Below are 131,903 nucleotides of genomic sequence, written 5' to 3'. Positions count from 1 at the left end.
GGGCACCCACCAAACTTACTGTGAAAAATGCTCAAAATGAATGGAGATGTGGTTCCTTCATTCATTTATGGTCTAGATTCTTATGTACAGTTCAAAAGTCCCTAATATGTAGGAATGAAAACACTACAAATGAGTTGAATAGATTCAGGTGGGCTTGTACACATGGTACATAAAGTCACTCAAAAAAGACTAATGAAAAACATGAATCAGTCCAGTCAAATCTCATTTATTTCAAGTCTCAAAGTTTAGCATTCTCTTTCCAGATCAAAGTGGAAAATAGCCAGTGCAAAACAGAGTGAATGCAGAGATATAAAGAACAAAGTAGTGGTTGCCAGAGGGAGGGGGTTGGAGTGAGACAATATGAGTGAAGGGGCTCAATACAAACTTCCAGTTATAAAATAACTGGATAAATAGGAATATAAATTCCCATTTATATTCCTATAAATATGAATATAATGTACAGCATGTGGCTAGGGTTAATAATACAGTATTTTATATTTACAAGTTGTTAAGAGACTAGATCTTAAATGTTCCCATCACAAGAAAAGCAATTCCATAATGATGTATGGTGATAAATGTCAGCTAGATGTATTGTGTCAATCTTTTTGCAATATATATAAATATCAAATGATTATATTGTAAAAAAAAAAAAATAGTGAATGAAGGTGGAATCTACAACGTGATTGCTTCTGGCATGCAGTGGGTAGTAAAATTCAGGGAAATGTTATAAAAAGTGCCAATCTCCAAAATGTCTGCTACCTACCTGTAAGTAGATGTCTTTAGGTCAGAAGGAACTTCAATGCACTGCTTTCTTCATGGAGAGTTTTGCCCCCACCCCATAGAACTTGTCATCTGACCTAATGATAGTTGATTTGCATGCTTAGAGAGTACAACTCTCTATGTCTAGGGTCCCCAATGTTTTTGGCACCAGGGACCAGTTTTGTGGAAGACAAACTTGGATGGTTTCAGGATAATTGAAGCACATTACATTTATTGTGCACTTTATTTCTAGTCTATGCCACCGCCAATCTGACAGGAGGCCCTGGTGCACAGCCTGGAGGCTGGGGACCCTTGCCCTATGCCATCAAGGATGGGCAACAGTTTAGAGACTTCAGCCTGTTCTAAAATCACACTTTGAGTAGCGCTGTTTTAAAAAGTAAGAGTTCAGACACTGGAGAACCTGGACTTAAATCACATTATTACTTCTCAATATGTGACTCTGGGCAAGTAATTTTCCCTGCCTCAGTCTACTCATTTGTAACATGAGTATAACTACTCACTTCACTGGGTCATTGTATGACAGGAGAGAGTGTCTGAAACATTTGACATGATAGATGGCATATGATCAATATTAGGGAATCATTACTCAACCTTCTGTTACGGGTCCTTAATATTACCCTTCTCCATATAGTAGAAAGGTAGAAAGAAACACAGCAGTAACAATATCAGACCTGGTTCAAAATTAATTCTTTCTCCTAATGACTTTTACTCCTTGCTGCACAGAACAAATATACAATGAGGTATAGAGAAATGATGATTAAATTAAAGGCAAGAATTCCTAGGTTCTAGATTTGACTTACTACAGAGATCCCTTAGAAAAGACTTTGATGCTGGGAAAGATTGAAGGCAGGAGGAAAAGGTGATGACAGAGGATGAGATGGTTAGGTAGCATCACTGACTCAATGGACATGAGCTTGAGCAAACTCCGGGAGATGGTGAAGGACAGGGAAGCCTCGGTGTCCTGCAGTCCATGGGGTCACAAAGAGTCGGACATGACTGAGCAACTGAACAATAATAGAGACCCCTGGGGCAATTCCTTTAGTTGCCTGAGCTGCAATTTCCTCATCTTTTAAACTAAGAAAGTAAAACAGGGCATAGTGCTTCAGTAAGAATATTACCTTGGCTGCATACATCACAGTCATTGCATCAGATAAAACCATGACTGTGACAGCATTTGTTGTTAGCCACAGGTCGTGAATACAAATGTAGCTGGTCAAGGAGGATGCCCAACATGAGCACTTTAGATAGCTCATGGGGCAACTGTGCCTCTCTAGTCCAGGGTCACCCATTCTCAAGTTCCTTCAGCTACTTGCCAAACAGTATTCTCCTGGATGACTTCCTCTGCAACTTCTCTCTATATTTCTGAGCCAAACAGGGAAAGAGCTGTGAAAGCAGTTCCCAGGCGGTGTCATTGTCGATCAGCTCTCCCAGCTGCCTCCGGAAACCTGCTCTGTGAGTTAACTAATCATTGTGAGAAGGCCATTTATCCTCAGATCCCTGTGCACAGAGCCCTTCCAGGTTGATGCCCTCTTGTTTTTTGAAACTTGTTTCTTCTAATTGGTTGTGACGTCCACCTTCTCTGTATGCTACAGAATATTCTCCCCGACTCTTTTCTTCCTGGATTTCCATACATTAAAAAAAAAAATTAATTCTGGGGTTTGGAGAATTCTTATGGACTTCAGACACTAAGAGAGATCTTAAAACATCAGCTAGTGGGCTTCCCCGGTGGCTCAGTGGTAAAGAATCCACCTGCCAATGCAGGAGACATAGGTTCGATCCTTGATATGGGAAGATCCACAAGCTGTGAAGCAACTAAGTCTGAGCCCCACAGCCACTGAACCTATGCTATAGAGCCCAGGAGCCACAGCTCCTGAAGCCGGTGCACTCTACAGCCCGTGATCCACAATAAGAGAAGCCACTGCAATAAGAAGCCCACACACCACAGTAAGAGAGTACCCCTGCTCTGCACTACTAGAGAAAAGCCCATGCAGCACTGAAGACCTGGCACAGCCAAAATAAATAGATTTTTAAAACTCAGTTGGTAAGAGAGAAACAGACATGCAGACAGACAAAGATACTGACTTAACATTTACCCTCCTACTTGAATGGTACTGATGAACCTATTTGGGCAGCAACTGAGATGCAGACATAGAAAACACATTTGTGGACACAGTAGGGGAAGGAGAGGGTGGTACCAATTGATAGAGCAGCATTGAAACATATATATAATCATATGTAAAATAGATAGCTATTAGGAATTTGCTGTATGACTCAGAGAGCCCAACCCCAGGGCTCTGTGACAATCTAGAGGGGTGGGGAATGGAAGGGAGGTTCAAAAGGGAGGGGACATGTGTGTACCTATGCTGATTCATGGTGATGTATGGCAGAAACCAACACAATATTGTAAAGCAGTTATCCTCCAATAGAAATAAAAATTTAAAGAAAAAGTAAATTGGAACCCTGTTTCTGCCCCAGATGGAGAAACAGAATGGATTTACTCTCCTACTTGAAGTAAATAAAAGATAAAGTAAATAAAAAGATGAAGTAAATAAAAGGCAATGAAAGAGTGATCCCTGGGAGATGAGACAACAGATGAAGGCAGCCTTGGGATTTCCCCGGAAAACTGTCTGCAGACACTTTCCAGGCAGCAGCACAGGGAGGGGGGTGCAGGCAGAACCCAGTGGACTCTCTGAGTCAAGACAGAGCCAAGAGTCTGGGGAGGCTGAGCAGTGAGAGGACAGAGAGAGGGGTGAGGGCTGCACAGACAGAAAGCTTGGACTGATGCCCAAAACCTGTTTTGAGCTCTCAGCAGGGTACTGAACAGTGAAAATGCAGGATAAAACTACCTGTGACCAGGAGGAAAAAAAAATCCATCCCAAAGGATGAGATGAGAGTTCCCTGTGATCATCACCTGGAAACACACACTCACACCAGGCATATAAAATCTGAAACTCTGGGGGTAGGATGCAGAGGTCTGTGTTTTAACCAACACTCCAGGTATATTCGGAGAAGGCAATGGCACCCCACTCCAGTACTCTTGCCTGGAAAATCCCATGGACGGAGGAGCCTGGTAGGCTACAGTCCATGGAGTCGCTAAGAGTTGGACACGACTGAGTGACTTCACTTCCACTTTTCCCTTTCATGCACTGGAGAAGGAAATGGCAACCCACTCCAGTATTCTTGCCTGGAGAATCCCAGGGATGGCGGAGCCTGGTGGGCTGCCGTCTATGGGATCGCACAGAGTCGGACACAACTGAAGCGACTTAGCAGCAGCAGCAGCCAGGTATATTCTGATGCACACTCAGTTGGCAGAACCACTGTCCTAAGACAGTGGTCCTCAACCTTGGCTGAATTTAGAATCATCTGGGAAATGTAACAAAATTCTGATGTCAAGTCTCCACCTAGAGAACAGTTAAATCAATGTGATTCAGTAGCTCTGAGTTTGGTCTGAGAGTCTGCATTTCTAGCCAGCTTCTTGGTGGCCTGAAAACCACTCTTTAAGAACCACTTGCAAAGGGGCTGAGGAGGGGTGAGGCCTAACTTTGGGAGCCATGTAACTCTAACAGGGGGGAAAAGACAGCACAGCTAGGAAATTAAGTAGAATTTATAGGCATCTTCAAACCCCTCTAAACAATGAGGAAATCACTACATTCCAAAATATCCTATTTGGGGACAAATCTAATTATTAAGCATTTCTTACATCATCAGCCAAAATTTTGCCCTCTATCACCGTCCAGTTGTTCATTTTTATTAAAGCCTTCACCTTTTTCTGACTTCATTATTCTCCCCATCGAAGGGATTAAACCACAGTGGTTATAAAGCTGCAGTTAGTTTTCCCCAGTAAAATTATGCTATATGAGTATTTTGTCAATCTCTTAATAGCTTAGACCCATTAGACCTGTCATGCTCAGACACCGGCGTACATGGGAACTTGGTAAGAGACGCAGATACTTTGTCCCCACTCCAGAGCTTCTGACTTTAGCTTGGGATGATATTTTGTAAATATCAAGAGTACGTCTGATACTTCAGGCCACATACTGAGACCTACAACCCTAGGACCTTGCTCTCAAGTTCAGTATCCAGTGAAGCATTTTCAGAATAATTTTTTTTTTTACACCAAGACACAGCATCCCACCTGAACAGTGAATAGTCTGCTAAAATCACTGTTGTGCCAGCAAGGGTCCCTGCTGTTTCCAGGTGGCCTAGGTATCAGGACGACTGCTGGGGTTTATATACACAGAAGGTCTCCCACCACCAGAGAAGGTCAGGCTCCCTCCTGTGGCATGGCTGGCTAACAGCCGACAGACCCACTGGCCTTGATGATGGATAGAAATCATATTCATTTCCTCTCAACTTTTTCTTAATGTTTTCACCCTTTCCTCTCCTCCTCAGGTCCTACCCCTCTTCTTTTTCTCCTCTAATAACAAGAGCTACTGTTTATGGAGCCTCTGTTTTCATAGCTGGCACCATGCTAAGAATATTACAGATTACATCAAATTTAGTCTCCACAGCCACCTAGGAGGTCATCCTTACTTTACATATAAGGGGAAACGTCAACCGGCACCAGGTCACATGGCTAGGGACTGGCAGCCCTGACCCTGATCTTTAAGTTCCCGACCCCACAGCGTCTGCTTTTATTCCCTCTCTTCTTCTTTCCTTTCAAACCTTTCTCTGCTCTTTTTTCATCACCTTGTTTTGCTTTCTCTACCTGCTCTCCACTAGTCTTGGAATGAAATTCACTGCTTGGAATTCCAACAGCAAGAGCCCAGAGCTCAGACCTACAGAGTATTTCAAACTCACATGCGTGAGACACATGCCACCCCAGGCTGTGTGTGAGTGCCAGCATCAGGGAGCAAGGGTGGGGGTCTGTGTCCTGGGGACATTTGGGGCCCCAGATCAGAGAGAAGGGCTTTCCTGGTGGCTCAGACAGTAAAGAATCCACCGGCTATGCCAGAGCTGCAGGAGACATGGGTTCCATCCCTGGGTCGGGGGGATCCCCTAGAGGAGGGCATGGCAACTCACTCCAGTTTTCTTGCCTGGAGAATCCCATGGGCAGAGGAGCCTGGTGGGCTACAGTCCATAGGGTCGCAAAGAGTCGGACATGATGGAAATGACTTAGTATGCACACATACATCAGAGACAAGTGAAAAGCCAATGGTCAGAGATCTTGAGGCTTTGACTGGACCTTGTCTGACACTCTCATCCTTCAGAAATCACAGGCCCAACTGCAGCAGCTGCCCCAGAAGCCCATCGCCTGCTTTCTAACCCGTAGCATCCTTGGCCTCCCAGCAGGGATCCATCTGCAGATGGTACAGTTATTTGTCACCAAAGAGGGCAGCCTGGGTAACAAGAGTCAGCAACAGGAGTTCAGGGGCTAAATTCTCCAGACAGCTCGCCTGGCCCAATTGAGGGCACCATACAGAGACATTTGGCAGAAGAATGTTCCATTGGCTTCTGTGCCAAGAAGTCAAGGCTGCAGTGAGCAGAGCATCCCTCAGCTCTCACTACAGCTTTTCAGGTTCCTTCAAGCATCATTTCATGGTTAACAACTCATCCAGCTTACTCAGCGTGGTCAGAGGCCAGCCTCAGATGCATTTAGCTACAATGCTAGCAATCACTGCCCCAGAGGAGATAAAGTCCTCTAGGCTACAAGTGGAGCTCTCGGGCCTTCTAAGGATTCCTTTTTTCTGGGAAGCCCTAGGAGCTAGAATCAGAGACATGTTTTACAGAAAGCATACAGAATGTGTGAAATCACATGATTTTTCCTTTCAAGGAGCAAGTGTTAGTGTTTCATTGGGAAGGGAAAATACCCACTAAGTGCAAAGATTTCTCTGTGAACACAAATCATACTTTCAATAGCTATAGAGCAGCATAGCTAGGAACAGGGTGAAGTGATAGGCATTTTAAGACATTAACCTGGAAAGTGATTTTACAGAGTCTCAGTTAACTAAGAGTAGTACTTCTACTCCTAACTAAGAGAAGTACTTCTCAATTATGTTGACGAAGCTCTTAGTGTTAGTGTGCCGCAAGGATGATTTCATATTCAAGACTGACCTGTATCCTGTATCAAGTCATTAATTTCCCTAATCCATGTTTCCAGGTTTCTATAGAAAGGATGATAACCCCATCCAACATATCTCAAAAATTCTTACAACCACAGGAAAATGTAAATCATTTGAGTGTACACAGTGAATGCCACTTAGAGTTTGACAATACGTGTATGCGCAGTCGTGTTTGACTCTTTGTGACCCCATGGACTATATAGCCTGCCAGGCTTCCTCTGTCCATGGGATTTCTCAGGCAAGAATACTGGAGTGGGTTGCCATTCCCTTCTCCAGGGGATCTTCCTGATGCAGCAATCGAACCAGCATCTTTTGCGTCTCATGCATTGCAGGTGAATTCTTTACCACCGTGCCACCTGGGAAGTTCCAGAATTTGACACTATATATTTCTTAATTAACCCATAAGGGGGTGTAGTCATGCTCTCCAGAGAAACAGGACCAATAGAAGATACCTAGATACATAGAGAGATTTATTACAGGAAGTGGCTCAAGTAGTTATGGAGGCTATGAAATCCCATAATTTGCCATCTGCAAGCTGAAGAACCAGGAAAGCAGGTGGTGTAATTCAGTCTGAGTCCGAAGCCTGAGAATCACTGGCTGATGGTCTAAGTCTCAGTGTGAGTCTGAAAGCCCAAGAACCAGGAGCACCAGTGTCCAAGAGCAAAAGATGGAAGTCTGAGAACAAGCTAATTTGGCCTTCCTCCTCTTGTTTGTTCTGTTTAAGCCCTCAGTGGATTGGATGATGCCCACCCACAGGCATAAGGGAAACGTGCTTTACTCAGTCTACTGATTCAGATGCTAATCTCATCCAAAAACACCCTTATAGACCCAAAATAATGGGTCTTGCACACCCAAAATAATGTTTTTCCAGCTATCTGGGCATCTCTGAGCTATCTGGGCTCATGCAATTTGACACACAGAATTCACCATCACAGGAGACTTTCCATATTGGTACTAGTGTTATCCATGCCTACAATCCCATCTAAAGAAAATGTCCCTATTGCTGCAAATGGTATTATTTCATTCTTTTTTATGGCTGAGTAAATGACTCCTCTGTCCATGGAATTCTCCAGGTAAGAATATTAGAATGGGTAGATATTCCCTTCTCCAGGGGATCTTCCCGACCCAGGGATCGAACCTGGGTCTCCTGCATTGCAGGCAGATTCTTTACCATCTGAGCCAACAGGGAAGCCCAAAATGACCATATGGGAAAAGAATCTAAAAGAGAATGGATATGTGTATATGAATAACTGACTCACTTTGCTGTAGAGCAGAAACTAACAAAACATGGTAAATACAAGAAAAATTAAAAAAAAAAGAAAATGTCCTCCCCATAGCCCATCAAGATGGGGCAGTCACATTCCCTATCTACTACCCACATCACTATCTTCCAATGACTCTAGTTGGATGTATAAGTCCCAGGAAAGACAACTCATGAGCTAGTTGATGGCCCTGAATTCTCACAAAAATAAAGACTTCTGGCCGGAGAGGCTGATCAAGCCATAAGGAGAAAACATATAAAGAAGCAGAAACTGAACAGAATAACTGAGGTACAGAAAATAAAATGTGTCAGGTTTGGAGCACAGATAGTAATGGCAGGAAATACACTCAAAGAAGCAGAGATGGAGAGACGATATAACTTGGGTTAATGATGAACCACAAGAGTGAAGATCCAACCATGCCTACTGCAGACATCTTGATGAATCTCCTTACTCCAGTTCCTGCCTCTGAGGAGCCTGATTATCCCACAGTTTCTTTCCTTTGAAATCTGTTTCCTTTTATTGTGACACATCTCCCTTCCTAGACCAGGTTTCTCTACGTCTTTGCCTCTTGTAGCCAGGAGAATTTAATTCATATAACATTAAACACCTGAGATTCTGCTCAGCTATGAATGTGCCAGGTATTAAGAGGAGTCTATCCCCAGTTTCAACTGCAGCTGCTGCTGCTGCTGCTGCTAAGTCGCTTCAGTCGTGTCCCACTCTGTGCAACCCCATAGATGGCAGCCCACGAGGCTCCGCTGACCCTGGGATTCTCCAGGCAAGAACACTGGAGTGGGTTGCCATTTCCTTCCCCAATGCATGAAAGTGAGAAGTGAAAGTAAAGTCGCTCAGTTGTGTCTGACTCTTAGCGACCCCATGGACTGCAGCCTACCAGGCTCCTCCATCCATCGGATTTTCCAGGCAAGAGTACTGGAGTAGGGTGCCATTGCCTTCTCCAGGGACCCCTTCAAATCCTGGCCATTTTTATAGGTGTCTTCACAACTTCAACCAAGAGAAAACATTAGCTCTCCTTACCCTTCAACTTCCTCCAGGCTGCAGGTCAGACTTGCCTGAAGAAGTTGGACATGAACCCTTCTAAGAGGGAAGTTACTGATTTGCATAATAGTTCTGCCAGAGCTTAAACTTACTCCCTTTTCGCCAGAATGCATCATGCACTTTAAAAAAAATAATTAAGAGAAGGGGACTTTAATGATCTTTATTTTCTCCTCTTAGTTTAATGCAGGCAGCAAGGGAGATGAGAATTCGTGGACTAAGCAATTTGCTGGAGTGGCTGTTAAAGTGATGTGTGGAAGGGGCAGCAGCAAAACCTGCTTAATGCTCAGAAACACCTGCTGGGAAATATTTTTTCTGCATGGGTTGCAAACAGTATTAAAACAATTTTCTTGCCTTGAACAAAAAAGGGGGCAGCTGTGTTTCTAAAGGCTCGCACTGTGGAACAGAACTGGAGAGAATTAAGAGATAAGAAAGAGGCTGGGTGAGCACACAGGTATCTCTCACAAAAATTGGACAGAAAACTCTGCTGAGTCAATCGTTGTTCTGCAGCTCTGGGGGATAATTGCTGGCTTAGGCCACAGATTTCCATTTGGGCACCCTCAATTCAGAGCTTTGGGGGATTTCAGGGTGCCCTCGCAGGCTTGATCCCCTATAGTTGGTATGGCAAAATTATCCTTTTTTACTCAGTGCAGAAGGCAAGGAAAATGTACATGCAGACCTTCCTCTCTCCGGAGAGGTCAAGAGCTGATGTTCCCTTTCTGTTCACTCGCTCTGCCCTAGTTCAGGTTTCGAGCACCTGTCCATGGCCACCTAGCAGGTCTCTCCATCTCCAGTTTCTCCCTTCTCCCACAGTCCTCCATGCTGGTGCCAGAAACATCTAAAATGAAAGTGATGCTATCTAGCCAACGTCCAACAACTTCATGGCCTCCTTTTGGCCACAGAAGGAAGTCCTAACCTCTCACCCACTCACCACCACCTGACTTCAAGCCATTGATCCATTGTTTCATCTTCCATACCATTCATCTATGCTCAGAATTTCATGATTCCCTAAGTCCTCCTTAGGACCTGTCCTCACTGCCCTTGTTCTTGCTGTTTATTTTCCCAGGAGGGCCTTTGCCTGCCTAGAGGACTCTAAATTTCAAGCCCTAGGAGACTGAAAGAATAATGGCATCATGACATAAATAGGACATTTGGAAAGGAAAGTAACAAGTTCAGAATCACATAATGTCAAGTTTAAAGGTGGTGTTGGGGCTTAAAAAAAAGCTCAGAAGGGAAATATTTAACAGCTCCAAGAAGGAAAGTCAAAGTCAGTGGTATAGACTTAAGAGTCATTGTCTAGGGACCTCCCTAATGGTCCAGGGGCTAAGACCCTAAGTTCCCAATGCAGAGGGCCCGGATTTGATCCCTGATCAAGGGACTAGATTCCACATGCCACAACTAAGATCCAGTGCAGCCAAACAAATAATTTTTTAAAAAGTCATTATCTAGAAGACATTCAGTAATTAAACCATAAATTATTGTGTTCACTAAGAGAATAAGTACTTTCAAGATGGTTTACCTCTCCCAACCCTGAGATATTTTTTATTTTTGTACATAAAGCTCTTATTTCTCATGTTTCTCTTTTGAGTTTCATCAGGATAATTTGGACCTCAAAAAAACCTGAGTAATTTATCAAGTATTGAAGAAAGAGTGAGGGGCAGACACAGTGGTAAAACACTCCATGAATTATGCCAACACTCGTGTTCCAAGATGGCCTCCTCCTTTGGGGGCACTCGTTGGTGCCTCATACAGAGCCACACTTGCAGCAACAAGTTACATTTTACTTTATATCTGTTCCCCAGCACACACACACAATCTTATCTTTCATTGCACACTTCTTACAATTAACCATACAAATGTTGTTAACTAGCACTCAACTCTGAACCTTTCTTCCTCCTCAAATTGCTATCCTTTCTATGGAAATTAGAACTGGATGGCTTTCATGAACTCTGACCCAAGCTAGGAATGGTCCCTTAAGTGTTTCATCTGTAAAACATATAAAGGGCTAACATCAATCATCATAGACAAGATTATGCTCGTGACAAATTATCTGAAAAAATCTCAGTGACTCACAGCAACTATTTCTCACTCATGCTACATGTCTACCCATGATCAGCATCATCTTTGTTTCATATTTTATTTGGAGACTGAGGGTAACAGAGAAATCCGTATCTGAGATATTGCTGGTCTCTTGGCTCAGGAAGGAATGTGTAAATCATGCAAGGACTCTTAAAACTTCTGTGCAGAAGTAATACGTGCCATGTGGTAAAAGAGGACACAGTTCACTTCTGTTCACTAACAAAAAGCAAATCACATATCAGTGTGAGAGGGATCTATAACCCTTCCATAGGAGGGACAGTAAATATTATGATCAACAATAAAATCTACCTGCAAGGACAAGCATCATACTCCAGAGTGTGACCTCTCATCTCTGTGTAGTTTAAGTGTATCCATTTAAATCAGTAGCCACAAACTTAAATGGCTGAAAGAGTCAGACAGGGCATAAATATGAAGGGGGTAGACAGGGAATAGAGAGAGAGGCCTGAGGGAACAAGAGCACACCCTGGCCTAAGAGTATTCAAATACAGGTGTTACACAGCCCAGTCAGCAAAGCTTGCAGGGAAGTTTATAGCCCCTGATTTAAATCCAATCTGAAAAACAAATATAGTATATTAACATGTACATGTGGAATCTGAAAAAAATTGGTATAGAGATCTTATAGAGACACAGATGTAGAGAACAAACATATGAATACCAAGGGGGAAAGAGAGGGATGGGATGAACTGGGAGATGGGGATTGATGTATATACACTACAGGGTATAAAACAGCTAAATAATAAGAACCTACTGTGTAGCACAGGGAACTCTACTCAGTGCTCTATGGTGACCTAAATAGGAAGGAAATCCAGAAAAAGAGGGGCTATATCTATGTATACTACAGCTGGTTCATTTTGCTGTACACTTGAAACTAACACAACATTGTAAAGCAACTATACTCCAATAAAAAAAATTTTTAATTAAAAAAACAAAATCAAAATAAATACAATCTAATTCTGAGGAAAGAGTATATGTAATTGGATTACAGATTAAAAAATACATGTAATTTGATGAAAAATGTATTGTATGTTTGTTATTTTTAGGCCCTAGGCTAACTAACTTCACGAGTAGTAACTTGAACCTCATATAATGCAGTTGTCCACCCTCAGACATTTGAGTAAAACTGACCCAAAACCTCAATTCCATAACCTCTAAGAAAGCCAGTGACCACCTTAAGAGTTCAGTGAATTCTTATAGTTTATGTTCTCATTCTCACTCACTTCTGCCTCTTGAGTTGTCTGCACCGAACTCTTAATCTCATTAGCATCTCATTTCCAGGGGTCCTTCTCTCTGCAAGGATGTCACAGACATGAAATTCAGCCCACTTCCCTTGACTTTCCCCAGCTGCTCACATAACATCTGACAGAAGTTAATGTGATGGAAGAGGAGGATTTTATCAGAGCAAACAGACCTCTGACTCCTCCCTAAATGCCATCTGACTGCACATTCACTGACTTCCTTCAGCCCCCAACCGCGCTGCCCAGCCCCATTTCCCCTCCGTCCACTCCTCCCTTTTCTCTGCCACCCCTAAATCTATGTATTTCTTACACAGAATGATTTAATTATCTTTTTCTGTTGCTATTTTATTCAGGAGTTTCTCTTTCAGCATCTGTCTCCAAATAAAGTAACATAGAAAAAACTGGTGCCAACCATTGACAGACAAGTAGCAAACTAAGAAATCAGAGTTCACACTCCCATAGTCACCATCTGATCTTTTTCTAAACAAAGTCCCATCCCCAAGAGGAACTCTAAGACTAGTTGCTAAAATAAAACTCCTCACTCCATTATACTTACAATAACCTTTGGAGTTAGATGAGCATACTAATTTTACAAATGAGAGTTGATATTGAATATTATAGGATAGAATTTATTTTGATACTAGCCACATCCTCCAGCCCCAACGTGGTCAGTTATGAACCTATGCAACATCAGAAGGCAGGCAAGGGGGTTCATTTTTGTTGTAAGCATTAATAGCATTAATATTAATAGATAATATTAACAGCAGGAAAGCAGAGAACAAATCTTACAGGCACATTCACATACCTGGGAGTTCCATAGGAGCTTTTCTCTTTAATTTGCCTTGAAGAAGACGTTTCCCCCTCTTTCTAAGGGTAAATTATCTCTCTGAACAAATCTGAGAGAGATTCTCTAACCTCAGTAAAGCACATTGCTTTGGAGTCAGATAAGTCATTCTTCTGACACCTCTACAGAAAAGCCAGCATCACTGCATCATCACCACATGCCTGGAGAGCCGGAGAAATGAGCTACAGGCGCCATGACCATTCGTGGCAGAATGATGACAGGCTGGACCCAGTATCTCTCACTTCAGAAGGCCACACAGAGACACTGAGCAGCAGGCCCAGGCCACTGGTCAGGCCCTCCAGGCGGAAGGAACCCAGCCTGACCACCATCTCATCCTGGAGTGGAGCTGACTGCAACCTTTCCCTGTGTTAGGTGATCCCTGAGTTGTTCCCATGCACTTCATGTCGTAGTCACTCATTTTTTTAACAAGTATTTTTTGTGCACCTACCATGCATACGTTCTGTAAGAACTTGGGAAACATGAGTGAAAACATATTGGGACATTATATTCTGATGAATGAAGACATAATAAAAAGGCATAGTAAGTCAATTATATGGAGTATTAGAGGATTGCAAGTACCACAGAGGAATAGGCAGGTAGGGGAAAGGCCACCCTTCTACCTTCTCTATAGGAAAACACTACAAGTATATGTGTTAGCGCAGCATTTCTTAACCTGGACACATTGGAGCTGGCTGATTCTTCCTTGTGGGGCTGTCCTGAACATTGTAGGGTGTTCAGCCATGTATCTGACCTCTACCCACTAGAGGCCATTCATACACTCACTCTCTCAGGTGTGATAGCCACGAATGTCTCCAGCATTACCAAATGTCCCCTAAGGGCACACTCACCTCCTGCTGGTAACCACTAGATTGGAGGTGCATAAGAGTCTAGTATTTAAGCATGGACTCAAAGATGAATGCAGGTTCTCATATCCAATCTCTGACTCCCTGAGGTTTTAACCTGGTTTCACCATTTAGCAGCTATACACCATCAGTGTAGTTCCTTAATCTCTTCAAACACCTCTTCCTCTATCTGTAAAATAAGGATAACTGCTTCTCTCAAAGACTGGTTATAAAATGATTGACTGACTGACAGTGAATGAGAAGGATATACCTAGACCCTAATAGATTAAGCAATACACCCACAAGTCATACAATTAGTAAGTGACAGAGTTAAGACAAACCAAGCTTGAATCCACTAAGTCTCAGTTTTCCACGCCTTCTCATTCACTGTCAGTCAGTCAGTCAGTTCAGCCACTCAGTCATGTCCAATTCTTTGCAACCCCATGGACTGCAACACGCCAGGCCTCCCTGTCCATTACCAACTCCTGGAGCTTACCCAAACTCATGTCCATTGAGTCGGTGATGCCACCCAACCATCTCATCCTTTGTCGTCCCCTTTCTCCTCCCGCCTTCAATCTTTCCCAGCATCAAGGTCTTTTCCAATGAGTCATTCACTGTACTAGCTCCCTAATTTTAACTTGCTTGCAGCCATTTAAGAGCATGCCTGCTTTGCAGAGCACAAACATACTAGTAAAGGAAAACATCTGGGTTTTACACAACAGCTCCTGGAAACTGACTGAACTCATTCTTGCCAGTGACTGACATACTTTGTTGTGCTTCCCCAGGAAGCTCCAGGAGGAAAGTTCCCAAGGCAGCCTCAGCCTTACCACCCCCAGCACTGCTAACAGCATGGAAGTCCAGTTCCAAGGTCATCTTGGATGTAATGCTGTAGCCTCCTTGTCCCACTGAAAGTCACTAAGACAGACCTGTCAGCACCCTACATAGCTAAACTTCCCTTTTCAAATCCTAAAATCTCAGAAGCTAAGACACAAACCAGATTCAAATAACCAAATGGGATGAGCAGGGGAAGAAAGGAGAAAGACTGGATTAGACCTTGGCCAATGGTTTCACACAAGTGCATTCACTTTCCTGTTGCCATTTTAACAAGACCAGAGTCTTATCTGAACACTAATTCCTCCCTGGATCACTGCTTCCCAGAGCAATAATGTAAATCCATCTAACATTTAAGCAAAAGGATATTGAGCTTGAAATATCAGTACAATGTGTGTTTGTCTCCTGAAATGATAAGGTCACCCATTCAAGACCTGCTAGGAAGGGTGAGTGGAAGCAGGGAGAGCCACAGTGTGAGGTGGCCAGGCCTGGGACAGAGAGCAGAGATAACCTTTGCAGAAACAAAGGATAATTGGGGAGAATCAAGCCAGAGTTTTCTAAGAAACACAGGCTTGAGGTGTCCAGCTGTCATTAAGAAATGCAGAAAGTTAAAAACAGGTCGAGGTGTATCCTGATATTAAAGAGACATAAAAAGGGGTATTCTTATGTCTGGAGCCCCCAAGGAGGCAGCCCTAAAATGCTGCACTTCAACTACTCAGATCTGAGCAGGAGATTTTTACATCTCAACTCATAGCCTGCTAAATCGAACTTACATCCAACTTATCAGACAAAACACCCATGTTTTCATCATCGCAACATGTCCTGGAAGCTGACAAAATCACACAGAGAATATACAAGGTAACAACATCTTCACATGCTATTGACAGAAGACTAAATTGCTACCAGCTTTTTGAAGAAGAACTGGGAAACATCTAACCATTTTAGAACATGATATTTCATTTGGCAATTCCACTTTTATGAATTTATCCAAAAGGTGGGCAAATATGGGCAATCATGTATGTACAGGTTTCTTCACTGCCGTGTTTTTTTTTAATAGCCAAAAAACAGGAAAAGGCAAATGTATGTCAAAGGGAATCTGGTTAAAGTGTGCCAATGAAACATGAAACAGCCAATAAGAAAGATGAGACAAGTCTACAGGTAGTATGACAGAAGAGATGATCTCCAAAATTTATTATTAAATGACAAAAAGAATAAAATCCAAGACAATATTAAAGCGTGATATTATTTGTGTAAAACACAACCAAAAATGGACATGTGTGTTCATACATACATATACACATATATACACACATACTCTCATATCTGTGTACAAGCACATACTAGCTGTAGGAGGATATATAAAGGTGTACAAGAATACACAGGGTAACAAGAGCTGCCTTCCAAGGATAGGAGAAATATTTTTATGTTGAATATTTTACTCTGCAGATGTTATGGTAGATGAGAGTCAGACTTTTTAATGTCGATTATTTTGTAGGTTTCATAAGCATGGGTGTCTGTAGAGACCCTGAAAATCTACATATGCAAGCAAACAAGTTCCAGCCCAGCTGGAGGATGTAACAGGACTCAAGGAAGAACACTGCAAATAAATCTGATTAAATTGCAATCATCTATACATAGGATACAATTTTGCACGTTATCCACTAACTTTTTTCCATTCTAAGGCATATTAATCCTGACACCTCAACACCCTTTGAGCCACTTCAACATACCATTGGTTTGCAGTGAAAATGGATTTTCAGATTAGCCAATGAAAATATGATTTCGAAAGGCAGATCCACTCACCAAGGGACAACATGTTCAAGTCAAATCCAAGTGTTTTATTGAAGCTGATGGTAGATTTTGAACATCGGAGTGAAGGCAAACTGAGATCACACTCTTTAGCTGACAGGTCAATGGGACTTGAACATCACCTGGGGTGCAGCTTTGGGTGGGAACCCATCCCTGGAACCCCTAGCCCACCTGATTAAGGCTCCACTTCTGTGCTCCCATAGTACCCTCCAGCACACCACTTACCATGCTATGTTACAGCTGCCTGTTTTCACATCTGTCCCTCACCCTATACCATGAACTGCTCAAGTTCTTGTCATCACTGTTTCCCAGCCAGGCACTCAGTATGTGGCAAACAAAGGATGCTTAATAAACATACTAAACCTGACTGCAGCAGATTCCCAGCAACACATATAGAGCTCATCAAGCTCACTCTGGGTGCTTGTAATCTTTGTGCAATACTGAACGTTGCTACCTCTTACGGTTATGTATCTTTTCGTGTCTGACACAAGGGGCTATGAATGATAGAATGCACAGACAGAAATCTGAATCATTATAGCTGTGGGACCAGAGGCAAGTTACTTCATCTCCTGGAACCTGTTTTGTTACCCATGAAACAGAGATGCTATCACCTATCCTGCCAGATTGAGGTTAGGAGTAAATGAAATTGCTATGCAGCATGCCTTGCACACTAAATAAGAGGTGACTGTTGCTATCTTTTCCTTTATCCTCCACATCTAAAAAGTGAACCCTTCTGGAGCAGGTGTTTTCTTACCTTGCACCCTTCACCTACTCACCTCACCATGGTATCTTGTACTCACCGAATGTTCAACAGATGAGAGCAAATGTAGAGTTTGAATACAGGAGACATGGCTTAGAATTCAAGCAGGCCGGACTGTTTAACTGAGTATTCCTGGGCAAGGTACCTCACCTCCAGTTCTCAATTTCTTATCTGTAAAAGGGGTATGCTAACATTTATCTCCCGGGACCAGGGTAAAGGTTGAGATGACACATTTAAAGTACACACCACACCACCCTCACATAAAGTGTCACTAACTGGGAGCACTTGTCAATCACTTAAAATAAAACAGAGAACCCTTCACATGCTGGAGTTTTGAGGCCTAAACACAGGTTATGTTGTTATTACTATTTCCCCCGGGAGTAGAGAGAGAGGCAGTGGGCAGGATGATGAAATGCATTCTGCTGGGAACTACAAGTTGTAGGAAAGGTAACCTGGAGGCAGCTCTGTTTGAGGGGTGATGATCAGCCTGGGTGTGAAGAACAAATTGTCTGAGTAACTACATCTCTTTGCTAAAACGCAGGCTAGGAGGACAGCCCCTAGCAGGTTACCTTGGAAGATTATACAACTGCCAAGTAACCTGTCCGTGGTTTTTTCCATTTTACAGATGCAAGATCCATTCAAACTAAAAAGTGATCGAGTTCGACTTTAGATCAAGGTCTTCTGGGCAATTAGCCCCAAAGTTCTTTCCATGACATCATCTGCCTTTGAAAAAAAATGAGAATAGTGATCATAACCTATGCACATAGATTCTATTTCTCAAAGTGGAATTTCTAAGAGTTAAAAATATGATCCTTCAAATAAATATAGATAGAACATATACCCAAAATTTAATTCATTAATCAGGAAACCAGCAGGATAGTAACACTGGTTCAAAGAGCATTTGAGGAAAAGAGATTCACATGGACAGGAAAGACATGCCAAAATAAGTTTGCTGTATGTGTTAGGTTTGAGTGATCAGGGCAATAAAATTGTGATCTTTTTGATAATCTGCTGCAGTGGAAAGTAATTGTTTTACATCTCCACTGGACAAAGATCCACCAATTAACATTAACTTTAGAGTGTGGTTCCTAATAAAATGATAATGACAAAAGTACAAGCCATAATGCTCCCCTGGTGGCTCAGTGGTGAAGAGTTCACCTGCTGAGGTAGGAGACGTGGGTTTGATCCCTGGTCTGGGAAGATCCCTCGTGCCACAGAGCAACAAAGCCCGTGCACCACAAATACTGAGCCTGTGCTCTAGAGCCGGAGAACTGCAGCTACTGAGCCCACATGCCACAACTACTAAAGCCTTCACGCCCCAGAGCCTGTGCTCTGCAACAGGAGAGGCCACCGCAACAAGGAGCCCACACACCGCAAGGAGGAGTAGCCCCCGCTCACTCCAAGTGGGGAAAAGCCTGTGTAGCAACAAAGACCCAGCACAGCCAAAAATAAATAGAAGTATAAGTCTTAGAATTCAATAACCCTTGGGTGATCCAGTTAGACCATGACCCAACACACTCCAACACTGAAGGGACATGCAGTCATCCTTTTCAAAGTTACAATAATTTTTTAACCATTTATCAAGGTCATTTACATTTTGGTAGGCATTATGTTAGCACTTTGGGCTTCCCAGGTGGCACAGGTGGTAAAGAACCTGCCTGCCAATGCAGGAGATGTAAGAGATGCGGGTTCAATGCCTGGGTGGGGAAGATCCCCTGGAGGAGGGCATGGCCACCCACTCCAGTATCCTTGCCTGGGAAATCCCATGGACAGAGAAGCCTGGCGGGGTACAGTCCATAGGGTCACACAGAGTCAGACATGATTGAAGCAACTTAGCACGCACACATACATGTTGGCAGTTTGCATATATTCATGTGATCTTAACCACAGCCTATAAGATGGTTACTGTAATTGCCCCATTTTTACAGATTAGAAAAGTGAGTAACAAATGGGTTAAGTGAATTGCCCAAGGTCAAAGGCTAATAAATGGCATGGCAGAGATTTAATTGCATGCTGATGACAGCATCCTCCTCCAGGGGATCTTCCCGACCCAGGGATCAAACCCACATCTCCTGCATTGCAGGCAGATTCTTTACCATCTGAGCCACCAGGGAAGCCCTGGAGCACAGAAGGAGCACCTTAAACACCTGTCCTCTCCAGGCATGTACCCTCTGTGCCAGATATGAGTTCTCTTGACCTAGAAGTTCCCGTTAGAGCACCTGGGCAGAAAGGAGCTGCGTGTCCTGCCCCTCATCTTAAAGAAGAGGTTTGGTTACCTTGCTCTGACAGAAAGTCAATGGGAAGCCGTGTGATTTGTGGAGCCTGGCTTTCTCAAGCAGAGATGGATGGCCAAGGTCAGGCTGGCCTCTAGGGTAAGCAGGATGGCGCTGGCCCAGTGGGCTCTCCTGGGAGGGCCATGCACATGAAGAATAGCAATTTTTAATGCAGCTGTGAGCCCCTTTTGAAGGGAATTTACTTCCAAAGCTTTGATCTTGGATTCTTGTAGTTGAGGTCTGCATTCTTCCATGGTGAGAACTCCAAGTTGGCTTCTGACAAGAGGCAGCATAGGATTAAGAGGGCTTTTTTTTTTTTTCTCAATTCTTGGGGTTTAAACTGCTGCTAAGTCACTTCAATCGTGTCCGACTCTGTGTGACGCCATAGACGGCAGCCCACTAGGCTCCACCGTCTCTGGGATTCTCCAGGCAAGAACACTGGAGTGGGTTGCCATTTCCTTCTCCAATGCATGAAAGTGAAAAGTGAAAGTGAAGTCATTCAGTCGTGTCCGACTCTTAGCGACCCCACGGACTGCAGCCCACCAGGCTCCTCTGTCCATGGGATTTTCCAGGCAAGAGTACTGGAGTGGGGTGCCATTGCCTTCTCCTGGGGTTTAAACTAGATACATCTAATTCTTGAGATGTGCTCATGCAACACTGATGAAAGCAGTGAAAGTGTGCTGAGATTTGTAAAGCCCTACTGATTTTTGCTATTTCCAAATCAAGCTGAGGGATTCAAAATGGTTTATTTCCCACTTTGAAATGGTGCATCTACTGTGTGCATGCATGTTTCCAGGTTGCAGAAGTTTACGTAAATTAAATACCAAAATACCATATAGGTCAGAGGTTAGCACTTGTTTCTGTAATGACGTTTTACTGGAACTCAGCTATGCTCCTTCCCATACGTGTTATCTATGGGTGCTTTTACACAACAACAGCACAACTAAGTAGTGTGAAAAAGTGTGATCCACAAAGTCTGAATTATTCACTACCTGGGCCTGACAGAAGGAAAATGCCAACCCTTGATCTGGTCTTTCAACCTATTTTGTATTCTTTCCAGGGAAATGACGAAGGAAATACACTTGACACAGAGCTGTAGCAACTTGAACGGAACTTCTCTGCCTATGATAACGTGGGAAGGTATTGGGTTGGTCAAAATTTTCATCCAGGTTTTTGTAACATCTTATGGAAAAACTCGAACGAATTTTTTGGCCACCCAGTATCATCAAAAGTTTAACAATATGAATTTTGTAGCTACTCGGCCAATACATTTTAATTCTCCCCTCATTTTCACACTGCAGTCTCTAAGCTTTTTGCTCCAAGGCAGGAAAATTTAGCAAGACAACAGGCTTGGAAGCAAGCTATGGACGGAGAGGGGATCTTCTAAATTCTTTAGCTCCCATTCAATACAGAGTCAGGCTGCTACTGCTGCAAAGTAAAGAGAGATCTGTACCCTACTCCCAGTGGTCAGTTCTACCCACAAATAAAGAACCACATTTTTCCTACACAGGCAGGACTTTGCAGCCCTTGCTGAAAGGAACAGATATGAAACTATTTGGTCACTTTTCAGATTCTAACTTCTGGTTAGCACTGCCTCCCTGGACTGCCACTGTATCAGTTCCTATAAACGCAGGCTGAATGTTGATCTTATGGTCTTTTCTCAATGATTCCCCATTGCCAGGAGTCACGTGCAGATGCAATAGACAAAGGGAAACAGGGGAAGAGTGTTTTTTTCAAAAAAATTATTAACATGAAAAACCACAAAGACCTAGGTATCACCCATGGGCTCACAAAGAGTGGGACACAACTGAGCAATTAACACACACAGATACCACCCAATAAACTTGCAGTGAGTTATTTGATTCATCTGTTCATTTATTCATTCAATGGATATTTAATAAGCATCTAAAACATGTCAGGCACTGACCTAAATTCTCAAGATCCAGAAGTTAACACAACAGGCAACAATGCTATCTCCTGGGGCTTATGTTCTAATATGAGGACAAACAAGTAAATGAGTAAAAATTGCAAATTGTGATCCCTGCTATGAAGGAAATCACCAGGGTGAAATTATGGAGGGTAACAGGGAACCTATTTAGAATCTTCATTGCCTAGCACAGTACCTGGTACATAGAATATGCACCTTTTTTAATGATTGAATATAAAACTAGATATTTAAAACGCTTTATTTGCTGTCACTTCTATGTGACCGGCTCACAGAAACTCTGTTATGTAGAACAGGACTAAAACAAAGAAAAGACAGGCCGATACGGCATTCCTTGTCTCCAAGGAAATTATGATGGACAAAACAAATTATCTTTCCGAAGAATTTGCAATGAAAAGGCATATACTTTATGAAGCTCTGTTTCAACAGACTAACCTGGAAATCAGAATTGATCTCAGTGGTTAAGAGAACAAGACCTCAAGTCAAACATCATGGGTTCCAGACCAGATTCTGTCACTCACCTAACATGATTTCTGGCAAATTCTTAACTTTTCCAAGCCTCAGTGCCTCATTTTTAAACTGGGTCCTCCAAAAACCATTACCTACCTCTTAGTGTTATTAGCAGGATTCAGTAATTTAACATTATGAACTCCACTCAGCAATGAGCCCTGCACGTGGTGTGCCTTCAGTAAATATAGTTCCTTCGCCTTATGTGCCTGCTTCCTTATCTGAGTAAAGAAGATAAGGACACCTACCTCACAGGAGTGGTGAGAAGATTAAATGAATTAATCCATGTAAAGCACCTACTACAGTAAGTGCTCAGTGAGTGTTAGCTAGTATTACTATTAATCTGATTTACGTGCTGGTGACTGTTCAAGAAAACCCATCCCATTCTAAAATCAGAAATAAGAAATGTGAGTCCTGGATGACTGAGAAAATTCTGCAAAGAAATTTCAACAACTGAGTCAGACCCACCCAGACCACTGATTCCCCTGAAATAATTTATTCATCACTTGTGTTTGGGGGGGGGGGGCAGTGGCAAAAGGTGGTGAATCCAGCATTGCTCTAAGTATCTTAAGGTTTGTATGTATGTATGCTTCTATGTATGTATGACTGCATGCATTATCACCTCCTCTGAGGTTTTTTTTTTTTTTTTTTTATAAATTTATTTATTTTAGTTGGGGGCTAATTACTTTACAATATTGTAATAGTTTTTGCCATACATTGACATGAATCAGCCATGGGTTTACATGTGTTCCCCTTCCTGGACCCCCCACCCACCTCCCTCCCCATCCCATCCTTCTGGATCATCCCATTGCCCCGGCCCTGAGCCCTTGTCACATGCATCGAACATGGAATGGTGTTCTGTTTCACATATGATAATATACATGTTTCAATGCTATTCTCCCAGAACGTCCCACCCTCACCTTCTCCCTCAGAGCCCATAAAATTTTTCCATGCATCTGTGTCTCTTATTCTGTCTCGCATATAGGGTTATCGTTACCATCTTTCAAATTCCATATATATGCATTAGTATACTGTATTGTTGTTTTTCTTTCTGGCTTACTTCACTCTGTATAATGGGCTCCAGTTTCATCCATCTCAGTAGAACCGATTCAAATGTATTTTTTTTAATGGCTGAGTAATATTCCATTGTGTATATGTACCATTCGTACATATACATTCGTACTTATCCATTCGTCTGCTGATGGACATCTAGGTTGCTTCCATGTCCTGGCTATTGTAAACAGTGCTGCGATGAACATTGGGGTACACGCGTCTCTTTCAATTCTGGTTTCCTCGGTGTATATGCCCAGCAGTGGGATTGCTGGGTCATATGGCAGTTCTATTCCCAGTTTTTTAAGGAATCTCCACACTGTTCTCCATAGTGGCTGTACTAGTTTGCATTCCCACCAACAGTGTAAGAGGGTTCCCTTTTCTCCACACCCTCTCCAGCATTTATTGCTTGTAGACTTTCGGATAGCAGCCATTCTGACTGGTGTGAAATGATACCTCATTGTGGTTTTGATTTGCATTTCTCTAATAATGAGTGATGTTGAGCATCTTTTCATGTGTTTGTTAGCCATCTGTATGTCTTCTTTGGAGAAATGTCTGTTTAGTTCTTTGGCCCATTTTTTGATTGGGTCGTTTATTTTTCGGGAATTCAGCTGCAGAAGTTGCTTGTATATTTTTGATATTAGTTGTTTGTCTGAGGTTTTAATTTATTCCAATTACTTTCATTTAGGAGGAAAAGGGGATGACAGAGGATGAGTTGGTTGGATGGCATCACAACCCAATGGAGGTGAGTTTGAGTAAACTCCGGGAGTTGGCAATGGACAGGGAGGCCTAGCGTGCTGCAGTCCATGGGGTCACAAAGAGTCAGACACAACTGAGTGACTGAACTGAACTGAACTTTCATTTACAGATCACATCCTTCTTTGTATTACTATACTGTTTCCTCAGTTCCTAGCATTGGAGGAGGGCTGCGAGTAGAGCAGTCACATGGTCTTTCATCTCTTTATGCTGAAAATCTATTTCTGCACGAGACTGTAAGTCCCATGTGGGCAGGGGCCACGGCTATTTGGATCTCACTGTGTTCCCAGTGCTGAGGAGGTGCATTTGGGGTTTGGGCTATGTGTGTATCATAGGTACATAAAGACGAGGATACAGAGAACCAGAAGAAATAGGTGGTATGACTTAGAGTCTATGCCCAGCATGAGACCCAACCTTCTGATAAGGAAGTGTGCACATGACCCAGGCCAACAACCATGGTACAGGGATGGGCATATGATTTCTACTGAACCAATCAGTCCCCTCTCCTCTCTCAAAGAGTCCTTTCTCTTTGAAGAATCAGTTCTTTCTCCAAAAGAAATGGTGGGAACATTTCTTTTCCTCTCTGGATACAAGCTCTGAGAATGAAAGCCTGAAGCTATCTGAGGGTGTATTTTCCCCTGCACAGAAAAAAAACTTACCTGGAGCAGAAGCAAAATGACAACACACAGAAGATGCTGAGAAGAGAAATGAGAGGTTTAGACAGCACTCAAGTGTCTTGTCACCAAGGCCACTTCTCTACCTGCCATTTCCACAGTTTATGTCAAAGAAACAGCTGGAGAGTAATTAAAACAGTAAAAACTGACTTTATTCAAGACTGTTGCAATGGGGGAAAAGAAACCTCAGTATAGAGCTGGGATTGCTCTGAACACAACATGGAAAGGTGGGAATTTATAGCCAAGAAACAGGGTTGGGGGGGTCACTGGATGGAAAATTACTAACAGAAAACATACAAGGGATCTAACTAAATTGACCTAACAGAATCTTTGCTGAAAACAGCCCAGTGTGATCAGACATCAACCAGGGGATGACAGAGGATGAAGAACACAGTGAACTTAATTGACCCAATGAAGGGTGATCAGATACGGAGAATAGAGGATTCTTGCTAAAATTGACTTAGGTGAGTTCCTGCTAAGACTGGATTTTACAATGAGGTGCACAGATGGGCCTAGGAGGCGGTACAAGGAACCTGACTAAACTTTGGTTGGGTAGAGACTCTTCGTCATTGACACATACCTATGCTTAAGACCAGCGCTTACACAGACCCACACATTTGCTAAAACCAGTTCAAGTTCTTTTTTTCCCTATATCCCAAAGTCTAAAATGCACAAAGAAGGGGTTGTCCAGAACCATAAAAATGACAATATAACTATCACTTGTTGAGAGCTTCCTCTGTGTCACACACTGTATTAAATACAGTTTTCTGCATCATTTCACCAAATACAATTCTATGAGGTAAATAGTAATATTATTCCCATTTTCACACTAGGGAAACAGGCACAGTTATCAAGTAATTTGCCCACGTTCAGAAGGTGGCTGATCCAAGACTCAAACTTTATCCATCTGACATTAGGGCCCACCACAGTCAGACACCAACACCAGTGTATCTTCAAGTATGGTTCCTGGCTTCCCTCATAGCTCAGTCAGTAAAGAATCTGCCTGCAATGCAGGAGACCCAGATTTGATTCCTGGGTCAGGAAGATCCCCTGGAGAAGGAAACGGCAACCCACTCCAATCTTCTTGCCTGGAAAATCCCATGGACAGAGGAGGCTGGTGGGCTACAGTCCATGCAGTCGCAAGAGTCAGACACAACTTAGTGACTAAACCACCGTGGTTCCTAAATCACCTGCAGTAGGATTACTTAGAGTAGTTATGTCAAGTAAAGATTACCAGAAATCACTCTTGTTTACTGAATCGGAAGTTTAGTGTGGGGATTAACTACAGTTTAATAAAGGGGTGGAGGCTATGTCAGGAGAACCAGAACATATCATTTTCATGGGAATACATCCTTCACGGTTATGCTCACTATTCATCAAAATAGATGCAGCCAGTGCTAATCTTATTTCACTCCTTGACAGTATGAGGAATAAAGAGAAGGACAACAGGACAAATGGACAAGATGTGAGATACCATTTGCCCAGCCTTCCATCTCCTCCTGGGCTTCCCAGGTGGCTCAGTGGTTAAGAATTCACCTGCCAACGCAGGAGATCCAGGTTCAATCCCTGGGTGGGAAGATCTCCTGGAGGAGGAAATGCTAACCCATTCCAGTATTCTTGCCTGGGAAATCCCATGGACAGGGGAGCCTGGTGGGCTACAGTCTATGGGGTCACAGGAGTTGAGACATGACTGAGCATGCATGATCCTCTCCATTCCCTCTCCTCCATGCCTAGTTGAAGCTACTGACCTCATAAGAGCACATCGATGGTAAACAAGTTTTGCAAAATTGGCTCACAGAATATTATAAGTAATCCTCCCCCATGTCCATCTTCAGCATGTAGCTTAGAACTCCAAGGAGATTAGGTCATCCCTACATAAGTTCTTTATTTTAACAAACAATTTCAGACACATTCCATGAAAGCATTTTGAGCTCCAAGAAGAATTAAATTAGATAATAACAGGAAGTTATTAAGCTAAGCTTCATTCCACCTTTGCCACTTTTTCTCTGAAATTGCTTTGCTTTCTCTCATTCTGGAAAGACTTTTTCATTTTGTTCTCACATTTGAGTTTGTTTGGGTATTTTTTCCCAACCAGAAATGCTTTCTTACAGCTCCTTCACTGACTTGTGTTTTATTTATTATACTTCACCCCCCATTAAGTTTCTCCCTGGAAAGGTTTTATCTGTATGTTGCAGATTCACCTCTCTCCTGACCCCCCACTAGGAGATGATGGGCAGCTGTCTTTATTATTTGTCAGTTACACTCCACCAGCAAGAATCACATTTCCACAGAAAGGAAGAAGCAGAATAATAACCATGAACGGTTAAGTTCAGTACCTGGCTCTTATGAGTGAGAAGAGATCATGCCCAGCTTTACAATTCTATTGTGAATCTACTCAATTTCATTGTCTCTTCTGTTAACATTTTCTGCAATAGCTGCTACTCTTGAAGCCAACAGAGAGGGGACAGAAATCCTCTGGACTGAAGAAAGACTTACCTGGGCATATGGTAGACCAAGCCCATTAAAAAATTTTTGTGAAATTGTTTTTCTAAGTCATAATATTATCTCTCCAGATTTCCTCTAGGCAATTAATTTTTCACACTGTACTGAACAGATGAAGCTCCTAGACGTGGAAAGAGACCAGCCCTGGAAACCTGGAAATTTCTATTCCTACCTGGACTTCCCCAAGGGAGAAGCAATCAGTGACTCAGCACACCTGTAAGCCATCAGGACTCATATAACAAGACACTGAGGGAAGGAAAGAGAAGCTCTGAGCTACTGCATTTGAACCAAGAACCAGGCTAAACCATGAAGACATAAAATTAACAAGCATAGTTCTGGCCCTCATGGAACTTACAGCCAAGTAAAGACAAACTATTTCAAGAGTAACAAGGGCTACAGAAGGGAAGTCGGGGGGAAGGAGGGTAGCTTGAGCATATAAGAGGGATCCCACCTAATCTTTGAAGCCTGTTAGTTAGAGCTCAGTGAACTCTGGAAGTGACCGCAAACAACTGAGTCAGGATTGAACAGTGTGAGATGGTGAGAGGTATATTTAGAGAGGTGACCCTCCACAGAGGACTAGCTGTGCTAATCGCTTCACTCTCTCATTTCGAAATTGTCATGGTATCTGACTCCTTACTCTGAGATCATTAGCCACTGGACCACTTTTGCAATATAAGATACTCCCCAAGCATAAGATAATTTCCCAGATAATCTTCCAAATATTTTACATTCTACTTCATTTATATATTATTCACATGTTATCTATTACAAGAAAACATCACCGTTCTTATTCAAAAGCTGCAGAACACTGAGAAGTGGACTAAAGATGTTTCACGTTTATGAAGTACTTAATGAATGCAATCTAGTGTGTTAAGCACATTTACATGAACCGTATTTTTTAAATCCTCACAAAACACTGTAAAACAGATACTGTGTGTTTTTCTATGTACAGGTAGAGAAACCAAGACTGAGACAGAAAATAACTTACCAAAGTTTGCAAGTGGCAGAGCTCAAGTTGAACATAGGCCACAGGAAGCCAGAGCCTCTGCAGACACCCTCAGGATGCGCTGCCCCCATTATGGTGAGACCAGAAAAACCCACGACTACTTGGCAGAGTTGATAGCCAACACAAGCATTCATTTCTCAGCAAAGACACTCACTTATGAATACTCATACCACAAACACTTGCTTTCCTGGGTCTAATGTTGTTAATGGGTCCCTCATGTTGTTAATACTGGAAAGATTTTTAACATGACACCCTTGCATTCAGACAGGTAAACAGATACTTGATTTCTACAGGTGGAAAGTACAAGAAATTGATACAGAAATGGAAGGAGTAATGTACAAAGCCAATTAAAACCTTGAAATCACAGACTCACCATTAGGAAGGGAGATCTCAGGACCAAGAGGAGAGCTGTTCCAGCTCTCCTGCAGCATAGCTCTGGCAGCTGACAGCCAGGCTTCTACAGTGGCTTGTTCTCCAACTTGGGTGTGACCAGAATTGCCTGGAGAGCTTGTTAAAACACAAATTGCTGGGTCCCACCCCTAGAGCTTCTGATTGGGGGGTCTGAGTGAGGTCGGTGAATCTGCATGTCTAAGGCACTCCCAGGTGATGATAATAATGCTGATCCAGGGCCATGGCTTCCAGATCTAGACCAAGTTCTTTGTTTAAAGATGAAGAAACTGAGGCCAAGCAAAATGAAGTGACTTGCCCAGCATCACACCGCCAGTTACTGACACAGCCAGAAGTCAAGCATGTGGTCATTGTTATTCATCCTCTCCCTCTTATTCCCCATTTAACTTTTTTGGTTTTCCTTTATAACCACTGGATGCTTGTCCATCACTAGAGTAAACGTGTGGTGTTAGGGAGTAATCACATTGAAAAATAGAGTAGGGCTGTGCCTCTACACTGAACTATCTTGAAGTACTTAAATGCTCCTTAGTTTTTCACTCTTACATTTAATAAGCACTCTCGTGCACTCTACTTTACCCAAGGTCAATACAAAAAATTAATGGAAAGCCTCTTTTTTGAAGTCAAGCATCCCAGTGTTCCAGGCAAACCTTAAGACTCAGGTTGCGTCTCCGTGTGACTCTCACAGTCTGTGTGTCAGAGACAACAAGAGCCCGTGTCCAGCATTAGTTCTGCCTTGGAGTGTCAGTCTTCTGGCCTCAGGTTATTTTTTAACTTCTTGAATGAGGAGCATAACCTCTTAGGTCCCTGTTAAAACTCCAACTTTCTAAAGAGTTGAGTCAAAGTGGAAGCGAAGTGAGCCCGAACAACACTGAATTCTGTTTAAATAGCACTCCCATTACACACAACCACTGGGAGAGAAACATACCATCCCCGGAGAACAACGTTGCAGCGATGATGGGGAACAGGTGGGGAGAGAGGCAGCAAGCCGTTTGGGGCTGGGTTTCAAAAGATGGGGCCCAATGAATCAGCACATTCACAGCAATTCATTCTGTTTACCCGCCCCCTTCCCCTTCTTTCCAAAGTATAAACAGATCCATGACACAGTGAGGATGTTTTAATACCTCTTTCATTTATAATGATTTCTCAATTCCACGTACCAAATAGACTAGAGAGGCAAAGGATGCTTGAGCGTTTTTACAAGAAAAGACGCTGTGAAGGGACACAGGGTATTGCTCATTAAAGGAAAATCCTCTCCCTCTGTCGCAGCAAAACATATGCCAACCAGGAATATTATGAAGCCAAATTCGTCCCCATTTTAGGTAAAAGGATGAAACTGTCAAAATACTACAGCACCATCATTTTGAAATTAAGACCTGTCAAGGAACAAAGGAGACTATCTTAGGTACATAATCTGCGGAGAGTCAAGGTCAGAAGCGAGTGGGTCCTTCTCATTTTATTCATTTTTTCCACAGGTACGAAAAGATTACATCTAGCAGATGGAGGCTTTTAGCATAAAATAAGCTCCTGTGGCTGCATTTACTTGCAACAACAAGAAATATATAGCTACAGATGGCCATCTGTTTCTTCATTTTAAGGTAGAGGGCAAAGAAAGTTTTTCAACTTTAGTTTTTTTGACTTTACAGACTAATCATTATTTTTAAGCACAGATATCATTAACAGCTCCCATACTGTCCAGCCTCGTTCAGTTGGTCCCTCCCCTGACTTCTTCCAGTTCATCACGGTGCACCAAGAAGTTCCTTCAGCCGATCACGTCCTCAGAGAGTCACTTACAGTTGGAAGACCTGGCACAGCAAAACAGAACAAACAAAAATGCTGTCCAAATAGCCATGCCATGAACCTTAGGGACAGCGAGTAAAATTCAAAAGAATACAGTTTAACTAGTTAGATACTAGTCTGGGATTTTCCAAATGCCAATTTCAGAAGTCAGGTTACAGAGCCAGCTTGGAAAATCCTCCTAAAGACTGAGAGCAGGGGCTTCCAAAATAGACTCCCAATTTTCTTTTTCCCACAACAGAGAATGGCAAGAAGGACACAACATCCCAACACCCTTTGCAATTACCCATATCTTTTTAGGGTTGTCACTGCAAGAGAATGGATTGGGGTGTGTATGCATATTCAGTCACTCAATTCTGTCTGACTCTTTGCAACCCCATGAACTGTAGCCCACCAAACCCCTCTGTCCATGGAATTTCCCAGGCAAGAATACTGGAGCGGGTTGCCCTTTCCTACTCTAGGGGATCTTGCCGACTCAGGGATCAATCCTGCATCTCTTGTATCTCCTGTCTATCTTTACCACTGTGCACCTCACAGGCAATAACTAAAACCACTTTGTTTCATTTCTCTGGTGGAGGTCTGCAAATCAGTAAACTAACATGAAGAAGCTAAATTATCTAGATAACAGCATTTTTCCTCCTGAACCAAATTAACAGATGCAAAAGACAAAATTTCCTACTTCATGGTGGTATAATTCATCCCCAGTTGCTATGAGACAGGCACATCCTAAAATACCCTCATCTCTTTAGACACACATTAGGACAAAGCATTTAAGCAAACTATGTCCTGGAAACTAAACGTATAAACTTATTACTGACTCTGAGGAGAGGCATGATGGGGTTTTCTAACTAAAGGAATACCACCAGTCCTACAATAGAACTAAGGCAAGGCTCACTGCTTTGCTGTACTGACCCATGCCACCCCTCTGCTTCCTATGCTGGGCCAAAGATCTGTCCTTCTGTAACTTCAGAAGAGCAAGCCTGACTTGGTATAAAGTAATACTTTGGCCACCTGATGGAAAGAACTGACTCATTAGAAAAGACTCTGATGCTGGGAAAGATTGAAGGCAGGAGGAGAAGGGGACGACAGAGGATGAGATGGTTGGATGGCATCACCAACTTGATGGACATGAGTTTGAGCAAGCTCCGGGAGTTGGTGATGGACAGGGAAGCCTGGCATGCTGCAGTCCATGGGGTCACAAAGACACGACTGAGCGGCTGAACTGAACTAACTGAAGCTTGGAGCTCTATAAGTCAGTATTTTTTACAGGCCTATTCTTTGCACCAATATTCGAACACAATTGTGCCCCACACTGAACTTGTGCTGGCCTGTAACACCACTTCATGCAAAGAAAGAGTGGCCCATTACTTCTTAAAAACAAACTGATCTGGGAGACTGTGGATTTTGTTGATTTTTAGCATTTAAGGATATTCTGAGAACCAATCTTTTAAGGTTCTACAACTGTGCTGTTCTTTACAGTAGCAACAAGCTACGGGTAGCTGTTTTTAAATTAATTGAAGTTAAATAATTTTTTTCTGATTTTAATTTATTTATTTTTGATTGGAGGAGAATCGCTTTACAATATTGTGTTGATTTCTGCCATATATCAACATGAATAGGCCATAGGTATACATATGTTCCCTCCCTCTTGAACCTCCCTCCCACCTCCCACCCCATCTCACCCCTCTAGGTTATCACAGAGAACCAGATTTGAACTCCCTGCATCATACAGTAAATTTCCACAGGTTATCTAATTTTACTTATGGTAATGTATATGTTTCAATACTACTCTCAGTTCCTTATTCACTATTATATTGCTGTATCTCAGGTCCTCAATAGCTGTGGCTAGTGGCTACTATAATAGACAGAACAGCATAAAACATTTCTATTATTTCCAAAGTTCTTTTAGACACAGCTGCTCTGGAAGCTTAATTTGGAAGGAATCTTTTAGGACTCTCGAGTTTTACTTACCATTTAGAACTTCCTATATAAAATCCCTAACAGTCTGAAAAAAAAATTCTAAAGACAAATAAGCTAAGATGTTTAAAGCCTGTATGAGAGCAGTTTATCAAAGTCGTTAAGACCCCAGGTTTGAAGGTTCGAGCTTCATTTGAGACCTAGTTCTTCTACCTGCTGGCTGTGTAATTGAGCTTGTCTCCTCATTCTGAGCCTTGGTTTCTTCACTGTTCATGACCCCTTCACAGCCTCTCCCCACATCCGTCTATAGTAACAGAGCCCAATATATTTCAAGAGTTAGAAGGATGGGCCCCACTCCAGTTCTTGGGGATGCAGTTTTGTAATGGGTTGTTAGGGGGAACTCTGCTGGGGAGGATTTCTGTGCTCAAATAAAAGAACACCACCTTGGGAAAAGCAGAATTTTGACGCTTCCATCCCCTTCTTGCCTACTATATGGACCTAATGCTTCAAGCTAGTTTATGTGAGAAAAATAAACCCCTCACTGTGTGGATCACAATAAACTGTGGAAAATTCTGAAAGAGATGGGAATACCAGACCACCTGACCTGCCTCTTGAGAAACCTGTATGCAGGTCAGGAAGCAACAGTTAGAACTGGACATGGAACAACAGACTGGTTCCAAATAGGAAAAGGAGTATGTCAAGGCTGTATATTGTCACCCTGCTTATTTAACTTATATGCAGAGTACATCATGAGAAATGCTGGACTGGAGGAAGCACAAGCTGGAATCAAGATTGCTGGGACAAATATCAATAACCTCAGATATGCAGATGACACCACCCTTATGGCAGAAAGTGAAGAAGAACTAAAGAGCCTCTTGATGAAAGTGAAAGAGGAGAGTGAAAAAATTGGCTTAAAACTCAACATTCAAAAAACTAAGATCATGGCATCTGGTCCCATCACTTCATGGCAAATAGATGGGGAAACAGTGGAAACAATGGCAGACTTTATTTTCTGGGCTCCAAAATCACTGCAGATGGTGATTGCAGCCATGAAATTAAAAGACACTTACTCCTTGGAAGCAAAGTTACGACCAACCTACACAGCATATTAAAAAGCAGAGACATTACTTTGTCAACAAAGGTCTGTCTAGTCAAGGCTATGGTTTTTCCGTTAGTCATGTATGGATGTGAGAGTTGGACTATAAAGAAAGCTGAGCGCCGAAGAACTGATGCTTTGGAACTGTGGTGTTGTAGAAGACTCTTGAGAGTCCCTTGGACTGCAAGGAGATCCAACCAGTCCATCCTAAAGGAGCTCAGTCCTGGGTGTTCATTGGAAGGACTGATGTTGAAGCTGAAACTCCAGTACTTTGGCCACCTGATGTGAAGAGCTGACTCATTTGAAAAGACCCTAATGCTGGGAAAGATTGGGGGCAGGAGGAGAAGGGGACGACAGAGGATGAGATGGCTGGATAGCATCATCGACTCGATGGACATGGGTTTGGGTGGACTCCAGGAGTTGGTGATGGACAGGGAGGCCTGGCGTGCTGCGGTTCATGGGGTCGCGAAGAGTCGGACACGACTGAGTGACTGCACTGAGTGATTAAGTTTGTTTACTGTTACCTACAACCAAAAGCACTCCAAACTGATATTTCATCTTCTATCAGTTACTATTAAGTTTAGCTGTTTAATTCCACTCCTGGTTATATATCCAAAGAAACAAAAGCACTAATTCAAAAAGATACATGTACCCCAGTGTTCACAGCAACATTATTTATAATAGCCAAGATATGGAGGCAACCTAAATGTCCATCAACAGATGAATGGATAAAGATATGGAATATTTATATATACAGCTTCCCAGGTGGCACAGTGGTAAAGAATCTGCCTCCCAATGCAGGGGATGCAAGAGATGTGGCTTCAATGCCTGGGTCGGGACGATCCCCTGGAGTAGAAAATGGCAACCCACTCCAGTATTCTTGCCTGGAAAATTCCATGGACAGAGGAGCCTGGCAGGCTACAAGTTCATGGGGTCACAAAGAGTCTAACATGACTGAGTGACTGAGCAAATATACATATATACACATATACATATACTGTATATTATTTATCCAAATAAAAAGGAATGAAATTCTGCCATTTTCAACAACATGGATGGACCTGGAGGGTGCTACACTTAGTGAAATAAGTCAAACAAAGATGAAAACTGTACATTACCACTTTAAAATGTGGAATCTAAAAAATAAAATAAATGAATGAATGCAACAAAACTGAAACAGACTCACAGTTGTAGAGAACAAACTAGTGGTTACCAGTGGAGAGAGGGGGAAGTAAGGAGGGACAAGATAGGGTTAGGGGATTAACAGGTACAGACTACTATGTGTAAAATAGACAGCTACAAGGATATACTGTACAGCACAGAGAATACAGGCAGTATTTTATAACTTTAAATGGAATATAATCTATAAAAATATTGAATTACTGTGCTATATACCTGTAAATAATGTACTATTGTAAGTTTATGTAATAATGTAGTATATTTCAATTTTTAAAAGTTTGGCTCTTTTAACAGAAGACCTCAAATAATGGAAGCTGTAAAGATAGAGGTTAATCTCTATCTCAGGTAAAACGGATCTGAAGCAGACAGTCAAAAGAAGGTATAGCTCCATAGGCATCCGGGCCACTTGCTTCTTCTCTCTTTCAGTTCCATCATCCTAGCCTTTGGCTTCCATCTGCAAACTTATCGACACTCCTAGTGGCTACTGGAGTGCAGCCATCACAAAGGCATGCCAAGAAAGGACAAATAGGCACTTCTTCCATATGAATTAGCTCCATTTGATAGCTAGAACTACCTAGATATTCCTCATAACCCTCTCACTTATAGATCATCTGTCAGAAAAGCTACGTGGCATACCTGGTTACAAAGCAACCTGGGAATGCAGTCTTTGAGCTGGGAGTCACTGTCACAACAGCAAAAATCAGAGTTCTGCTATTTAGGAATAAAGAGAGAATGATTCTTGGGTGACAATTGTTGTGAGATAAAATCAGCTAATACAGATAGTGTTTGGCACAGTGCATGATATAGAGTAAGCTGAATAAAAGCTGAGGGTAGGGTAGGAAGAGAGCAAAATATCTTATTATCATTACTTTTGAGTTGTTATATAACCCGTTGGTTTTTGTTCCATTAATACAGTACTCCCCAAACTTACTTATTTGTGGTTTTCCAAGATTCATATACCATCCATGCTATTACTTACTATTTTCTTTATATCCATTTGCCTTTTTTTGAGGTATAGTTGGTGTGAGATATTATATAAGCTTCAAATGGACAACAGAGAGAAATCGCCTTGACTTTTAAACTTAAATGTAAGTAAACCATTTCTATAAATAGGAAAACAATATTCTTCTAGTAAAAAGAATAACTGTTATAAAAATGTTCACTTGGGATATTCCCTAAAACCATCTCATGTGCCACATTTCAAAAAACATTTCCCTATTGAATTCTCTGAAATACATGACTTTTGTGATTGATTGTCTCAGGTTCGCTTTGGTCATTAATCAATCTCTGCTGCTATTTATCTGCTTCATCTAACACTATAAGATGGAGATTATGCCTTAAATATCTTTAGTAATTAGCAAAACTGGCATTTTCTTTAGGTTCAATCAATCTTTAATAAGAACTGGGGACAAGAAAAATATGCTTATGGGACTTAACAGAAAGCTGATGCATTCAGCAGCTTTTGTTTTCTCTTTTTGAAAATCTAGACAGAATCCCATTGAGAAGTAAGTATTAAACATGGTGTCAACTTCAAGTAGGTTCCATATCTTCCTTAACAGTCTCTAACTGATCTGCATTTAGCTTTCCCAGAAAACTCCTCAACATGACATTCAGTGACCTCCATGATCCCTCCCTGCACTCCTCCACACAGCCTATGTTCTCGTCAGAGCACACCCAGCATTCTCAAGGCCCCATGCTATTCCTTATCTGCTACTGGCATCTTGATTCCCTCATATGTAAACTGGGAACTTTGCCTCCTGCCCCACTTAACCACTATGTCCATCAAGAGGATAAAATAAGACCATATTGTGAAATTTCTTGGAAAGGTGTGAGTCAGTATAGTGTCAGATGATGCCGTTTAAGTCAACTGCCTTCATGACGAAATGGTTCTGAGTATGGGCTCCACTCTCAGAGAACCTGCTTTACCACTTTTCACGTGCTGTGTGACCTTGGAAAGTTACTGTACCTCTCTGTGTCTCAAAGTCTTCCTTTGTAACATGAGGACAGCACTTAATACCACATGGGTATTGTGAAGATTCAAAGAATTAATACACATAAAGCACCTAGAACAGTTCCTGGCACGTAATGAACTCTTGGAACCCGTTAGCCATTATTGCTATTATTGTCTCCAAAGAGTAGGCTCTATGCTGTGCTTAGTCACTCAGTCTTGCCTGACTCTTTGCAACCCCATGGACTGTACCCCGCCAGGTTCCTCTGTCCATGGGGATTCTCCAGGCAAGAATACTGGAGTGGGTTGCCATGACGTCTTCCAAGCGATCTTCCCAACCCAGGGATCGAACCCAGGTCTCCTGCATTGCAGACAGATTCTTTACTGTTTGAGCCACTAGGGAAGCCCAAGAATACTGGAGTGGGTGACCTACCCCTTCTCCAGGGGATCTTCCCGATCCAGGAATTGAACTGGGGTGTCCTGCGTTGCAGGTGGATTCTTTACCAGCTGAGATACCAGGGAAGCCCAAAAGTGACTTTCATGGGATGGACATGCTACATCACTTCAGTCATGTCTGACTCTTTGCAACCCTGTGGACTGTAGCCCACCAGGCTCCTCTCTGTCCATGGAATTTTCCAGGCAAGAATACTGGAGTGGGTGGCCATTCCCTTCTCCATGAGATCTTCCCGACCCAGGGATCGAACTCAGGTCTCTTGCATCACAGACAGATTCTTTACCATCTGAGCTATCAGTAGGCTCTAGAGTCAGGCAAAATTTGGTTCCAAATCCTAGCCTCATGTTTCTGTAGTGATATGTAAATAGGTCACAAATCTGTATGCCGAGGAAGTGGTTCTTTATCCATCTCCCTGACAGACCAGCTATCTCCTCCCAGTCCTCACACCCTGGGGAACGGGAAGCAAGCAAACAAAACAACAGAACCTCGGGAAAGTCGACTCCAACAAACCTAGACTGACACGATAATTTAAAATTCCTAAGGTAAGGCTTACTTGCTTTAAATATCAGTGTACTGTTACGGATTTCCACTCCACCCCTGTTCTTCTCCAAGATGACACTGACTGGGAGTGTGGCAGGCAGACTGATGTAACCCTCAGGAGAAGTAAGTCCCTCCTTAAGTTCTATGACGTAGGCACCTCACTGGCCTCACTCCAGTCCCTGCCCTGGGGCAAGAGTAGCCCTGGTTTCAAACTGACTTTTTTTTTTTTTTTTAGTTTTTTTTTTTTTTAATTTTATAAATTTATTTATTTTAGTTGGGGGCTGACTTTTGAGTATGAGCTGTCAGTTGGGAATCTCACAGTTGCTCTGTCCCTTGAGTGTTCTGCTACTGCTGAAATTAGTGTCTGATACACCCCACCGGAAGGTCTCTCCTCTGATAATGGCCTAGAGAGGTTCTCTAGTTGACTTGATTCTCACCTCAGCTCTTACTAAAGCTGCTGTATCATGTCTTTCATCTAAAGCCCAGAAATAGGCAGTCCACGCACAATCTCTATAGCGCAGAGCTGTTGTTGCTGTTGTTATTATTTAGTCGCTCAGTCGTGTCCAACTCTTTTGCAACCCCAGGGACTATAACCTGCCAGGCTCCTCTGTCCACGGGATTTTCCAGACAAGAATACTGGTTTGGGTTGCCATTTCCGTCTCCAGGGGATCCTTCTCAACCCAGGGATCGAACTCGTATCTCCTGCATTGGCAGGCAGATTCTTTACCACTGAGTCACTTGGGAAGTGCACAGCTGACATTCCTTCAAACCACCAGGGTCCTCTGAAGAAGGAAGGAACGCCAGGGGTCCCTCCACACCACAGGATACCAAAGCCAACTGAGAAAAGCCAAGCATTGGTCATCTCTTCGCTCATCCATGCTGGGCTACCAAGTTTCCTTTGATGCAGCTGTCCCCCAGTTTGGAGCATGGAAGACTGGAGACAAGCTCTGCCCCGAGTCCCAAAAGTGCCTCGAGTCCAAAACCCACGACCTTGTCACTCCTCGACTGACCCCATTACCCTCACTTGCTCCATCCCAGAGTCCAAATGGGGAGATGGGGGCCCACACGCCCAGCTCTGTTGCCCTTGCACTTCTCCCCACACAAACCCTGGTCAAGAGGAGTAGGTTCCTACCTTCCTCATCAAACTTAGCCGTATGCTCCCAGGGCAGGATGCTGAAGAGCCTTGCCTAAGGTGGAAGAGGTGTCTTCTCCATCTATGGAAGAAATGATGATCTAATTTTTCTAAGTCTTCCTCTTGATATGCTAAAAATAATAAAAAAGTAAATAAATATCCTACCCTCCTCCATTTTCCTCTCCCTATACTCCCTCTTCTAAAACATGGCTTTTAATCTTACTATTTTGTTCCTAAATCTTATATTGAATGTCAGAGTGCACTAGCTTATTATCTTCACATTTCTGCTATAATGTTCCTTATACCTTCTCCTCCCACCTGAAGTAGATGAATGATTCAAAGCCAACTGGGGAGTCAGAAAAGTATATGGAAAAGAAAAACAAGAAAGTGCATTCACTTTCTCAAAATATGACCCCTATTGCATTTATCACCTGGGGCAAGTTTTATAATTTTTTATTGGAGTATAGTTGACATACAATATTATATTAATTTCAGGTGTACAACATTTATATACATTATGAACTGATCATATTAAGTCTAGTAATGGTCTGTCACCACACAAAGTTATTGCAATACTATCAACTATATTCCCTATGCCAAATATTGCATGCCCATGACTTATTTTATAACTGAAAGTTTGTACCTCTTAACCCCCCTCACCTATGTTGCCCACTCCCCCACTCTCTACCCTCGGGAAACTGCCAGTTATTCTTTGTATTTATAAATTTGTTTCTGTTTTGTTTTGTTTGTTCATTTTTTTGTTTTTTACATTCAGCATTTAAGTGGAATCATTTGGTATTTGTCTTTCTCTGTCTGACTTATTTTTCTAGACCCTCTAGGTCTGCCCATGTCATTGCAAATGGGAAGATTTTATTCTTTTTTAAGGCTTAGTAGTATTCCATTGCATATATATACTTTTATATATATTATATAAAATTTATATTATATATAGGGGTGCATGTACCTTTTTGAATTCATGTTTTCATTTTCTTTAGGTAAATACCCAGAATTGAAATTGCTGAATCATATGATAGCTCTATTTTTAACTTTTTGAAGACTCTCCATACTGTTTTTCATAGTGGCTGTACCAATTTGCATTCACACCAACAGTACATGAGTTTTCCCTTTCCTTCACATCCTCACCAATGCCTAATACTTGTGGTCATTTTTTTAACTGAAGGATAATTTCTTTACAATGTTGTATTGGTTTCTGTCATACAACAACGTAAATCAGCCATAAGTATACATACGTCCCCTCCTTCTTAAACCTTCCTCCCACCTTGCTGTCTTTTTCATGAGAGCCATTCTGACAGATATGAAATGATATCTTAGTGTAGTTTTGATTTGTATTTCCCTAATAATTAGCGATGTTGAGCATATTTTCATGTGTCTGTTGGTCATCTCTATATCTTCCCTAGAAAAATGTATGTTTAAGTACTCTGACCATTTTTTTTTTTTATTGCAGTACAGTTAATTTACAAGGTTGTGTTAGTTTCTGCGGAGAAGGCAATGGCACCCCACTCCAGTACTCTTGCCTGGAAAATCCCATGGACAGAGGAGCCTGGTAGGCTACAGTCCATGGGGTCGCTAAGAGTTGGACATGACTGAGCTACTTCACTTTCACTTTTCCCTTTCATGCACTGGAGAAGGAAATGGCAACCCACTCCAGTATTCTTGCCTGGAGAATCCCAGGGACGGCGGAGCCTGATGGGCTGCCGTCTATGGGGTCGCACAGAGTCGGACACGACTGAAGCGACTTAGCAGCAGCAGCAGCAGTTAGTTTCTGGTATACAGAAAAATATACATATATGTTGTTTTTCTTATTCTTTTCCATTACAGTTTATTACATCTGCACATCTTTATCAGATTGCTTGGGTTTTTCGTTATTGAGTTGTATGAGTTCCTTATATATATTTTGAATATTAACCCATCATCAGACACATCATTTGCAAATATCTTCTCCCACTCAGTAGGTTACCTTTCCATTTAATTGACGGCTTCCTTTACTGTTCAAAAGTTTTTTAGTTTGATGCAGTCCCATTTATTTAGTTTTGCTTTTATTTCCCTTGTTTGATGAGATAAATCCAAAAAAAATAATGCTAAGACCAATGTCAAAGACCATACTGCTTATGTTGTCTTCCAGAAAAATCTTGGTTTCAGGTATTAAGTTTCATAATTTTCTGAGCTCCGGTTTCATTATCTGGAGAAAAAGAAATTATAATGGCTTTAAACTACAGAGTAATTGGAATGATTAAATTTTTGAAAGACTTGTAAGCAAACAGTCATAGCAGTATTATTCATAATAATCCAGAACTGGACACAATCCAGGTGCCCTTTGATTGATGAAAGGACAAGCAAAATGTTGCATATCCTCACAGCAGAATGTTATTCAGCAATGCAAGGGAATAAATACTGATACATGGTACTGCATTGATGAATCTGAACAACATTACGCTGAGTAAAAGAAGCCAGACTCTAAAGACCACGTATTGTACGATTCCACTGACATGTAACGTTCTGAAAAGAGAAACCCACAGCAACAGAGAATAAAACAGTTTCGGGCTACAAGGTGGGGTGAGATGGACTGTAAATGGGCACAGAGAACATCTTGGGATGACAGAAATGTTCTAAACCTGGTTTGTGATGATGGTGGCACAACTCTATAAGTTTACTAAAATCAACGAATTGTATATTTGCTATGACTAAACATTATGATATGTAATGACACCTGAATAAAGTATAATTATAATTTTTAAAATAATGTGTGTGTCTTTACACACAGAGAGGAATATATGTGCATTTACGCACGCACACACACACACACATATATACACAGTGCCTGGCACAGAGTAAGAACTTAAAAGATGTTCATCACATCTGTTATCATTATTGAAATGTATATTTATTGTTATTAAACCTCTTGTTTCATATCCTTTACATAGTTATTGCCCTAAAATAATTTAAGAGGCTATTTATGTTTAGAGGATTATCTGCTTGGTTAAAATACCTATTATCAAATTCTTAGTATCCTCAAAACCTCTAGAGCTGCACAGAAGTTTAGCAAATGTCTTCATTATTTTAATGCACTTTATAAAAATAGATGAATAGATATTAGTAGAGTATTGTTAGAATTTTCAACCATTCTTTTGCCTGTTGTGAAAGTCAGTTTTCCAAATCACAATACTTGAGACTAAAAATAAATAAATAAAAATTAAAGCATTTGGCACACCTGCTTCAATCAGGTGCAGTTGCCTTTTTATAGAACATTAATATATTTACTATTTGACTATGCCAAAGCCTTTGACTGTGTGGATCATGATAAACTGTGGAAAATTCTGAAAGAGATGGGAATACCAGACCACCTGACCTGCCTCTTGAGAAACCTGTATGCAGGTCAGGAAGCAATAGTTAGAACTGGACGTGGAACAACAGACTGGTTCCAAATAGGAAAAGAAGTACGTCAAGGCTGTATATTGTCACCCTGCTTATTTAACTTATATGCAGAGTACATCATGAGAAACGCTGGGCTGGAGGAAGCACAAGCTGGAATCAAGATTGCCAGGAGAAATATCAATAACCTCAGATATGCAGATGACACCACCCTTATGGCAGAAAGTGAAGAACTAAAGAGCCTCTTGATGAAAGTGAAAGAGGAGAGTGAAAAAGTTAGCTTAAAGCTCAACATTCAGAAAACTAAGATCATGGCATCCGGTCCCATCACTTCATGGCAAATAGATGGGGAAACAGTGGAAACAATGGCTGACTTTATTTTTCTGGGCTCCAAAATCACTGCAGATGGTGATTGCAGCAATGAAATTAAAAGATGCTTACTCCTTGGAAGCAAAGCTATGACCAACCTAGACAGCATATTAAAAAGCAGAGACATTACTTTGCCAACAAAGGTCCATCTAGTCAAGGCAATGGTTTTTCCAGTGGTCATGTATAGATGTGAGAGTTGGACTATAAAGAAAGCTGAGCACTGAAGAATTAATGCTTTTGAACTGTGGTGTTGTAGAAGACTCTTGAGAGTCCCTTGGACTGCAAGAAGATCCAACCAGTCCATCCTAAAGGAGATCAGTCCTGGGTGTTCATTGGAAGGACTGATGTTGAAGCTGAAACTCCAATACTTTGGCCACCTGATGCAAAGAGCTGACTCATTGGAAAAGACCCTGATGCTGGGAAAGATTGAGGGCAGGAGGAGAAGGGGACGACAGAGGATAAGATGGTTGGATGGCATTACCAACACAATGGACATGGGTTTGGGTGGACTCTGGGAGTTGGTGATGGACAGAGAGGCCTGGTGTGCTGGGGTCGCAAAGAGTCGGACATGACTGAGCAACTGAACTGAACTGAACTGAATATTTTTACTGTTCCCTTTAGCTCTTATAAAAGAGGCTTCTTCCTTAATATTTAAAAGCATCAGTACGTCACTCAGAATTTATAGCCATTTAGTCCTATTTATAGGATAATGTCTGTTTCAGCAGAAAAAGAAATCTGAGGCACATGTGCACCTCTCCCTAACCAAGTACTCAGGCACATCTCCACGCTCTTTCTTGAAGGAAGCTTTTCTACTTCACACTAGACACAAATGACCCCCCAATCTATATTCCCCACCCAGGGTCCAAGGCCTTGTTAGCCTTCCTCTCCATTCACCCAGTGTCCAAAACGCATTTATTTTGTCTCCCCAAACCAACCTTTCCCTCAAGCCAACCAGGTTCCTAACTCTTCATTCCCCTGATCTATACACACTCCCTCCTGCTTACCCGCTGCCGTTGAAAGCTTACTCCTGCCCTACTGCAAGTGCCTTCACTCCTCCAAGGGAACAACATGCTTGGAGGCCTGCTTCAGACCCTTCTCTCTGTCCTTATGTCCTTCCAGCTCCATCCTTTTACCTAACACTCAAGACAATTCATGCATTTATTTCAGAATAAGCAGCATTTTTCCCCCCTCCAACATTAATTAGATTAGATTACAAGCTTCTTAAAGACAATAACCAGGTCGTCTAGTTCTCCGCGATTCCTCTGGTTCTGGTCTGAAGAAATCACCTCCCACTGTACACTCACTCACAGGCATATGCTTACTAAGGAAACAGCACACTGCATTGCCCATACACTTAAATATTTAAGCACACTTGCGTGCTCTCTCTCTCACTCTCTCTCTCTTACTCTCACACTTACTTGTTCTCTCTCTAAAGTGAATTCATCCAGTTCAGTATTTCTAAAACCTCATCCCAGCATCAGCATCACTTGGAAACTTGTCAAAAATGCAAGTTCTCAGGATCCACCCCAGACCAACTGAATCTGAAAATGCAGAGTCCAGTGATTCATGGTTTAAGTAGCCCTCTAGATGACACTTCACTCACCTGAATTGGAGAACCACCTTCCTAAATTAACTGTCTATGGGATGCAGCACCACTGTAATTGACATCAGTGTAGCTGCACCCCCTCGAAATTACCTATACTTCCAAATTGTCGGTTGCCCTATGACAAAGACCTCTGTCACCCTCCAGACACTTTGCCTTTACTGCAGCCAGACAACCACAAAATAAGAGAGACAGCAAACCAACTGGCTAACTTCTCACACTGTTTCCAGAGCTGAGCTGACATTATTAATGATCATCATCAGAGATGCTGATGGAACTGAAACAGTAGCTTTGGTGAAAACCATCTTAGCTTGTGCTGCTCTGGAAACAAGAGGTGGGAAGGGGTCAGCCTTGGCCAGATGGAGAAGGACTGGTCTAACAAGAAAGATAATTGGCTGCAAAGCTTTGAGCAGGACTTAGGACGTATAAAGCAGTGATTTTTAAACTTTTTTATTGAAAAAAAAAAGTGGAGAAGAGGGCATAGAAGATCTCTTTCAAACAGCGGGCACAATGGATATTCTAACAGCATATAAAAGTGTAGTATTTTTCATTTTAACAAGTCCTTTTACGGGACGGCTCTTGTTTGAACATTTGGAGCCTCTGAGAAGACATGCCCCTTTCTGTGGTCTGCAAATAAATATACATTTTAAAATTCTTCTAAAAAGAAAATGAGTGGAAGTAAATACATTTTCCTGAACAAGGCAAGTTTGCACAGATATTTGGAGGAAGGGATATTGGGATCCAAGTGAACGAAAGTCATAAACTTATTGAGTCCCTTTTGTATGTGTGGCTCCGTGCCAAGAGGTGATCACCACCTCCACAGCCAGCCACCATTGTTTCTTGCCAGAGCTTCCTAATAGCTTTTTCTGTTTCTGTTTCTGTTCCTGGTCTGCAAACAACAGCCAGAGACTCTGTTGAAATATAAATAAGCTCACCTCACTCCCAGGTTCAACTCCCCACCCAAAGACTGCCATCACATTCAGAATAAAGTCCACAGTCCCAACCCTGACCTCCTCCACTCTTGGTGATCTGTCCTTCTTCATTACCTCTAACCTCTTGTGCTACGATTCCACCCTTTCCTTACTCCACTCAGCTCCTCTTTTTTTTTTTTAATTTTTGTTTTGTATTGGGTTATAGCCAATTAACAATGTTGTGACAGTTTCAGGTAGACAGCAAAGGGACTCAGCCATCCATATATATGTATCCATTCTCCCCTAAACTCCCCTCCATCAAGGCTGCCACATAACATTGAGCAGAGTTCCCTGTGCTATACAATAGGACCTTGTTGGTTATCCATTTTAAATATAGCAATGTGGGGACTTTGGGGGAGAATAGGTGCATGAATATGTATCGCTGAGTCCCTTTGCGGTCCACCTGAAACTATCACAACGTTGTTAATTGGCTATAATCCAATATAAAATAAAAAGTTAAAAGATAAATAAGTAAGTAAATATAGCAGTGTCCCTAACTATGTTCCAAAGTCCCTAACTATCTCTTTCCCCTACCCTTCCCCACTCCTTAACCATGAGTTAGTTCTCTAAGTCTGTGAGAGAAGAAGTTTCTGTTTCTGTTTTGTAAGTAAGTTTATCTGTATCATTTCTTTTTAGATTCCTGCATATAAGGGATATCATATGATATTTCTCTTTGTCTGACTTACTCATATGATAATCTCTAGGTCCATCCTTGTTGCTGCACATGGCGTTATTTCATTCTTCATAATGGCTGTCCATTCAGCTCCTCTTGCCTTATTGTCGTCACCAAGCACATTCCTACCCCAAGGCTTTCCATCAGCTGTTTTCTCTGCCTAGACTGCTCTTCCAGATCACCAGACCCATTTCCTTCTGTTCCATGTCACCAGGGCAGAGAAGCCTCCTACGGAAAGCAGCACATGTGCACACAGCCCTCCCTTCACTCTCTCTCCCTTTATTCTCCTGTTTTTTCTTCACATTCTATATATCATCGTCACATTTTAGCCTTATCCTCCATCAACAATATTAGCCCCATATGAGCAGAGAGTTTCTGTTTTGCTCACGGTTATATCCTCAGCACCTAGAATAGAGACTGGCACACAGTAGGTGCTCAGTAAAAATTTGTTGGATAAAATAGCTGTTAAATGGATGAGAGAACCTTAGTCACTAAGGATGCAAAAAGACAAGTTACAGATCTCTACTCTGAATGAGCTCACAGCTGGGTTCATATGTATGTCCTTTCTCCGCTTGAAGAAGTTAAAATTTCAGGTGTCAATTATGCAAGGTATGTGCTTCTCATATTCACATTTGGAAAAAGCACAAACATGCTAGTGCTTGAACTGTTTCTGTAAACTGTTTGCTAAGTCAGATTGATCCAGTAGGACCCATGAGGACAACTACTTACAAATTCAGTGACTCCTTAAAAACGAATCTGTAACCCATTCACCAGAAGTAGCCGTGCTATTTCTCTCTGATGGTAGAGCCAGGCATCTATAAGTTACTTAATAATAGGTGACTTTTCTTATATGTTAGTCTCAAGAAAAAGGGAGTGATGCACCTTTAAATACTTCTCTCTGCAAGAAGATCAACAAGATATATGGTTTACCTAACAGGTAAAAAATGTCACTTTATAAGTGATTCCCCAGAGAGTTAGAGAATACCCAATAATCTTTCTTCCATCAAGGCAAGCAAAATAATCGTTGCTATGAGAAATGCAGTTTGCTCATTAAGTCAGAGTAGCATGTCATGAAATTGACATCAGCAATACTTTTCCTCTCTCATGGTTTGTTTTAATGAACCATTATGAAGGCATTCTCTCTCTCTTTAACTAGTTGTGGAATAAAATGATTTTTAAAACACCCTCCAGAAAACCCTCACTCTTTGTATTGTTTCCTTCGTTGGTGTCCTTTTCTACATTAGACTCATGAGATAACAGCTTTTTGCACAAATCAGGACTTGTTAATGAAATATTAACCAAACATTGCTTAGCCATTCCCCTGCAGAACCTAACTCAGCCTAGTTTTCAAATGTGCTGCAATGCAGGAGACCCGGGTTTGATCCCTGGGTGGGGAAGATCCCCTGGAGAAGGAAATGGCAACCCACTCCAGTATTCTTGCCTGGAGAATTCCATGGACAGAGGAGCCTGGTGAGCTACAGTTCATGGGGTCATAAAGAGTCGGACACAACTCAGTGACTAACACTTTCACTTCACTTTCAGACATCCCTTATGAAGACATACCCAAGGATTTTAAGTCAGATCAAGTGAATGTCTAATGGGAGGATTTCTTAGGCAAAGAAAGGTTTTAAATCTCACAAAGGTTGAAATCTAAGCCTTTGTGAGTTGACTCTTTGTGAATTGTGGGCTGATGACCCATCTGTGCACACACCCAGAAGAAGAGCTGACCTCTCAGTTCATCCCTTCTGGAAGGAGGGTATCCATGGGAAAAACCCCATCATGTCAAGCCAGGCAACTGGGGCTTTTCTAATGAGAAGCCTCCCTCTAGTCTGCAAAGACTGACTCCTCAAAGTTTCCTCTGGACCAAGAACAGCAAGCACTCTGCCACTAGCCTGGCATCAAAGATGAATCCAACAAGAATTTCATTCCATCATGCCCCATATTCTTGCCTCACAAACAGTCAGAATCCTAAAAAGCTGATGGGTGAGATGTCCCCTTTCTACAGATGGCTCTTAGATCTCTACTGTGCTTCCAGTCCTGGCGGTTGTAACTCTATAGAGGAGTCTCTGCTAAAAGCCTGGATAGCCAGGCTAGATGGGAAATGAGAAACTCCAGCAGGTATGGAAGGATGAAGTTTTCTCAGCCTTTGGATCTAAACCTATGGTCATTCTGGCTGCATGACTCTGCTCTGAGTGGTTCTGTTCTGTGACTTCAAGGACATATCAGGAGTGATCAAGCATCTCTACCAATGAGTTCTTCAAAAAAAGGGTGCTGTTATGTTTTATTGGCCAGAACTTTCAAAGATAGGGACTCCTGATATTGAAATGGAGGAATGGAAAGGGAAGGGCAGAGGTGTCTGTGGGTTAAGAAAGAATGAAAAGCTTTAGCTGACATGTCAATGAAAACATTCAGCTTAGGAACCTAAGAGTTCTCATATTCTCTTGAGTATAAAGGAAAGAAAATAAACAAAAATCAAGAGAACCCCAAAATAAGAAAAAAGGTAGAGGTTACAGATTCCTGGGAACACTAGGTTAGTTCCTTTGGGAGCCCCTTCTCTCAATAACAGTCTGATGCTCAAGTTGGTTCTTATTCTGAACGATTTGTTGGTAGTACTTCTGGATATATGAAGTATATAGTATCTCAGTTTGAAGTTTATAGTATTTAGGACCAACAGACCTTATAAATAAAAGGATGTAACATTAGGGAAATCACAGAAAACTAATCAAACTGATCACATGGACAACAGCCTTGTCTAACTCAATGAAACTATAAGCCATGTCGTGCAGGGCCACCCAGGATGGAGGGGTCATGGTGGAGAGTTCTGACAAAACGTGGTCCACGGGAGAAGGGAATGGAAAACCACTTCAGTATTCCTGCCTTGAGAACCCCATGAGCAGTATAAAAAGGAAAAAAGATAGGACACCGAAAGATGAACTCCCCAGGTCAGTAGGTGCCCAATATGCTACTGGAGAACAGTGGAGAAATAACTCCAGAAAGAATGAAGAGACAGAGCCAAAGCAAAAACAATACTCAGTTGTGGATGTGACTGGTGATGGAAGTAAAGTCTGATGCTCTAAAGAACAATATTGCATAGGAACCTGGAATGTTAGGTCTATGAGTCAAGGCAAATTGGAAGTGGTCAAACAGGAGATGGCAAGAGCGAATACTGACATTTTAGGAATCAGTGAACTAAAATGGACTGGAATGGGTGAATTTAACTCAGATGACCATTATATCTAGTACTGTGGGCAAGAATCCCTTAGAAGAAATGGAATAGTCATCATAGTCAACAAAAGAGTCTGAAATGCAGTACTTGGATGTAATCTCAAAAACAACAGAATGATCTCTGTTCATTGCCAAGGCAAACCATTCAATATCATGGTAATCCAAGTCTATGCCCCAACCAGTAACACTGAAGAAGCTGAAGTTGAACGGTTCTATGAAGACCTACAAGACCTTCCAGAACTAACACCCAAAAAAGATGTCCTTTTCATTATAGGGGACTGGAATGCAAAAGTAGGAAGTCAAGAGATACCTGGAGTAACAGGCAAATTTGGCCTTAGAGTACAAAATGAAGCACGGCAAAGCCTAACAGAGTTTTGCCAAGAGAACACACTGGTCGTAGCAAACACCCTCTTCCAACAACACAAGAGAAGACTCTACACATGGACATCACCAGATGGTCAATACCAAAATCAGATTGATTATATTCTTTGCAGCCAAAGATAGAGAAGTTCTATACAGTCAGCAAAAACAAGACCAGGAGCTGATTGTGGCTCAGCTCAAATTCTTTATAGCAAAATTCAGACTTAAATTGAAGAAAGTAGGGAAAATCACTAGACCATTCAGGTATGACCTAAATCAAATCCCTTATGACTAATCAGTGGAAGTGAGAAATAGTTTCAAGGAACTAGACCTGATAGACAGAGTGCCTGAAGAACTATGGATGGAGGTTTGTGACATTGTACAGGAGGCAGGGATCAAGACCATCCCCAAGAAAAAGAAATGCAAAAAGGCGGTTGTCTGAGGAGGCCTTACAAATAAGTGTGAAAAGAAGAGAAGCGAAATGCAAAGAACAAAAGGAAAGATATACCCATTTGAATGGAGAGTTCCAAAGAATAGTGAGGAGAGATGAGAAAGCCTTCCTCAGTAATCAATGCAAAGAAATAGAGGAAAACAAGAGAATGGGAAAGACTGGAGATCGCTTCAAGAAAATTAGAGATACCAAGGGAACATTTCATGCCAAGATGGGCACAATAAAGGACAGAAATGGTATGGACCTAACAGAAGCAGAAGATATTAAGAAGAGGTGGCAAGAATACACAGAAGAACTATACAAAAAAGATCTTTATGACCCAGATAATCATGATTGTGTGATCACTCACCTAGAGCCAGACATCCTGAAGTGTGAAGTCAAGTGGGTCTTAGGAAGCATCACTATGAACAAAGCTAGTGAAGGTGAGGGAATTCCAGTTGAGCTATTTCAAATTCTAAAAGATGATCCTGTGAAAGTGCTGCACTCAATATGCCAGCAAATTTGGAAAACTCAGCAGTGGCCACAGGACTGGAAAAGGTCAGTTTTCATTCCAATCCCAAAGAAAGCACTGACAAAGAATGTTCAAATTACCATACAATTGCACTCATTTCACATGCCAGCAAGATTTTGCTCAAAATCCTGCAAGCTAGGCTTCAGCAGTACTTGAATGGGGAACTTCCAGATGTAGAGCTGGATTTAGAAAAGGCAAAGGAACCAGAGATCAAATTGTCAACATAGGCTTGATCATAGAAAAAGCAAGGGAATTAAAAAAAAAAAAATCTGCTTCACTGACTATGTTAAAGCTTTTGACTGTGTGGATCATGACAAACTGTGCAATTCTTAAAGAGATGGGAATACCAGACCACCTTACCCACCTCCGGAGAAATCTGTATGCAGGTCAAGAAGCATCAGTTAGAACTGGACATGGAACAACAGACTGGTTCCAAATAGGGAAAGGAGTACATCAAGGCTGTATATTGTCACCCTGCTTATTTAACTTACATGCAGAGTACATCATGAGAAATGCACAAGCTGGAATCAAGATTGCCAGGAGAAATATCAATAACCTCAGATATGCAGACAACACCACCCTTATGGTAGAAAGTGAAGAAGAACTAATGAGTCTCTTGACAAAAGTCAAAGAGGAAAGTGAAAAAGTTGGCTTAAAGCTAAACACTCAGAAAACTAAGATCATGGCCTCTGGTCTCATCACTTCATGGTAAATAGAAGGGGAGACAATGAAAACAGTGACAGACTTTATTTTGGGGGGCTCCAAAATCACTGCAGATTGTGACTGCAGCCATGAAATTAAAAGACGCTTGCTCCTTGAAGAAAAGCTATGACCAACCTAGACAGCATATTAAAAAGCAAAGACATTACTTTGCTAACAAAGTTCAGTCTAACCAAAGCTATGGTTTTTCTAGTAATCATGTATGGATGTGAGAGTTGGACCATAAAGAAACCTGAGTGCCAAGGAATTGATGCTTTTGAACTGTGGTGTTGGAGAAGACTCTTGAGAGTCCCTTGGACTGCAAGGAGATCCAACCAGTCAATCCTAAAGGAAATCAGTCCTGAATATTCATTGGAAGGACTAATGTTGAAGCTGAACCTCCAATACTTTGGCCACCTGATGCGAAGAACTGACTCACTGGAAAAGACCCTGATTCTGGGAAAGATTGAAGATGGGAGGAGAAGTGGATGACAGAGGATGAGATGGTTGGATGACATCACCTACTCGATGGACATGCGTTTGAGTAAGCTCTGGGAGTTGGTGATGGACAGAGAAGCCTGGCATGCTACAGTCCATGGGGTCACAAAGACTTGAACACAACTGAGTGACTGAACTGAACTGAACATTAGGGAAAAGACATTTAAAACATTAAAGAAAACACTCAGGGACACTCTATAGTCTCCCAAAAACTTAAAGAATTTTTGATGGAAAAAAACACACCAGGAGGAGCTGACCCCAGCAGATTGCCATCATAGAGTACCAGGCTCCCACCTCGCTGTTTCCCCAGTGGACTACCAAAGCAGCATGAAGTCAATCCAAGGGAGATTGGCCTTTGCCTTATGAATTAATCCCATGTAAAATGTTTATATATTCATTCTGAGCCATCTGCCTTATCAGCCTCGGACCCTCAGTGTAAGTGAAGGGAGTCCTCAACCACAGTTAGTGTATGGATTCTTCAGTTCAGCTCAGTTCACTCGCTCAGTCGTGTCTGACTCTTTGTGATCCCAGGGACCGCTGCACACCAGGCTTCCCTGTCCATCACCAACTCCCGGAGCTTACTCTAACTCGTGTCCATTGAGTCAGTGATGCCACCCAACCATCTCAACCTTTGCTGTCCCCTTCTCCTCTCTCCTTCAATCTTTCCCAGCATAAGGGTCTTTTCCAATGAGTCAGTTCTTCGCATTAGGTGGCCAAAGTATTGGAGTTTCAGCTTCAACATCGGTCCTTCCAATGAATATTCAGGACTGATTTCCTTTAGGATTGACTGGTTGGATCGCCTTGTGGTCCAAGGGTCTCTCAAGAGTCTTCTCCAACACCACAGTTCAAAAGCATCAATTCTTCACCGTTCAGCTTTCTTTATAGTCCAACTCTCACATTCATACATGACTACTGGAAAAACCACAGCTTTGATTCGACGGACCTTTGTTGGCAAAATAATATGTCTGCTTTATAACATGTTATCTAGGTTGGTCATAGCTTTTCTCCCAAGGAGCAGGCGTCTTTTAATTTCATGGATGCAGTCAAAATCATCTGCAGTGATTTTGGAGCCCCCAAAAATAGTCTCTCACTGTTTCCAGTGGGTTTTGATTACAGAACTTACACAGGACTGGGAAACAGACTCTTGGATGGCACAAACAAAACCTTATGTGCACCAGGGTCCAGGAGAAAGGAGCAGTGACCCACAAGAGATTGACCCAGACTTGCCTGTGAGTATACAGGAGTCCTCAGCAGAGGTGTGGGTCAGCAGTGGCCTACTGCAAGGTCGTGGGCACTGAATGTGGCAGTGCATCCAGGGGACCTTTGGAAGGAGGTAGCCATTATCTTCATTACCTCCACCACAGTTTGGTCTCAGGTCAAACAACAGGGAGGGAACACAGGCCTGCCCATCAATAGCAAATTAGATTAAAGATTTACTGAGCATCAGTTCATGTTCATGCTCAGTAAATCTTTAATCCAATTTTCTGTTGATGGGTGGGGCTGTGTTCCCGCCCTGTTGTTTGACCTGTTTGACCTGAGGACAAACTGTGGTGGAGGTAATGAGGATAATGGCAACCTCCTTCAAAATGTCCCACACAGTCATGGACTCAGCATGGCTCTGCCCATCAGAACGAGACCCAGTTTCCCCCACAGTCAGTCTCTCCCATCATAAGCCTCTTATCCTTATCTTCAGAGGGCAAACAGAATGAAAACCACATTCACAGAAAACTAATCAAACTTATCACATGGACCACAGCCTTGTCTAACTCAATGAAACCATGTGGGTTCTAGTCTCAGACAAATCTCAGTGTGGACCTCAGCTCTACCACTCATGAGCCTAGGGGTACCAGGCAAGTTCATACACCTCCAAGCTTAGATTTCCTCATATAGTTTTACAATGCTCATCTCTAACACATCTTTTAGAGTCATTGTAAGACTTAATGAGATCATGGGAATAAAGCATATGGAGGGCATGGTGCCTGGAGGAGATGCAACCTAAGATGCCATAGAAAGAGAAGGGGCTATAAGAAGTGCTGGATGGAGCTGAACCACGGACAAGAGGTCAAGTGAGAAACGATATCCCCAAATGGCAAGAGGAATTTGAAATCACTAACAGACAGACTGACTGAAAATGTTCTTGGTACCAACCTTGAGAGATGAACTCTGAATCTATGTCTTAATCATATTTTGCAGATGGATTACCAAAATTTAGCCAGGAGAAGGGCTAAGCATATCTTTCTCAAACTGAAAAGAATATTTGAATTAGGCTAGACTTGAGACTTATATCTAGCAGTATTTTCTCCCACTCAAATACCTACATCTGTTGTTTTCCATTTTCAACACTAGATGGAATATTTAAGGGCTGATATATTCCCATATTTATTTCACATGACTAAGAATGGTGTGTGGAAATGACTAAATATTTTTTAAACTTACTGTTAAGTGGGTCCCATGTGTCTACAAAACACCTGCATCCCACACTGGGGAGGAAAGAAAGAGCAGGAGCAGACCCCCATTTTAAAGAAGGAAAAGAAAATCTAAATGGGTAGACGAAGTATCCGAAAAATCTGGAAGGAGCAATGTGGCCTTTTACAAAGAAAAGCAATAATAACGTACTGTTTTAAACAGAGAAAATATCTCTTTAAAAATCTAGCTTTTAAAAAAGGTCAGAGAAGTTTACGTTTACTCAAGTGTAAATGTCAATTGGAATAAGTGATACCTGTGAGAAAATGGGGAGACCACTGACCTTTTATCCAAAAGAAGGCTAGAAATGATGTCCAAGAAGAGTGAAGGGAGGGGTAAAAAATGTGTGAGGAGTTTGAACAAGGGAAAGAAGACAGAATGAAGGAAGATCCAATTAACTGAAACTGCTAGTTGCACACACAGGATGCTTTCAGTTGCAAAGCCATACCAATCTGGTTAAATTTTAAAAGGGGATAAATTAGGCTATTGACTGATCAACTTGCAGGAGAGTTTCTACCCAAGTCTCAATGTGATCCCAGACTCTCACCATTTCTTGATTTTTTTTAACCTCAGAAGTGGGGTTGACTTTTCAAACATATTTTTCCCTAGTAGTGCCAGAACATTCATGTTTACATGAAAAGAATCTGCTCACTGGATAACTTAAAATCACAGAATTTTGTCTTCTCTTAATTGGTCTTTCCTGAATTATGTGCACATCCTAGAGTCAATCACTGTGACTATGGGGCTGCTCAGTTGCTCAGCTGTGTCTGACTTTTTGCAACCTCAGGGACTGTAGCCCGCCAGGCTCTTCTGCCCATGGAATTTTCCAGGTAAGAATTCCAGAGTAGGTTTGTCATTTCTTACTCTAGGGGATATTCCTGACCCATGGATCGAACCTGCATTTCTTGCGTCTCCTGCATTGGCAGGCAGATTCTTTACCACTAGCGCCACCTTGGAAGCCCTAACCATGTGAGTAGGATGTGCTGATTGGCCTGTGCCCTTCAGAAACTGTCCTTCAAGCCCCAAGTTATATCCATCCCACCCAAACCATTTGGCTTGGAATATTGTGCCATATAATAACAAAGGAACTGGAGAAATGTATATAAGAAAAGCAACAGATTTTCTCTACATATAATGCTGCTGCTGCTGCTGCTGCTGCTAAGTCGCTTCAGTTGTGTCTGACTCTGTGCGACCCCATAGATGGCAGCCCACCAGGCTCCTCTGTCCCTGGGATTCTCCAGGCAAGAAAACTGGAATGGGTTGCCATTTCCTTCTCCAATTCATGAAAGTGAAAAGTGAAAGTGAAGTCGCTCATTTGTGTCTGACTCTTCAAGACCCCATGGACTGTGGCCTACCAGGCTCCTCCGTCCATGGGATTTTTGAGGCAAGAGTACTGGAGTGGTTTGCCATTTCCTTCTCCACTACATATAATGACTGAGTTTCTATTTTTTTAGGTTTTCAATCTTTTTCTTTTCTATAACAAATATCTTCTTATCACTTCAACCTTGGAATAAAAGACATCTTTATTTTTATGTAAGATTAAAAATAATTATAATTTGTTCTAAATAAAAAGCATTTAGTTCTCAATTACTTATTTCCAATCAAACATAAGCCATACAAAACAATATGCACTACTATGGTGGATTGGAACACAGCCTTCCATCAAGAAGCAAAAAACAGGTATTTAACATAAATCAGGTTATTTGAAAACAAGCCTCATACATGTGATTAAGCTACCCTTCCTTCAAAAGTCTGAAATGAATTAACTTGACCTCCTTAAGAAAATGACAGTCAGGCATCTTTGTGAACCTCACAAACCTATCACAAGCCGTATTTATCATTTAAAGAAATTGTGTCTGGAGTTGCCTGGTGGTGCAGTGGGTAAGAGTTCACCTACCAGTACAGGGAACACAGGTTAGATCCCCGGTCCAGGAAGATCTCACATGCCACAGAAAGCTAGGTCCGCGCACCACAACTGCTGAGCCCACACTCTGGAGCCCACAGGCCTCAACTACTGAGCCCACATGCCACAAGTAATGGAGCCTGAGTGTTCTAGGGCCCACAGGCCACAACTACTGAGCCTGTGTGCTGCCACTACTGAAGCACACATGCCTAAAGCCTATGCAGTGCAACAAGAGAAGCCACCTCAACGAGAGGCCAGAGCCCCACAAACAGTAGCCCCCATGCTCCACAATTAGAAAAAGCTCGTGCAAATAAAAAAAAAAAAAGCAATGAGGACCCAATACAGTCAAAAAATAAAAAAATAAATAAAATTTCAAAAAGAGAAAAGCACCATAAAATTAACTTAGGTGAAAACGCTTATTTTATTAAAATTGATGGAAAAAAACTATTTTTTTTAAATAGTCAATATCACTAACCTAGGGCTTCCCTGGTGGTTCAGCAGTTAAGAATCCGCCTGCAATGCAGGAGATACAGGAGATGCAGGTTCAGTCCCTGGGTAAGGAAATCCCCTGGAGGAAGGCATGGCAACCCACTCCAGTATTCTTGTCTGGAGATTCTCATGGACACAGGAGCCTGGCAGGTTACAGTTCATGAGATCGCAGAGTCGAATACTACTGAAACAACTTATGACACACACATCACTAATCTAGACTACTTATAAAGCTGTTCATAATCAAACTCTTAGATGCCTTGTTTTTAACCTTTTCTCTTAACACTCTATGCTCACATCACACTTTCCATACGTCTTTACCAGATACTTTCGATACATCTTTCCAACATCTTTACCAGACTTCTCACCATTTCCTCCAAATAATCTTAACTTTTACATATTTGTATTTTTGTACTGATTATTTTCTTTAATTCTCTTTTACCCCTACTATTTGTTTATTACTTGTACCTCTTTATAATATTTTCAGTTACTGCTGCAGGATTTATGTCTACCTTTAAATATTATATATTAATTCACATAGAATAAGACTCTTACAACAACCTATTTCCAACTTCTCCCTCCCATTCTTTGTGATGTTGTTGTTATACATTTTATTTTTATATACATTACACTTCAAAACACATCATTATCATATTTACTTTAGACAGTTATCTTTTAGGGTGAATAAGAAATAAAATTTATATTTACCTTCATTTTCACTGTTTTCATTTTTTCAAGTTTCTGTCTGGTATCATATTACTTATCCTGAATATTTTTTTAACACCTTTTGTAGCAGAGGTCTACTAGTGATAAATTCTTTCAGATGTTGAGTATTTGGAGAAAAAATGTATTTTACCTTCAATCTTGAAAGATATTTTCACTTGGGATTTTCTGAGCTTCCTAGATCTTTAGTTTGGTACGTTTAATTATTTTGAGAATATTCTCAGTCTTATCCTTTCAAATATTTCTCTTCTTCTCTCTCCGTATTTTCCAATTATACAAATGTCAAAACATTTGATATTCTTTCATAGCTTTTGGGTATTGTTACTTTTTTCTCACTGTGCTACAATTTGAGTAATCTCTATTGACCTATCTTCAAGGTCATTGATTATTTCTTCAGCTGGGTCAAATCTACTATTTAGCCCATTAAAAAGAATTCTTTATTTCTGATGTGTGTGTGTGTGTGTTTGTGTGTGTGTGTGTGTGTGTGTGTGTGGCATTTCCATGAGACTCTCTCTTATAGTTTTGACCTCTCCACTGAAATTTCCTATCTGTTCATATACATTGTCTTTATTTCTGATGTGTGTGTGTGTGTGTGTGTGTGTGTGTGTGTGTGTGTGTGTGGCATTTCCATGAGACTCTCTCTTATAGTTTTGACCTCTCCACTGAAATTTCCTATCTGTTCATATACATTGTCTTTATTTCTGATGTGTGTGTGTGTGTGTGTGTGTGTGTGTGTGTGTGTGTGTGGCATTTCCATGAGACTCTCTCTTATAGTTTTGACCTCTCCACTGAAATTTCCTATCTGTTCATATACACTGTCCACCTTTTCCACTAGATCCTTTAACATTAACTATATAATTGTTTTAAAGTTCCTGAATGATTGTTCTAACATCTTAGTTATCTTTGAGTCTGACTCTGTTGATTGTTTTTTCTCTCAATAATGTGTTTTTTAATTGCTATTATGACTGATTAATTACTAAAATTAATCATAATTATTTACTGAATGTCAGATATTTTACAAAGAGCAATGAGATTAATAGTACTCATGCTTGGAAACCGGCATGCCACTTCTTTGGTCAGGTCATCAGTGACTGTATTAATCTATAAATGTAAATCAGGAGAGGCTAGAAATGTACTCATGCACTTAGCCCTGATCTTTTGAACCTCTGCCTTTTCACCTAGCAATAATGGCTCCTCAGCTATTCCTGAAGGTTACACAATGCTGCCCTTTCCCAGCAGTTTAAGTCTTTTGCTCTGTAGGACATACGATTCTGGGAAGTGGGATTTTGTACCTTTCTCACAGGGGCTAATCCCCTTCTCCATATCTGCCTTAGTGAGGATGGATTTCTCTAGTCTCTTGTCCTGATCCCAGACTTTCTTGTGAACACCTGGTGAAGATTTATAGACAAGAGCCTTAGAAGGGTCCAAATTCCTCTTGTATGAGGAAGTCCACAACTTATCTTATTTCACGCTAGCCCATATTCAGCTAAATGCTCACAAAATGTTAACTGAATTCTTCTCACTCATCTGTATGGCAGCATCCTCTCTTGTTTTCTGTCACAGAAAATGTCACAGTCCACTGGTCCAGTTTCTCCTTGGAGAAATCTCTTCCATTACAGAATTTGCTTGCTCTGTGACCTCAGATCTCTAATAGGTCAAAAAACAAGCTCTGATTTTGCAGTTAGCTGAATTTTTCTCAGTCTTAGAATGGGGGTGATGTTCTTTCCAACTTTTCATCCTAAGTGGAAGTGAAACCCCTCTATACTTTTGTACATTAGTAATAATAATAGTTAATGTTTATTACATACTTATTACTTGCCTGGCATAGTGCCATGGGATACATGGAAAAGCTCATTTAATCTCACCATTGGACTTCCCTGGTGGTCCAGTGGTTAAGCATTCACCTGCCAATACAGGGGATATGGGTTCGATCCCTGGTGTTAGAAGATTCCACATGCCGTGAGGCAAATAAGCCCATGTCCACAACTATTGAGCCTGCGCACGACAACTACTAGGCCTATGTGCAGCAACTACTGAGCCCACAGGGTGTAAATACCAAAGCCCACATACCCTAAAGCCTGTGCTCTGCAACATGAGAAGCCACTACAATGAGAAGCTAGCACACTGCAACTAGAGTCTTGCCCAAGCTCACCGCAACTAGAGAAAACCACGTGCAGCAACGAAGACTCAACACAGCCAAAAATAAATAAATAAATAATTGATTTTTTTAAATCCTCACCATGATTACATCCATTTCCTAAGCTGGGAAATCAAGACACAGAGCAATTAACTTATTTGCCCAAGGTCTCATAGCTGCCAAATGGTAGAAACTTAACACAACCACATGCAGTGTGACTCAAGAGCAGTGCTCTGTTGCGGGGGGCAACCTGCGAGCAGGACGTGCCTTGAAGAACTGCCTTGTTAACTCAAGGGTTAATTCCAGGGCAACCTGACGAGCAGGCTCTGCTTTGAGAGCTGGGGCTGCCTTTGTTAACTCAAGGGTCGAGTCCAGACATAGTTCTCTGTCCCGCCACCTCTTATTGTTTACTAGGGAAACTCCTTGCAGCTTTCTGGAGCATATCTGACACAGGAAAGATGGCTTTTATGACCTGGGTCCTGAGAAACAGAATCATGGGAAAATCATGGGAGTCTGATCAATAGATTTATGTTTTTTAGGTGATTTCTGATGCATGTTACTTAGGTAATTTTTAATGAAAAGTATTGTATAAGAATTTCCTGGTATAAGGGTATATAATTCTGTGTGTAAGAATAAACAGGTATCACTGGCATTACAGGTTGCAGTGATCCTCTCAACGCCCCGCTGTGTCTGTGTCTCTCTGTGTCTCTGTGTCTGTTTCTTTTCTCAGCCGAGGAATCCCGCGTCCATGCCTACGTTGACTCGTCGGCTGGCTCCGACACTCTGTGACAGCCTAGAGAGGTGGGATGGGGTGGGAGGAAGGTTCAAGAGAGATGGGACATGTGTATATCTATGGCTGTTTCATGTTGATATACGGCAGAAACCAATACAACATCGTAAGCAATTATCCTCCAATTAAAAATAAAAATAAAAATTTTTAAAAAGCAGTGCTATGATTCTATAATGTTGCCTCTGCCCTATGAGCCCCTTGAAGACAGGAACAAGCCCTTATTCTTGTGCTGATCTTTCCAGCATATATCGCAGTGCCTCAATTCAAAGGAGGCAGTCAGTCAATGTTTGTTAAAGGAAGGAATTAACTCCCTTTCTTCTGCCCCTGAAAGTCAAAGTGAGGTTTGGAAGCAGTGACCTGGGGATGGGCTCACCTGGTCTTGTTGTCTGTCCACATTCCTGTCTCACACGCAGGAACTATATGTCATAATACACGATGAGAAAAAGTCTCTAGTACCTTGAACAATCTCCTCCCCATGCTGAACAAGTCAGTTCATGACAAGAAAGCAATGATTAATAGCTTCTTTGCCAAGTGATGCTTGCTTGATTAAGAGGAAATATGGTCCATATTTCATGTAAGTTTCCCTAAACTTCAAACACATAGACTCAAAGTTTAGACTCTGCTCTATCAAGGTATGGCTTCAGACTGTGTGTCTTTACCTTCCCCTCATCTCAACTAAGCAATGAAAACTTAAAGGGCAGAATCTATAAATTGTACTTCTCTGTATCCCACATAGTGCCTAGCACAAAGATCTACAAGTACCTGTTGAATGAAGGAATAAAAAAGATTAATTTCAACTGATCCAGTGTTGCAGTCCAAACAAACCATGGCAGAGTGACGTTCTTCCACTAAACGCTGGAAATTTTTAGGATATATATAATTCAAAGGCTTGGCACCAAACTGTTCCAGGGGTAAATCACTTTTATCCAAGATGGGTGAATGTCAATTCTAAATCTTTGTACTTGATATTCTCCTTCTGATTCCTCATTCTGAAAGGCCGCTGGACTTGAGAAATATATCATCTGGGTTCTTGCCCAAGTCATTTATTAATATCTTAAAAAAGAGTAGATAATGATATCTTATATGCTCAGTTGTGAAAATTCAATGAGTTGACAAATGCAAAAGCACCTCAGAAAGTATACAGTACTATACAAATGTCTGTATTTTTTGTTTGTTTGTTTTAGTTGGGGGCTAATTACTTTACAATATTGTAGTGGTTGCCCTACATTGTCTTTCCCTTAGATCAATGCCTTTAAAATCTATGCTTAATAATTGGAATAATAATAATGGGCATCCCAGGTAGTTCAGTGGTAAAAAAAAAATCCACCTGCCAAGCAGGAGACATTCAATCTCTGGATCTAGAAGATCCCCTGGAGAAGGAAATGGCAACACATTCCAGTATTCTTGCCTAGGAAATCCCATGGACAGGGGAGCCTGGAGGGCTACAGTCCACAGGGTTGCAAAAGAGTCAGACACAACTTAGCAACTAAACAACAACAATATTAATAATAATAATAACCAATTTTTATTTAAGACTTATAGGATTTTAGGCTATAATCTATATTAACCCTTACAAGTCCTATATGAAAAAAAGTCCCTATGTGCTAGGTACTATCATTAGATCCATTGATACAAAGAAATTTAGAGACTCATTAAGGTTAAAGGGCTGGGTTAAGATCACATGGGCTTCCCTCGTGGGTCAACTGGTAAAGAGTCTACCTGTCATATGGGAAACCTGGGTTCAATCCCTGGGTTGGAAAGATCCTCTGGAGAAAGGATTCACATGTGGGTTTCCCTGATAGCTCAGTTGGTCAAGAATTCACCTGCAATGCAGGAGACCCTGATTGGATTCCTGGGTCAGGAAGATCCCCTGGAGAAGGGAAAGGCAACCTACTCCAGTATTCTTGGGCTTCCCTTGTGGCTCAGCTGGTAAAGAATCCTCCTGCAATGTGGGAGACCTGGGTTCTATCCGTAGGGTGGGAAGATCCCCTGGCGAAGGGAACGGCTACCCACTCCAGTATTCTGGCCTAGAGAATTCCATGGAATGTATAGTCCATGGGGTCACAAAGAGTAGGACACGACTGAGCAACTTCCACTTTCACTTAAGATCACGTAGTAAGGTATAGAGTTTGAATTCAAACCCAGATAGTATGATTTCAGCATCCCTGCTCTCAAGCATAGCACTCTGCTGTCTTCTAAAGTGAAAGAAGAGATTTTGTTAAGTCTATGAGAAAGACTTATGAGAAAGCTAGTGAGATCACAGGACATCTGATGAGTCCAGTCCTTGATCCTCATCCATACACTATCCTCTGATTATCTACTATTCCCTGACTATCTGCTCTACTTTTATGGCTTATCATCTATATGCTAATAGTATTCAAACCTCTGTCACTCTGGCCGCTAGAACCTTCTATCTACCCAACCATGCAGTCATTCATTCAGCAAATACCCATAGAGCACCTATGTTTCAGGCCTGAGCTAGGTGCTGGATGGAGCATAAGATGAAACACCTGATCTAATGGAGTTTACATTTTACTGGGTGGAGAAAAACAATGAATAACTATATTCATTCATTCATTAAAAATAAGTACAATGACTTCATACAGTATTGCACCATATAAATGTTTCCAGGGTAATCATCCCAAAAGAGGGAGAATCTGTCAGGAAGCTGAATTGACTTTTCTAACAGACTGAGAAGTCAACAAAGTCATTCACCTCATTAAAATGAAGTCACTAGAGCCAAACAGTGCATGTTCAAAGGGAAGAGAATCAGGCCCCATCTTTTGATGGGAAACATGTCAAAGATTTTGCTAATAGCCTTTAAAACCATCACACCAGCCATTTTCCCCAACCCTTGGAGGGATATAAACATCTCAGCTCCCATAGTCAAATCTGGCAGGTTTAAGAAAGTATGCTCTGACACAAATTATAAATTCAACTACATTTGTTAAGGAATAATTCTAGAATTCCAAGAAGCTGGCCCTGTCTACCCTGCCCAGTGTAACCCATTGCCTTTCCTCTTCTGAGCTCAAAGCACCCACTCTTTCATCATGACACTGCCTTGAATGGTTATTTTGTATTTCAACCCATATAAACGTAGAACTGTGTCTTTCTGGTTTCCTCATTTGGATCACAGATTCCCAGGGATATTAAATATGTAACATAGTTATCATCTGAGTATCTTTCACAGTATTTCAAAAGAAACTATATTCATAGATCACAGAATACAGAAAAGAAGAAATGAAATTTTCTCTTTTTTTCTTTCTGAGAATACCTGTTCCTCTAAAACCCACTTTAGGATATATGCACTATAAGATACACATATGCACAAACAGTATGGATCACTATGCAAACTATAATGAAACAGCAGATTCTCCAATACCTGGGAAGTCATTAGAGATCACCTAGGGCACAACCATCCTATTTTACCCTGAAGTTTTATAAATCTTGCTTTATTTAATTCACACAATAAATTTATGAGGAAGGTACTATTATATTTCCATTCCTTCTATGAAAACAAATGAAGCTAATATTCCCAAGTTTACACCAGTCAGTAAGTGGGAGTTCAAATCTGGTTCTTCCTGAGTCCAAATCCAAGGATTACATCAAGGAGGAATTAAGGATCGAAAGAGAGAAAAGGACTTGCCCAACATTGGGATTTGAGCTTTCTGAGTCCCAGTCCAATGTTCTACTCAGATACATTAAGACAAAATTCTTTTCTCCCTAAATTCAAAATTTGAATCAGTTCACTCTCAACCTGAAATTTCAGACCACATGTTTTGTCTTCATTTTTTTCCCTCCTAGAGCTGAATTCAAATAAGCAGGAAAGGGCGGAAAGGCATAAAAATCATAGAAAGAGGGAGTTCTCTTAATACAACATCTTGCCACATGAAAAGGTCAAATGGTGCTCTGTTTCAGTCTGAATAGGCTGCAATTTGAGCAACCCCAGTCATGAAATATCGGGCAATTTTCTGACCTTTTTAGCTATGACTGCAAGTGCTTTGATTCTTGCGACATTCTGTGTCTGTATTTGAAGTTAACTTAAAAAAAAGAAGAAGAAAGAAAAAAAGTATTTCTATAGAGATACTTTGCTCTCATGATATAAAATATAACTTCAGGCATGTGTTGTGGACACTGGTTGTTGGTTCTTCAGTTTGTTTGTTATGCTTTTTGTGGCTGCCAAGTATCTGAAAGTCCTTCCTATAACTATGAATGTTCCTTCTTCGGAATCTTGGTGGGAGGCAGGGTCCACCTCTCACCATAAGGCTGAAAAGCAAGACCCTTTCTTTACAGTGATAAGCAAGACTCTTACATCTTTCAGCTAGGGTATAAGACATGGGCTTGCCCAACCAGATGTCTCTATCCTTGTCTTTGAGTAAGAACCTAGTGATACAAATAGGCAGGAATAGAGGAGACTCTATTACGGATGTGGGAACAACAACGGCAGCAGAAACTTCAAATTTCCAAAGACATCAGAGTCAGGGATAGCATTCTTTGTCCACTGCCAGTGACAGTACAAGCCACAGCATCCAACACTATACACAGGGACAGCAGTGTCTTCACAGGCTGGTTCTTAGCATGATTTTGACCATGGATGTGGCTGTTGCTCATTATCCCTTGTTTCTAAACATATTCTGTGCCTGGATCTCCAATCTTCCCAGACATTCTATGAGCAAATCAATATTACTTTAATAAACTCCTTCGCTGTTTAAGTTAACCAGAAACAGTTTCTTTTACTTGCAACTAAGAACTTTGATACATCAAAGAATAAAATTGCAGAGTAGTAAAAAAAAAATACTAGGGATGGGTAGGGGTAGAATTTTTTAAAGAAATTCTATTTAAATGTACTTGAAATTTTTCATTCAACTGATTTATGTATAAAGGAGTCAATACATCTGCCTGTTATCACATTTTTTCACAATTTGTAAAACAGGATCAAGATCCAAACTGATTCCCTATCCACATCCAGGTCTCCATCTAGATAATCTCTTTTTCTGTCAAGCTGTCAAGCCTCATTACTCAGCCTTAAAACTCCACAATTATTTTCATCTCTTTCTTCTCCCTCATATCCGTTAACCAAATACTTTCTATCTTCCTTAGTAGTGACCTATTAGGTCTCTTCCTGCCTTCACACTTCCAATGGACAAATCTAATACAGGGAATTATCAACTTCTACATGAGCGATAATGTTTAAACTTCCCTGTCTCCACTGTGTCCTATGTCAAACTCATTTTCCCTAGACACTGTTTGTGCCTCATCACTCACAGATCAAAATCCCTGATGAGTGACCACTACTTGCAGGATCAAATCCAAAATGTTCAGCATGATATATGAGATTCCTCAAGATCTGATGCTTTCTTACTTTTCCAATTCGACCATCATGTGCTTCTTTTTTTTCCCATTAGTGCACATATTTAAATGTTCTGTTCCCACTTGAATAAAATTGTTAACAGTAAATTTTATTATCTGTGTGTCTGTAGAAAAATATGCTTTTCCTCTACACAAAACAAAAGCAGGAGAGCCAGTCTGAATCCTCAAGGGGAAAAAAAGATAGATGGACTGGAGCAGTACATATTTGCAACCTATTTAGAAATTTAATATGCTGTCTTCAGATAGAGGACATATCAGATATTAAACTGGTAAGAACAGATACTACACTTGATCTTAGTCCAAAAGGCCGAAAAGCAATACCATCATGTGTTTCTATTTATTCACCTGAATAGATTTGACCAAGGAACATATTTTGAAACATAAAGTACTGATTTTTAAAATTAAATCAAGATATATAATGCATGCTTGAATCTAAAAGAACAGCAATTAAAAATTTTTAAAACTCCAAAACAAGTTGCAAGAAGATTTTTATAGCTAAAATATTATTAATAAAATAGCCAATTCTAAAAAAATATATCATATAGAAAACATTTATTATATGCAAAACAACTGTCCTATTAGAACTATACATATAAATACTACAGAAACTTTACAGGGTAGGTGTTATAGTTCCATTTACATGTGGGAAAACTAAAGTCCTAAAGGGTTGATAAACATACTCAAAAACATTCAGCCAATAAATGCACAATGAATATTCAAATGTCAGTAAGTCAATTCTTAAATAAGGAGCATATTTTCTTAAAGGCAGATTATCACAGGAGTATAGCAACTACATAATAAACGTATAAGTTTTAATGTGATATACGCTGTAAATGGATAGTACATCTGATAGACTATCAGTGCTCTATGCCCACAATCCATATTCTCTCTAGGAATTATATTCTAGTGGGTTTGGCATGGAATGTAGTACCATGTATTTTTATTCAGCACCTGGGTATTGCTGATGGACCTGGTCCATGATTATAGCTTTGTGAGATCCTAAAATAGGTAATAAATGTGGAGTATTGATCATGAGATCTGGGTTATATTTCTTTTGGCTCTGCACTCTCTTGTTGCATGACTTTGAATAACTATTTTAGTGACCCTCAGCTGTAACATCTCTAGGTGAAGGAGGATAAAGTGAATGACCTGACTTTTCAGCACATATACCACTCATGAATGTGCTAGTCCAGGAAAAACCAAAAAGGCACATCTCACACACTCAGAGTGTTCAATTGGCAGGAACTGCCTGAAATTCTGGGGTAGGAAAGATCCTGAGTCCTTAACCTTACTGAACTTCTCTCTTTAGTTACAACTCAAAGGCTCCATAAAAATTTTCTCATCACCCCTTTCCACATTCCAGTTTTTATACTTCTAACAACTCATTGCTTCATTCTACCTTTTAACATGATAGTAGTTTATCTATTTCTTTCTCAAAAGAAAGGTCACTGAATTGCTGTGGAGCTGTAGTGAAATAACCCATCTAAAATGTTTAGAACCAAGTAGAAATACAATTATTATTTATTTCAATCTATTTGGCTTTCAAATTCTAGACATCTCAGGTGAAAATTATTAAATATTTGTGATGGGTGCAATAGCAAAGGCGCACGAAGTGAACCTGGGGCTCAGCACCACGGATAGTTCAATGGGCACGCCAGAATTCCTGTGGCAGTTCTGACACAACCTCCAGTATTTTCCAGCCCCACCTCTCTGTGGGGATAAGCTAAAGGCTCTCTGCCTTACACTTACAGGATCTCCCAGGCTCCAAGAGAGACATCCTTGTCTCTTCGGGGTCTTTAATGTATGCCATTGCCATCTAGCTCTCTCACTGCAGAATAACAATGAAGAGTCCAGGCACTGGGTCAGACTACTTGATCTGAATCATGGTTCCCCCACTTACTAGCTGTGTGACAAAAGACAATTTGTGGGTATCTTAGCACCTCAGTTACCTCCTCTGTTAGATGAGATTAATTATCATACCTAATTTATAGAATTCTAGTGAAGACAAAAGGATATATCTACATAAAGTATAGCTTAGAATAGCCTAGTATCAAGCAAATTCTCAGCTAAATTGTTAAACATTAGCTGTTGGCTGCCACCATGAGGCCACAGAACTATTTCTAGCCTAGCCCTGCCACAGACTCATGTGGCCTCAAGAAAGGCCTTTACTTCCTCAACTAAAAACAAGTGTTGGCCAAGAGCAGATATTCCCAAAGTGAAATCCGCAAAACCTGAAATCTTCTTTCTTGTGTCCCAATAACTTTTTTTCCTATTTAACTTCTTTTCTTTATTCCTTAGGCATGGTCAACAGTCAGACCTAGAAGGGTCTGGGGATTCTGAGCACCTACCATAATGCCAGACTTCCAGTTCAGGTCCCCCAACTTTAGCATCATAAATTTTGGATAACTCAGAAAAAAAAAAAATCATGATGTTCTCACCATCCTTCTGTCCAGATTTTATGAGACTTCCTCAGGCCTAACTGCAATCTTAACACTAACTGTTGAGAAAGATGCCCTCAGAAAAGGGAAAGAGGCATCAGACACCAGTATTTCCAGGCCATTGCTCTGCTCTCTGCAATCCATCAAGATCTTCCTTGATCTCTCCAGTCATTCATTTCAATGATCCTAGATTTTTGTTTCATGTATTTGGATGGCCTGCATATTTCAGTTTTTTATCATACCTTTCTTACTGAGAGTTCCTAAAACAAAGCCATGTAGCTCTGAGATCCTGTGTACAAACCTGCTTATGTTTTCCCTTTAATCCCTAGCATCTTTGCCCAAGTGCTTTAGAAGTGTTACAAACCCAAACAGCTTCCTGGCCCACTGCAGCTTCTAACATGAGATCATGGCTTTAAATCTCAAAACCATAGTTCAGTTCAGTTCAGTCACTCAGTCGTGTCCGACTCTTTGCAACCCCATGAATCGCAGCACGCCAGGCCTCCCTGTCCACCACCAACTCCCAGAGTTTGCCCAAACCCATGTCCATCGAGTCAGTGATGCCATCCAGCCATCTAACCCTCTGTTGTCCCCTTCTCCTCCTGCCCAGCATCAGGGTCTTTTCCAGTGAGTCAACTCTTCGCATGAGGTGGCCAAAGTATTGGAGTTTCAGCTTCAACATCAGTCCTTCCAATGAACACCCAGGACTGAGCTCCTTTAGGATGGACTGGTTGGATCTTCTTGCAGTCCAAGGAACTCTCAAGAGTCTTCTCCAACACCAGAGTTCAGAAGCATCAATTCTTCAGCGCTCAGCTTTCTTTATAGTCCAACTCTCACATCTATACATGACCTCTGGAAAAACCATGGCCTTGACTAGACGGACCTTTGTTGGTAAAGTAATGACTCTGTTTTTAAATATGCTATCTAGGTTGGCCATTACCTTCCTTCCAAGGAGTAAGCGTCTTTTAATTTCATGGCTGCAATCACTATCAGCAGTGATTTTGGAGCCCAAAAAAATATACCTGGTTATTAATAGCAGGGGATTTCAGCTCAACACAATGCTTTTGTAGATAGCCAGCAATCCAAGTTCAACATCCTCCAGGGTGTGAAATTAAAAGGAATAGAATCTTAAAAGTCTGAGAGTTTCTGTTTATTTGACTAGAGTTTTAACTCCTTTTCTATACCCTCCATTAGTAAGATCACTACTTATGGTTCAGGATCAATTTTTTGAGTGCTCCTAGAGCAAATGACTGTCTTATTCATCTCTATAGCCTTAGTGATTAGCAATGTAATAATTTCCTAGAGGAGATTGGATTGTTCTTCAATAATACCCACTTCCTCTTCTTTACTCTCATAGAAGGAACATGTTTCATTGATGTTGGGCTTGGTCATATGTCTTGCTTTGGCCAACAGTATTCTAACAGATGTAATGTAGGCAAGGCTGAAAATGTGCTCAGGTAATTGGACTTGCTCTCTTGCACCTCTACCATAACCATGAGAAGAAAATTTCTGGGCTAACCCACTGGTCCCAGAAGGAGTATAAGAAATATGGTGAGCAGAACGCATTGTCTCCTGCTGAGTCCAGCCTATTATCAGCCAAGCCTCAATCAACCCAACTCATAAACTAAATGAATGCACATTTTTATATGCCATTGAGACTTTAAAGGTATTCATTATATAGCACATCGTACAACAGAATACCAGTAAAAGTTTCAATTAGTGAATAAATGAAAAATCATTATGGCTGAAAATTTGTCATACACCCTCTAGGGAAATAAGACAGAAACCAGGTTGTCCGTCACTAGGGAACTGTTCCAAAATCTGTTTCTCCTCCAGCTGGGGAGGGTGACATAAGAGTGCTATGGCCACATTTGAAAAGTTAGTAGACATAACCCATAACTTGTCATCACTCAACACAAGGTTAAATAAAAGGACAAAGTTTTTCAACTACGTTATATATTCTCTTTCCCTCACCAATCTTGTCTCCATTTCACAAAAAAAAAAAAAAAAAAGGAAAACCACCCCTTTTGAGAAGGGCAGAACTGTCCTAAAATCATTCTGTGCTAGGGAAAAACTTAATCTCTTCTGTAATAAAACTCATCAGAATTTATAAGAATTAAAAATTCCCACTAAGCATATAATTGAACCTGTTTTTACTACTGTGGTAAAACTGGACTGAAAATTAAAAATTCATGACCTAGTGTATTTTACAGAAGCTGTTTCAGCTCCTTGGAAAAGGTTCCCAATTCACTCAATGTAGCAAACAGAATAACACAAAAATTAGCAAACCAGGTCAGATCCCTAGTACCCTTCAGCACAGAGTTCTCTGACAGTTGAGAAAACAAACCCGTCCTTGATGAAAAGTTAGGTTGCAAGCAAAAGACCCTTAGTTGCCCTTAATAAATCATCCTGGATTTGTCATTCAAGAAAGCTTCCCATAGAAGTATCTGGTACTAGACTTTTCCTATGCTACAAACAATCATGAAATAAATAAATAAGTAAATAAGAAAGCAACTTTTCTCAAACACTGGACAAGAGGCAGCGCAAGAACTGCAACCCCCGAGAGACAGGACACATACGAACTGAGCTGCAAAATCACCCCAGCAATACGCTTGGGGACAATTTCCCAATGAATATTCAATGAGCTGAAATCCAAGCAGAGCATGGTGACCCTGCTGAGTAGAACTGGCCAAGATTAGAGTTTAGGTCAGCTGAGACAGCTGGAAACGGTGCGGCAGAGCACTGGAAAGGGAACAACTCTAACAGAGAGGCACCACCAAAGTTCACGTTGGGGCTCCCCAGAAGTCCTCGTCCAAAGCTGAGCTCACAGGCACAGCCTGGGACTGTGCTCACCAGAGACTGGCTGCTGTGAGCTTGAGCATGAAAAAGAGATACTAGAGATCAAGCAGTGCCAGAGGACACTGGAAACCCAGCCCGGGGTGGGCAGAAAAGCCTATTAACACCCCCATTAACTCTATAGACAGCAAGCCACATATCAGACAGTTTTCCCCTTAAGAGTAAGGACTATGTCTATCCTAGATCCACCCTAACAAAGCCTTCAACCAGGCCCTAACTATATTCATAGGGAAGTTTAGAACCTGAATCCCACCAAATTAGAAGATCTTGGCTTTTCACAAATATGGCAAAATAAAATATAAAACCAAATCTCCACAATCACTAGGTAATCAGCCAGTAATTGAACAGGCTACTAAACAAAAATAAACCTCCTTCAGGGAAAGGAGTCTATAAAATATCAATAAACAATACAAAATATCTTTAAAAAACAGGAAAATGTAGTCATAGTGAAAAAAAGTCAGTCAAGATAAACCAACACCCAGACGTTTCCACAGCAATTATGAAAACTTACTTTCACACAAAAACCTACACACAAATGCTTAATGCAGCTCTATTTATAATCACCAAAAACTGGAAATAACTCAAATGTTCTTCAATGGGTGAATGAATAAACAAGTTTTTGCACATTCATCCAATGGAAGACCATTCAGCAATAAAAAGAAATGAATTATTGGATATTTACAATAATAAGGATGACTCTCAGAGGCATTATGCTGAGAGAAAGAAACCAGTCTCAAAAAAGTTTACACTGCATGGTTCCCTTTACATTACATTTGGGAAAAGGTAGAATCATCACTATAGGAACAGTAGTTACCAAAGTTTAGGGATGGAAGAAGGTTTGACCACAAGGAGGCAGCACAAGGAAATTTTCTAGATGATTGAACTTTTATATATTCTGTATATAGATTTGTGAGGGTGGTCACACAAACCTATATGTGTGTCTGTGTTAGTCTCTAATCATATCCAACTCTTTGTGACCCCATGGACTGCCCACCAGGCTCCTCTCTTCATGGGATTCTCCAGGCAAGAATAATGGAGTGGGTTTCTATTTCCTTCTCCAGGGGATCTTCCCAACCCAGGGATCGAACCCCAAACTCCTGCATTGCAGGCAGATTCTCTACTATCTGAGCCACCAGGGAAGCCCCATATATGTGTCTATAAATGTGTTAAAACTCGTAGCATTGTACTCCAAAAATGAAAATTTTACTGTACATTATTTTTTAAATAAACTTTAAAGTCTGAAAGGAAAACAGATATAAGAGGAATGTTATAAACATCTCTATTCTAAAAATGAAAGAAAAGTATTATATACATGAACTGATCTGAAAAATGGGCAAAGGTTATAAACAGAGAATTCACAGAGAAGAAAACGAAAATAACTCTTAAATATATAGATATATAAACAAACAAAGCTAGTGGAGGTGATGGAATTCCAGTTGAGCTATTTCAAATCCTCGAAGATGATGCTGTGAAAGTGCTGCACTCGATCTGCCAGCAAATCTAGAAAACTCAGCAGTGGCCACAGGACTGGAAAAGGTCAGTTTTCATTCCAATCCCAAAGAAAGGCAATGCCAGAGAATGCTAAAACTAACACACAATTGCACTCATCTCACACGCTAGTAAAGTAATGCTCAAAATTCTCCAAGCCAGGCTTCAGCAATACGTGAACCGTGAACTTCCAGATGTTCAAGCTGGTTTTAGAAAAGGCAGAGGAACCAGAGATCAAATTGCCAACATCCACTGGATCATCAAAAAAGCAAGAGAGTTCCAGAACAACATCTATTTCTGCTTTATTGACTACACCAAAGCCTTTGACTGTGTGGATCACAATAAACTGTGGAAAATTCTGAAAGAGATGGGAATACCAGACCATCTGATCTGTCTCTTGAGAAACCATGCAGGTCAGGAAGCAACAGTTAGAACTGGACATGGAACAACAGACTGGTTCCAAATAGGAAAAGGCTGTATATCGGAGAAGGCAATGGCACCCCACTCCAGTACTCTTGCCTGGAAAATCCCATGGACAGAAGAGTCTGGTAGGCTGCAGTCCATGGGGTCGCGAAGAGTTGGACATGACTGAGCGACTTCACTTTCACTTTTCACTTTCATGCATTGGAGAAGGAAATGGCAACCCACTCCAGTGTTCTTGCCTGGAGAATCCCAGGGACGGAAGAGCCTGGTGGGCTGCCATCTATGGGGTCGCACAGAGTCAGACACGACTGAAGCGACTTAGCAGCAGCAGCAGCAAGGCTGTATATTGTCACCTTGCTTATTTAACTTCTATGCAGAGTACATCATGAGAAACACTGGGCTGGAAGAAACACAAGCTGGAATCAAGATTGCTGGGAGAAATATCAATAACCTCAGATATGTGGATGACACCACCCTTATGGCAGAAAGTGAAGAACTAAAGAGCCTCTTGATGAAAGTGAAAGAGGAGAGTGCAAAAGTTGGCATAAAGCTCAATGTTCAGAAAACTAAGATCATGGCATCCGGTCGCATCACTTCATGGCAAATAGATGGGGAAACAGTGGAAACAGTGGCAGACTTTAGTTTTTTGGGCTTCAAAATCACTGCTGATGGTGATTGCAGCCATGAAATTAAAAGACGCTGACTCCTTGGAAGGAAGGTTATGACCAAACTAGATAGTTTATTTAAAAGCAGAGACATTACTTTGCCAACAAAGGTCTGTCTAGTCAAGGCTATGGTTTTTCCAGTGGTCATGTATGGATATGAGAGTTGGACGATGAAGAAAGCTGAGTGCTGAAGAATTGATGCTTTTGAACTGTGGTGTTGGAGAAGACTCTTGAGAATCCCTTGGACTGCAAGGAGATCCAACCAGTCCATCCTAAAGGAGCTCAGTCCTGGGTATTCATTGGAAGGACTGATGTTGAAGCTGAAACTCCAATACTTTGGCCACCTCATGCGAAGAGTTGACTCATTGGAAAAGACCCTAATGCTGGGAAGGATTGGGGGCAGGAGGAGAAGGGGACGACAGAGGATGAGATGGTTGGATGGCATCACTAACTCGATGGACATGGGTTTGGGTAAACTCTGAGAGTTGGTGATGGACAGGGAGGCCTGGCGTGTTACAATTCATGGGGTCGCAAAAAGTCGGACATGACTGAGCGACTGAACTGAACTGAACTGATATAGATATGTTCAACCCCACTTTTTTACTCATTGGATTGGCAAAGAAAAGAGTTTGAGAATGTATCATGTTGGTGAGGATTTGAGGTCAACATTGCTGGTGGAAGGTCAATTGGTATAACCTAAATGGAGGGAAAATTGCAAGATCTATTGAAATGTTTTAAAAGTACATATGCTGGGCTTCCCTGTGGCTCAGTGGTAATGAATCTGCCTGCCAATGCAGGGGACACGGGTTTGATCCCTGGTGCAGGAAGATCCCACATGCCTCAGAGAAAATAAGCCTGTGTTCCACAACTATTGAGCCTGTGCTCTAAAGTCTGGGAACTTCGACTAATGAGCCCACATGCTGCAACTACTGAAGCCCATGCGCCTGGAGCCCATGCTTCCTGACAAGAGGAGCCACCACAATGAGAAGCCCAGGCACTACAAGGAAAAGTAGCCCCTGCTCACCACAACTAGAGGAAAGCTCAAGTAGCAGTGAAGACCCAGCAGAGCCACAGATAAATAAATACATATATTAAAAGTGCATATGCCATTTCAGCAATTCCATGTGCAAAAATTTATCCCTCAGATATACTTGTACATATGCCAAATGACCTATGAAACAAATTAACTATTGAAGCCTTGCTTTGATTAGCAAAAAGGTAGAGGAAAACCTAAATGTCCATCAACACCAGGTTGGTTTAATGAAGTATGATCAACTACATACAATGGAATACTATGCAGTCATTGAAATGAAAGAAAGCTCGCAACTTCAAAAATGAAATATTGTTAGGTGAACATTGCAAAGTGAAAAGTACAAGATAAAAAATACTCTGAAGTAAACTACTGTGTATATAGGAAAAAGATCCAGAAATGGCATAATATGTTTATGTGTTTACAAAAATATACTAGAAACTGGCTAAATTCTTTACCTCTGGAAAGGGGACCTGAGTGGCTAAAGAACTGGAGGTTGGTGAGTAGGGAAGAGGAAGATGTTTTACTCTACATTTTTTGTTCCTTTTAAATTTTGACCAATGTGATTGAATGACCTATCCCAAATAAATGAAATTTTTAATCCATCAGAACCTTTTGGGAAATTATGTAGAATATTTAAAATCAATCCTCTACTGACAGACAAAAAGTGTTCATTTTGCTACTGTGATCTGCCCCCACAAAATGAGGACTGAGGTCAATTTAATCCTACCAACTACACTTTGACTAGACCACTGTGACTCAAAGCCAAACAAAAACATAACCAAGTACAAAAGAATCTCTTTATGCCAGACACAGAAGCATCGGACATTTTTTTATCCACAAAGTTTGGCTCTTCCACAAAGGTTTATTTTCCCATTTTTAAATTAACCTGTGGAGTGTTAATCATACTTTTTGAGAGACATAACAGCCACTTTCAGGGTCTAATATAAGAGATCTTATATGAGCTCCTAAATTTTGCCCCCAAACATCTACCTTTGGCATTTGCTGATACCTAAAATTCTTGGACTCATAATAGTAGCAATAGCAATAATACTGGTGAAAATGTATTGAGCATTTATCATGCACTTAGTATATGTGTTAGGTGGTTTGCTATGTTCTTTCCATTAATCATTTTAATTTCAGCTTCAGTTATAATTCTTTGAGGTCATCCAGCATTGCAAGTGGGTTACAAATTAGAAGAAAGATAAACACATATACACACACATGCCCCCCCCACACACACAGACACAACCGTTGCTGATATGAGGAAACTGAGACTAAAAGAAGTCAACTTGCAAAAGATAATCTCATTCATGGTAGATCCAAGATCTCTAGGTTCAGACAGGGAGATCTCAAACCTGACTGCAAAGATCACGCTCTACTTGTTACCCGACAGCACCTGTAACTACAGAGTTTTTGCCCAGGAGAGTCGTAAGGTCTTCTAGTTAATCACTAGAAGGACCAAATCACTAGTGGACCCAATCACTACAGGACCCACTCTACAACACCCTTGACAAGAAGTCTCAGCTAAGTGACAAGGCGCTCACAGGCTCCTAAGACATCCCATTCTATCACAAGACATATCTAACTCTCATTACAAAAAAAAAAAACTTTTCTCTCCATGGAACTCAAATCATCTACTTCCCTGACCCTCCTCTTGTCTCTCCTCTGGAATGCCTCACAATGGGTGTCTCTTCCCTTCATCACAGGATAACCCGTCCAGTCTGGGAGTCAGCTCTTCAGCCTTCTCTCAAATCCCTCCTCTTGTGGCTGGGTTCTCAGACTCATCCTATGTGAAGGCTCTAAGAGTCCTCAACAGCCAAAAGGCCCCCAAGTCAATACTTCTTTGGTTTTTTATTTTATAAATCAATCTTATGAGACAAAATTTACATATAATGGAAAATACAGACTAAGTATTATGATTTGGTGGGGTTTTTTTAAGTTTATTTTTAACTGGAGGATACAACATTGTGTGGGTTTCTTGGTGAGTTTCGACAAAAGTATACACACCTATGAAACCCACACTCCTAATAAAATATAAACAACCTCCTCAGAAAGTTCCTTAGTCTCCTCTCCCAGGGAATTCTGATCCCACACTCACGCGAGGGAACCACGGATCTGATTCCTATCACTATAATTCACTTTACATATAACCACACAGTGGCTTCCCAGATGGCACTAGTGGTAAAGAACCTGCCTGCCAACGCAGGAGACATAAGAAAGATGGGTTCAATCCCTGGGTTGGGAAGATCCCCTGAAGGAGAGCATGGCAACCCACTCCAGTATTCCTGCCTGGAGAATCCCATGGACAGAGGAGTCTGGTGGCTACAGTCCATGGGGCCACACAAAGTCGGACATGACTGAAGCGACTGAGCACATCATTACACAATAAATATTCTTTTAGACCTAGCATCTTTAACTCAGCGTGATGTTTTGGGGATTCATCATGTTGCAAATTACAGTAATAAGTTCCATTTTTATTGCTGGGTAGTATTCCATGGTGAGAATATACTGTAGTTTGTTTATCCATTCTCCTATTGATTCACATTTGATTATTTCCATTTTGGGTTATTTTGAATAAAGTTTTCATGAACATTCTTAAAAAAGTTTTTGCTTGGATATATGTTTCTATTTTTCTTGGGTAAATACCCAGGAGTGGAATAACTGGACTCATAAGCTAGGTACATATTTAATTTTCAGGGAAATGCAATTAAAACCACAGAGAGATATTACTGCACACCCAGTAAAATACGTATAATTAAAAAGACTGATGATCCTCAGTATTGGCAAGGATGTAAAACAAAACTCCTTTTAAAGGGAGACTCTACAGATTACACATACAACTCATGGCATTGGTTGACCAGCTTCAGGTACAATTTTGTCCCCTGTTCTGGACCCTCAGCATTCATCCATTCATCCAGCTAGACTGTCCTGGCTCCTACTGACCTAGCCATCAGCTGACAATTCTGGAGATCTTTCAACATTTACTACTATTAATCTTATTCTTTCAAACTTCTTGTGTGAGAACAATTTTTCTAATCCAGATGCTGAATGTGATTTTCCAATTTTATTATAATAAGCTTTGTAATAAATTACACAAGTCCCCATTTATAAAGGAGAAATCATTGTTTACCATCAAAGCAATCAAAGAAAGCACATAAGACAAACTTAAATTAAAATGTTTATAAAATATCTATAAAACAAGGTTTGTAAAGCAAAACCAACACCACCACCACCCCCCAAAAAAAAACTGAAAAAATATAAAAGAAGAATGCAAGGGACTGGGAATAAAAAATACATTAACTATATTTTAGTCTAGAAAACATTTCCTAGACATGATCTCATGTAATATCACCACTCTGTCAGGTAGGTGTTTGTACTGCTCCTATTTTGTAAATGAGAAGGCAAGTCCAAAGAGGCTAAGTGCTCAAGATCACACGACTAATAGGATATCAAATCATGACCTAAAACCATGACTTCAAACTGTATGATTTTTCTACTACATTCGCACATCTCACCCTGATTGCTTTCAATATCTCCTGAGTAACCTGAATCCATTTGCCCAATTTGCAACAGACTTACTGGGGATGACCTTTGACCCCCATTTTATAAACCTTGATGGTTCAAGTTAAAATATTGGCTTGTCTTTTAAAGCACTTTGATTAGCATTTCCTTTTTCCTTTTGTCTGAGTTCTGTAGCAGCCTGCCAGGGAGCCAAGAACACTGACAGAAGAGCCTAGAGACTTGCTTTCTGATCCTGCCTCCAGCAATGACAAGCTCTAGGACCCAGTGTAGAGATAATATGGTAAGAGAAAAGAATGTGGACTTTGGAGCCAAAAAAAGATCTGGCTTCCAGCTCCTGTGTGGATTGATGACATTATTTCACCTCTCTAAGCCCTAGTTTCCTCGTCTATAAAATGGTATGTTACCCTATGCTCATACATTGTCATGTCTGACTCTTTGTGACTCCATGGACTGTAGCCAGCCAGGCTCCTCTGTCCATGAGATTCTCCTGCAGGCAGATTCTTTACCAACTGAGCCACCAGGGAGGCCCGTAAAATGGTATAGCGATACTTAGCCTGCAAAGTTACTCAATGGACATGAGTTTGAGCAAACTCTGGGACACACTGAAGGACAGGGAAGCCAGGCGTGCTGCAATCCATGGGATCACAGAGAGTTGGACACGATTTAGCGACTGAACAACAACATTATTATTATGAAGTTAAAATGAAGCAATATGTATACGGGGTCTACAATGTGTATGTGTGAGCAGCTCAGTCGTGAACAACTCTTTACTACCCCATGGAATATAGCCCACCAGGCGCCTCTGTCCATGGAATTCTCCAGGCAAGAATGCTGGAGTGGACGGGTGTAGCCATTTCCTTCTCCAGGGGGTCTTCCTTGATCCAGAGATCAAACCTGGGTCTCCTGCATTGCAGGCACATTCTTTACCATCTGAGCCACCAGGGAAGCCCAAGAGGTTTACAATAACAGATGCTCAAAGAATAGCATTTACATCATAATTATCATCATTATCATTATTTATTTCTGTCTCAAGGTGGGCCTAAATGAGCTTTAAGCTCATGACCAGCTTTGTTTGATGTTCTTTGAGCCTATTTATGACTACATCTTTGTATATACAACAGAAAACTAACTGTTTGGAAATTCCATTGACTCAGGTTCCAGATAATTGAATGGTTACCATCTTACTCTCTGGAATGTTCACATAGAAGTGTTTTCTTGACTCATCCAAGTATTCATTCATTATTGCCCACCTACTATGTGCCTGACATTGCATTAGGCAGGGAATGAGCATCTAATGAACTTGACAATTATCCTGTTTACAGAGAGATGTATATTTTTCCCTTCGGGGACATGAAGAAACCAGTACAGATCCTTGCTAAATGGAGTATCACTCTTCTAATGTCTGTAAATGTACCACTTCTCACAGTCACCATTCAGCTAGAAGGATTCATGAGAGAAGCTCCTTATTGTTCCAGAGATTGCATGTTTTGTGAAAAGGAAATTTTAAAATCAGGCATTTATTTGACAAAACTGCATATTTGTTCAGATTAGAAGCTGCTCATAATAGGATCCATCAATGCAGAATTAATGAAATTGAAGCTGGACACCAAAGGCACTATCAGTCCTGAACACAAAACAACACAGAATTCAGAAGTACGCTATTCCTCTTCCAGGGAAGGACAGATGTGCCGTGCTCTCTGCACAAAGAGGGCATCCTGAATAACTGTGTACAAACTGATTGCTTCTTAAATGAAAGTTCACTTCAAACACTAGCAAGCTAGTTCTTTAAAAGAAAACTATACGAAATGTTTTTGCAAGGCTAAAAATCATCTTGAAAAGTAAATAATGATTCCTGAAATATATTTTATCAATCTAGGCTTTCACGTATCAAGGCTGCTTAATAAAACAAGGTATTATGTGCATTTTACTATGAAAATTCCATTTAAACCTTCCAAGCACCTTATTATTTATCGCTGAGGTCTGCAGCCACCAATGAAGTCCAAAAATAATTCATTTCCTACTTCCTTTCATTAAACAGGCACATTATGAATATGAGGCAATAAATGGCAATTTTCGTAACATTTAGCTCTTTCACATAGTGAATTAGCAGGAACTGAGAGTATCTGAAGGTTTAAGTCAATGAACAACTCTTTTCCTAATTATGAAAGATTTGCAAGAAAGGAGCAGCATGAGGAGGGCATGATGACAGGACTAGGAAGAAGGCTCAGCTTCCAGAACAGGAAATCTATTTGACTATCAATCTGCAAACTGTATTTTATTAAAAATGTAATTACCCACAAGACTCTTATTTGCAGAACCCATTGAAGGAATATTGACATTTGGAGCTGTGTTAAGGTCTCTTAAGTCATCACAGAGCATTGGAACCTTCCTTATCTGACTTAGTGTTTGTGGAAGTTTTCTTCTCCTCAAAGGGCACAGAGACCAGGAGGAAATTGCTTTATGACAACAGCTCCTCGTGCCGGTTATCAGAAAAGGGAGAAAAGGGTGCAGGGTCCTTGGATCTCTGTTTGTCTCCTTCTCAGCCCCTTCCCATTCTACACCGAGTCCTGAGGCTGGCTGTGTGGGTAGGTGTGCAACTTAGGCACAGAATCCTGGGCTCTGAAGGGCCCCACGTTTGTTTAAAATTCTGTTAGTCTTTAAATTCTTCATAATTTTTGAACAAGGGATCCCACCTTGTCATTTTTCACCAAGTCCTACAAATTATAATTATGTGGCCAATTTTTCCAAGGCTTCTCACACACACACACACACTCCATAGACATCTCCCCTAGACTCTCATCATAACCACTTGTTCTCATCCTTATTAGGAAAAGATGGAGGAATACAAGTTGGGAAGCAGAGGTCAGAGTGAGCTGCCCGGGTTCAAATCTTTCTTCTTCTTATAAGCTCTATGACCATGATTTCCTCATCTGTCTAATGAAGGCAACATTCATCCCATCTTATGAAAACTCAGTAAGGTAAGTCAGGAAAAGCAACAAGAGGAGTGAGAGCTCCTAACAGATAAGTGTTCTTTTCCTGGTAATTATGACATGATGAATGGGAAGAAAAGAGGCAGAAAGACCACTGCCCTGCCTCTGCCCTCCCAGGCTGAGTTTACTGGCCTTTCCTCTATTTAAAGAGCCACACTGAGTACAGCATGACTGTCCTACCCCCAAAACCCCCCAAAATTTAGTATTTTCTAAACTTCAGACATTCATGTACTACTTTCACGTGTACAATCTGCTCCTTTAAGTGAAATTGTTTTGCCTTATAAATAAACTTTCTATCACTACTGTAAGTGGAAACCCAGTATCCCATATCAAGAAGAGAAGGTCATACACAACAGTTAACATTTTCAAATGTTTATTCAGATATCACCTAAAATTTTCTTATATATCACCCTTGGCACCCATACTGAGCTTGTCCTCTCTGTCCCTGGGCTCTCTAAGTGTACCAGCTGTGGTCTCACCTCTACTCCACCAGCAAGAGAGCAGTGCATCATGAATGTCAGGCTCTCCAGAGCCGTTTGCTGAATGAATACTTCTTAACAAACTGGTAAGAGTGACAGCCCCTTACTTTGCCTGGTGGCTTCCTAAGCCCCTAAAACTTTTACATCCTAAAGGCAATGGATTTCTTCAACACACTATTTATCAAAATGTGACCTAACAACCACCTGGATCAGAATCACCCAGCGAACTTGCTACAGAGGCAGACATCCGAGACCCAGTTTGTACCTACTGAATCAGAACCTCTGCTCATAAAATACAGCTTAGTGGAAGAACCCCAGGCATTGATGTATCGTAGTAGTTAAGTGTTAGCCACTCAGTTGTATCGGAATCTGTGACCCCATGGACTACAACCCACCAGGCTCCTCTGTCCTTGGGATTCTCCAGGCAAGAATACTGGAGTGGGTATCCATTCCCTTCTCCAGGGCATATTCCCAACCCAGGGATTGAACCGGGGTTTACTGCATTGCAGGCATATTCTTTACCATCAGAGCCACCAGGGAAACCTGATAGTCGTAGTAATGGCTGTACTAAAAACAGCTAACACAATAGTGTTCTTCATATGTGCCAGGAAATACATTAAGCATTTTACATACATTATCTTACTTAATCTGCTTAACAAGTCTATGTGGTAGGGACCTGCCAAAGTCACAGAACTACTGAGGGGTAGGGATGGGATTTAACTCAGTAGCTTGACCAGAGAACCAAACTGTTAGTAACTATGCTAAGTTACTAAGTAACCGTACTCCTGGGAAGAGGGAAAGCCTCTAGAGAGAGGTCTTACCCATGGACCCATCCATGTGTCTTTGGGTCTCATCCTGTATTTTTCAGTTTATATGCTAAGATCTTCCTGCAATACAGTCATTATCCAAGCAGAAAGCGTTACCAAAAAAATGCTACTGAAGCTCACTATGTGCATTCAAACCACATACTTGTCAAAGTATGTACATTTTGAATAAGAAAGTGTCCTTAACTATAAAGGGGATGGTGACCTTCATTACTTGGGAGGACAAAACCACCCCTTTCAGATTCAGAAGACCCTGCTGAGGAAGCTAGGGTCACTTGCCTCCAAGGACTGGGAGAAGATTCTCAGAAGTAAACTTGTCCCAACCTGAGGTGGTGAGTCCCCTGGCCTTGCAGAAGAATAAGGAAAGGCTACACAACCACTGTTTAGATACTCTAGAGGACATTTCTTCTCCAGCTGGGGCATTAAAGTGGATCAGCTCTGAGATCTCTTTCAAATCTAACTATCCAGGATTCTGTGACTTTGCAATGAGCAAAAAGAAAATTGATTTAAGACATTGTTCAAAATGGATGCATTTGCATTCTTCTCTAAAAAAGAAAAAAGAGGAGAAGGAAAGGGGAGGGGAGGGGAAGGAGGAAGAAGAAAAAGAGAAAAGAAAAACCACTGGCTGGTGTCAGGACTCATTCAAGTCTCACGAACACAAGAAGAGTGCAGACCAGGTGCAGGCATTGCTGAGCCAGCATATTGTTAATCATGAGTGAAAAGGAAAACAAAAACCCACTGAGTCGGGTGACATCCATCGTGGAAATGTTCAGTGCAGTATGGTTCCTGCTGAAGTCCCGATATGGGAATTTATAGTTCAATGCCCAGGGAAACATTTACCTTAGTAAAAGCAGAAGACAATGTGCATCTCTTATTCCACACAATTATCACTTTTCATGTGGCTTCCCTGGTGGCTCAGATGGTAAAGTGTCTGCCTGCAATGCAGGAGACCCGGGTTCGATCCCTGGGTCAGGAAGATTCCTTGGAGAAGGATATGGCAACCCACTCCAGTACTCTTTCCTGGAAAATTCCATGGACAGAGGAGCCTGGTAGGCTACAGTCCATGGGGTCGCAAAGAGTCAGACACAACCGAGCGACTTCACTCAGTTTTTATGGTGGCAAGAAAGATTTTTAAATAAATAAGAATGTAACACTGCCACAGCTTGTTCTTGAGTCTTCTGATTTAATTCTGCCAAAGGGATGGGAGTCATCTTCATTTAAACTAGTTTAGTACCTCTGTGATGGACAGGTGCTGCAGATACGAATGTGTGGAGTATAACAGAAAAGAGTCAATTCTGAAATAATCACCAAGAGGAGAAAGTCCTAGAATGGGTCCCTTTAGCATTATTCTGTCATTGAGAACTCAGTTTGGATGCTTTGTTTAGAATCCCAGAGCAGCTGCTAGGTTAGACATTTTAAGGTGATTAAAAGTCACTTTATGAACAAATTGTTGTAGATACACACGTTATCCCTCTGTCCCAAAGGCTTTTAGGGGATTCAAATAGCTTTTATAAGTGATAATAATGAGCTTGTCCATTCTTTTTCTCCTTGTTCATATTTTTGTTCACTTAGTTAATTCTTTAGCTAGTTGCTGTGCTGTTGCCATTTTTGTTTCTTTCTGCAATTTTCTCAACTGTTAGTTTCTGATTTAACTATTTATGGCATGAAACAGTTATTTTGCATAAATGGAGTTATTTTGGAGGTATATTTTCTGAAAGTTTTGCACATCCTTTGGATCCCTTGGTCAAAGAATACCATCTTCTCTGGATACAAAATTCTTGGGTCTTGCTATGCTATGCTATGCTAAGTCGCTTCAGTCGTGTCCGATTCTGTGCGACCCCATAGATGGCAGCTCACCAGGCTCCGCCGTCCCTAGGATTCTCCAGGCAAGAATACTGGAGTGGGTTGCCATTTCCTTCTCCAATGCATGAGAGTGAAAAGTGAAAGTGAAGTCGCTCAGTCGTGTCCTACTCTTAGCAACCCCATGGACTGTAGCCTACCAGGCTCCTCCGTCCATGGGATTTTCCAGGCAAGAGTACTGGAGTGGGGTGCCATTGCCTTCTCCGTCTTGGGTCTTAGCTGCATTCTGTTGGAACTCTGTAGGTCCTACCCGTGTTCTTCTGATGTTAGTTATTTATACAGAGAAAACTGAAATTACTTGATTTATGTCCTTTGAAAGTAACTTCTTTTGTTTTCTCTAATTTTCTGTTTGAAGGCTTGTAGAACTGTCTTTTCATCCCTGAAATTTTAAATTTCTTGCCAGGATTGGTCTTGGCATAGGTTCTATTTAAGATTTGCCTGAAAAACCCATGAAACACTCACTTTCCATCCAAGAATATTTTAGTTTAGGCAGATTTTCTTCTATTATGCCTTCAATCATTGCATATAATCTGTTGACTCTACAACTTCCTTCAAAAATTATTGCTTGTAGGTTAACCTGTGAGCTCTGACTTTAGATTTCTCCTCCCTTTTCCTCCTTATCACCTTTCCATATATTCGGGAGAACTTTCTAAAATGTGACTCATTTCTGATTAAATTTTCTACAGTGTAGATTCTACTTTTCCTGCTTCCAATCAATAATTCTGGTTGTAATTTTTTTCTTTTTATTCAGAACATTTAAAGAAATGATGCTCTCTTTTTTTTCTCTTATCTAGGATAAATTATCTCCTGAATTTTGTTTCTGTTCTTTGGAAGGTTTATTCTTTCCTCTGAGTCTCTGCCACTTCACTCTCTTTTCCTCCAGCTACATATTTTCTCCCAACTAAGATCTCCAATAGGGGGGATGGTGGAGAAAAAGAATATAACATACTTCATTGGTGCCTTTCATATTGATTACATGTTGATAAGATAATACCTAGAGTGAAAAATATTAAGAGTTAAAACAAAAGGTACTTTCTTTTTATCCTAGATATTTAAAGAAATGATACCCTCTTTTTTTTTCCCATGGTAGACCATGGAAATCTTAATGAGATGAAGCAGTTCAGCTTGAAGGATGGTAGAACATGCCACTCTAAAATATGCCACTTTGGCATAAGGATTATTTTGATCTTAGGGCACTTTAAAAAGCTGGGGCAAATAGGACATTCTAATCTCCACTTTTCTTCCTGAAAACGGGAGATAAAAACTCACATATGAAAGATACCCTCCTTGCACCAGGAGAAAAGAAACGCTTTTTCAGCAGGGAATCATAGCTGAGAGAATTCTCTACAGACTTTGTCAAAATAATTCTTATCTTCCTTCAGCCTCTCCACACAGTTTATTTTTCCACAATTGCCACTCTTTGTTCAAAGTAGCACAAAAACATTTCAGTTTTGCCACTTCTTTGAGTCTTCATTTTCTTATGAGGGTTCCCTTGTCATATAAAACTTGAATTGAATACATCTGTATGTTTTCTCCTGTTAATCTTGTTATGTCAACTCAATTCTCAGATCCAGCCAAAACAGAGAACAGAGGTAAAATGTTGTTTCTCTTTCAAGTTAAAGGTCCTAAACGTGGATGCCCACAAGGTCAAGAGAGAAACTGAAAGCAAGGAAGCAGAGGGACATGTGTCCTGACCGAAAAGGCTAGTACTAGTCAAAAATCTGGATATTTCAGCAATAAATCCAAATTTTACATATAAACCAAAAATTGGAAAATTTTTTAAAACATGGGGTAAGTCACACAACACACATATGTGTTCTAGATTCAGCCTGGGGCTACCTGCTGTATTCTCTATGTTAACAAATCCTACAAAGCTGGGTTTCTGTGAAGCAGACCCACTCAGGCTCTCCTCTCACACTTCAGGGACAAGCATTCCTCGTAGGAATTCTGAGAAACGGCTTCCGGTAACAACTGTGGGAAGTAGGGGTTAGATTTCAAAGTATTTGTGGTCTCTTTCACCTTCAGTTCAGTTCAGTTTAGTCGCTCAGTCGTGTCCGACTCTTTGCGACCCCATGAACCGCAGCATGCCAGGCCTCCCTGTCCATCACCAACTCCCGGAGTCCACTCAAACCCATGTCCATTGAGTCAATGATACCATCCAACCATCTCATCCTCTGTCATCCCCTTCTCCTCCTGCCCTTAATCTTTCCCAGCATCAGGGTCTTTTCAAATGAGTCAGCTCTTTGCATGAGGTGGCCGAAGTACTGGAGTTTCAGCTTCAACATCAGTCCTTCCAACGAACACCCAGGACTAATCTCCTTTAGATGGACTGAAGGGATCTCCTTGCAGTCCAAGGGACTCTCAAGAGTCTTCTCCAACACCACAGTTCAAAAGCATCAATTCTTTGGTGCTCAGCTTTCTTTATAGTCCAACTCTCACATCCATACATGACTCCTGGAAAAACCATAGCCTTGACTAGATGGACCTTTGTTGGCAAAGTAATATCTCTGCTTTTTAATATGCTGTCTAGGTTGGTCATAACTTTCCTTCCAAGGGATAAGCGTCTTTTAATTTCATGGCTGCAATCACCATCTGCAGTGATTTTGGAGCCCCAAAAAATAAAGTCTGACACTGTTTCCACTGTTTCCCCATCCATTTGCCATCAAGTGATGGGACAAGATGCCATGATCTTACTTTTCTGAATGTTGAGTTTAAGCCAACTTTTTCTCTCTCCTCTTTCACTTTCATCAAGAGGCTCTTTAGTTCTTCTTCACTTTCTGCCATAAGGGTGGTGTCATCTGCATATCTGAGGTTATTGATATTTCTCCTGGCAATCTTGATTCCAGCTTGTGCTTCCTCCAGCCCAGCGTTTCTCATGATGTACTCTGCATATAAGTTAAATAAGCAGGGTGACAATATACAGCCTTGACATACTCCTTTTCCTATTTGGAACCAGTCTGTTGTTCCACATCCAGTTCTAATTGTTGCTTCCTGACCTGCATACAGGTTTCTCAAGATGTAGGTCAGATGGTCTGGTATTCCCATCTCTTTCAGAATTTTCCACAGTTTATGGTGATCCACACAGTCAAAGGCTTTGGCATAGTCAATAAAGCACAAATAGATGTTTTTCTGGAACTCTCTTGCTTTTCCTATGATCCAGTGGATGTTGGCAATTTGATCTCTGGTTCCTCTGCCTTTTCTAAAACCAGCTTGAACGTCTGGAAGTTCACGGTTCACATATTGCTGAAGCCTGGCTTGGAGAATTTTGAGCATTACTTGACTAGCGTGTGAGATGACCACAATTGTGCGGTAGTTCGAGCTTTCTTTGGCATTGCCTTTCTTTGGGATTGGAATGAAAACTGACCTTTTCTGGTCCTGTGGCCACTGCTGAGTTTTCCAAATTTGCTGATATATTGAGTGCAGCACTTTCACAGCATCATCTTTTAGGATTTGAAATAGCTCAACTGGAATTCCATCACCTCCACTAGCTTTGTTTGTAGTGATGCTTCCTAAGGCCCACTTGACTTCACATTCTAGGATGTCTGGCTCAAGGTGAGTGATCACACCATCGTAATTATCTGGGTCGTGAAGATCTTTTTTGTACAGTTCTGTATATTCTTGCCACCTCTTCTTAATATCTTTAGATCTAAGTTTTCTTGACCCTCTCACTTCACCTGAGACTCTCTCCCCTGGCATTGTGGACTACTGACTAAAGTTCTGTCCCTACTCTGGTCAGTCTCAGGAGAAAAAATTATTATTCTTACTTCACATCCTTCCTTCTGCAAAGCACTTCTCTGTTGTTGTTCAGTCACTAAGTTGTATCAGACTCTTTTCAACCCCGTGGACTGTAGCCCACCAGGCTCCCCTGTCCTCCACTGCCTCCTGGAGTCTGCTCAAATTCATGTCCATCGAGTTGGTGATGCCATCCAACCATCTCAACATCTGCTGCTCCCTTCTCCTCCTGCCCTCAATCTTTCCCAACATCAGGGTCTTTGGCAATGAGTCAGATCTTCGCATCAGGTTGTCAAAGTATTGAATCTTCAGCTTCAGCATCAATCCTTCTGGTTAATATTCAAGGTTGTGAGAGAGTCAATTCCTAGGCAGGTTGATAAGAAGTCCAGGGTCTCCGAGGAGGTGGAGGAGGGGGAGAAAGGGGTCTGGGGTTCTCAAGGAGGAGATAAGGGTCTGGAATTCTCAAGGAGGAGGAAAGGACAAACTTCTTTTTTCTCTACATTCCTTAGTCTTAGTCACATAAAACGTTTGTCTTTAAGCCCTGATGATTACACAACCAACAACTCTGTTTAAATTCTGTACTAAGGATTATATAACAACAACGTATCCTGCTTGAGGACAGTTTCTCCTTCTTTAAAACCTTCTGACTAATCCTGTTATCTTAAAATGTAAATTATGGGAGCAGGTCTAGTAAGATCTTTACAACCTTGAGACATTCTTTTGACATATTGTAATAGCCAATTTAAAAAGTATAGAACTCCACTGCTTAGACTAGCGAGGGGACACTCTCTGTCCCCCTTCTGATGTCTACGTCAGAAGCTTTCTCTGTCACTTTTCATACTTTAATAAGACTCTGCTACACGAAAGCTCTTGAGCTATCAAGCCTGGTCCCTGGTCCCAAAGCTAAATCTTCTTCAGAGATCACGAAGTTCATGGTAAGCTATCAGTTGATTTCCTTTAGGAGTTACTGGTTTGATCTCCTTGCAGGACTTCTCTATCTTTTGTTTCAACTCTGTTAATATTGTTCACTCTAGGTGTTATCATATCAACATGTAATCAATATAAAATATATCAGTGAGATACCTTATAGTCTTTTTTCTATCAAGCCTTTGGAATTATCTCCTTGCAGATTTTTTTCTGTTTTTCCTGGCCAGGTCTAGAACTGGCTTTTGATAAATATTTACTAAAAGTATAAAAGTATTTAAGAAAAGTATAGTTCTGCTAATTTTAGACAATAAGAATGAATTTTTCAGTTACCCATTTTCCATATAAAAAGGATGAAGTACATTTCCACATCCAGTTTCCCATCTAATCAGCATCTGAGCCCCAAACGCTGATCTGTAGCCAGCGGTCCCAGCTGTGGAAGCCTTGGACAGTCAGAACTTTCCATGGTTACCAACTGTCTCTGGCACCACCTGCTGGCCATTCACTGCATCCCTAAAGCATCCCTAAAGGTGAACCAGAATCCATTCATCTCCAAGAGCAGAAACATCCTTAAGACCAACATTCAAGGGCTCAGATGAACACAGTAGAAAGTTTTTTCCAAGAAAATGTCCTCTCTGCTATGCTCATCCCTCCTCTGTTTTCTGGGGTCAAAACTCTAGTTTTTAATAAATGTATCCACTGTGTCATGTGTGGCAAAAAATCATAACCAGGACACAGCCTTTACCACCTAAGCAGAGTTTAAGTGGCCTGCACTTCATGACCTCACAATTATCCAGAAGTGGAATGAGCTATACTGGGAGCTGTACTGGAGGAACCTGTGTCCAATTCCTCACCACACCACTCTTCAACCACATGGCCTTGATAAAGGAACTCCTCCCTTCAGCATCTTTAGTGAACACTGGCTTACTACACACGACACTCCTCTCCAGGTCTCGAATCTTACAAAGCAGTGATTCTTACTGGGAGCCTTCCAGTTACCATCCAGACTCATGCTGTCCAATACGGAAGCCACTGACCACACATGACTAGTTCAGTTCAGTTCAGTCGCTCAGTCGTGTCCGACTCTCTGCGACCCCATGAATTGCAGCACGCCAGGCCTCTCTGTCCATCACCAACTCCCGGAGTCTACCCAAACCCATGTCCATCGAGTCAGTGATGCCATCCAACCATCTCATCCTCTGTCGTCCCCTTCTCCTCCTGCCCCCAATCCTACCCAGCATTAGGGTCTTTTCCAATGAGTCAACCTTCGCATGAGGTGCCCAAAGTATTGGAGTTTCAGCTTCAACATCAGACCTTCCAACGAACACCCAGGATTGATCTCTTTTAGGATGGATTGATTGGATCTCCTTGCAGTCCAAGGGACTCTCAAGAGTCTTCTCCAACACCACAGTTCAAAAGCATCAATTCTTCGGCGCTCAGCTTTCTTCACCGTCCAACTCTCACATCCATACATGACCACTGGAAAAACCATAGCCTTGACTAGACGGACTTTCGTTGGCAAAGTAATGTCTCTGCTTTTAAATATGCTATCTAGGTTGGCCATAACCTTCCTTCCAAGAAGTAAGCATCTTTCAATTTCATGGCTGCAGTCACCATCTGCAGTGATTCTGGAGCCCAAAAAAAAAAAAGTCTGACACTGTTCCCACTGTTTCCACTGTTTCCCCATCTATTTCCCATGAAGTGATGGGACCAGATGCCATGATCTTAGTTTTCTGAACGTTGAGCTTTAAGCCAACTTTTTCCCTCTCCTCTTTTACCTTCATCAAGAGGCTCTTTAGTTCTTCTTCACTTTCTGCCATAAGGGTGGTGTCATCCGCATAGCTGAGGTTATTGATATTTCTCCCAGCAATCTTGATTCCAGCTTGTGTTTCTTCCAGCCCAGCATTTCTCATGATGTACTCTGCATATAAGTTAAATAAGCAGGGTGACAATATACAGCCTTGACGTATTCCTTTTCCTATTTGGAACCAGTCTGTTGTTCCATGTCCAGTTCTAACTGTTGCTTCCTGACCTGCATACAGGTTTCTCAAGAGACAGGTCAGATGGTCTGGTATTCCCATCTCTTTCAGAATTTTCCACAGTTTATTGTGATCCACACAGTCAAAGGCTTTGGCATAGTCAATAAAGCACAAATAGATGTTTTTCTGGAACTCTCTTGCTTTTTCGATGAGACCTTGAAATATACTAGCCCAGTCTGAGATGTGCCATAAATGCAACACACATACTGAAATTCAAAGGCATAGTGTGAAAAAAGAATATAAAATAGCCCTTCATAATTTCTATAGTGATTAGCCGTTGATATGTTTTAAACATATTGGATTAAAGGTTACGACTGACTCTTTTGTGACCCCCATGGACTGTAGCCCGCCAGGCTTCTCTGTCTATGGGATTTCCCAGGCAAGAATACTGGAGTGGGTTGCCATTTTCTTCTCGCAGGGATCTTCCCAACCCAGGGATCAAACCCACATCTCCTGCATTGGTTGGTGGGTTCTTTACCACTGAGCCACCAGGGAAGCCCCAAACAACAAAAAACATATTTTAAATATATTGGATTAAACAAAATGTTATTCAAATTAATTTCACCAGTTCCTTTTTACTTTTTTATTGCAGCACTAGAAATTTTTAAACTGCATCCTAGCTCTCATTATAGCATCAACTAAACAGTTAAATGTTTAAAGTTCACAGTTATCTTATATATCAGCAGAAGGAAGAGGATTTCTATCACTAGCATCTCTTTAATTTATTTATTTTTTCTTTTTTTTGTATGAGTCTCTGTGATAAATAAAAATGCCTGGGTCCCATACTCTCAGGATGGTCACTTTTGTCCATCAACATCTTTGAATCTTTGAAGATGGTCTTCCTGGAACTAGACTTGGCCTGCCCAGGAAATCTTGTGAAATTTCTGTAAGAGGCCTTAAAGAGGTGTGAGATATGCTGTAGGGAGCTCTGATCCAGAGATATACATATATGGGATCAGGAGCAATTCCAGGAGAACTATACACGACCCACATGCTTATGAAAAATGTTCTCTCATGCTGGTAATCAAAGAAATAGAAATTAAAAATAGGAGATGTTGCTTCTAGCCTATCAAGACACAGACTTTCTTTAACAAAAAAAAAAATTATAGTCAGAGTTGGCAAGGGTGTATGGAAATCAGTACATTTATTCGCAGCCTGGGGGAGCTGAAATTTACACAGCCTTTGCAGAGAGTAACTTAGCAATATGGAAAAATGGCCTTAAGGTTGTGCATGCCCTCTGAGACAGCAATTCTGCCTCTAGGGATTTCAGCTAAGGCAATCATCATTGCTATACACAATAACTTGTCTGCAGGGACATTCATTACTTTGAAAATTATAAACAAAATGACACCAAACCAATGAATTCTTTAAAATAAGGCATACTGAGTATATCAATAATATGCTACCTTTAGAAATTGTGTTACAGAATATTTAAATAAATTCCTCCTCCTCTCTCCCTCACCCATACTCCTTAGTTCAGCCTGTGTGATCTTTTCATGGTGAAGCAGAAAACGTCACTCCCCTGTAAAGTCCTTCACAGCCTTCACTGGTTACTAGGATGAAGGCCCTCGTGTATGGTCCTGGGGATACAGGCCTGCCTCCCTCTCCAACTTCACCTAGCAGCCTCCTCCCCCTTGCTCACCTCGCTCTGATCCCTGGGGCCCTCTTTCAGCCTCACAGTTCTAGAAAGCTCTTGTTGGCTCTGGGTCTCCACTCCAATCACTATGATTGGAAGCTGCCTGTACCATGTCCCGCTCTTTTTTCTGGCAAAGACATGGCCACCATAGAAGACTGTTTGAAACGCCACTTCCCCAGAATGCTATTCCCTAAACCTCAGTCTTGTCAGGTCCTCTTGTTTCTTGCCTTCCAGTATTGTTATCTTTTCTCCCTGTCACTTTTCATAGTTTCTGATTCTGCATTTATTCCTGTGATTGCTGAATGCCAGTCTCCCCATCTGACTATAGGACTTAGTCCACACCTGACATGTAGGAAATGTCCATAAATTCATGTTGAATAAATGAACAATATTATAATAGTGAAAGGCAGGTTACAGTAAAATAAGTCAGAGAAAGACAAATACCATAAGATCTCACTTACATGCAGTATACAAAAAAATTTTTTAAATAAACCACAAGTAAGTAAATGTAAATTTAGATACAGAGAACATCCTGGTGGTAGCCAGAGGTGGGGGTGGGGAATGAGCTAAATTGGTGAAGGTGATCAAAATAAAATCAATAAGTCCTGGAGATATATGTTCACCATGGTGACTATTGTTAATAACATTGTGTGGAATATTTGAAATTTTCTAAGAGAGTAGATCTTAAAAGATCTCATCTCAAGGGAAAAAATTATAACTATAAATGGTGACGGATGTTAACTAGACTTATCGTGGTGACCATTTCACAATACATTCATATGGTGAATCATTATGTTGCATACCTGAAATTAATGTTATATGTCAGTTATATCTCAATAAAAATACAGGCTATAAAATGGCAGGTATAATAGGATTTCAATATCAATAAGAATGTATATATGTATGTAATTGCAACTTATCTGGGCAAGAAATAAAAAGGAGCAGAAGAAAAATCTAGCTGTTAACAGCAACTATCTCTGTGTCATGATTTCACTTTTCTTCTTTCATCCAAACTTTCTACAGAGAACGTATCTAACTTTCACAATCGAGAGAATATTTATTTTTTAAAAAAATAGTGTCAACTGAAGCCCTGAGTTTGAGTTTCCACTCTTAACAATAGTTTGATCTTAAGAAAACTCAGCTCTTCATAGGCTCTTTTGTATAAATTAGAGTGAGGACACCTTCCCTAACTATCTCAAAGAAGAATTAATGGAATAATGTAAAGTTTGAAAACATTTCAATAAGTATTCTGAATAATTATTTTTGGAGCACAAGATGCAGATTCTGTAGGGTGAAGGGCATTTGCCTAGTGGTTGCATAATTTGCAAATACCACAAACAGTTGATAATTCATCGAGTAGGTGAAGCCTGAGCCTTTTGATGGGCATATTAACAGTTGTTACCACCCAGCAAGGTGAGAGTTTGAGGCCTTGGAATGTAGAAGGAGAACATACCATAGGGATAGACAATGGAAGAATTTCATAGAAATGGGGACATCCACTCTCCTTTCCCCAAGACCAAATGCTGGGAAACAGATGGTCCCCAGAACCCCAGCAGGAGTTCCCAGCAGAGGGGGAAGAGCTTAAGTTGAAATATGGAGCTATTGGGAGAGATGGCATTTTTCATGCTGAATAACTCAACTTGGTGGGCTCTTTCAGTATGCTCTTGGCAAAAATCCAAGCAACTCTGGGCATTCTCTTTGGGTCTTTCTCTTCAACCTTTTGCTTACTGAATGCAACTTCAGAGAAGAGCTGCTCTGACTCTGATGAACGATGGCAGCTCATTCAGCTTATTCCATAAATATTTATTGGGCATTTATAATGCCAAGCAGTATGCTAGGAGCAGAGGCCAAAACAGATGAACAAAGCACTGTCCCAAAGTTCCTGGATCTCAAGAAGCACATGATCCAGTCACTATTGTCTCTGGTCATAAAGTTCCCTCCACCTCCCCCAGCACTGCCCACTTCATGATTCCTTGCTTTGTGTCCCTGCTCTACCCATTTTACCATTGATCCCTCTGAACTGTATCCACTCACCTTAGAATCTATCCCCATTCACCTGCAATCTCCTTGAGGACACAGACTCAACTCTGAATCCACATCTGTAGCACATGTCTGTTATGGATGGTGCTCAGTGAATGAGCAAATGAACAAATGCTCTAATTGCCTGAATAATTTCATAAACAAATGCCAATAAAAAAGTGAAGATTACCTAGAAAGTAAATGTTCAGTGAGGCTTCATGCATCTCAAACTGAACAGAAATGTGTGCTCTCTTTGCCAAATGTGTCCTTTCTACAGTATATAGGCGGACAGTGAAAAAAGAAAGGTACAGGAAATAGGGAGCTATTTCTTCCAGGCTTTCTTTGACACAGATGTATCTCTGGGAGAGATGCTTCAGTGCCCCCAGAGAAGGTTACATACAGCTCACAGAATTCCAACAGACTAAGAGATCCTCCCAAGAGAAGTGACTGCATTTATTGAAGGCTGTCATCAAAGATGTAGGTCATCCCTACCTCCAATTATCTTAATACAAGGTATAAAACTGCAAAAAGCTGGTATATACAGTAGCTTGTGTCAAACATGGGTACCCAGAATGGTGAGGGCCATATTCTGAGGAATGAAGAAGGAAATTAGAAGTGATTAACTCAGAAGAGACAAAATTCAGGGGAGGTATAATAGCAGACTTCAAATATCAAAATGACCAGCGTATACCTTGGTCATTTTGATACCTTTTTCCTTATAACTCCCAAGGTCAAAACTAGGCCCCACAGGTGGGTATAAGAGAGAGGCAGGTTCTTGGCTTGAGAGAAAAGGCTCAGGAATGGTAATGTCAGGGAAATTAGCATAAATGATGCAAGTTTATAACTCAAGGTCAAAGGCAGTAACACAGAACAAAACTGTCTTTGAAACACTGCTTTCAAAGTTTACAAAAAGAGTGCTGGATCCGCATGCTGAGCATATAAAATAGAATCATTTAGCTCCCTGTCTACTAGCAAAGAATGCTAAACCCAACATCCTGTGTGAGTGCTCTTCTCAAACTGATGTACTTGTGGCCCTCTGAATGAGCCTTGGCTTTCCAGCATCTTGCCCTGTTCATAACGGCTCCACTTATCTTGAATGCCCCCTTCACCTAATCAAGTCCACAAGCCCCAGCTAACATGTCTAGAATAAGCATCCATAGGTCACTGTGACCCACAACATCCCTCCATTCTTCAAAACTCTTATCATCACCAGGGTCCCTCTACTTTGACTTTTTTGTACTTGTCATTCAACTGTTCAAGAATTTATATTTTTCCCTCCAGTTAGATTCTAGTCTCCTGAAGGGAAGATGCTATATGCTTTTAATCTACAGGAACTAACCCAGTCTCCTGCAGGTAACAGGCCCCCAGTAAATGTTCACAGATCTGGTGCCACTGGATTCCAGCCAGAGAATTGAGGGAGCCCATTCTGTCAAGGTCTTGGAAAACATCTGTGTTTTCTCAGCGCAGCATTTGCCATCCATCACAGAGGAGATTGAAATATAAAGAAGTCAAGTAAAGTACAAGGTCATATACAGGAGCCCCAGCAACTCCATTTTCCAAGGTTGGAATGTTCTTTCCCCCTCTCTACACAGCAGACCAGATGGTCTCCTAAATCTTGGCTTTTGTGGTTTAACTCTAATTACAATGTTAGTTAGCAATGAGTTCGGTGATTCAAAATCACTAGTAGATCCTTTCCAGGAAGTCAAGCCTTTTTTCCAGCTCTCACTACAAATAGGGTGGCTTTGTTGTCAGCCTCGCTCTCGCTTCCTGTATTATAATTGCTTAGCTGTTTAGAAAATGAAATGAGCCTGAGACTACCAAGCCTAGCTGAAAGCTATGAGCCCTCCAGGAGACAGGAGGTAGCAGCAGCCAGATGGCTAAGTAGCCTCCGATAAAACTGCAGTCAAATTGGGAGACACAAATCAGAAAGTGCTCCTCAATGGTGCAAATGCCACATGCCAGGTGTTGAACTCAGAGGTGCACATGTGTTTGCCTAGATGTTTTGTGAATGTGGTTAAGAAGAAACCCTTAAAAGTAAGTCCTTGGAATCATAAATGTTGGAAAAAACTTTTCAAGGTTGTCTGATCCAGACCTTTCCAAATGCACCAAGGCCCCATCAAAAGAACTCATCCAAGTTCTATTCAAACACTTCCCAAAGAGGAACTCGTGACCTCAAGAGGTAGCTTAATTAGAGACCATTACTATTAGAGTTTGTTTTTCCTAATATGCTCAGCACCTTACTTCGACTCCCACTTATTGGTTCTGGCTATATTCTATGGAATCAAGCAGAAAAAAATAGATCTCTTCATCCATGGGATAACTCACACTAAAGGAGGCTTTCAAGTCCTCCCTAAATCTTAATTTCTTTAAATATCTCCCAGGTACTTAATTGCTTATTACTTGATTCAATCTCGAATTTATTCCCTTAGTCTACCCACATCTTTCCCTTGGGGAATCTGTTCTCTGCCAGAGCCCTGCGGAAGCGGCTTGACTGGGTTCCCTACCACATGGTCTCAATCCCTAGCCACATTTGATTGGTCCAGGGGTGGAAGCCTGATGTAAGCACAGCCACCCACTGACATCCTGTAACATCAGTCTGGCAAGAAGAGAAGAGCCGGGCCAATCAGGCTGCTCTCCTGAAAACTGGGAACTGAATAGCCTAGAGACTGTTGTCAGTTAACTGTGGTCTACTAAGCTGGAGGGTTTTGCAGAGTCAAGCAGGAATGGCCATTTGGGGCCCAGGGCTAGATGAGTAAGTAAGCAAAGGAAAGAAGATTTTTTAGAAAAGATAGGACATTGGAAAAGATACAGAAAGAACCATACACCCCATGAGGAAGAGAGCGAGATGAGAAAGGGGCCTCCTGCCTTTCCTAAGACTCAAGTTGTAGCTCTCCTGGGATCCTAGAGATCTTCAACCTTTCAATAAAAGATGAGGAAGACTGAGACTATTCCTTGCACCTGTAAGATACTGGACTAGAAACTCTCTTTTCCAGTGCCTCTCCTCTTGGAGGGCAGTCATTCATTTCCAGGCCACCCCGAAGGTGGACTTGTTCAATTGTGTTTGATGTCAACCGTAAAAAGTTGAACAGAAACCTCCATGAAATAGAAATGGGAGACCGGAAGGGGGCGCTCTCATGCCCTGCGTCTATAGCAGAGCCCAAGACCCTGATGCCGGGAAAGATTGAAGGCGGGAGAAGGGGACGACAGAGGATAAGATGGTTGGATGGCATCACTGACTCGATGGACATGAGTTTGAGTAAGCTCCGGGAGTTGGTGATGGACAGGGAAGCCTGGCGTGCTGCATTCCATGGGGTCGCAAAGAGTCAGACACAACTGAGCGATGAACTGAACTGAACAGAACAGGAAGAAGAAAGATTCCTTTCCTGGCAAGGACTCAGCCAGGGAAAAACCATGAACTCTTTGTGTACTACAGCCCTCCCACTTTCCTTTTCCCACTATAAAAGCGTTCTCCTTCCCTTGCAGCGCAGGCACTTGCATACGGCTCTCCATGTTTGCAAACCCTAAACTGCAATTATCTACTGATCCCAAATACAATCATCTTTTCTGGAGAAATATCTGGCAATCTATGTATTTCAGATAAAATATACATTATATAGTCTGTCTAAATGAAACAACTTAGAATTGGTTGTGTGATCACAACAACTAACTGCGTGGTCACTGTATACGATGTACTGCACCAGATACAAGGCTATGGTAGCAATCCTCCAGGAGTTTAGATAGTCTAGTGGAGTAGATGAGCACGATCACATAAAGCTGACTGTTAACTGCTAAAGTAAAGATGGAGGACCTACCGATTGTCACGCAAATTAAGCCAGACAGAGAAAGACAAATATCATATGATATCGTTTATATGTGGAATTTTTCTTTAATGATACAAATGAACTTATATACAAAACACAAAAAGACCCACAGATGTACAAAACAAACTTATGGTTGCCAAAGGGGAAGAGGGGAGATAAATTAGGAGTATAGTATTAACATATACACACTACCATATATAAAATAGATAACCACCAAGGACCTACTATATAGCACAGGAAACTCTATTCAATATCTTGTAATAACCTATAAAGGAAAAGAATATGAAAAAGATTATTATATACATATATATATAAGTCTCTCTGCTGTACACCTAATACTAATACAATATTGTAAATCAATTGTACTTCAGTTGAAAAAAAAAAAACGTAAAGGGGGATGGAGCAGTGAGGAAGCTTTCATGTTTTTCTTTTGTTCCTTTCTGTACTGTCAGATTTTTCTAACAAAAGGCATGCAAGACTTTTTGTATTAAAAAAAATTATCAAGATTAGAAAATTATGGGTCATTTTTTTGACTATAAAAAAATCTTTGAATTTTTTTAACAAATAAAGATGAAATTAATGAGAAATTTAAAAGAAAATATGGACATAAATCTAGAAATATGGGAGACTTCCCCTAAATGATGAGATCTAGGAAGATACGGTTGAGATGGAGCCATTCAGTAGGGCTGTGACGGATAGAAAAATAGAATAAGGAAATATGTGAGGGGAAGATCCTTCAGGGAGATGCAAAAAAACCAGCTAGGCAGAAAGACGTGAAACTAGATGGCAAATTCAGGGTGAGCAACCCAGCATGGCTGAGCAATGACTGCAAGCCAGGGAACACCAGGATGGTTGTCTGGCCCATTTGTGAAAGGTTTTGAATACCCAGCCAAGAACAGATAGCACCAGAGTTTTGCTTAAGGTGTAGCAAAGAGAATGGAAATAAAGAGAAAGAGTTTAGAGGCAGGGCCAGTGGTTGAGAAGGCATTGTAATTCCAGGGTGTTTTCAAAGTTCCTTCTCAAAAAGTGACAGTTTTGTTCATGTTAAGTTGGCAAAGTAAAAGCTGAACTGTGTAATAAACATTTGGTATTACCTTGAAATGTGTTTCTAGGCACCTGTGACTCTATAGCTTTTCTATCCATTTCATTTATTTTAAGCTAACTGACATTCAGGAAGTTTGAATTAGAGAATTCAGTTAGGGTATTTTTTTTGTTTGTTTTCCAAATCTGATTTTTAAAAAAATTTTTATTGAAGTATAGTTGGTTTACAACGTTTCAGGTGCACATTGAAGTGATTCAGTTAAACATACATATCTATTATTTTTCAGATTCTTTTCCATTATGGATTATTACAAGATACTGAATATAGTTCCCTGTGCTGTATGGTAGGTTGCAGCCAAGGGTCAGGAGTGGTAGGAAGCCACGTCCGTGGACCAGTGCTTTTAGAGGAATGGGGCTCAGGTGAACAGTGTGGCAGAAGGAAAGGGCACCTTCTCAAGATGAAGGAGGACTGTATTTGGACTCCATTTTCAGCCCTGTTGCTTACTCACATGTGACAAAACATGTCCCTTTCTCTGTGTCTCAGTAAATAGGGAGGTGATCAAGATAGGTTGTTCTCAACCCAGGAACCTCAGACACCCAAGAATCCACGAAGATGCTAGCAGATATTCACAATTTATTCTCAATAGACTTTATAAGACCCGAAGGCAATACTAGTTCTTTCAAGCTTACCCAGAGTTTCAGTGGACAATGCCCCTCTTTATTTGATTTATAATAACTAGGAGAATATGTTAACTATAACTCACTAAACAAGCTTGTTTCTTTTAAAAATATACAATAAAAGAGGAGCTGGTGGTTTAAAAAAAATGTATGACAAAACAAATACAATATTGTAAAGTTAAAAAACAGAAAATAAACTAATTAAAAAAAAAAAAGTATGACAAAAATGGACCAATGGATGTCCAAGATCATTTCAGGTCTAACATTCTAGACCCCTCCTTTTACCTGCTGCCAGATATCTGGTCAGTAGAGGAATGTCTTGGAGAGGGCAATGGCACCCCACTCCAGTACTCTTGCCTGGAAAATCCCATGGATGGAGGAGCCTGGTAGGCTACAGTCCATGGGGTCGCTAAGGGTCGGACTTAACTGAGCGACTTTACTTCACTTTTCCCTTTCATGCACTGGAGAAGGAAATGGCAACCCACTCCAGTATTCTTGCCTGGAGAATCCCAGGGACGGCGGAGCCTGGTGGGCTGCCATCTATGGGGTCGCACAGAGTCAGACACGACTGAAGCGACTTAGCAGCAGCAGCAGCAGCAGCAGCAGAGGAATGTCTATGTCCTCAAGGTTAGAAACACGGGATTTGGAGTCAGATGGACTCAGGTTCAATCCTCATCTCTCACTTGCTAGCTGACTGACCCTGACCAAATCATTTAACCTCTTTAAATCTTAATTTTGTAATAACTAAATTGAGATTGAAATAGCATTTCCTGAGAGAGTCAAGGCAAGGAGTGCAAAAATACAAACTTTAGTCATCGACATATTCCTTCCTGATCTTTGCCATATCTACATAAAATCTGAAATACAAATTAAGTAACATTTTTCTTTAACTCAATCTATGTTTTCACTTAATGCACTATAACAGGAAACAATGAATTGCTACCATACATAGAAAACCAGTATCATCATAAATTGATACTAACCACAAGATTAATACCAATAAAAATTGTACTGAAAAATGTTTCTCAGTAAATAACAAATAAAATTTTGTTAAATTCTAGCTAAATTCTATTTCTGCTGAAGGTTCTGTGCCCGAGACTGCCTTCTCTTTGTTAAAATGAAGATTAGCATGTATGAGAATGGAGTTAAAAACACAGCAACTTCAAACTAAGCCTTTCCTCTTGCAATCATCGAAAGCTGGGAAAAAATTAAAGGGAGCTCTCTGTGTGATCCAGTGTTCCTCAGTGCCTCAGCTGGGTATCACCTAGAAATAATCTCTTATACCACAGAGCCACATTGCAGGTACACTGAGAGAATATAATCAAAGCAGTTGTCACACTAGACTTGCCATAAAGTAACTGGATGAGTCTTTATGTCTACTGTTAAGAGAGCCAAGCCACTTGGCCCTGACACAGGCCCTGCCCACCCTACTCCACGCTGAGCTGACAGCCTGGCCATATCTCAGCAGAGGCAACCGTAAGTGGCACTGTCATTCACTCCTTCCTGCCTTTCATGACTATTTGTTAATGTCTTCTCCATAGTACACCTTTAATTCACCCCTTTCTGTCCACTTCCATAACGATGACCCATCACATGGCTTGGTTCTTCATCACCCTACCCCTCCTTCTGACTCTTTAGGATTCAGCTGGAAACACTGCTCTAAGAAGACTTTCCTGATCCCCTAGTCCCCTGTGCCAGACAGAGGTAATAGCCCTCTTTACTGTGCACCCTCGAATGTCTGCACAGACTTCTGGTGTAATAAGTACTTGGCTAGATTGCAGCATCCTGTTTATTGTCTGTCTTGCCTACTCAATCATTAGTTTCTAGAAGCTAGGAACTGTGTTTAAATTACCATGGTATCACTTAGTTCATAATAGATGCTCGATTCAGTTTTTTAATATGGAAGGAAGGAAAGAAGGAGGAAGGAAGGGAGAGAGGGAGAGGGGAAGGAAGGAAGGAGAGGAGAAAAGGAGGGAGGAAGAGAGGAAAGGAGGGAGGGAGGGTGGGAAGGAGGGAGAAAGGGAGGGATGTGGGTGTTACAATGATGGACCACAGTGCTTCTCACTTTCTGATTTTCTAAGGCAGGAGAAAACCAACGTAATTCAGGCAGAGTTGGCTCAATTCCCTCCTGTCCAATTTCTGTACATCCCCTTCACACACCATCCATGGCATTTTCCTCATCTTACAAATACCTAAGGACTCCAGCCTTCACAGAAACAACTTTGACTCCTTGCCAGAAAGCAAACAAGCCTAAGAAAAAAGAAAAATAAATAAATAACAACTGCATCGTCTCATACTTCGAGGTCTGGGAAATGAAATCCAAATGGGAGCTGAACTCAAAACTAAATGTTTGGCTTTCAGTGACAACCAGCTGTTTGGCTGGAAGCCTCAGCCCCTGCCTGAGATCACTTAGAAACTGTGGGCCCAGAGCTCCTGGCGAGTGCCGCTGTCTCCCCAACACCTTCTTTAGGCAAGGAAGCAATTACTGCCAAGAGAAAACAATCAAACCTTCTACCTACTACTGCAAAGCTGTGGTTTGTGGTGGATCTTCTTCTACCCTGGGAACTTCCCAATTAGTTCCTCAGGAGTTAGACTGTGTTTGGGAAGAGTTTACACAAACCAGCAGATCAACACCGGTCATGTGTGTCACAAACACACACACACACACACACACACACCCTCATAAACACACACAGGAAATTGGGCTTTTAAACCTGGTGCCTCCTTACCATTCAGGTTCTACAGGACTGTATGTCTAACCATGTATAGCTACTTACGTGCTCTGAGCCTGGGTATAAGATGCACTTCCAGGGAGTGGTCTCAAGATTGTGGAGGAACAGAACGGGGAGACCCCTTTCTCCCCCACAAATTCATCAAAAGAACATTTGAATGCTGAGCAACTTCCACAAAACAACTTCTGAATGCTGGTGGAGGACACCAGGCACCCAGAAAGGCAGCCCACTCTCTTCAAAATGAGGTAGGACAAAATATAAAAGACAAAAAGAGAGACAAAAGAATTAGGGATGGAGACCCGTCCTGGGGAAGGAGTCATGAAGGAGAAGAAGTTTCCAAACAGCAGGAAACCCTCTCACCAGTGGGTCTGTGGGGAGTTTTGGAATCTCAGAGGGCAACATAACCGGGAGAGAAAAAAACAAACAAACCCTACAGAAGACGCACCTAACCGCAACTCCCAGCGGAAAAGTAGCCCAGACACTCACATCGGCCACCAGCAAGTGGGGGCTAGACAGGGAGGCACGGGCTGCATCCTTAGGCTAAGGGCCGGGCCTGAATGCCCTGAGGACAATCTGAGGGAGCTAACATGAGACAGCAACCCAAACTGTGGGATAGCCAGAGAGAGAGAGAGAAAAAAAAAAGAGAGAGAGAATTTCCCATGAAAGGCTCTAACCTAACACAAAGCCTGGCCTGCTCACAGAACAAAGGATTGAGCGAATACCAAAGGAGAGCTAGCCTGCTGCGTACAGGCCCCTCCCGCACCCCACCAGAGGCAGAGAGGCAGGGGTGCTACAGTCAGATATGGAAGGCAAGGGGCAATCTCGGCCCCAGAGACTGACATTCTTTACCAAACTGTGAGCAGGCTCCCAGATGCTAACCACGTCTTCCTGGGATCCTGGACGGTTGACATCTGCCAGGAGGGTCACAGCCTGAGATCAATTCCCCAGAGGAGACACGTGGCACACCTGGGAAACCGAGTGCCCAGGACCGGGGTGGTGATAAAGACTGCAGCCCATCTAGGACAATGCATTCGCCAAGCACCGGGTCAACTGAGCTGCTCAGACCTGGGAAGGGCACAAAACCCACGCCCAACCGAGTCTGTGCCCTCCCAGAGTACCCAAGAACCTGAACCTGAGCAGCTTAGACCTGGGAAGTACATGAAACTTAGAGCCTGCTTTGGATAGTTCCCCTGCAGAGCAACATGGAGCCTGAGCAGTGTAGACCAAGAAAGCATACGCACCATGAGCTGGGGCAAACCCAGTGTGGTCCATACACTGCGAGCACTCCCCACACATGCCGGTGATATTTGCTTGCAGTGTTCTTCCCTCCCCATGACACAAATGAACATGTGAGCCTAAATAAGTGACCACCTTCACCCCTTTGTGTCAGGGCAGAAATTAGACACTGAAGAGACTTGCAAACAGGAAGCCAAAATAAAGAAGAGGGAACCACTCTCGAAGTGACAGGTGCAACAGATTAAAACTCTGTAGTTAACATTGACCAAGCATTGGAAGGGGCCTATATTCTTGAGAAGAAGTACAAGCTGGAACAAGGAACTATCTGAAACTGAACTGACCCCACAAGGCCCTCAACAGCTCCAGAGAAATTCCTCGATATATTTTTACTATTACCATTTTTTAATTTTTAAGTTTTTTATTACTTCTTTAATTTTTATTTTTATAACCTACTATTGCATGGCCAAAAAATACCCTATTTTTAAAGCAAATTTCATATATATATTCTTTATAATTTTTGTGATTGATTTTGTTTTGTATTTATAATATTGTATTTTTGAGAGTCTAACCTCTACTCTAGATTTTTAATCTTTGCTTTTCAGTATTTGTTATCAATTTTGCACCTTTAAGAATCTAATCTTCAGTATCCATTTTCACATATGTGTGTGATAACTGGCTTGATTGCTCTCTCCCCTTTTGACTTTCCCTTTTCTCCCCCAAGTCACTTATATCTTCCCCTTCCCCCTTCTCTTCTCTACTTAACTCTGTGAATCTCTCTGGGTGTTCTGGGCTGTTGAGAACACTTAAAGAACTGATTACTGGCTAGATCTGTCTCTCTCCTTTTGACTCTCCCTCTTCTCCTCCTGATCACTTCTATCTCCTTCCTCCCTCTCCTCTTCTCTAGGTAACTCCATGAACCTCTCTGGATGTTTCAGACTCTGGAGAGCACATAGGGAATTGATTACTGGCTAGAATGCTCTCTCCACTTTTGACTCCACCTCTTCTCCTCCTTGTCACCTCTATTTCCCTCCTCCCTCTTCTCTTCTCCATGTAACTCTGTGAACCTCTCTGGGTGTCCCTCATTGTGGAGAATTTTTTTTACCATTAACCTAGATGTTTTATCATCTGTGCTGTATGGATGGAGAAGTGTTGAGGCTACTCTAAGAATAAGAATGAAAGCCAGAGGCAGGAGGCTTAAATCCAAAACTTGAGAACACAAGAGAACTCCTGATTACAGGGAACATTAATAGACAAGAGCTCATCCAAAAGCCTCCATACCTACACTGAAACCAAACTCCACTCAAGAACCAACAAGTTTCAGAGTAAGACATACCAAGCAGGAACATAAACCTGAGCATTAAAATACAGGCAGCCAAAAGTCACACCAAACCCACAGACACCTCAAAACTCACTACTGGACACTTTATTGCACTCCAGAGAGAAGAGATCCAACTCCACCCACCAGAACACAGATGCAAGCTTCCTTAACAGGGAAACCTTGACAAGCCACTAGTCCAACCTCACCCACAGGGAGCAAGTTCCACAATAAAGAGGAACCACAAACTTCCAGCCTATACAAAGGTCATTCAAAACAGAGCAATCTAAACAAAATGAAAAGGCAGACAAATATTCAGCAGGTAAAGGAACATGATAAATGCCCACCAAACCAAACAAAAGAGGAGGAGAGAGGGAGTCTACCTGAAAAAGAATTCAGAATAATGATAGTAAAGATGATCCAAAATCTTGAAGACAAAAGGGAGTTACAGATAAACAGACTAGATACAAGGATTGAGAAGATGGAAGAAATGTTTAACAAAGACCTAGAAGAAATTTTAAAAAAAGTCAATCAATAATGAATAATGTAATAACTGAGATCAAAAGCACTCTGGAAGGAACCAACAGTAGAATAACTGAAGCAGAAGATAGGATAAGTGAGGTGGAAGATAAAATAGTGGAAATAAATGAAGCAGAGAGGAAAAAAGAAAAAAGAATTAAAAGAAATGAGGACAACCTCAGAGACCTCTGGGACAATGTTAAATGCCCCAACATTCAAATCAAAGGAGTCCTAGAAGAAGAAGACAAAAAAAAAAGGGGCATGAGAAAATACTTGAGGAGATAATAGTTGAAAACTTCCCTAAAATGGAGAAGGAAATAGCCACCCAAGTCCAAGAAACCCAGAGAGTCCCAAACAGAATAAATCCAAGGCGAAACATCCCAAGACACATATTAATCAAATTAATGAAGATCAAAGACAAGGGGCAAATATTAAAAGCAGCAAGGGAAAAAAAACAAATAACACACAAGGGGATTCCCATAAAGATACAGCTGATCTTTCAATAGAAACTTCAGGCCAGAAGGGAATGGCAGGACATGCTTAAAGTGATGAAAGAGAAAACCTACAACCAAGATTACTGTACCCAGCAAGGATCTCATTCAAATATGAAGGAGAAATCAAAAGCTTTACAGACAAGCAAAAGCTGAGAGAATTCAGCACCACCAAACCAGATCGTCAACAAATGCTAAAGGATCTTCTCTAGACAGGAAACACAGAAAAGGTGTATAAACTCAAACCCAAAACAACAAAGTAAATGGCAACAGGATGCTCCTTATCAATTACCATAAATGTAATTACCTTAAGTGTAAATGGGTTGAATGCCCCAACCAAAAGACAAAGACAGGCTAATGGATAAAAAAACAAAACCCCTATATATGCTGTCTACAAGAGACCCATCTCAAAACAAGGGACACATACAGACTGAAAGTGAAGGGCTGGAAAAAGAGATCTCATGCAAATGGAGACCAAAAGAGAGCAGAAGTAGCAATACTCATATCAGATAAAATAGAAAGGATACTATATAATGATCAAAGGATCAATCCAAGAAGAAGATATAACAATTATAAATATATATGCACCCAACATAGGAGCACCACAATATGTAAGGCAAATGCTAACAAATATGAAAGAGGAAATTAACAGTAACACAATAATAATGGGAGACCTTAATACCCCAGTCACACCTCTGGATAGATCAACTAAACAGAAAATTAGCAAGAAAACACAACCTTTAAATGACACAATGGACCAGTTAGACCCAACTGATATCTATAGGACATTTCACCCCAAAACAATGAATTTCACCTTTTTCTCAAGTGCACACGGAACATTCTCCAGGATAGATTACATTCTGGGCCATAAATCAAGTCTTGTTAAATTCAAACAAATTCAAATCATTCCAAGCATCTTTTCTGATCACAATGTGGTAAGATTAGATGTCAACTACAGGAAAAAAAAAACTATTAAAAATACAAACGTATGGAAGCTAAACATCACACTTCTGAATATCCAACAAGTCACAGAAGAAATCAAAAAAGAAATCAAAATGTGCACAGAAATGAATGTAAATGAAAACACAACAACCCAAAACCTATGGGATTCAGTAAAAGCAGTGCTAAGGAGAAGGTTCATAGTAATATAAGCTTACCTCAAGAAACAAGAGAAAAATCAAATAAATAACCTAATTCTACACCCAAAGCAATTAGAAAAAGAACAAATGAAAAACCCCAGGGTTAGTAGAAGGAAAGGAATCATAAAAATTTGGGCAGAAATAAATGAAAAAGAAACAATTGAGACCATAGCAAAAATCAACAAAGCTAAAAGCTGCTTCTTTGAGACGATAAAGTAGACAAATCATTAGCCATGTTCATCAAGAAAATAAGGGAGAAGAATCAAATCAACAAAATTAGAAACGAAAATGGAGAAATCTCAACAGACAACACAGGAATACAAAGGATCATAAGAGACTACTATCAGCAACTATATGCCAATAAAATGGACAACTTAGAAGAAATGGACAAATTCTTAGAAAAGTACAACTTTCTAAAACTGAACCAGGAAGAAACAGAAAATCTTAACAGACCCATCACAAGCACAGAAATTGAAACTGTAATCAGAAATCTTCCAGCAAACAAAAGCCCAGGACCAGATGGCTTCACAGCTGAATTCTACCAAAAATTTAGAGAACTAACACTTATCCTACTCACACTCTTTCAGAAAATTGCAGAGGAAGGTAAACTTCCAAACTCATTCTATGAGGCCACCATCACCCTAATACCAAAACCAGACAAAGATGCCACAAAAAAGAAAACTACAGGCCAATATCACTGATGAACACAGATGCAAAAATCCTTAACAAAACTCTAGCAAACAGAATCCAACAACATATTGAAAAGATCGTACATCATGACCAAGTGGGCTTTATCCCAGGGATGCAAGGATTCTTCAATATCCGCAAATCAATCAATGTGATACACCACATTAACAAGTTGAAAGATAAAAATCATATGATTATCTCAATAGATTCAGAGAAAGCCTTTGACAAAATTCAACATCCATTTATGATAAAAACCCTCCAGAAAGCAGGCATAGAAGGAACATACCTCAACATAATAAAAGCCATATATGATAAACTCACAGCAAACATTATCCTCAATGGTGAAAAATTGAAAGCATTTCCCCTAAAGTCAGGAACAAGACAAGGGTGCCTACTCTGACCACTACTATTCAACATAGTTTTGGAAGTTATAGCCACAGCAATCAGAGAAGAAAAAGAAATAAAACAAATCCAGATTTTAAAAGAAGAAGTAAAACTTTCACTGTTTGCAGATGACATGATCCTCTACATAGCTAATCAACGAATATAGTAAAGCTGCAGTATATAAAATTAATACACAGAAATCCATTGCATTCCTATACACTAACAATGAGAAAACAGAAAGAGAAATTAAGGAAATAATTCCATTCACCATTGCAACAAAAAGAATAAAATACTTAGGAATAAATCTACTTAAAGAAACAAAAGACCTATATATAGAAAACTATAAAACACCGATGAAAGAAATCAAAGATGACACAACTAGATGGAGAAATATACCATGCTCATGGATCAGAAGAATCAATATAGTGAAAATGAGTATACTACCCAAAGCAATCTATAGATTCAGTGCAATCCCTATCAAGCTACCAATGGTATTTTTCACAGAACTAGAACAAATAATTTCACAGTTTGTATGGAAATACAAAAAAACCTCGAATAGCCAAGGCAATCTTGAGAAAGAAGAATGGAATTGGAGGAATCAACCTGCCTGACTTCAGACTATACTACAAAGCTACAGTCATCAAGATAGTATGGTACTGGCACAAAGACAGAAATTAGATCAATGGAACAAAATAGAAAGCCCAGAGATAAATCCACACACCTATGGACACTTTATCTTTGACAAAGGAGGCAAGAATATACAATGGAGAAAAGACAATCTCTTTAACAAGTGGTGCTGGGAAAACTGGTCAACCACTTATAAAAGAATGAAATTAGAACACTTTCTAACACCATACACAAAAATAAACTCAAAATGGATTAAAGATCTAAATGTAAGACCAGAAACTATAAAACTCTGAGATGAAAACATAGGCATAACAACCTGTGACATAAATCACAGCAGGATCCTCTATGACCCACCTCCCAGAGTAATGGAAATAAAAGCAAAAATAAATAAATGAGACCTAATTAAACTTAAAAGCTTTTACACAACAAAGGAAACTACAAGCAAGGTGAAAAGACAGCCTTCAGAATGGGAGAAAATAATAGAAAATGAAGCAACAGACAAACAATTAATCTCAAAAATATACAAGCAACTCCTGCAGCTGAATTCCAGAAAAATAAACGACCCAATCAAAAAATGGGCCAAAGAACTAAACAGACATTTCTCCAAAGAAGACATACAGATGGCTAACAAACACATGAAAAGATGCTCAACATCACTCGTTATTAGAGAAATGCAAATCAAAACCACAATGAGGTACCATTTCACACCAGTCAGAATGGCTGCTATCCAAAAGTCTACAAGCAATAAATGCTGGAGAGGGTGTGGAGAAAAGAGAACCCTCTTACACTGTTGGTGGGAATGCAAACTAGTACAGCCACTATGGAGAACAGTGTGGAGATTCCTTAAAAAACTGGGAATAGAACTGCCACATGCTGGGCATACACACCAAGGAAACCAGAATTGAAAGAGACGCATGTACCCCAATGTTCATCGCAGCACTGTTTACAATAGCCAGGACATGGAAGCAACCTAGATGTCCATCAGCAGACGAATGGATAAGGAAGCTGTGGTATGTATACACAATGGAATATTACTCAGCCATTAAAAAAATACATTTGAATCGGTTCTATTGAGATGGATGAAACTAGAGCCCATTATACAGTGAAGTAAGCCAGAAAGAAAAACACCAATACAGTATACTAATGCATATATATGGAATTTGAAAGATGGTGACGATAAACCTATATGCGAGACAGAATAAGAGACACAGATGCATAGAACAGTCTTATGGACTCTGAGGGAGAAGGTGAGGGTGGGACGTTCTGGGACAATAGCATTGAAACATGTATATTATCATATGTGAAACAGAACACCATTCCATGTTCGATGTATGAGACAAATGCTCAGGGCTGGGGCAATGGGATGACCCAGAGGGATGCGATAGGGAGGGAGGTGGGAGGGGTGTCCAGTAAGGGGAACACATGTAAACCCATGGCTGATTCATGTCAATGTATGGCAAAAACTACTACAATATTGTAAAGTAATTAGCCCCCAACTAAAATAAATAAATTTATTGAAAAAAAAAAAGACATACAGATGGTTAACAAACACATGAAAAGATGCTCAACATCACTCATTATCAGAGAAATGCAAATCAAAACCACAATGAGGTACCATCTCACGCCAGTCAGAATGGCTGCTATCAAAAAGTCTACAAACAATAAATGCTGGAGAGGGTGTGGAGAAAAGGGAACCCTCCTACACTATTGGTGGGAATACAAACTAGTACAGCCACTATGGAGAACAATGTGGAGATTCCTTAAGAAACTGGAAATAGAACTGCCATACGACCCAGCAATCCCACTGCTGGGCATACACACCAAGGAAACCAGAATTGAAAGAGACACGTGTACCCCAATGTTCGTCGCAGCACTATTTACAATAGCTATGACACGGAAGCAACCTAGATGTCCATCAGCAGATGAATGGATAAGGAAGCTGTGGTACATATACACAATGGAATATTACTCAGCTATTAAAAAGAATGCATTTGAATCAGTTCTAATGAGGTGGATGAAACTGAAGCCTGTTATACAGAGTAAAGTAAGTCAGAAAGAAAAACACCAATACAGTATATTAACGCATATATATGGAATTTAGAGAGTTGGTAATGATGACCCTAAAGGCGAGACAGCAAAAGAGACATAGATATAAAGAACAGACTTTTGGACTCTGTGGGAGAAGGTGACAGTGGGATGATTTGAGAGAATAGCATTGAAACATGTATATTACTATATGTGAAATAGATCACCAGTCCAAGTTCGATGCATGAAACAGGGCACTCAAAGCCAGTGCGCTGGGACAACCCTGAGGGATGGGATGGGGAGGGAGGTGGGAAGGGGGTTCAGGATGAGGGACACATGTACACCCATGGCTGATTCATGTCAATGTATGGCAAAAATCACTACAATATTGTAAAGTAATTAGCCTCCAATTAAAATTTTTTTAAAAAACGATGCACTTCCGGCAAGTAGATAAAATTGAGGAGGGGGCAAGAAGGCTCCAAGATGTATTGGGAAGGGACACAGGGAAAAATGTGCAAAGCAAAAGAAAACATTTTCCACGCTCCTGACTCAGCTAGACTAAGCTCCTGGGGAAATGTTATAAACTCTGTTCCCGGACAAGATCATGGAGTTATTCTCTGATTCTATTTCCTCTTTAAGAACTTCTCACTGAAAAACCAGGTTCAAGGCCTTAGTTCACATTACATTTGGCCTTTGCGCTTGTTTTTCCACTGATGTCCCCACTGACAAGGTAACCATGACAACCCAGGCAGCCACCCCCCACCCCATCCTGACTGCTGTGTTCCAGTCTCATCACAGTGCATCAAACTCTCACTGTACTCACCCAGACAAATGCAGAACTGGAGCAAGCATCACATATTCCAGATGATAAGCAGCGTCACCAACCAGACAAGCACAGATATGGAAGCAACACAGATTAAAGCTCAACAGTGCAAGTTACTTCACATTTCTGAGCTTGAATTCCTCATCAGTAGGGATATCGCTTGTCTGCAAGGATTAATTATGACAACTAAATTAAAGGGTGTGATATCTGGAGCACAGGGCCTATTATCAAGTCAGTGCTCAACAGATATCTGTTAAATGTTAAAAGAATGATGAATTCTGCTGTTCAGACCCTCAGTTAAATAAATCCAGGCTGATCTTGGACTCGCCAAAAGCAGCTTGCTCAGTCCACAACTTCCACAAGCAACTCCTCCTCACCCCAAGCACCAGGGCACAGATCCCAGACCGGTGTTCAGAGGCATAAAGGGCAGATGATGGGAATGGGGAGGTGGGGATGGGGGGAGGGAGCAATAAAAGGGTGTGTTGTCTTTAGAGAATTTAAAAACAATAAAAGTCAGTCTGATTTTATTATGACCAGCTACTGGCAGTTGTACACAATGTCAGTGATAAAACACTCCTCCCCACTCCCGCCACCCGCCTATGTCACTAAAGGACATTGAATGTGCCCTAGCTGGTCCCCGTCTGGCCTCCTTCTATCTGGAAGTCAAATTTCTGGAGTCATCCAGTGACCAGGGATGCTCCTAGATCTTTGTATCTATCCATCTAGAGAATTCCAGAAGACTTTTGGCACCAAGCAGTATTCAGAAGAACACAGTGTGAGAACAAAAAGTAAAGTTACTTTAGGCCACCAACTGTAAAAGCAGGCACAGACCACAATAATGGGCCAAACTGATCAAACAGCACTGTCCATCCTCTTTCACTGTCCCTTGTTTGGTGTTCTTCAGTGGGCCCATTTCCTCAAAAATTGAAGTCTGAACTCTGAGTGGTCTTAGGCTTCTATTTGGTTTTTATATATAGTAAGAAAAAGGGAAAGAAATCAGGTGGCAGAGCTGTAGGAGCTATGGAATTCCTTTTATAAGAAGAAACTGATGCTCAGAGAGATAAAGGGACCAGTCCACAGTCACACAGCAAATGAGTGGCAAAAAGGGGAAATAAGCACCTAAATGTGGCATTATGCAAAGTAATACAATGCACAGAAAATGAGAGCCCTGGGGAATCCCCTGGCAGTCTAGTGCTTAGGACTCAGTGCTTTCACGGCCTAGGTTTGTTTCCTGGTTAGGGAACTAAGATCCCACAAGCCATGCGGTTTGGCCTTAAAAGAAAAAGCTCTGTGTGCTGGCACATAGCAAGCAACTGATAAGCATTAATTAATACTTTTGTGCTGTTACTATTACCGTTGCCATTTAAACAAGCCTAGAGCCCACATCTCCAGGTTTAAGAGCAGGGTCTTTCCAACACCCAGGCCAGTGACCATCAAACTTCTGTGTGAAAATCTCCAATCTGAGACCCTCCACCCCTAGAGGTGCCCCCATCCCATCTCTGGGCTACCTGTTAAATAGCTCCTCTATTATGAGGCTCTACTAGCTTTGTTCATAGTGATGCTTCCTAAGGCCCACTTGAAGTCACATTCCAGGATGTCTGGCTCTAGGTGAGTGATCACACCATCGTGATATCTGGGTCGAGAAGATCTTTTTTGTACAGTTGTTCTGAGTATTCTTACCACCTCTTCTTAATATCTTCTGCTTCTGTTAGGTCCATACCATTTCTGTCCTTTATTGAGCCCATCTTTGCATGAAATGTTCCCTTGGTATCTCTAATTTTATTGAAGAGATCTCTAGTCTTTCCCATTCTATTGTTTTCCTGTATTTCTTTGCACTGATCACTGAGGAAGGCTTTCTTATCTCTCCTTGCTATTCTTTGGAACTCTGCATTCAAATGGGTATATCTTTCCTTTTCTCCTTTGTTTTTCACTTCTCTTCTTTTCACAGCTATTTTTTTTTTCTTTCCTGCTTTTCACAGCTATTTGTAAGGCCCCATAAGACAGCCATTTTGCTTTTTTGCATTTCTTTTTTTCGGGGATGGTCTTGATCCCTGTCTCCTGTACAATGGCATGAACCTCCGTCCATAGTTCATCAGGCACTCTATCAGATCTAGTCCCTTAAATCTATTTCCCACTTCCACTGTATAATCCTAAGGGATTTGATTTAGGTCATACCTGAATGATCTAGTGGTTTTCCCTACTTTCTTCAATTTAAGTCTGAATTTGGCAATAAGGAGTTCATGATCTGAGCCATAGTCAGATCCCGGTCTTATTTTTGATGACTGTATAGAGTTTCTCCATCTTTGGCTGCAAAAATATAATCAATCTGATTTCAGTGTTGACCATCTGGTGAAGTCCATATGTAGAGTCTTCTCTTGCATTGTTGGAAGACGGTATTTGCTATGATCAGTGCGTTCTCTTGGCAAAACCCTATTAGCCTTCACCCTGCTTCATTCTGTACTCCAAGGCCAAACTTGCCTGTTACGCCAGGTGTTTCTTAACTTCCTACTTTTGCATTCCAGTCCCCTATAATGAAAAGGACATCTTCTTTAGGTGTTAGTTCTAAAAGGTCTTGTAGGTCTTCATAGAACCATTCAACTTCAGCTCCTTTGGCATTACTGGTCGGGGCATAGACTTGGATTACCGTGATATTGAATGGTTTGCCTTGGAAATGAACAGAGATCATTCTGTCGTTTTTGAGATTGCATCCAAGTACTGCATTTCAGACTCTTTGTTGACTATGATAGCTACTCCATTTCTTCGAAGGGATTCTTGCCCACCGTAGTAGATATGATGGTCATCTGAGTTAAATTCACCCATTTCAGTCCATTTTAGTTTGCAAATTACTAAAATGTCGAAGTTCACTCTTGCCATCTCCTGTTTGACCACTTCCAATTTGCCTTGATTTATGGACCTAACATTCCAGGTTCCTATGCAATATTGCTCTTTACAACACTGGACCTTGCTTCCATCACCAATCACATCCACAACTGGGTGTTGTTTTTGCTTTGGCTCCATCTCTTCATTCTTTCTGGATTTATTTCTCCACTAATCTCCAGTAGCATGTTGGGCACCTGCCTACCTGGGGAGTTTATTTTTCAGTGTCCTATCTTTTTGCTTTTTCATACTGCTCATGGGTTCTCAAGGCAAGAATACTGAAATGGTTTTCCATTCCCTTCTTCAGTGGACCACATTTTTTCAGAACTCTCCACATGACCCGTCCATCTTGGGTGGCCCTACACAGCATGGCTCATAGTTTCATTGAGTTAGACAAGGCTGTGGTCCATGTAATTAGATTGGTTAGTTTTCTGTGATTGTGGTTTCTTTCTGTCTGCCCTCTGATGCGCTAAAGCTAGTGGAGGTGATGGAATGCCAGTTGAGCTATTTCAAATCCTAAAAGATGATGCTGTGAAAGTGCTGCACTCAATATGCCAGCAAATTTGGAAAACTCAGCAGGGGCCACAGGACTGGAAAAGGTCAGTTTTCATTACAATCCCAAAGAAGGGCAATGCCAAAGAATGCTCAAACTATGGCACAATTGCACTCATTTCAATGTTACTAAAGTAATGCTCAAAATTCTCCAAGCCAGGCTTCAATAATACGTGAACCGTGAACTTCCAGATGTTCAAGCTGGTTTTAGAAAAGGCAGAGGAACCAGAGATCAAATTGCCAACATCTGCTGGATCACTGAAAAAGCAAGAGAGTTTCAGGAAAACATCTATTTTTGCTCTACTGACTATGCCAAAGCCTTTGACTGTGTGGATCACAATAAACTGTGGAAAATTCTGAAAGAGATGGGAATACCAGACCACCTGACCTGCCTTTTGAGAAACCTGTATGCAGGTCAGGAAGCAACAGTTAGAACTGGACATGGAACAACAGACTGGTTCCAAATAGGAAAAGGAGTATGTCAAGGCTGTATATTGTCACCCTGCTTATTTAACTCATATGCAGAGTACATCATGAGAAACGCTGGACTGGAAAAAGCACAAGCTGGAATCAAGATTGCCGGGAGAAATATCAATAACCTCAGATATGCAGATGACACCACCATTACGGCAGAAAGTAAAGAAAACTAAAGAGCCTCTTGATGAGAGTGAAAGAGGAGAGTGAAAAAGTTGGCTTAAAGCTCAACATTCAGAAAACTAAGATCATGGCATCTGGTCCCATTACTTCATGGCAAACAGATGGGAAAACAGTGGAAACAGTGACAGACTTCATTTTGGGGGGCTCCAAAATCACTGCAGATAGTAACTGCAGCCATGAAATTAAAAGACACTTGCTCCTTGGAAGAAAAGTTATGACCAACTTAGACAGCATATTAAAAAGCAGAGACATTACTTTGCCAACAAAGGTCCATCCAGTCAAGGCTATGGTTTTTCCAGTGGTCATGTATGGATGTGACAGTTGGACTATAAAGAAAGCTGAGCACCAAAGAATTGATGCTTTTGAACTGTGGTGTTGGAGAAGACTCTTGAGAGTCCCTTGCACTGCAAGGAGATCCCTTCAGTCTATCCTAAACAAGATCAGTCCTGGGTGTTCATTGGAAGGACTGATGTTGAAGCTGAAACTCCAATACTTTGGCCACCTGATGTGAAGAACTGACTCATTGGAAAAGACCCTGATGCTGGGAAAGATTGAAGACGGGAGGAGAAGGGGATGACAGAGGATGAGATGGTTGGATGGCATCACTGACTCAATGGACATGAGTTTGGGTAAACTCCAGGAGTTGGTGATGGACAGAGAGGCCTGGAGTGTGTGGTTCATGCGGTCCCAAAGAGTTGGACACAACTGAGCGACTGAATTGAACTGAATTATGAGCCTATTTTATTTTTTAAATATTTTTATGGAAGTATATATAGTTCATTTACAATGTTGTGTTAGTTTCTGCTCTACAGCAAAGTGAATCAATTATACATATACATAAATCCACTCTTTTTTATATTCTATTCCCATGTAGGTCCTTACAGAGTAATGAGTAGATTTCCCTGTGCTACGTAGTTGGTTCTCACTAGGTATCTATTTTATATGTAGTAGTATGTATATGTCAGCCCCAACCTCCCAGTATCCCTCCCCAATGAGTCTATTTTAAAAATCTACCTCTTCTTCTCTTGTGCCCATTGGTTAGTCTGAGGTTCAATATCACTTAATGCTTTAGGAAAAGCATTAAGTTTTTCATAAAGAACTTCCAATGTTAAATCAGTAACAGATTGGTCTCTGGATAGAAACCATCCAATTAACATGATTGGATGGTAAAAATGTATATATATCTTTCATTAGTCATTCACCTCCAGAAAGAAAAAGTCAGTCTTTATCTTAATAACAAAGAGGACACCTTAATCATGGCAAACCTCCTGAATAAATCAAAACAAACACCTTCTATTAGATAAACGAAGATGAGCATCTCAGTAGGTACCCATTACCCTGACAGAAGCAGAGAGGAAAGCCTGTCTGTGTCTGTCAGTCTGCACTCTGAAAAGGTAGCACTGATAAGACCTGACACATGTTTGTATCTGAAGAGCAGGAATGAGCAGCAAAAGGGACACCTCCAACATCCTCTCTCCACTCAACAGCACACTCATATTTAACACCATACAGCTTTACCCAACCTTCTGTACTCAAAAAAAAAAAAAAAATCCATTACTTGGCTTGACCCTCAAGGAAATCCTGTGATGTAACTAAAGGGCAGGCTTAGTTTTACAGATGAAGAAGTGAAACAGAAGAGTGACCAGGCACCCAGGCACAGATGGGCTGGCCATCAACTCATTCATCTGGCAAATGAATGAATGCCAGGCATGGCATTGGGTCCTGCAGAGGTGATGGAGAGCAGGGAAGAGAGTGTCTGCTTCCACAGCCCTTACAGAGGAGAAGGAAGATTAGACAAGTGTGTAGGATAAGCACCAGGACAGGGAAACAGGGTGGGAGAAGCATCAGATCTGTTGGAGGGTCCTGAAGGATGAAAGGAGCCAGAAGAATTTGACTGTATGAGAGCAGGCTCAAAAGGGAGAGCTAAGAACAGGAGGCGGGTGATGCAAGGACAAATACCAGTAAAGCATGTTCATGCTTGTCTGCAGGTCTCCCTGCAGTCAAGAAGATGGGAAACAGAATGGTAAATCCAAACACTGCTATATTCCATGGGCTTTTGGGGCCTCTGAATATCCTGGAGTTCTATGGTGTTAGCACTGAGATGTAATGAGATTTGACCACAATGATTCTGGGGGTAGGTTTTGTTTTTCTTTTCTTCTGGCTGCACGACTTGTGGGATCTTTAGTTCCCAAACCAGGGATTGAACCTGAGTCCACAGTAGTGAAAGCCCGAGTCTTGACCACTGGAACACCAGGGAATTCCCTGGACATTTTAAAGGTAATGATGAAGTTAAAACAACTGCTCCTTTCACCTCATCTGGCAGCTCAAACGTCCCAATATTTCGTCGTCATCTCTCTGTACAAATGGCCAGGACCTGCCAGAGTCAAGGGGGCTTTGCATCTCACCAGACTAACACAAAGAGAAAAAGGGCATTTATCAACTGTCTCTCCCTCTCAACTTGAGCCCTGGACCTAAAGCCATATACTAAGGCCAGGAGGGAAGGATGGCAGGGTGAGGGAAAGGAGAGGGACTTCACAATTCTGCGACAGTGTTTCTGTTGTGTGGATGAAAGATGTTGCCTGCTATATCAATAAACAAAGGATGCCGCAGCCGTCAAGCCATCAACCACAGCAGCCACACTGACTCTGAATCCTGAGAGAGTTCGGGATGGAGAAAAGTCCAACACTGGCCTACATGGTTAACATGCACATCAAAGGAATGGTTTCTTTGAGCCTGGACTCTTACATCTTCCCATATATAGCAACAAGCTAAATTCATTAACTTGAGATATCTGGTTTTCTTTAATCAACGGTAACCTTTTGATGTTTCAACTGTCTGGTCTTTGTTGTGAAACCTCCTATATAACCTGGCCCCTCCCCTACCACTTTGGAGCAGTCTCTCAGAGTTATCTGAGAGGCTGCCTTCCAGATTTAAGTCCTCAGTTCTGTTTGCCAGATAAAACATAATTCTCAACTTCTAGATTGTGTGTATTTTTCAGTTGACAGTTGATACTACTAATTGTTTTCTTCAAAAAGCACAAATGAGAAACACTTCAAATTTAGGGTATCTTTTTGGGGGTCAGATTGCTAGTTCGTTTTAGTGACTATGTGTTTTTGAAACAGAATTCACATAGGGTATTTTATTCCCACTTTCCTTCCCACAATGAGGGGTGGAATTGCAGTACCAATGAAACTAGCTTTTGTACTCTGGCTCCCATTTGGTCCAATTGCTTCTCAAGCCTGATCTATTATCAACCTTGAATTCTCTTCTGTACCCACTTTCTCTGAGCTCTGAGCCCTACTCTCTCTCTCTCTCTCATTTGTTTTCTAGGTCCATAAAATGCTCTGCCTTTTCCTCAGTCAACAAGACTAATTCAAGTTACCTTGTTATAAGTTGGTTGCTCCAGCACCCTATCTCTAGCAGCCATAAATTCCTAACGCAATTCCTCTGCGCTCCATCACCATGAAGACTGAATAGCTTTTACGACATCACTGTAGGTACAGAAACGTTGCCAGGGAGCGCAGAAACAGAAAGACATAAAAGCTCTGGTCACAATCCTCTGAGCCAAACTCCCACTCCATCAGGCAAATGAAGTTTCTCTTGTGCCCCAAGGGAACTCTAAGATTACAATGGATATGGCTCTTGCTCTTAATATTCTTGAAAGTATCTGCTGTCAACCTGTGCTCTGTGGCCACTGGTGACCCATAAAAAGCCTTTATTGATTCACTGAAAAAGTAGTGTTCTTGCTGTTCATAAGCTCTACTTTCAGTTGCTTTGTACAAAAGCACTGTTTCTTTTCATTGCATATATCATCATCTGAAATTAAACTTTTATCTTGGTTTATTCTATTTCTCCCAACCAAATATACATTCCAGGAAATCAAGGAGTTCACCGGGTTTGCCTAGAATTGTGTCCCTACTGTTTGATAGATAGTAGGTGCTTAATAAATATTTTTTGGATAGATGGAGAGTAAGACAAAAGTGTTGTCAGAACTCCTCATTCCACTCAAGGATTTCAGAAATGGAATAGCTGATTTGTATGCCCTCATGTTTATAATACAATTATGATGTATTTCTTTCTTGCAGATAAATCTTTTTTTCCATACTAGGCATCCTATTATTTCCATCTCAGTTACACAAGTAGCTCTCTGCTGTGCCTCTGTGAGGGGAATTTGGTCACACATATTGGAAGCCAAGTCCAAGGTATCGTAAGTACGGCTGGGGAATTTAACATACTGAGAAAGTTTAAATACTTCTTCTGAAGGTTTCTGGGGCACCTAATTAAATTCAAACATATTTAATGGCATTTACTCTACACCAAGAATCCTGGTAAGCCTGGTAAGAAATAAGCAGCTTCAAACAGAATAGCATCACTTCTATTGTATTGGGAGCCATAAAGGATTCTGTATGTGGGGAAAAGGGGGTTTCATACATTTTTAAAAAATCAAAACCATTCTTCTAGATAATACCTAAGCTCCTTAGCTATAGTTTTTCTAGTAGTCATGTACAGATGTGAGAGCTGGACCATAAAGAAGGCTGAATGCCAAAGAATTGGTTCTTTCGAACTGTGGTGCTGGAGAAGACTCTTGAGAGTCCCTTGGACAGCAAGGAGATGAAACCAGTCAATTCTAGGAAGGCAACCCTGAATATTCATTGGAAGGACTGATGCTAAAGCTGAAGCTCCAATACTTTGACCACCTCATGCGAAGAACCCACTAATCAGGAAAAGACCCTGATTTTGGGAAAGATTGAAGGCAGGAGGAGAAGGGGGAGACAGAGGATGAGACGGTTGGATGGCATCACTGACTCAATGGACATGAGTTTGAGCAAACTCTGGGAGATGGTGAATGACAGGGAAGCCTGGTGTGCTACAGTCTATGAGATTGCAAAGAGTCAGATGTGACTGAGCGACTGAACTGAACAACAACAAAGCTCCTTCCATTGCTAACTCTCTACAGTTCTCCCATTTCCACTCAGGACTTTACCTACACTTTCCCCAAACTTTCCCCAACTCTCCTTTCCCTAAACCTTCCACACTTGTAAAATAGATAAGTATATTTACAATGAGTCCTGAATCTTACTTACATAAATCTGTGTTTCCTTCAAAATGAGAATATAACATTACACTATACGGATCCCGTACTTTCAAATCTTTTTTGATCTCTGTAATAGACTTATGCATCGTGTGATAGACTGTTTATCTCCCATCCCCCAAATTAGCATCTGAGAAAGATGTACTGCTTAGGCTTGTCCAAAATCTCATAATATGTGACAGCCTGGTCAAAGCCAGACCTGATTCCTGACTTTGCCATCTTGCCCTGGATGAGGATGGCAAAACAAATGACACTCTTTCCTTTCCAACCCATGGTAAGTACTATACTAATCAACCACTGCCCTCCTTCCCATTGTGCCTAGAGGCAACCTTATTTAGAAACCAATCAATGTCAAGTTGAAACCTGAGAGTTGAAACTCATTTGCCTTCCCTGCATTAACCAAACTTCCTGTGTAACTCAGGAAGCCTTTGGTGAAAAGATAAATAGAGTGAAAACTACTTTTTGCAAAAGAAGGCGGAATGTTGGAGGGACACAAGGAAGGTGAGCTAAGAGAACAGGAGATGAGGTGGGTTTTGAATTTTACATTCTATAGTTGCCTGAAAGTCCTAAGATCTGGGTTTAATTTTCCTCTAGTTACTGTAGAAAGCAGGGATGAATCATTATCACCACCATGAAACATTCAACTGTTACATGGAAATGGTTGTTTATTACATTCCCTGCTTCTGTTAAAGAGGTAAAGGATGGTTTCAACCTCTCCCTGGGTGACCAGTGTGTACATATTCCCTCCCTAACACCTCCATGAAAACATTTAAATGGTGCTTTTTACAATCAACCCAGCTCTAAGTGTGCCAGTAGTAGAGGTGATGTGCTAACTCTGAAATAACAGCTTATATAAATTCAAATGATCCTGTTTAGGAAAACAAATATAAGTGCATCTCTTAGAATCTGTCTTTCTCTCTTGGGTGATTCATTCTCATTTTTAATTTGGCAAAAATGCTAAATAATAATAAAATTGACACCATACCTGAAGAGGTGAATCAGCCAACACCAACAGATCATTTCCATTAGATGCACTAATGGCATCTTTTATATTTTCTCCAAATAAATAACATTAAAAAGAAATGTTTCTTACACTGCACTTAGCAGAAATAAAACCTATTTATTATTTTCTGGATAACTGGAACAAAAACAGAAATATGAGTGTGACCAGACTGATGATGTTCCCAGAATCCTAACCTAAACAAAGTTTGCTGAGATCATCTGAGAACACCCTCCTTTTAAGTTCTGCAAAGACATCTCTCTAAAAAAAACTCTGTAAACTGGAAATAAGCCATTTCCCCCTGCACTGGTTAATCCCTGTGCCTAAACTAAGCACATGAGGCATCAGGGTGACTCTACAACTTGAGATCACTGAGTCTTTTCCTATTTAATTGTACTTTGAAAGAAGATCGTATTCTCAGGCACCTGTGGCCAACTGGTGTCTGGGAATTTGCTCATCTTGTTTGATGGAGGTCATCCAACTTGGAGGTCACTCACTCCAGCTTTCACCATGACCTCCTTCCCCCATATTATTTTTGTATATTGATGTTGTTTTTAGCTGTGCTGCGAAGCTTGCAAGAACTCGGTTCCCTAACCAAGGATTGAACCCTTTCACAGCAGTGAAAGTCTGGAATCCTAACCACTAGGTCACCAGGGAATTACCCTCCTTCCCGCCCCCCAGATTATTCTTTTTTTAATGTAACATAAATACTTTATTTCCAGATTATTCTTTTTTTTTTAAATAAATTTATTTATTTTAGTTGGGGGCTAATTACTTTACAATATTGTAGTGGTTTTTGCCATACATTGACATGAATCAGCCATGGGTTTACATGTGTTCCCCATCCTGGACCCCCCTCCCACCTCCCTCCCCATCCCATCCCTCTGGGTCATCCCATTGCCCCAGCCCTGAGCATTTGTTTCATGCATCAAACATGGAATGGTGTTCTGTTTCACATATGATAATATACATGTTTCAATGCTATTGTCCCAGAACATCCCACCCTCACCTTCTCCCTCAGAGTCCATAAGACTGTTCTATGCATCTGTGTCTCTTATTCTGTCTCGCATATAGGGTTATCGTCACCATCTTTCAAATTCCATATATATGCATTAGTATACTGTATTGGTGTTTTTCTTTCTGGCTTACTTCACTCTGTATAATGGGCTCTAGTTTCATCCATCTCAATAGAACCGATTCAAATGTATTTTTTTTAATGGCTGAGTAATATTCCATTGTGTATACGTACCACAGCTTCCTTATCCATTCGTCTGCTGATGGACATCTAGGTTGCTTCCATGTCCTGGCTATTGTAAACAGTGCTGCAATGAACATTGGGGTACACGCATCTCTTTCAATTCTGGTTTCCTCGGTGTGTATGCCCAGCAGTGGGATTGCTGGGTCATATGGCAGTTCTATTCCCAGTTTTTTAAGGAATCTCCACACTCTTCTCCATAGTGGCTGTACTAGTTTGCATTCCCACCAACAGTGTAAGAGGGTTCCCTTTTCTCCACACCCTCTCCAGCATTTATTGCTTGTAGACTTTTGGATAGCAGCCATTCTGACTGGTGTGAAATGATACCTCATTGTGGTTTTGATTTGCATTTCTCTAATAATGAGTGATGTTGAGCATCTTTTCATGTGTTTGTTAGCCATCTGTATGTCTTCTTTGGAGAAATGTCTGTTTAGTTCTTTGGCCCATTTTTTTGATTGGGTCGTTTATTTTTCTGGAATTCAGCTGCAGGAGTTGCTTGTATATTTTTGAGATTAATTGTTTGTCTGTTGCTTCATTTGCTATTATTTTCTCCCATTCTGAAGGCTGTCTTTTCACCTTGTTTATAGTTTCCTTTGTTGTGCAAAAGCTTTTAATTTTAATTAGGTCCCATTTGTTTATTTTTGCTTTTATTTTTCCCAGATTATTCTTGAAGGTGCATGTATGGTACATCCTGGGCATCGGTAGGCCTTGCATTTTGACTCATCTGGCCAATCCCATAACTCAATTCTCTCCAAATGGCTCGTAATACTACTGTTGATGAAGCATTATAATATGCTTGGCACTATAATAAGAGCTTTATAGATGTCATCTCACAAAAACCCTAAGTCTGAAGTAAGTGCTAAGGTCATCTCCATTTTACAAATGAGGAAGCCAAAGCTCCCAAGTCATCCAGCTTGGGAGAGCCTAGATTAAAAGCCAGGATCCAGAGCCTTTGTGCTAGGTTCTACACAACCTTGCCTCATGGCCAATGAGACTTCATTCAGACATGCACAAGAAAACAGTACATTCTGTCATGGTCCTTCATTCATCATGCTGCTGCATTAAACAAACAAAACATTTTAATATCAGGATCTAAAAACATCAAGGAGATAGTGTTATTACTGATATAAACAATGGCTTAAAATCAAATATCATGCAGATTTTCATTCCAGTGACCCAGCAAATGAAATTTTTTTCCTGTGTTCGGGGAATTCTATCTCTCTTAAACATCTTGTTAGGAGGCAGAGACTTAAATGTGATGCTTGCTTTCCCAACCTGCCTTGAAGCGAGGGCATGGGACATGGCCCAGGGCCATCTGCTCAAACAGTCCCATCCAGGACTCTGAAACAGCAGTGAGAGATGTAGATAAGCTGCAACCATGAAGGGTTTATCTGAAGGCAAGTGATGGAGGAAAGTTCCCCACTCCCAAGGGGAGCAGAGTCAGTAGTGCACAATGTGCTAACAGCAACCACACAAGCCGTGGTGTCCAGAGTCAAAACCAACAGCTACTGGGGCCTCAGCAGTCCAGTTCTGTGGCCACGCTCTGTCTGCAACTCCAGCTTTGGTCCTGACCACCCAGGCCTCCAGCCTTTCAGGCCATGGTAGGGGTTGTCCCACATGCCTTTAACACATTTCTTCTCTGCTCCTAAGTCAGTTTCTGTTGCTTGCTCTGAGTAGACTGGGAAGGCAGAAATCTCGGATCACAAGAGTCTCCATTTTCCACAATCCCTTGCCAATCATTTCACTAAAGAGGGCAAGGGAGGAACAGAAGGATCAAATTTTATGATAAAATCCAGACTCTGGAATTCTGCACTGATGCATGAGATTACCTATCTAGGATTAAAGGGTGACTGAAAGAAATCATTTGTACATGGCCACTGTAGTAACTAAATTCACCAGGTCTATGGGTGCCCGAAAGAGTTCAAGTTCTTCCTTAGAACCATGGAGCTGGATTCCAGCAAATACCTTGGACTTTACAGAAATATGGAGTATCCTGGGGAATAGGATAATGTGTCTCCAGATTAAAGAGAAAATATCTGAGTAATACTAAATAAGGCAAGGAAATTTTACAAATGAACAAAGCTTTTGTGGGGGATAAAAAAAAAATTCTCCATAAAGCAAAAACATATGTTAAAATAATACAGAGAGTACATAAGTCCCTGTGCTTTATATTATGACTCTTCTACTTTCAAATCTGTGAGCCTTTGTGGAGGGGGTTTTACACATGCACATGCTAAAAATGATGTTGAAATGCTTTCTACCCCCAAAAAACATACTCCTTAAAATTCCCAGTTGCTCAAATTGTGTTTCTGGTAAGATGCCCCCACATACTGTTTCATTCAACTATAGTTCATCAGGTGTTTTCTATGCGTTAAGCACTTGCTAGATCTAAGAAGACAAAGATGAATAGGACTCATCCTCATCCTGTTCACCAACAGATACTCTCAATGCTGTATGACAAGTGCTAACAAAGAGAAATACAGAGGCGACAGGCATTGATGATGGAAGAGCTGCATGGGGGAAATCTAGAAAGGCAAGATTTATTTACACATACCTCAAAGAAAAATAAATTATAAAGCTGACTTAACTAGTAAGTCATCGGCTTAGTCAGTTCACATGGTATACATGCCTACATCCATTTCCTTTGTCCCACTAGCAGTCCAATTTCCTCTTGGGGATTTATTGCTACATCATTGTGCGTAATGGAGAGAGGGTGATTCCAAGTGCCCACCTTTCAGGACAAAAGCTAAAGTCACCAGAACTCTCCTCTCCTCACTCTCAAAAAAGTCAGGAAGCAGACCTGTAGCCTATGCTTAGCCAGATGGACCTTATTCTAGGGTTCTGAGTCTGAAACAGATACTGCGGGGAGAGAAGGAAGAGTTGGTGGTATAACAACCTACAGACAAGCCCACCTCCCACAGTCCTGTGGTTCTTGCTGCCCAGTCTTCCCCAGGCCTGTTTGGTTCCTGCCCTTTGGAAAACCTGATCTACTAGTGTGTCGTGTACTCTGAAAACCTCTGAGAATTTTTCTACATGGATACAGCTCCCATAACTTTCCATTAAATTCTCATTTGCTTAACCAGGGAGGGTCCTTATAACAAAGGATCCCTGCAGCTGGACCTCTTGTGGTCCCAGCTCTCTTCAGTTCAAGCTGCATCTCCTTAGCAAAGACTACCAATCATTTCACCTTGCACTGCTACCTCTACACTCCTCCTATCACTTGCCCTGCCTCTCAAGTATTCAGTAGCTCAATTGCTCATTTGAAAATCTGCAGCTTCCAATCTGAGCAGCTATTTTACATGGGGATTCTGAGCCATATCTGGGCCCAGTTGATTCATGATGAGCCCCAAAGACAGCCTCCCAAGCCTCTGAAAACCATTAAACGTAATGTTGCAGGGTTAGCCACATATACATTACTGAGCTGGAAAATGATGTTAGACCTCAAGTATCCTTGCTTCAGTTTTATGGGTAATTAAGCCAAAAGCGCTGTCAGGGTTTGAAGAATCAATTAAATTGAATGTATAGAATAGAATGTCCAACTCCACAACTTGTTCAGGAAGGTGTTGGGGGCTTATAGGCCAGATGGAGTGGTCACTGGAGCTTCATGTTTAATCTTCATGCACAAAACAAAGGGACTAAGAGTGAAGAGTTATTGCTGAGAATAATCAGCAGCTACTAATATGATTCATCAAATGTTCCAAGAGAGCTGGAACCAAATCTACTTTGTTCATTGCCAAGTTTTCAAAGCCTAACACATTGGAGCAAATGCTCACTATGTGTTTTCTTTGAATGAATGAATGAATATCAGGCATAGGGTTAAGCACTTTACGTACATTATCTCATTTAGTGCTCTCAACACTCCATAGGTTTTATTCTCTATCTATAGCAGATTTGACACTGGAGGCTCTGAGAGGTTAAGCAATTAAGAGGTAAGGTCCCTTTTCTCCACACCCTCTCCAGTATTTATTGTTTGTACACTTTTTGATGATGGCCATTCTGACCAGTGGTAGGTGATATCTCATTGTGGTTTTGATTTTCATTTCTCTAATAATGAGTAATGTTGAGCATCTTTTCATGCATTTGTTAGCCATCTGTATGCCTTCTTTGGAGAAATGTCTATTTAGCTCTTTTTCCCACTTTTTGATTGGGTTGTTTGTTTTTCTGGCATTGACTTGTATGAGCTGCGTGTATATTTTGGAAATTAATCCTTTGTCAGATGTTTCATTTGCTATTATTTTCTCCCTTTCTGAGGGTTGTCTTTTCACCTTGCTTATAATTTACTCTGCTGTGCAAAAGTTTTTAAGTTTAATCAGGTCCCATTTGTTTAAGGGAACGCTCTTGCACTGTTGGTGGGAATGTAAATTGGTACAGCCACTATGGAAGATGATATGGAGATTCCCTAAAAAATGAGGAATAAAACCACCATATAACGCAACAATCCCACTCCTAGGCATATACCCTGAGGAAACCAAAATTGAAAAAGACCCATTGTTCACTGCAGCACTATTTACAATAGCTAAAACATGGAAGCAACCTAGATGTCCATCAACAGATGAATGGGTAAAGAAGTTGTGGTACATATACACAATGGAATATTACTCAGCCATAAAAAGGAACACATTTGAGTCAGTTCTCATGAGGTAGATGAACCTAGTACCTATTATACAGAGTGAAGTGAGTCAAAAAGAGAAAAATAAATATCATATTCTAACACACATATACGAAATCTAGAAAAATGGTACTGGAGAATTTATTTACAGAGCAGCAATGAAGAAACAGACATGGGGAGTGGTCCTAAGATGGCAGAGGAATAGGATGGGGAAGCCACTTTCTCCCCTACAAATTCATCAAAAGACCATTTGAACAATGAGCAAATTCCACAAAACAACTTCTGAATGCTGGTGGAGGATACCAGGTACCCAGAAAGGCAGCCCATTCTCTTCAAAAGGAGATGTTTTATTATCGGTGCTGTACAGATGGAGAAGTCTTGAAGCTACTGTAAGAAGAAGACTGAAAGCTAGAGGGAGGAGGCTTAAATCCAAAACTTGAGAACACCAGAAAACTCTTGATGCCAGGGAACATTAATCGACAAGAGCTCATCCAAAAGCCTCCATACCTACACTGAAACTAAGCTCCACCCAAGAACCAACAAGTTTCAGAGTAAGACATACCAAGCAGGAACATAAACCTGAGCATTAAAATACAGGCAGCCAAAAGTCACACCAAACCCATAGACACCTCAAAACTCACTACTGGACACTTCATTGCATTCTAGAGAGAAGAGATCCAGCTCCACCCACCAGAACACCGACGCAAGCATCCCTAACCAGAAAACCTTGACAAAACACTCATCCAACCCCACCCACAGAGAGGAACTTCCACAATAAAGAGGAACCACAAACTTCCAGCATACAGAAAGGCCACCCCAAACACAGCAATCTAAACAAGATGAGAATGCAGAGAAATATTCAGCAGGTAAAGGAACATGATAAATGCCCACCAAACCAAACAAAAGAGGAGGAGAGAGGGAGTCTACCTGAAAAAGAATTCAGAATAATGATAGTAAAAATGATCCAAAATCTTGGGAAAAAAAAAAAGGAGTTACAGATAAATAGTCTGGAGACAAGGATTGAGAAGATGGAAGAAATGTTTAACAAGGACCTAGAAGAAATAAAAAAGAGTCAATCAATAATGAATAATGCAATAACTGAGATCAAAAGCACTCTGGAGGGAACCAACAGTGGAATAACTGAGCCAGAATATAGGATAAGTGAAGTGGAAGATAGACTGGTGGAAAGAAGTGAAGCAGAGAAGAAAAAAGAATTAAAAGAAATAAGGACAACATCAGAGACCTCTGGGACAATGTTAAATGCCCCAACATTTTAATCATAGGAGTCCCAGAAGAAGACAAAAAGAAAGGCCATGAGGAAATACTTGAGGAGATAATAGTTGAAAACTTCCCTAAAATGGGGAAGGAAATAGCCACCCAAGTCCAAGAAACCCAGAGAGTCTCAAACAGGATAAACCCAAGGCAAAACACCCCAAGACAGATATTAATCAAATTAACAAAGATCAAACACAAAGAACAAATATTAAAAGCAGCAAGGGAAAAACAACAAATAACACACAAGGGGATTCCCATAAGGAAAACAAGTGATCTTTCAACAGAAACTCTTCAGGCCAGAAGGGAATGGCAGGACATACTTAAAGTGATGAAAGAGAAAAACCTACAACCAAGATTACTGTACCCAGCAAGGATCTCATTCAAATATGAAGGAGAAATCAAAAGCTTTACAGACAAGCGAAAGCTGAGAGAATTCAGCACCACCAAACCAGCTCTTCAACAAATGCTAAAGGATCTTCTCTAGACAGGAAACACAGAAAAGGTGTACAAACTCGAGCCCAAAACAACAAAGTAAATGGCAATGGGATCATACTTATCAATAATTACCTTAAATGTAAATGGGTTGAATACCCCAACCAAAAGACAAAGACTAGCTGAATGGATACAAAAACAAGATGCCTATATATGCTGACTACAAGAGACCCACCTCAAACCAAGGGACACATACAGACTGAAAGTGAAGGGCTGGAAAAAGAGATTTCATGTAAATGGAGACCAAAAGAAAGCACGAGTAGCAATACTCATATCAGATAAAAGAGACTGAAATAAAGGCAATGAAAAGAGACAAAGAAGAACACTACATAATGATCAAAGGGTCAATCCAAGAAGAAGATATAAATATAAATATATATTATAAATATATATGCACCTGACATAGGAGAACCGCAATATGTAAGGTAAATGCGAACAAGTATGAAAGTGGAAATTAACAGTAACACAATAATAGTTGGGGACGTTAATACCCCCCTCACACCTCTGGATAGATCAACTAAACAGAAAATTAGCAAGAAAACACAAACTTGAAATGATACAATGGACCAGTTAAACCCAACTGATATCTATAGGACATTTCACCCCAAAACAATGAATTTCACCTTTTTCTCAAGTGCACATGGAACATTCTCCAGGAGAGATTACATCCCGGGCCATAAATCCAGCCTTGTTAAATTCAAACAAATTCCAATCATTCCAAGCATCTTTTCTGATCACAATGCGGTAAGATTAGATGTCAACTACAGGAAAAAAAACTATTAAAAACACAAATGTATGGAGGCTAAACATCACGCTTCTGAATATCCAACAAATCACAAAAGAAATTAAAATATGCACAGAAACGAATGTAAATGAAAACCCAACAACCCAAAACCTATGGGATTCAGTAAAAGCAGTGCTAAGGAGAAGGTTCATAGCAATATAAGCTTACCTCAAGAAACAAGAGAAAATCAAATAAATAATCTAACTCTGCACCTAAAGCAACTAGAAAAAGAAGAAATAAAAAACCCTAGGGTTAGTAGAAGGAAAGAAATCACAAAAATTTGGGCAGAAATAAGTGAAAAAGAAACAATGGAGACCATAGCAAAAATCAACAAAGCTAAAAGCTGCTTCTTTGAGACGATAAAGTAGACAAATCATTAGCCAGGCTCATCAAGAAAATAAGGGAGAAGAATCAAATCAACAAAATTAGAAACGAAAATGGAGAAATCTCAACAGACAACACAGGAATACAAAGGATCATAAGAGACTACTATCAGCAACTATATGCCAATAAAATGGACAACTTAGAAGAAATGGACAAATTCTTAGAAAAGTACAACTTTCTAAAACTGAACCAGGAAGAAATAGAAAATCTTAACAGACCCATCACAAGCACAGAAATTGAAACTGTAATCAGAAATCTTCCAGCAAACAAAAGCCCAGGACCAGATGGCTTCACAGCTGAATTCTACCAAAAATTTAGAGAACTAACACTTATCCTACTCACACTCTTTCAGAAAATTGCAGAGGAAGGTAAATTTCCAAACTCATTCTATGAGGCCACCATCACCCTAATACCAAAACCAGGCAAAGATGCCACAAAAAAGAAAACTACAGGCCAATATCACTGATGAACACAGATGCAAAAATCCTTAACAAAATTCTAGCAAACAGAATCCAACAACATATTAAAAAGATCGTACATCATGACCAAGTGGGCTTTATCCCAGGGATGCAAGAATTCTTCAATATTTGCAAATCAATCAATGTGATACACCACATTAACAAGTTGAAAGATAAAAATCATATGATTATCTCAATAGATTCAGAGAAAGCCTTTGACAAAATTCAACATCTATTTATGATAAAAACCCTCCAGAAAGCAGGCATAGAAGGAACATACCTCAACATAATAAAAGCCATATATGATAACCTCAGAGCAAACATTATCCTCAATGGTGAAAAATTGAAAGCATTTCCCCTAAAGTCAGGAACAAGACAAGGGTGCCCACTCTCACCACTACTATTCAACATAGTTTTGGAAGTTTTAGCCACAGGAATCAGAGAAGAAAAAGAAATAGGAGGAATCAACCTGCCTGACTTCAGGCTCTACTACAAAGCCACAGTCATCAAGACAGTATGGTACTGGCACAAAGATAGAAATATAGATCAATGGAACAAAATAGAAAGCCCAGAGATAAACCCACGCACATATGGACACCTTATCTTCGACAAAGGAGGCAAGAATATACAATGGAGAAAAGACA

At 41.0% G+C, this 131,903-nt stretch overlaps 1 long non-coding RNA gene and 1 pseudogene across 1 annotated transcript; both read right to left on the bottom strand.

The window, feature by feature from the left end:
• Positions 1–30,123: 30,123 nt before the first annotated feature.
• LOC145510501 (uncharacterized) lies at positions 30,124–119,381 on the bottom strand. The gene is made up of 4 exons (XR_014057058.1): positions 119,293–119,381; positions 40,735–40,956; positions 38,757–38,887; positions 30,124–30,498 (listed from the first exon to the last, which is right to left on the bottom strand). It is a non-coding gene; the product is annotated as an uncharacterized LOC145510501 (long non-coding RNA).
• Positions 65,527–65,700, bottom strand: LOC145511865 (U2 spliceosomal RNA; annotated as a pseudogene).
• Positions 119,382–131,903: the final 12,522 nt, after the last annotated feature.

This window comes from Giraffa tippelskirchi, chromosome 6 (genome assembly GCF_054371585.1).
Source record: "Giraffa tippelskirchi isolate mGirTip1 chromosome 6, T2T-mGirTip1v1.2.pri, whole genome shotgun sequence".
In the NCBI taxonomy this organism is placed as follows: Eukaryota; Metazoa; Chordata; class Mammalia; order Artiodactyla; family Giraffidae; genus Giraffa; species Giraffa tippelskirchi.
This window is presented reverse-complemented; position numbering and strand designations above follow the sequence as displayed.